A 144,179-nucleotide genomic window follows, 5' to 3' on the forward strand; every position below is an offset into this window, starting at 1 on the left:
TCTATAATACATCCCCCAAATTTATTTGTTTTATATCTGGAACTTTGAACCTCTTATTCTTCTTTATCTTCCTCCCCTTTTAAATTTTTCAATTAGAGTTGACATTCAATATTTTATATTAGTTTCAGATATACAGCATAGTTGTTAGACATTTATATAATTTAAGAAGTGACCCCCTGACTAGTACTCACCTGGCAGTATACATAGTTATTACCATATTATTGATTATGTTCCCTATACATCCCCATGACTATTTTGTAACTACCAATTGGTACTTCTTAATCTCTTCACCGATTTTTACCCTGCCCCCAACACCTCTCCCATCTATCACTCCAATAGATCTAGTACCCATCTGACATGATAGTTATTATAATATTATTGACTATATTCTTTAGTCTTTACCCTACATCCCCATGACTAATGTGTAACAACCAATTTTTACTTCTTAATCCCTTAATCTCTTTTCACCTACCCCCAACCCCATTCCCATCTGACAACTATTAAATGTTCTGTGTCTATGAGTTTCTTTCTGTTTCATTTGTTTGTTTATTTTCTTTAGATTCCACTTATAAATGAAGTCATATGACATTTGTCTTTTGCTGTATGACTTACTACACTCAGCACAATACCCTCTAGAACCATCCATGTTGTCACAGATGGCCAGATTTCGTACTTTTTTATGGCTAAGTAATATTCCATTGTATATATGTACCACCTCTTCTTTATTTATTCATCCATTCAAGGACACCCAGGTTGGCTTCATGTCTTGACTTATGTAAATAATACTGTAATGAATATATGGATGAACATGTCCCCTAGAAGTAGCATTTTGAGTTTGTTCAGATAAATACCCAAAAGTGGGATTACCAGGTCCTTCTTTGTCTCTTGTTATAGTCTTTGTTTTAAAGTCTATTTTGTGTGGTATAAGTACTGCTAATTCACCTTTGTTTGTTTATTTCCATTTTCATGAAATATCTTTTTCCATCCATTTTACTTTCAGTTTCTCTGTGTCTTTTGATCTGAAGTGAGTCTCTTATAAGCAGCATGTGTAAGGGTCTTGTTTTCTTATCCATTCAGTGCCCCTATCTTTTGACTTGAGCATTTAATCCATTGAAAATAATTGTTGATAGGTATGTAGTTATTGGCATTTTATTATTCTTCTTTTTTTTTTTTCATCTCAAAGAAGTCTCTCTAAGATTCCTTGTAATACTGGTTTGGTGGTGATGAACTCCTTCAGCTTTTTCTTGTCTGGGAAACTCTTTATCTGTCCTTCAATGTTAAATTATAGCCTAGTTGGGTAGAGTAGCCTTGATTGTACATCCTTGCTTTTCATCACATTGAATATTTTGTGCCAGTCCCTTCTGACTTGCAAAGTTTGTGTTGAGAAATCAGCTGATAGTTTTATGGAAGCTCCCGTGTAGGTATCTAACTACTTTTCTCTTTTCCTTTTAGGATTATTTGTTTGTATCCTTTTGCATTTTAATTATGATGTGTCTTTATGTGGGCCTTTTTGGGTTCATCTTGTTTGGGACTCTCTGTGCATCCGGGGATTGTATATCTGTTTCCTTCACCAGGTTAGGAAATTTTTGTATCATTATTTCTTCAAACAGGTTTCCAATTCCTTGCTCTCTCTCTTTTCCTTCTGCTACTCCTATAATGCGAATGTTGGTATGCTTGAGGTTGTCCCAGAGGCCCCTTAAACTCTCCTCAATTTTTTGGATTTTTTCTCTTTGCTGTTCTGAGTGTGTTTTCTGCTACCTCATCATCTAAATTGTTTATTTCATCCTCTGCTTCATCTAATCTACTGTTGATTCACTATAATGTATTCTTCTTTTCTGTAATTGAATTCTTAATTTCTGACTTGTTGTAATTATGTTTTCTATCTCCATTTTTATGTTTCCTATCTCTTTGTTGAAGTTCTCCCTGAGATCATAGAGCATCCTTATAACCGGTGTTTGGAATTCTGTGTCTGGTAGATTACTTGTCTCCATTTTGTTTAGTTCTTTTTTCTGGAGCTTTGATCTATTCCTTTATTTGGGATATTTTTCTTTGTCTCCCCATTTTTGTTGTCTCCCTGTGTTTGTTTCTACATATTAGGTAGGGCTGCTATGTCTCATGGTCTTAGTAGAGTTGCCTTATGTAGTAGGTGTGCTGTGGGGCTCAGTGGCACAATCTTCCTGGTCACTTGATCCATGCACTCAAAGTGTGTCTCTTGTGTGGGTTGTGTGTTCCCTCCTCTTGTAGTTGAGTCTTGGTTGCTATTTGCACATCAATGGGAAGGAATGACCCTCAGGCTCACTGGTTTTGAAGACTGACCATGACTACAGTGGAGATGTTGTTGTGCAGGGGCTGACCCTACAGAGCAGGATGTGCCTCAGCAGGGCTCTTGTGCCTCCCCAATCCACCCCTTGGGTGTGTCGTCTTTGGAGGCAGCTGGGTGATGTTCCAAATAGTTTTTAAGCTGGCTGCTGGGGCATCAGCCCCAGGGACACCTGGGAGGAGACCCTTTGCAGTTGATGTTCAGCCACAGCCCATGCCCCATCCGGGACCACCCAGCAGGAGCCACAAAGAAATTGGCAGATGGCCACTGCCTGTGCCATGCTTGGAAGTGCCTTGAGAAGCCAAGCTACAAACCAAGGCTGGCTTCTGGTCATGCTGGGCTTAGAGCTTCTCAGCCAGAGGGACAGGACACACTCAAGCCAGATGCTGCTTGTCTGGGTTACATGAACTTTCAAGAGACCCTAGGAAAGTCTGCAACATGAGCCAAGGCAGGCAGTTTGTATGAAAAAGCCACTGGAAGTGGCTTTGGTGTGCCCAAAAGTTGGGCGGGTAGGGTCTGGAATCACCAGGATGTAGTGAATGAACACGGTTAGCCAGTTTTATGGAGACTCAGATATGGCGGCCTCCTGTGTCTACACGCCGGGAAAGGGGAGGGCTCAACAAAGAAACAATGGCCTCTGCCAGCTCCTCTGTCCAGGAGAAAGCTGCCCCTCCAGCCCTCGTCCTGAAGCCAGACAACTCAGTTCCCTCCCATATGTCCCTGCTGCCTCTCCAGTTGCTGCCCCAGCACTGGAACTCAGAGCCAGAGATTCCATTGGTGCGCAAGTCCTTGCATGGTCCCTTTAAGAGGGGCGCCTGGGATTTGAGCTGCTCTCCATCATATAAGTCACAATCTCCACTGGTTTTCACAGTCAGAAATTCTGGAGACTTCTTGCCCCAGCTTTGAAACCCTGGGCTGTGCAAGGGCTGGGATCCGTCACTCCTCCAGGGGTACCTCCACAGTCAAGATATCCCTTCCAATTTTTAATGGTCACATGCAGCTGTGGGACCAGCTCTTTCTGAGTCTCTGCCCCTCCTACTAGTCTCAAGGTGGCATCTTCTGCATGTCCTTACTTATAGGGCTTTGGTTCAGCATGATTTTAGGTGATTCTCAATGACGGTTGTTTTGTAGTTTAGCTACAACTTTGATATGGTCAAAAGAGAAGGTAAGCACAGTGTTTACCTACTTTACCATCTTGACCAGTCCATTTGGGACATGTTTGTTTCCTCATTTTGGCTGACTCTCTGTGTTTGTTTCTATGTATAGGATAGATTTCCTGTATCTCCCAGTCTTGACCTGTGGCCTTATGTAATAGGTGCCCTGTGGGGCCTGGTGGCACAGTCTCCCTGATCACCTAGGCTGGGTTCTCCAGGAGTATTCTTTATGTGAGTTTTGTGTGCCCTCCTGTTGTAGTTGAGCCTGGATTGCTGTTGGCATTTGATGGGTGGAACTGACCCTCAAACTCATTGGCTGTAGGACCTGGCCATGTCCACAGCTTATGGTCTGATATATGGAGGGCTTACTCCATGGAGAGAGATTTGTCCCAGTGGGCTCTGGTGCCTTCTGAGACCACTCTTTGGGTGTGCCACTTGTGGGGCTAATTGGGTGGTGCTCTGTTTTTGTCTGAAGTTGCACTCCGTCAATATTCATTCTGTGGGCTCTTGGGAGGGGCTCCGTTGCTGGCCCCTGTTAGCTGCTACCTCTGACTAGTTCAGGACTACCTGGTAAGTGCTACAAAGGGATCCATGGTTGGTCGTTGCCTGTACTAAATTTGGAGGTACATGGGACATGCCACACTGCAAACTGAAGCTGGCTGACAGCAGCACTGGGCCTAGGATAGCTCCAAAAAAAGCCCCAGCCTCTGAGGCTTGCTGCCTTCTGCCACTGTCCATAAAGCTAAACCACTGATATGCAGTACATGAGTTCTGTGAGGCAGGGTCTCAGGGAATCACTATGTTGGGGCATGTGGTGTTCACCAGGTTAATGTAGATTCTGGTTTAGTACCAGTGCTGAGCCTGGAGGTACTCAGCAAAATGCTCAAAGCACACCGAAGCCAGCTGCTGCCCACCTGGGGCCCACTTCCCTCCAAGAGTTGCCCAAGAAAGACTGTAATGTGGGCCGGGGCTGGCTGCTGGCCATATATGTGCCTATGGCAGTGTGTGAGCTGGGTGAGGCAGAGTCCCAAGGAGTCAATAGGGTGCAGCAAGATAAGTTCACCGGGCCAATACAGATTCAGATTTGGCTGTGTGAAAGGAGGGCTCAACACAGGGAAGATGGTGCCTGCCTGCGGATTGCCCAGGAGAAGTGTTCTACACAGGGAAAATGGTGATAGTCCCTGTAGTCCTCGCCCTGCAGCCACACAACTCAGTCTCCCTCTGTATGTCTTTGGTGCCCTCCCAAGTTGCTCTCCTTCTGCCAGAGCCCACGGTGAGTGCCTGTGAGTGAGTGAGTCTATGTGCAGACCCTTTAAGAGGACATCTGGGTTTCCCACAGTGTTCTATCTCATTGGATAGTCCGAATTTCCACTGTTTTTCACAGTACCGGCACCAGTACTCCAGTCTAGGGAGCCCGGTGTGGGGCTGGGATCACTTGCTCCTCCAGGTGGGAAATTCCATGGCTGAGATATCCCTCCTAATTCTCAACTGCCACACTGAGGTTTGGGGCTGGCCAATTTCACATCTCTGTCTGTCCTACCAGTCTAGATGTGTCTTCTTCTTTATATTCTTAATTATAAAACTTCTGTTCAGCTAGACTTCAGATGGTTCTCCAGGTTGACTATTCTATAATTTAGTTGTAATTTTAATGTCAACGTGGGAGCAGGCAAACACAGCATTTATCTATTCTACCACCTTGCTCCCCTTCCAGTTTGAGTTTTTAAAAGAGCCCTTGTAGCATTCATTCACTCAGCAAATATTTACTGAGTACTAGATATGTGCCTGACACTTTTCTTCGTGCTAGGAATATGGTAGTGAACAACAAAGTTCTTGCCCTCATGGAGCTTACCTTGCAGAGGACTGAGACAGATATCTGACACATAAATAAATATGCAATCTAAAGTGCTATGGAGGAAAATAAAGCAATGAGTGAGGATGAAGAGAGCTGGGGAAGAATTGGAATAGCAATTATCTTAAGACAGGATGGTGTCATCTCTGAGGAAATGGCATCTGAACAGATAGCTGAAAAAGTGATGGATCAAAGCAGAGGAAATAGCAGGGAAAATGGCCATGAGGCAGAAAAAAATCTTGAGGTATTCAAGCACCAATCCACAGTAGAAAGAGTGGGGAAATTGATAGTAAGAAATAAAGAGGTAGCCAGAGACCAGATAAGTTAGGGCCTTGGAGGTCATGATAAGTACCTCAGGTTTTATTCTGAGTGTGATACGAAGCTAGGGGAAGCTTTTGAGCAGTATAGCACCTGATTTTCTTTTTTTTTCATTCTAATGAAATTTTGTAATATTTTTAGCTGTGGCAAAATACATACAACATAAAATTTACCATCTCAATCATTTTAAGTATACAGTTTAGAGGCATTAATTATATTCATATTGTTGTGCAACCATAACCACCATCCATCTCCAGAACTTTTTCATCATTCCCAAACTGAAATTCTATTCCCGTTAAACAGCTCCCCATTTCCTCTTCTTCTGGCCACGGGCAATCACCATTCTACTTTTTGTCTCTATGAATTTAACTTCTACTTACCTCATGTAAGTGGAATCATACAGTATTTCTCCTTCTGTGACTGCCTTATTTCACTTAGCATAATGTCCTCAAGGTTCATCTATGTTGTAGCATTTGTCAGAATTCCCTCCTTTTTTTTTAAGGCTGAATAATATTTCACTGTACAGATACACAACATTTTGTTTGCCCATTCATCCATCAGTGAACACTTAGGTTGTTTCCACCCCTTGGCTATTGTGAGTAATGCTACTATGAACATGAGTGTACAATGATATTCATTTTTAAAGAATTGCCCTAACTACTGTGTTGAAATTAGACAGTAGGTGTCAAGGCTGGAAGCTGGAAATGAGTTAAGAGGCTAGACAAATGGTGATGATAAGAGATGATGGTAGTAGTGGAGGAGGTGAAAGGCATCAGACTCCAATTAGATCTCAAAGATAATGCTGGCAATTTGGGCTGAAGTGGTGGATACTTTTCTGTGCATTATTTCTTCCAAGGCTACCATCTGGTTTAGTGGGGATTCACTTCTCTCAACTTCCTATGGAAAACCAAAAAATGCTACTTCTAGAGAAATCTGGGTATACATCTACATTGAGACTGACAAAAGTGCCAAGCAATCTTCAGTCATATTTCACCTGGCTAGAAGCCTAGGGACTCCAAGAGTGCCAGAAAAACTGAACGAAACCCCCAAAATGGTTTATTTTAACCATTTGGGGGTAAAACCACATAAGATATATTAGATTTTTCTCTGCCTTCTTGAAGAGAGGAAACTGAGACTATTTTAGACTTTTCTGAAAGAGCAACTTCAGTACTGATACATGTGCACTATAAACAATGTCTTTAAGGTTACTAAAGTGAACAGAACCACTTTTTCCCACAATAAATGGTCCCAGAGTTCTGTAATTTTCATATTTGTGGGTTTTATTATTTTGGGTTTTCTGTCCCCTTTTGTGTTAATGTGCCTTCCAGCACTGCTTCTCTTCCTCTTCCTAATCTCTTACCAGCTTGGAGAGCAGTGTCCAGCACTGTACCCTTTGGGTAGTAAGCACTTGATAAATGCTTATAGAATGAATACAGCCAACCATGTTTACATCTTGGGTAAGAGAAAAGAAAACTGTTACAGAATGAAAGCCTCCTTATTATATAGCTTTGTGGTTGTTGTTTTGGCCCCTTGGGGGCCTCTGGTTTTCTTTCTAGTTTTCATATATATTCAGGGCAGAGAAGTTTGCCATATGACTTTACACAGTTGAGCTATTAGGCCACTAGTGACTGGTAAGAAAGACCTGATTGGGCCATGCATGTTGATCCCAGGACAGGGAAGCCACAAAATGAGAAATCTCTTCCTGTCTCATCTGTTGTGGTTATAGCCATACTGTAAAAAGATGTGCAATTTTTTTAAAGCATCAACTGTATGACATGTGGCTAAGGAAGTTCAGAGCACATTTTTGATGACAAAAGTAAAGTGTTATTTTATCTTCTTGCCAAAAAAAATACATTCTGAAACATAGACTGTTTAGATGGGATCATATTTAAACTAGAAGTTGATGTGAAAATTACAGAATCTTACAGGAACAAAGGGCCCAGAGAGATGAGAGAAACAGGAAGACAGGCAGGTGTGGACATGAGGCTAGAAAACATCCCCATTATTATAACTTACATTGTGTATTTCTTAGGGAAATATTACTTCAGAGTTGTTCATAGAATTCAGTTTGCATATGCCACCCTGTGTCTGATGAGGAATATATGAGGAAAGATTTGGAATTGGTGGTGATTCTACTGATTACATCAATTTTGGGGGGCTTACTTTAAGAGCATGAGAGCTAATTCTAAGCCAACAAATGATAACAGCAAGTTTGTACTGAATACTTACCATGTGCCTCTTGCTCTGTGCTAAGTACTTTAAGTGCAACTAATTTAATCATGAATTAGTCCTGTGAAGTAGGTACTATTATTATCACTACTTGACAGGTGAAAACACTGAGGTTTGAGAAATGGCAGAGCTGGTATTTAAATCTACGTTTGTCTGAGGCCAAAGCTAGTGACTCTAACCACTATGAAATACTGCATGTAATAACAAGAGAATCAAAACCCTGAGTCTTTGCGAAGTGCTCGGAACACTAGAGCTGAATGGAACCAATAGGGTGACACTATGTGTATCCCAGAGGTCTCCAAGAATACAGAGCATCATAGAAGTCATTAGAGGACTTAGCATGCATGGAAACTGATACTAGTTAAGCCCTAGAAGAGCTAAGAGAGAGTAAAAAGCTCAAAGAACTAGAACAAGAAATCAGGATGCTCAGAGAAACAGTTAATGGACCCAGGCCACTGATTTTTGTACTCGGAAAGGGACCTATGAAAAGCTGGAAAGTGCTCTAGCATAGCAAGCAGCAGTAAGAAGGCCATGGCCATTCACCCCCTAAATCATCTAAGATAATCTGAAGAGCCCTAAGATAAGTTGTCAGTTGAAGGAATGCTTTTCCAAGAGAAACCAGGATTACTGTCTATCTCTTCCCCCCACCAGAATGTAAGCTCATTAACTACAGTAACCATGTCTTTTTTGTACAAGATGTATCTCCAGTGCTTAAAACAGTGCCTGGCATGAAGGTGCAGAATGAATATTTGTTGAATTCAGCCACACAAGAACGAATGAGTGACAGAGCTCAGTTTGTTACCCTGAACTGCCACCCAGATGTCTCCAAGTTCTACAGTCTTAAAACACAAATATTTATATATGGTGATGGAAGAACTGACTCTGGGTGGTGAACACACAATGTGATATACAGATGATGTATTACAGAATTGTACACCTGAAACCTATGTAACTTTACTAACCATTGTCACCCCAATAAACTTTAATTTAAAAAAAAAACACACACAAATAAGAGTCTGAGCCCCCAATGCCATCTGTGGCAGTCATTAGTGCTGTTCACGAAATATTTTCAACTCACTTCTTTCCAGGCATATTGGCAGGATGATACTTCTCCACCCCTTTTAAAGTTAGGCATGGCCCTGTGACTTACTTTAGCCAATGAACTGTGACCAGAAGCTTTAAGAACCTTTCCATGCTTCTGCAATCATAGAAGCATGAAGCTGGAGCCTCCCTCAGCCTGAAGCCCTAGGCTAACCTAGATGGAGAAGAGCCAGCCAATCCACAATGGACATAGGGCATATGGCATGAGCAAAAAATCAAACCTTGTTGTTTTAAGCCACTGAAATTTTGTAGTTATTATTTCAAACTAACATAGCCTTTCCTGACTGATGTATCATATAATTTGCAGGAAAGCTAATTTTTATAGTATTAGGTTCCCTTTGCCAATAATTCCTGGCAATCGTTGAGGAATGCCTACAATCCATTGTGTTTGTCATTTGTCCCCTCTAGATTTAGAACACTGTTCCAGCTTTCTCTGTTGGTAAGCTCTTGCCTACCTACAACCAACTTTCCCCAGGCTTCTGTTATTTTATACAATACATGTCATAGCAAGTGACAATAGACTTAAAACCTGGCTATGGAGTTTTACTGAAGGATTGGGAATAACAGAGGGCACTATGGTCTCAATGTTTGTGTACCCCCAAAATTCATATGTTGAAACCCTAACTCCCAAAGATGATGGCATTAGGAGGTGGGGCCTTTGGGAGGCTTAAGTCATGAGGCTGGTGCCCTTATGAATGGGATTAGTGTCTTTATAAAACAGGCTCCAAAGAAATCCTCTAGCCCCTTACACCATTTAAGGACACAGTGAGAAGACCTGGCTATGAACCAGGAAGAAGGCCTTCACCAAAACTGTCTAGAATTGTGAGAAACCAATTTGTGTTGTTTATAAAGCCACCCAGCCTGTGATGTTTTGTTATAGCAGCATGAGTGGACTAAGACAGAGAGGAACACGATGTAGAAAAACATCCTAAAGTTGGTTACTCATAATTTTTCTATTATTACTAGGCCAGGTCTGTCTACAAGGGCCCACACTGTCTGGCTCTTTATTTACTCCCATCACCTACTGCCATATGGAAGGGCTAATATCTTAGCTTCCATGGAAAAAAGTGTCTTCAACCTTGTCCACACAAACCAGAGGCTACCCTGACCTATTTCAAGGCTCAAATAGAGAAGGAAGCTTGCCTTGACTCTAGGGGAAATCATCATAATCTCTGCAGAGATGCTACTCTGCCGTCCAGGAAGCCCACTGTGTACACTCCCACACAGGGCAGTTTAACTCATTTTCCCAATCTCTTTATCCTAGAACAGAATCTGACCTATAGAGGAAAAAGCTATTGGTAGCTTTAAATAGCAGCTTGTCCCTGCTTCTGGTTAATTTTGCTTTTTTATTATCTTATTAAATTTATTGGGGTGACAATGGTTAGTAAAATTACATAGGCTTCAAATGTACATTTCCATAATACCTCACCTGTATATTGTATTGTGTGTTCACCACCCAGAGTCAGTTCTCCTTCCATCACCATATATTTGATCTCCTTTACCCTCTTCTACCATCGCCTCTCCCCCCTTACTGCTGTTAACCACTAAAATATTGTCTGTGTCTAGGAGTTTTGTTTGCCTTGTTCCTTTGTTGCTTTCAGTTTTATATACTACAGATCAGTGAAATCATATGGCTCTCAAATTTTTCTGTCTGACTTATTTCACTTAGCATTATACTCTCAAGATCCATCCATGTTGTCACAAATGTTCCTATATCATCTTTTCTTACCGCTGAATAATATTCCATTGCGTATATATACCACAACTTCTTTATCCATTCAACTATTGAAGGACATTTTGGTTGTTTCCATGTCTTGGCCACCGTAAACAAAGCTGCAATGAACATCGGAGTACATACATCTTTATGGATACATGTTTTCAGATTTTTTGGGTAGATACCCAGGAGAGGGATTGCTGGGTCATATGGTAATTCTATTATTAATTTTTTGAGGAACCTCCATACTGTTTTCCATAGCAGCTGTACCAATTTACATTCCCACCAACAGTGTATGAGGATTCCTTTTTCTCCACAGCCTCTCCAACACTTGTTATTATATGCTATGTTGATGACAGCCATTCTAACAGGTGTGAGGTGATTATCTTATTGTGGTTTTGATTTGCATTTCCTTAATAGCTAGTGAAGTTGAGCATTTTTTTATATATCTGTTGGCCATTTGTATGTCTTCTTCGGAGAAGTGTCTGCTCAGGTCGTCTGCCCATTTTTTAATTGGATTGTTTGTTTTTTTGTTGTTGAGTTGTACAAATTCTTTATATATTTCTGATATCAGCCCTTTATCTGAGGCATTGTTTGCAAGTATCTTCTCCTATTCGGTTGGTTGCCTGTGTGTTTTGTTGATAGTTTCTTTTGCTGTGCAGAAGCTTTTTAGTTTGATATAGTCACATTCACTTATTTTAGCTTTTACTTCCCTTGCCTTTGAGGTCAAATTCATAAAATACTCTTTGAATACAAGGTCCATAAGTTTAATACCCAGGTTTTTTTCTATTCAACTTATTGTTTCAGGTCTTATGTTTAGGTCTTTAATCCATTTTGAGTTAATTTTGGTATACGGTGACAGATAACAGTCTAGTTTCATTCTTTTGCATGTGGCTTTCCAATTTTCCCAGCACCATTTATTGAAGAGGCTTTCTTTTCTCTATTGTATGTTTTTGGCTCCTTTGTTGAAAATTATCTGCCCATATATATGTGGTTTTATTTCTGGGTTTTCAATTCTATTCCATTGGTCTGTATGTCTGTTTTTCTGCCAAGATCATGCTGTTTTGATTATTGTCACTATAGTACAAGCTGAAGTCAGGGAGTGTGACACCTCCAGCATTGTTTTTTTTTTCTTAGGATTGCTTTGGCTATTCAGGGTCTTTTGTAATTCCATACATATCTGGTGATTTTTTTTGTTGTTGTTCTATTTCTTTAAAAAATGCCATTGGGATTTTGATGGGAATTGCATTAAATCTGTATATTGCTTTGGGTAATATGGCCATTTTAACTATGATGATTCTTCCAATCCATGAACATGGACTGTCTTTCCATTTCTTTGTGCCTTCTGCAATTTCTTTAAAAATGTTTTATACTTTTCAGTGTATAGGTACTTCACATCCTTGGTTAAGTTTATTCCTAGGTATTTTATTCTTTTTGTTGCAATTGCAAAAGGAATTTTTTTTCATTCCTTTTTCTGAAATTTCACTGTTAGTATATAGGAATGCAATGGATTTTTCTACATTGATGTTATAGTCAGCAACTTTACTGCATTCAATCATTGTTTCTAACAGCATTTTGGTGGAGTCTTTAGGGTTTTCTATATAAAGAATCATGTCATCTGAAAAAAGTGACAATTTAATTTCTTCATTCCCAATTTGGATGCCTTTTAATTTTTTTCTCTTGCCTGATTGTTCTGGCTAGGACCTCCAATACTATGTTGAATAACAGTGGTGATAGGGGGCAACCCTGTCTTGTTCCTGAACTTAGAGCAAAAGGCTTCAATTTTTCACCATTAATTATGATACTACCTAAGGTTTTGTCATATATGTATGGACTTTATTATGTTAAGGTATTTTCCTTCTATACCCAGTTTATTAAGTATTTTAATCATAAGTGGATGTTATATCTTGTCAAATGCTTTTTCTGCATCTATTGATATAATCATATGATTTTATATTTTATTTTGTTTTTGATGGAGTTGCTTTTTCTATATACAAATTTCTAGAGCTCTTGTTTCATTTAGTGTTATACTTGATCACCCAATGCCCTGTGTGCTAATTATCTGTTCCACCAATCTTGTCTGGTGGCCTCAGCTTGAGTGTAGGATGAATCCCCAGGGAAGGTAATTATATCTACTACTACCTGTTTCCCCAAAAATAAGACCTAGCCAGACCATCAGCTCTAATGCATCTTTTGGAGCAAAAATTAATATAAAACCCAGTCTTATTTTACTATAACATAAGACCAGGTATAATATGATATGATATGATATGATATGATATAATATAATATAATATAATATAATATAATATAATATAAAATACCTGGTCTTATGTTAATTTTGGCTCCAAAAGACACATTAGAACTAAAAAGTGGCAGATTCACGTAGGGGTTAAGAGTTTGGATTCTAGAGACAGATATCCTGTCACAGAGTGAGTGCTAAGTGTTTCTTATTACTGTAACGCCTCTGGGATGACCTGCTGACATGTCTGGTTCCCTTTCTAGAGAGCTGAGCTGGATGGATTGCAAGGGCTCATTATCTGTAATGGCCAGAGGCAAAACTACTTCAAAGGCTGAGTGCCAATCTAAATTGAGGAAGAGAACTAAGACCAATATAAAAGGTACATATCTGAGAAGTGAGGCCATGGGAAGGTAGCCAGGCCAGAGATCAACTGCAGGGATCAAGGGCAGAAAAGTAGAATCCAAGACAAGTTTTGGACTTAGACCCTTAACAAGACCAGGGAACTGGTCCTTGTCATTAAGGTGTGGTGTGGGGAGGACAGGACTAGGCTGATGACCCTGCACTCTCCACAAGTCCTTACATGAGTTATTTCCCCCGTCAGTATCATATGGCTCCATCAACAAAGAGAAATGTTATTCCCATAAGCCAGCATTTTCCAAAGCATGATCTGGATAAAATGTAAGTTCTTGAGGAAGTTAGTAGGCATATTGTGAAACCAGTTTGGGAACTGTAGCATCCAACAAAGTTTGAAATATGTTTCCTTACTCTAGGGCCTCTCAAAGGATGTTAATATGTAGTATGAATTTCCAGGAGGGAACCAGAGTATGCAGTGGCACCCTGTACATACTTGAGAAGGGAACCTCCTTTTAAGCATCATCTTTTCCTACCATAGCTCATTATTTCTACAAAGCACTTTAGGCTCATCATGATGAAAGAGGCCACATAAGTTCAATGCAGTTTTACATATGGATGTATCTAATGACACTATTAGGCAGGGAATATCAAAATATGGACAGAAGAGGCTAAAGAGGACTGCTCTCAACCAAGTAGTTGACAAAGTGGAAGTGGGAGAAATCAACCATGTTATCTTGGGGTTTGTGAGAGCCAAGGAAGGGGAGGCTGGGCAGGGTATGAATCAGATGAGAGAGAATCCTTTTCTGGAAGGGGAGCAAAAAGGATTTCCTGCAGGATCAGCCATTGCCAGAGTACTTGCTCTATGCCAAGCACAGTGTTATCTGCTTGATATTCAATATTTCATTGAACTCTCCCAACAACCTCACAAAGTAAATCTCATGATTCTGCTTTGCAGGTTAAGAAATTGAGGTTCAGAGAGATTGTATAAATTGCCTAAATTCACCAACTTTATTCATTTGCAGAGCTGGGATTCAGCTTAGGTCATATTGACACCAAAAACCTGTGGTCTGTGCTCTCTCTAGACCACATCACCTCAATAGACCTGCACTCACTGCTTTCTGGCTTCTGTCCTGAGGATACACACTTTAATAGTAATGGAGGAAAATGCCAACATATAACTCATATAGACTTATGCTAGAGGTCTGTTCAAGGTATGGTGGGGTATGAAGGGAAGGTGTTACCATCAAGTCAGCTTGGGGTGTGAGGTAGAGGGCTGATCACAAGGTATTCTAAGAGCAGCAGCTCCTCAGCTGAGTCCTGATTAAAATCACCAAGGGGACAAACAAGGCATAGATGGTAGGTGACTGGGAGGGGGGAGTACATTCCTGACACAGGAAACAGTGTCCCTATGGGAACTGTCATAAAAACTTTTCAAATGAAAAAACAAACTTCTCTTCAGGCAAAAAGTCTATATCACAGTTGCTGATAGTACCGTTTCAGAAGTTCAGAGGCCTGACCACCAAAGGAAAATACAACAGAACCAAAGAAAAAACCAAAGGCATTGCTAATCTTCCATCTGCACCAATGATGTAGAAAAATAAACGAGAGCTAAACAAAACAAAACAATACAAAAACGCCTTAAACAAAAAGGCCTCTTCTGAGACAACAGGAAAGCTGTCTCCCAAAGTCACAGTCATGTTTTCCGTGTTTATGCTATGATGTGACCAAGTCCTCAGAGTCCTGTTGGGGGCCTGTCCTTTTTTATGTTAGAGTTTAATCTGTCTCCATCACTTCCCAGAGTCAGTCAGGAATTGGCTTAAAATGCGAAGCTTGATTTCAGCTGTGCAGGTCTGCCTTCCAAGCCACAACATCTGAACTCAGCCTCCTTCTAGGCAAGGAAACAGTCAATAAGGAAATACCATAGTTATGCTCTTTGCATCTTGCTCGAACTGTGAGGCAGCAGTGCTTCATTTCATTTCCTGATCGTTCAGGTGGAAATTGTAAAAACAATTAAGAGCAATGACTAATTACTGAATCAAAGCAGGTTACCCAACTCATTTGCAATTGTGTGCTCAGTTCTGTGTGCCAACAAACAAAGACTTGGGGAGTTTATTATTTAAACCAATTAAAAGCTCTAGGCAAAGCAAGTAGTCAATTTGTGGCCACGTGGTGGGAAACCATCAGTTGGAAGAGCCTGAGGAATTTCGTGAACAGAGCCATATGGCCAAAATCAGAATGAAGCACCCAGGATCACTGGGAAAGTCTGCACTGAAAGCAATTTCAGAACAAAAAGCTTCACCTAGCAAGAGCAGACTTGTGCTCTGTGCTTCCCTCTCCCTACCACCTTCCCTCAACCTCTCACCCCCACCCCTCCCCCTTCTCCCATATTCTAGCCTGCCTGCAAGGCTGGTAGTTCTAACAAACAGTAAAAGAAAAACGAACTGACTAAAATCCATACTCTGACTGTTCAGCAAGAGACATTGCTAAATTTCCTGTCCACCATTTGCACTTTTATGTATTTTAGGGCTACCTAGAGAGTTCTTAAAGGCTCAGATGATGAAAATCGGCCGCCCTTCTTCCCAAATGAGGTGCACAGTCCATCTGGAGAGGGCACTCACACTTTTGTATGAAGCTGTAGGCCGTAAAACAGAAAGTAAAGAATTAAAAACTGAAGCCATTTGGTAGCAGTTATAAAAAAAAAAAAAGGTGGAGGGAGGTAGAAGGTAGTGTAGTGGAGGCAGTTACTTCAGCAAATTAGATTTACAGAATGGATGTTATAGAGTAAGCTTTTACTGAAAGTTCCTTTTCACATCCCCATGAAATATTTTCTGCTTACATTTTTTTTTTCTGGCCTACAAGGCCCTTTGCTCCTATCCACTCCCCTCCATGTCTCCCTCCCCCTGAATTTTCCTGGAAAGTCTAATAATTCTTGTGCTCCCAATGGATCGCACTTCTTACAGTTCTGGTTCCTTTTTCCTTCAAGTTCCCCCCAAAACAAGCATTCTCAGACACTCCTGATTACAGGAGAAGGAAGAACAATTGTACTGGAATGAACTGGAAAATTTGGACAGCTAAGTCAGATAGCTGCAGCTGTCCTGTAACATGTTGTATATTATAACCAATGCACTAAGAGTAAATAATTTTTGTACATCAATAAACAATATGATTTGTGGTATGCAGACAAGTAAATTGAGTAAATTCAGTAACAAATTATAACAGCTGTAATGTCATTCCTTTCAAAAAGTCTGGTGCTGTCAATACTTCCAAAATTAATATGGCACACCTGTTAGTGTATTGTGGCGTGGTCATGAATACAACTCCAACTTTCTGCAACTTGGAATATGGCATCAGGAAAAGAGTAGAGGGGCTTCTAGGCTGTCTACCTGAGTCTACCCTAACCTTTTATCTTATGGGAATCCCAATGCCACCTCATTTTATTCAACAAGTTGGCAGCAGAACCAACTTGCATCACAGATGAATTTTTAAGTCAGAGGCATATAAAGAGTGAAGTTCAAAAAGCACAGAAGTGCAGGACTTGTGTGTTCCAAACCTGCCTCTGCTACTAGGAATTAAAAAGTCCTCAGAAAGTCAGACAGCCTCAGGGGCCTGCTTGACTATCCAAAGAATTTTCCTTCCTAAACCATCAGACATGGAAGTGACCTGAGTGACCATCTGATAGTCTAGGCACTCAAAGCATATCCCCATTTCTAAACCAGTGGGAATGGGAATGGCATGTCACAGAGAATCGAACTGTTTTGAGCAGTGGATTTCAAAAGATGTGACTGAGGAGCTTCAAAGATCTATTTTTTTAGACGATGTCTGTAGACATCCCTGAAGTCCAGTCCATGCAGATTTGGGATGGCCCTCCATCTGTGTGAGAGCACCAGGAACCCTGCTTAATTTACAAAACGGAATGCCAACACTTGTCACCTGGTTGGCTGTCAAGTATGACAAGAATTACAACTGCTAAGCAAGATGTAGGTCTTCTCTAGAAGAAGAAATGTGCACACCTGAAGAATGCAAACCCCAGTCTCTTTGAAATTAGGCACAACCATGTGACTTGCTTTGACCAATGATGTGTGAGTGAAAGCGCTGTGTGTCAATTCTGGGTAAAAGCATTTGTTTCAATTTAAGAACTTCCAGAGCTGTCTTGCCCTAGTCTAGTAATCCCCGAAGCATGGTACTGAGATGATGTCATGAAATGCTATGGAGTGACTATACAGAGCAAACCTGACCCATCTGGACATGCAGCATGTGTGATCAAAATATTTTCGTTGTGTTAAACTACTAAGATTCGGGTGGTATTTGTTATCACAGTATATTCTAGCCTATTCTGAAGGCTACAGCTCTTTTTATTCCCAGAGCTGTACCTTAGTCATTCACTGGACAGTCTCATTTTGACTAAAAAGCTATTTTACCAAGTAAAAATCATGATTTAAATAAGTAGTATTGAAGAGGCAGTCTAAAGGACCTGTTGATATTCCAATCCTTTAGATTCTTTAAGGTCTAATTTTATGCCAAATTAAATACATAACCAGAAAGTAATTTATCTTAACTGATTTATCTTAGATCCATGTAGGAATGCATTTATTAAACCTTAAATTATTATTAAAGATTTTCCAAAAAAAGTCATTCTCTGCAGAAAGCAATGGAATGCTGCATACACTGCTCTTTATATCATACTCCATGTGATAAAGTCTACCTGAAAGCTACTTCCAAGGCAGAAAAATCTTTCTTTCTTTAATCCAGCTTTCTTTTTTTAGACAACGGGAGTCATATTTTCATTTTTACATTGGGTACCAGTAAACCCAGAGCTAAATTTATCATTCCATTTCAAGAGTTATCATATTGCTTCTTCCTGGCATAATTCCTTTTGCTTGTAACTCCAGTCTGCAATTTTATCTTATAAATTGCTTTAAAATCCTTTAGAAATATTGATAGTTATAGCTATTATAAGTTATTTTGTTTTAAAGGCAGACTCACTTACAGAGCCAAACAACCTCCACAGAGTGAATCCTGTCTATTTACATGAGACATAGTTCCATGGTGCTGCAGACTCTCGTTTGTACCTCTACTATCTTCAAAGGAAAGAAAATAGTCTCAGAGGCTATTGGATGGAGTTTGTTTGACCTTTATAGGTATAGGGACCTTGTTTATTTAATTCAGGGTGAGAAGAGTTAGATTACAAGTTCAGAAATAATCTGATTGCCTGTATTCTGGGAACAGCAGAATATGACAATAAAAGGTGATAGGACATTCCAGGCAATACTATTGCAAAGGAAACTTTACCATGATGGAATCTATGATCATAGATTAACTTGGTATTTTATAGTACATAGTCCCCATGAACTGAAGGAAAAGAAACAAAGAAATATATAAGGCGAACCACTAAATCAAATGACTTGCTAAAGGTACCAATAAGCTCAGTAAATTGTGTTTCTCAAATTAGGGCAGGCTTTCTCAACCTTGGCACTATTGATATTTTGGGGTGGATAAATTTTTTGGTTATTAGGGTCTGCCTTGTGCACTGAAAGGTGTTTAGCAGAATCCCTGGCCTTCACTCACTCTATACAAGTGGCACTTTTCCCCAGACATGACAATCAAAAATGTCTCTCTATAGACATAGGCAAATGTTCTCTGGGGTTGGGGGGCAAAATTACCTATCACTGAAAACCACTGTGTCCTCTTGTGTTTCATTAGATATATTGTGTCCTTTTGTATTTCTTATAAAATAATCACAATAGCTGTCATTTTTGTGTACCTACTATGTGTCGGATATTTTACATGCATTACCTTATTTATTCCTAACCACAGCCCTTTGATGGACTATTTCTCTCCAATTTACAAATGAAAAATTTGAAGTTTAGAGAAAGTCACACAAGTTATAGGAGATAGACCTAAGAAACAAACTCAGATCTGCTTAGCTCTAAGCCCATGTTCTTACCCACTGTTCAACCCAGATCAACAATCATATAGGGAACTATTTATTCCAATTTTACAAATGAAGAAACTGAAATTCTTCCAGTGTTAGTGATTTACCTATAACACACAGTTAGCTCTTGGCAGAATCAGGGTAATAATGCAGGTTTCCATGGCTCAAAAGACACAGCTATTTTTTTCTCCATATGGATCTATTAAGTAGTTGCTGAACCATTTGTGCCCTCTCCCACTTGGGTGCCAACAGAGGCAAAAGGGTGAAACATCTGGAACCAATGAAATTCAGAGACTGCACCAAAGGGAAATGCCAAAGCAGTGGCAATCAGGAAAACAAAATCAGTACCAGGGAGGCCACACAGCTACCAAAGTTTGCAATGAGAAGAAACAGCCCAACTACTACTACCACTTAGGGAACCATTTGAGTATTTCTCTGGTAATCCTTGACCCTCACCTGCTTCACTGAAAACTCTAAAGATGGAAAAAAAGGACTTTGTGACCAAGTTCAGTTTTCGTAAGTCACTTTGAGATTATTCTGCTTTCTGTCTGCTAATGACTGAACCAGACCAAATCATATTTTCTGCAATGATGATAATGAAAAGTCAATATCGCATGAACTCCCCATGTGCCCAAGCTGGGGTTTAACATGGCAAAATTGATGTGTGAACCAGTGTTGCTATTTAATGTGGTTTCTATCAAAGTGTTCATAAAACCTGGGGCTGCAGCTGGCCCCCATTAGGTAGTTTCTTGGTGAAAGTTTTCCAAGGAAAACTTTTTTAACAACTTCATAAAGCCAAGCACAAAAGGGCAGTGCAATGACGGGCTGAAAGACATGGGACTTTTTGTCTTTGACTGAAATGTTAAATGGGGGCTTGCTCTGTCTATTTCTAGAAGAAAAATCGGAAGGCATTAAAGGCCACATTTTGAGCCTTGTGTGATTTCATTCATTTATTCATGTGTTTATTTGTTTAACATTTATTTAGTACCTACTATATGCCAGGCACTGTGCCAAATGCTGGGAGGAACAAAAAGATGAATAAACCTTGGGTTCTTGGGGATGTGAAGAAGAGAGACTAGTGAGAATACAAATAACTGTAATTCAAAGCAGTCTATGGTAAAGGTTTTAATGTTGGAATTTGTAAACTATCTGGAAAAGTGTCTAGTGCCAAGTAAGTGCTCAGAAAACGTGTGCTTATTCCTTCTACATGTGCAATTAGATGCTAATGCTTTAAGGATAATCATGCATTTATATTGCTAAAAGATAATTATCAACTTCACACAAAAGGTAATATTTGGGGCCCAATTTGGGAATATGTGCTATTGTTTTAAAAGGCAGATTTTCATCTGAACAACCAGAAGCATATGTTAGTTTTGTAGAAAACATCATTAAACCTTTGCATTCCTATATACTCCCTCTGCTCTCGGAAAACTCATCTCCAGTTTGGGGAAAATACATTTGTACCTTCTTATGAATAAAATGTGAAAGAAATCTTCCAACCCAGCAGACCCAGAGACCCAGGTTAGTTCCAGATTGGTGTAAGTATTGACCATTCATTCAGCCAACCCTTCCATTCAACCATCATGGATAATAATGCTACAGTAGTTCAGAGGAGCAACTTAATCCCTTAGGGGATGAGGTGATCAGATAATGCTCTTTGAAGGAGGCACTCCTCCTGAAGCTAGGCCTTAAGGATGAAGCTTGTACACAGGTACAAAGGAAGAAGACAGACATTCCAGAGTGGGGATAGCCTGAGCAAAGATGCAGAAGTAGGAACATATGTTTGGGGAACAATGAATAAACCAGATTGACAGGAACACAATTCAGAGGAATAGTGGGAAATCAAATTCCTGGTAGGTAGCGTCAGGTTATAGAGAATCTCAAATTCCAGTCTAAGGTACTGCATGAAATTAATGGCCTTTATATATTGCAAACATTATACCTGGAAAAATATGGAGTAATAATTGAGTCGCCAGATTCTCCAGCATTTTGTTCTTAACCATATAATTCATTATACTAAGTCTCAAAACTGTTTGTCCTTCCAAAACGTTGCCATACTACGGAATCCATGGGATTTTGGGAGCATATGAAAGAAAAGGTCCTGAGAATTCATGACAACACTGTATCTAAGGAACGTGTCCTTGAGAAAAGGAACTAACATTTGCAGACACTGTGCAAGACCTTTGTACACATATACTTTAAGTTTCACAAAAACCCTGTGAGGTAGGTCTAATATAACCCCCATTTTACAGATGATAAAAACAGCCTCAGATAGTAGATCAAAACAAGATTCAAACACTGACCTCTTTTATTCTAAATCTAACATTCTTTTCACCATACCACACTGCCTCCTGAATGGAATCTCTTTGCAAAACTTTGAATCAGGGCATCCTGTGATTAATCCACACTTTTAGTTGTTATTCTCTTGAAACTTAGTAAAATTCCTATTTGCTTGTTGTCCAAACATCCTTGAATGTCAGATATTTTGGGGTTCTAGCCAAGTTAGGAAAAATAATGAACTCGAGGACTTTCAGAACAATTAATTATAAAGGTCAAACTACCTCCACATTTACTCAACCATCAAAGAACGCGACTCCATGGATCAGAGAAAATGGTACCAAGTGGAACTATCTAGGTGGCTTAGGTTGAAGGTTTATCCATCAAGGCATGGGCAGACAGGGACTGGTTTTGCTATTCTGGTAGGCTCTGCTGCCTAATTAAGCATCCTATCACTGAAACTACAGTGAACAATTATATTAGCAGGTAACCAAGTACTGTGCTCTAGAGTTTGCAAAGGTATACAATCACTCTCTGAAACACCACCAACCCTCAACTTCACAAATAAGAAAACTAGGGTTCAGGGGGACTAAGTAACTTGTTCAAGGTGTCACATATCTCTATAAGTAGTAAAGTTGAGATTCAAACTCTGGTCTTTTGACCTCCAAAGTTCAGTATACTACTCTTTAAGTGCCAAGATACTCATTTGCCTTCATTTTGGCAAAACAACTAGTTGAAAGACTACACAAAGTCACCAACATAACTGCTTTGATTTCTCAATGCTAAAATTCCAGTTTCTGAGGTTCCTTTCTCCAGCCTCACCTCGAGCCCTCCATTGACTGAAAGACCAGCTGGTCTGGTACCATGCAGACATAGTCTATGTGTCATATGTGCAGGGGAACTCCACCTCAAACTCCCAAATGCAATAAACATGACTTTTAACCTTAAGGAAATCCAAAACACATGGCAACCATAAAAAATGGCATTGGAGAAATTAACAACAGGTTATCAGAGAGACAAGAATTTCCAGTAGTGTTATATAGATTAGTCATGACTAGCCTCTGTCAAAAAACCTGGAGAATATTACAATGATGTAGATGACAGAGAAAACATGGGAGCAAGATGAATAGCTACCTGGTGAGCTAGGCAGAGAAACTAAAAGTATCTCTAAAAATTCCAGTCATAAAACTTTTCTATTCACTGGCTCTCCTACTTTATCACATATTTTTAGTAAGATATGTATTTAAATGTTTATGTATGAGATGTGATCAAAAACTATGGTGAATGTTTAAATTTTAAAAAAAATTATTACAGTAAAAGATACATTGCCATTAATCCCCCTCAAAATACTCCCCCTCGCTTCAAACACACTTATCCCATCATTGCTTGTCATACTACCACTTTCTGAAGCAGTTCTGGAAGTCCTCTTTCCTGAGTGTCTTTAGTTGCACTGTTGTACTTGCTTCGATGTCCTGAATCAATTCAAAACATTTACTTTTCATGGTTATTTTGACTTTGGGGAAGAGCCAGAAGTCACACGGTGCCAGATCTGGTGAATAAGGTGGATGAGGACACACCATAATGTTTTTATTTGACAGAAATTGCCGTATACTAGAAGCGATGTGTAACACGGTGCCTTTCCATTGTTATCAACAAATATGGTGAATGCTGCTGAATGCCATCCAACAGATAGGCAAAATGGGAAGCAGCTGCATTGAACCTTAGTAACTGTGTGACAAGTTTCAACTTGTTTGGTGCAGTCAGCTGGTTGTGAGCTACGGCTGAGAGAAAGTATGTCTTAAAGTGTGCCATAAATCATCCTCCATCATGACAATGCTCCGTGTCACACATCACTTCTGGTATATGGCAATTTCTGTCAAATAAATATATTATGGTGTGTCCTCATCCACCTTATTCACCAGATCTGGCACTGTGTGACTTCTGGCTCCTCCCCAAAGTCAAAATGATTCAGGACATTGAGACAGCCATGATAGAGCAACTAAAGACACTCATGAAAGAGGACTTCCAGAAAGTGGCAAGAATGATGGGATAAGTGTGTTTGAAGCGAGGGGGAGTATTTTGAGGGGGATTAATAGCAATGTGTCTTTTACCATAATATTTTTTTTTTAATTTAAGCATTCACTGTATTGTTTGAGCACACTTTGTATATGTCTTTGCCTGTGTCCATCAATCAAATTACTTCACGACAAGAAAACCAGTAGATTACACAGTCTTCAACTTTTTAGCTCTCAAGTGAGTGGTTTGTTCAACTAATGCAATAAAGATCCTAATCTAGGCCCTTATTGCTCAGGAGCTGAATTATGCAAGAGCCTCCTCCTTGACATCTCTTCATGCAGTGGTTCTCAAACTTGGAAATCCATCAGAATCACCTGGAGGGCTTGTTAAACCACAGAATTTCTCCCCCCCTCCATCCACCAACCTCAGGGTTTCTGATTCAGTAGGTCTGGAGCAGGGCTCAAGAGTTAGTATTTCTAATGAGTTCCCGTCTGCTCTGGACACCACTAGTCCAGTGACCACACTTGGAGAACAAATGCTGTACAACCACCCAAGCAATCATCTGAAAACACTTATTTGCTTGTATCACTCTTTTCAAATACTTTCAGTGACACGCAATTGCCTACACAATAAAGTTCAGACTCTAGTGCCTGGTACTCCAAGTTCCACCCACCCTCTCTCTGCTACTTCATCTCTCAATACTCACAAACACAGACCCTCCCATCCAGCCAGGAAGTTTTCTTCCCTGGTCCCTGTACTCAACACTTTTACTGCTGATTTGAATCCTTCCTTCATGCATAGATATCCACAGCCTCTGACTCCTGCTCCATGTCCTCTAACTGGCCTTTTCTGACTGGTCTAGCTGCAGTAATCTCCTCCTTCTATAAAGGTCAATAGCAGTTCTAATTTGTACTCTTCAGTTTAGCAAGCAGGTTGTTGAGCAGTTTTACATGTCTCCTCTTTGTATCTAAACTCAGTTCCCTCAAGGCCCATGTCTTAAGTAGTGTTCATTAGCCTCTCCTTCACTACCACTGGCAGTGCTACACAAATAGTATTTACTCAATGAACACATTCTTTATTAACATGTAACTTTATTAAGGATTTTTAATTTATTGTTAAAATGGCAAAGCCTAGCACAATAATAAATGGTATATTTTTAGCTAATTAGGCTTGTTTTGTTTTCAAGATTTTGTGTGTTTTACATCTCTTCCACGTTCTGAGAATTTCAAAGGACAGTTACATTTGTAAATTTAGGTTGAGAACAGACGTGACAACATGAGTACAATCTACGCATTTGCTGATCTCCGCTGGATATTTCCCAATATGCTCTCACATGGAACACAGTCCTAATTTACAGAACTCAACTTAACCCTCCGGTAACACAGATGCATCATAGGTGCCTTTGACCCAGATCAGCACTGAACACTGATCTAGACATACACTAATTAAGATTTCATTAATGACAAAAATATCCTGCCTTTGAGGGATGCCTTGGTGAAACTGGAGGGAGATTAAAAAGACAATTACATTTCTTAAATCAACCCCCTTGTTCTCTATGAAATACTTTGAGTCTGATTTGGTTTCATTCCACCTTTTCCAGAAAATCTCACTTGGGGGAAAATGGGAATATAAAAAGAATAATCTCCCAAAGCAAATTTAAGCTATTCTAATAGGGACACTTCATGTAGCAAGCAAGTGATGTCTTAAACTATGCTGTCTGGGCTTTTTCTCCCATAGAATCTGAATTGATGAAAGGAAAACAGATACAACTTGTATCTATACACACAAACTAGTTTGAACTTTTAAAAAAAAACTGTACTCAATTTCTAAACAGATTACTAATATGGATTTGATTTTAGTCAAACATCTGGTATTTTTACAATCAATTGTTGTCTTCACTCCAGTCTCATATAACTACACATAGATAGTTTTTAGAACACATGAGGGAGCAATCAATCACCTGGCAACTGGACATTATTACAATGACAATGCTAATGTCCCTCAACCCAATGACATTATTTAGAATTGGCAATGGACTTGGACTTTGTTTTGGATTTCCTTCTCTCCAAAAAGACTCTCCAACTCCAAATACTTTGCTAGGACAAGTGACTGCTTAATGAGTGCAAAGTAACAGGCTTGTTGGTCTCTATGGAAGGCGGTACATAATCACCATAGAAATATATAATTACACCTGTCAACCTCATCTTGTGTAATTGATTCAATGACTAACAATGTCAGTGGCAGGCTAAGCTTTGAGGTCTTGCTGTGAGAAAATACTCATACATGGCTAAACATCTTGGTGTCTTAATTGCTTGTCATACTGCCAAGGCTCCTGTGTTGTCTCTATCTCCACAGCAACAGACTGGAATAGATAAAGAATATTTAATAGCTGAAAAGCAATTGATCACCTTGTTTTTGGTTTATAGGTCCTTTAAGAAAATGATGGAGTCATCAAAAATAGTATCTCATGAAGGCTTTTTTCAAAGAGAAGTCTAAAATATGATTCTGTGCATTAAAAACTAGATGCATGTTCTTTGTGCTTTTCAAAAAAGAATCTTCAAATTATCATTGTGAGCAGAGAAGAGCATCCCATGCTTGAACATGTACAAAGGCACAATGTGACATGAAGTTCTCATCATACTCACTGCCTTTTCAAGAGTTGTTAGAACACGTTAAATCCCTCATCCACAAAGTAAGATAGCATTGGAAGCTACTGGCCATTGACAGTTTTCTTTTCTTTTTTCTTTTTCTTTTTTTACTTTTGGAGAGGGTGGTCTAGATATCAACATCATTGTAACATAGAAGCCACCAATACCTTGGACCAGCGCACCAACCATTATCACGTTAAAGAATATGAGGAGTAATGGGTAATGTAACAAAATGCAATAGGTTACTTTTGAAATTTAACAAATTGTACCCTGTAGCTAGTGCTCAAAAAGTACAGTGACTAATTGAAAGTTGTCAAGAAGCCTACATATTCACCATGTTTTACCCAAGACTGAATAACTTTTGATACACTTCACAGATACAAAGTACAGTTGACCCTTGAACAACACAAGGTTTAGGGAAGCCAATCTCCTACACAGTCAAAAATCTGCATATGACTTTGACTCCCCCAAAACTTAAATAATAATAGCCTACTGCTGACTGGAAGCTTTACTGATAATGTAAACTGCTGATTAACACATATTTTGTATGCTATATGTATTACATACTGTATTCTTACAATAAAGTAAGCTAGAGATATACAGAAAAGCCATGTCGAGACTGGTAGGAAGAATGGAAATGTGGAACAGACTACTTCCCATAACCATATGTGGTAGTTAAAAATCAGGAAGGGATATCTCAGTTGCAGAACTCCAAGCAGCAAGGGGTCACAGTCCCACACCAGGCTCCCCAGCCTAGTGCCCCAGAGCCGAGAAGAGAAATCTCCACAACTTTTGGCTGTGAAAACCAGCAGAGATTGTGACTGAGTGATACGGAGAGCTGCTGGAGTCTCAGGAACTCCTCTTAAAGGGCCTGTATATGGACTTACTCACTGATGAGCTTATTCTCTCTGAGTTCCACCACTGGAGCAGCAGCTCAAAAGGTGCCAGGGACATACGGGGAAGAACTGAATTGTCTGGCTTCAGGTCAAGGGCTGGAGGGGCAGCTTTCTCCCAGAGAGCAGGGCTGGCAGAATCCATTATTTCTTTGTTGAGCTGTCCCCATTCCCAGCAGGCAGACACAGGCAGGCACCATATCTGAGGATCCAACAACCTGGCTAACACCCTTCATTAAACCCCGCCTCTCCCAACTTGCAGGCACACCCAAGCCTCTTCCAGTGGCTTTTCCATACAAATGACTTGTCTTGACTCATGCTGTGGAATTTCCTAAAATTTCTCAAAGGTTCACAAACACCAAACAAGCAGTATCTGGCCTCAGCGTGTCCCATACCACTTACTAAGCAGCCCCAAGCCCCAACACTAGTGGCAGCTGGCCTCGGTTCACAATTTAGCCTCTCCCAGGCATCTCTAAGCCCAATGCGGGTTGCAGGCATGTGGATTGCTTTGTGGCTCATTCCAGGTGGCCCATGGCAAACCAAAGACTGCAGTTGAACTTGGCCTGTGGTGGGGTCGGTCCCTCCCAGGAGGCACTGGGGTGGTATGAGCAGTGACAAGCTTTGGACCGAGCCTCTTCTGCCAAGACAGAGCACCACCCAGCTGCCTCCAAGGACGACACACTCAAAGGGCATACTGGGCAGGCACAGGAGCCCTGCTAAAGTGAATTCTGCTCTGTTGGGTCAGCCCCTGCACAATAGCTCTTCCACTGTGGTCACAGCCAGTCATCATAACCAATGAGCCTGAAGATCAACTCCTCCCATTGAGGTGCAACCAAGGCTGACCTACAACAGGAGGGCACACACAACCCACACAAGGGACACACCTGGAGCACCCGGCTCAGGGAGAGTAGGTGCCAGTGGGCCCCACAGGACACCTACTACACAAGGCCACTCTTTTGGATGGGGAGACATAACAGTTCTACCTAATACCTAAAAACAAACACAGGGAGGCATCCAAAATGGGGAGACAAAGAAATATGTCCCAAATGAAAGAACAAAGCTCCAGAAAAAGAACTAAACAAAATGGAGACAAGCAATCTAGCAGATGCAGAGTTCAAAACACTGATTATAAGGATACTAAATGACCTCAGTGAGAACTTCAACAAAGAGATAGAAAACACAAAAATGGAAATAGAAAGCATAAAAAAGAATTAGTTAGAAATGAAGAACACAAGAACTGAAATAAAGAATACATTACAGGGGGGCCGGCCTCGTAGTTCAGGCAGTTGGAGCTCCATGCTCTTAACACTGAAGGCTGCCAGTTCAATTCCTACATGGGCCAGTGGGCTCTCAACCACAAGGTTGCCAGTTCGACTCCTCGACTCCCGCAAGGGATGGTGGTCTGCGCCCCCTGCAACTATCAACGGCAACTGGACCTGGAGCTGAACTGCACCCTTCACAACCAAGACTGAAAGGACAACAACTTAACTTGGGAAAAGTCCTGGAAGTACACACTGTTCCCCAATAAAGTCCTGTTCCCCTTCCCCAATAGAATCTTTAAAAAAAAAAGAATACATTACAGGGAATCAACAGTAGATTAGAGGAAGCAGAGTTTTAAATCAGTGACTTAGAAGATAAGGTAGCAGAAAACACTCAAACAGAACAGAAAAAAAAGAATCCAAAAAATGAGGATAATTTAAGGGGTCTCAGAGGACATAACATCAAGTATACCAACATGTGCATCATTGGAGTACCAGAAAGAGAAGAGAGAGCAAGGGATTGCGAACCTATTTGAAGAAATAATGAGTGAAAACTTCCCTACCTAGTGAAGGAAATAGACATACAAGCCCAGGAAGGGCAGAGAGTTCCAAACAAGATGAACCCAAAGAAGCCCACACCAAGACACATCATAATTAAAAGGCCAAAGGTTAAAGACAAAAGATGAAAACTTAAAAGCAGTGAGTGAGAACAGTTAGTTACCTACAAGGGAGCTCCCATAAGATTGTCAGGTGATTTCTCAACAAAAGCTTTGCAGACCAGAAGGGATTGGCATGAACTATTCAAAGTGATGAAAAGCAAGGACCTACAACCAAGATTACACTACCCAGCAAAGCTATCTTTTGGAATTGAAAGGCAATTAAAGAGCTTCCCAGACAAGAAAAAGCTAAAGGAGTTCCTCACTACCAAACCAATATTACAAGAAATGTTAAAGGGATTTCAAGAAGAAGAAGAAGGAGAAGGAAGTGGAGGAGGAGGAGGAAGAGGGTGAGAAAATATCAAAAATATGAATAATAAAATGGCAATAACTATATATCTATCAACAACAACTTTAAATGCAAATGGATTAAATACTCCATTCAAAAGATAGGGTGGTTGAATGGATATGAAAACAAGACCCTTACAAATGCTGCCTACAAGAGACTCACTTCAGATCAAAATACACACACAGACTGAAAGTAAAGGGATGAAAAAAGATATTCCATAAAAATGGAAACAAACAAAAAAACTGGGGTAACAATACTTAAACCAGACAAAATACACTTTGAAACAAAGGCTATAGCAAGAGACAAAAAGGACACAATTATCCCACTTATGGGTATTTATCTGCAGAAACCCAAAGCACTACTTTGAAGGGACTTGTGCATCCATATGGTCATTGCAGCATTACTTACAATAGCCAAGATATGGAGGCAACCTGGGTGTCTATCAATGTATAAATGGCTAAAGAAGAGATGTTACTATATATACAATGGAATATTACTAAGCCATAAAAAAAGAATGATATCTTGCCATCTGCAACAATATGGATGGACCTACAGGATATTGTGCTGAGTGGAGTATGTCAGGTAAAGAGAGATTCAGTGTGATATCACTTATACCGTGTGTCCCTGACAGTAAGACCTAGCCAGACCATCAGCTCTAATGTGTCTTTTGGAGCAAAAATTAATATAAGAATCGGTATTATATTATATTATATTATATTATATTATATTATATTATATTATATGACCTGGTCTTATATTATATTAAAATAAGACCGGGTCTTATATTAATTTTTACTCCAAAAGACGCATTAGAGCTGATGGTCCAGCTGGGTCTTATTTTCGGGGAAAGACGGTATGTGAAATCTAATGAACAAAATAAAGAAACAAACAAAACAGAAACAAACTCATAGATATAGAGAACATTTTGGTGGTTGCCTGATGGGAAGGAGGCTAGGGGGTGAAAAGGGTGACAGGAATAAGAAGAATGAATTGGTTGTTACAAAGTAGTCATGGGGATGTAGGGTGTAGGGATAGCATAAGGAATATAATCAATAATATTGCAATAACTATTTGTGGTGTCAGATGGGTGCTGGATTTATCAGGGTGGTTACTTGGTAAATTGTGTGGATGTCTGATCACTATTTTGTACACCTAAAACTAACATAGTGTTGATGTCAACTGTAACTAAAAAATAAAAAAATATATATTAAAAAATAAAGAAAGAAGCTATCAAGCCATAAAAGACATAGAGGAAACTTAAATGGATATTACTAGGTGATAGAAGCCAACCTGGAAAGGCTATTTACTGTATACCGCGAGAGCATGAAATAGCATAACATGGGATTAAGCTTGAGAGGGAAGAAGGAACCACATCATGGAGGATTTTGATATCATATTAAATCATGATTTTTTTTAACCAATACCCCAAACCTTAATTTTATTTTCTTTAAGTGCCAAATTCTGAATCTGTGGCAGCAGAAGAGGCTATATATTGGTTTCCCTCTAAAACGAGTAAGATATATTCTGTAAACAAACCTAGACTATTTCTAAACCACTTCCACCTCCAAAAGGCATTAATTCACTCCCACAGAGAGAGGTGTCTATATCTATGCTTACAAAAACTAAGCCTTTCTTTATATCTTCCCAGGAGATAAGTTTCCATAGTCTGTTCTGTGGTTGTCTTACCTAGTGTGGTGGTAAGGAAAGGCTTTAAAATCAAGAAAGCCTAGGTTTGAATATCAATCCTGCCAATTACTGGCGGTGTAAAGCTGAAAAATAAATTTCTCTGAGTCAAAGATTTTTCTCAGCTATAAAAAATAGAAAGGATGGCCCTTAGTTTAGGATTATTGTGAGGATTTGTTAATTATGTAAGTAAAGTGTAGATCACCATGTTAAGGAGTTGAGTAGATGAGAAGAGTCAAGCAAAGAAAACTGAAAAGAAGTGGCCACTGAAATAGGAGAGGTCACTGTGTAAGTAGGATAACCAGGAGAATTGGTATGTTGGAAGCAATGAGAAGAAAATGCCTAAAGAGGGAAGAGCAGCCAACTGACTCAAATATCGCTGCTATGTCAAGTTAGATGAAGATCAACAATGATTATTGGATTTAACAATATAGAAGTAATTGGTGATTATGAAAGTGCAGTTTTTGTGGAGTGACAGGTTCAAGAGAATAGGAGTAATTATGCTTCCAGCCATGATACAGTAAGAGAGGTCAAATTTACCCTCTGGCCTAAAACAACTAAAACACTGGGGGGGAGGGGCTGGGAATATGAAACATAATGTAACCCACTCAGTAGAAGAACATATTTGCAAATCATATATCTGATAAGGTGTTAATATCTAGAACATATGGGCAAAGGACTTAAATAGACATTTGTCCAAAGAAGATATGCAAAGGGCCAACAAGCACATGAACATCACCAATCATTAGGGAAATGTATATCAAAACCACAGTGAGATACCACCTCAGATCCATTAGGATGGCCACTGTCAAAAAACAGAAAATGACAAGTGTTGTCAAGGATAGATACAGACAAATTTGAACCCTTGTGCACTGTTGGTGGGAATATAAAATGGTTTGGCCACTGGAAAATAGTATGTTTGTTCTTCAAAAAATTAAATACAAAATTAGACACATGATCTAGAAATTCCATTTCTGGGTATATACCCAAAAGAATTGAAATCAGGGTCTCTAAGAGCTATTTGTACATCCATGTTTATAGCAGCATTATTCACAATAGCCAAAAAGTGGAGTCAACTTAAGTGTCCATCAACAGATGAATGGATAAGCCAAATGTGGTATATCCATACCATGGAATATTATTCAGTCTTAAAAAGGAAGGAAATTCTGACATATGCTACAACATGGATGAATCTTGATGACATTATGCTAAGTGAAATAAGGCAGTCACAGAAGGACAAATACTGTATGATTCCACTTACATTAGGTACCTAGAATAGTTAAAGTCATAGACACAGAAAGAGGGGAGAAGGGAATAGGAAGATGTTGAATGGGTATAGATTTTCAGTTTTGCACAATGAAGAGTTCTGGAGATTGATTCAACAACATTGTGAACACTACTGAACTCTACACTTAAAAATCGTTAAGATGGTAAATTTTATGTTACGTGTATTTTTACCACCAATAAAGATTTTTAAAAAGGAAAAAAAATATAAAACAATGGTTTTCAAGACACTGAACATCAGGTAACAAAGAACAGTAATCCCTATTTGCTCTCCTGGAAGCAAGGAAGGGGAACCTAGGTGGAGTCTGGTGGTTGCTGAGTTGAGGAGACAAAACTGGGAGTCCAGAGAGGCCAGGTTGGCTAAGGTTACAGGGCAGAACCCCGGAGATGAGAAAGTTGCATTGAAACAGCTCCAGATATCTTTAGGGAATCCACATGTGAGCCTATGATCCATTTTAACCTAATTGTGGTACATGGCTTGGGGTGTGGATCAATTTTTTTTTTTTTTTTTTTTGCACATGGCTATTTACTTGTTCCAGTACCATTTATTGAAAAGACTATCCTTTCACCACTAAAATCCTTTTGCACCTTTGTCAAAAGTCAAGTGAACATATATGTCTACTTCTAGACTCTCTATTCTGTATCATTGATCTTTATGTTCACATTTATGCCAGTCACACTGTCTTGATTACTGTGGTTTTATAATAAATCTTGAAATCAGGTAGTGTAAGGTCTCCAAATTTGTAACCCATCAAAATTGCTTTGGCTATTGTAGGTCTTTTGTATTTCCATATGAATTTTATAATTGTCTTATGAATTTCTACCAAAAAAAAAAAAAAACACCCCACCCCAGTCTGATAAGATTTTGTTTGGTATCATGTGAAATTTATAAATCATTTTTGAGAAAATGGACACCTTAACATCACTGAGTTTTAGGACCCATAAACATGGTCTATCTCTCCATTTATTACACTGATTATAAACCAACACAATAGTCAAATACCACTCTTGGTATTTCCTTACATCATTCAGCAATTAGTTCTTACTCAACTCTCCAGAGTTATTTTTAGACTGAAATTATATTTTTACCAAGTAATACATATATGTTTAAAAAGCCAAATAGTACCGGTAGTACAAGGCTTATAATTGAAAACTAGTGTTTTTCTAATCCCTTCCCATCAATCTCCACCCCTCTACACACCCAAGTCCTGCTATCCAGGAGCCCACCAAGAGTCACCTCATTAGAACAAAATAGATTCCTATCACCCAGGAAATTCCAAGGGATTTAGGAGCTCTGAGTCAGGAACAAGAGTCAAAGACCAAATATTAAAACAAAAGATGCTCCTAGAACTCTTTTGACTTCAGAAATGACAAGGATTTTACTAGCTTTATTCCAGAAACCAGAGGCAGAGACCAGTATATACATTTTCTATTATTTCACTATGCTCATATATTTTTTATACGTTTTTAATTTTATATTTAATCTCTTTATGTCTTTATATTTAAACTGGGATTCTGGCAGGCAGCCAAAAGTTGCTTTATATCCATTCTGATCGTGTTTGCTTTTTAATTGGTATTTTTAGACCATTTACATCTTATGTGATTATTGGCATGCCTGGGTTTAAATCTGTCATCTTGCTATTTGTTTTCTTTTACCCATCTGTTCTTTGTTCCTTTTTTCCTCTTTTTCTTTTTTTTTCTTTTTGCCTTCCTTTGAATTGAGTATTTTTTATTGTTCCGTTTATCTCCTTTTCTGGTTTATTAGCTATAGCTATGTTGTTTTATTTTAATGGTTGCTTTAAGAATTATATTCATTTTTAATTTATCATATTCTACCTTCTAATGGTATTATACCACTACAAGAACTTTAAAGCCTTATATTTCTATTTCCTCCATTCCAGCTTTTGTGTTATTGCTGTGACACATTTTACTTCTACATATCTTATAAACCCCATAGTACATTGGTATTATTTTCCCCTGAACAGTCCATTATTATCTTTTTAAAATATTAAAATAATAAGACATATTTGTTTATATTTACTCACATTATAAATTGTGAGTAATTTCCAGTACTTTTTCTTCCTTTGTGTAGATCTAGATTTCTATCTGGTTTCATTGCTTTCTTGCCAGAAATATTTTCTTTAACATTTCGTGTAGTGCAAGTGTGCTGGTGATTAATTTTTTTCAGCTTTTCTATATTTGATACAGTCTTTATTTCACTTTTTTTTTTTGGTGGGAGGATGTATTTTTCAGCTTCATTGAGGTATAATTTACAAATAAAAATTGTATATATTTGAGCTGTACAACATATTTTGATACATCACCTACAGTTTTAAAATATATTTTTGCTGGGCACAGTATTCTAGATTGGCAGGTTTTGTTTTCTTCCAGCAATTGAAATACATTGCTCCAATGTCTTCTCACTTGCATTATTTCCAACTATTAATTTGCTGTCATCCATATCTTTCTTTGCATGTACATAAAGCATTGTTTTTTCCTCTGGCTAATTTTTTTTGTTTGTTTCTTATTTGTACTTTTTTTTTATTTATTGGAGTGACAATTGTTAGTAAAATTACATAGATTTCAGGTGTACAATTCTGTATCACATCATCTATAAGTTACATTCTGTGTTCACCACCCAGAATCAGTTCTCCTTCCATCACCATATATTTGATCCCCCTTATCCTCATCTCCCACCCCCCAACCCCCTTACCCTCTGGTAACCACTAAATTACGTTCCCCAGATTAATTTTCAAAACCCCGTGGCCATCTTGTGGTTACTGATTGTTTTCTAATCCCCTCACCTACCCCCTTACCCCCACCCCCCCGCCCATCTAGCAACCCTCAGTTTTTCCTCTTTGTCTCCAAAACTGTTTCTGATTAGTTCATTCACTTATTCCTTTCTTTAGATTCCGCATATAAGTGAGATCATATGGTACTTATCTTTCTCTGTCTGACTTATTTCACTTAACATAATGTTCTCTAGGTTAATTTTTGATTTTCTATTTTTTTGTTGTTACCTTTATTTTTTTTTAAATTAAAGTTTATTGGGGTGACAATTGTTAGTAAAGTTACATAGATTTCTGGTGTACAATTCTGTAATAACACATCACCTATATATCACATTGTGTGTTCACCACACAGAGTCAGTTCTCTTTCCATTTGATTTTCTTTTAATCAAATGGCTTTGAGCAATTTGATTATGCTATGCCTTGGGGTAGTTTCCTTCTTCATGATTTTTAGCTTAAGCTTGGGATTTGCTGAGCTTCTTGTACCTGTGGATTTTTAGTTTCTATCCAATTTGGAAAATTTTCAGCCATTATTTCTTCAAAAATTTTTTTCACCTACACCTTTTTGAGACTCCAGTTTCACATATCTTAGATATTTGAAGTTGTCCATCAGCTCAGTGATGCTCTGTTCGATATTTTTTCTTTTATTCTTTTTGTGTTTCATTTTGAATAGTTTGCATGGCTTTGTTTTCAAGTTCATGAATCTTTTTCTATGCAGTATCTAATCTGCTCTTAATCTTATCCAGTGAATGTTTCATCTCACACATTGTACCATCTCTAGAAGCTTGATTTTGGTCTTGTCTATGTCTTCCATGTCTCCACTTAACATGCTCAAGCTTCTCAAGAATATGGTTATAATAACTATTTTAATGTCCTTCTGTATTAATTTTAGCATCTGTGTCATTTCTGGTTCCATTTCAATTGATTGTTTTTTTACTCCTCACTCTATCATATTTTGCTACTTCTTTGCATATCTGTTCATTTTTAACAGCTTTATTAAAACCATCCACATATCATAAAATTCACCCATTTAAAGTATAAAATTCAATGTTTCAGTATATTTACAGAATTATGCATCACTACAATAATTTGAGCACTTTCATTATCCCAAAAAGAAATCCTGTACTCTTCAGCCATCACTACCCTCAAATCTCCCCGAACCACACCCTCACCCCAGACCAAGGCTACCTTTCGTCTACTTTCTATCTCTCTATATTTGCCAATTTTGGATAGTTCATATAAATGGAATCATAAAATATGTGGTCCTTTGTGACTGGCTTCTTTCATTTACCATAATGTTTTCAAGATTTATCCATGTTATAGCATGTATTGGTATTTAATTTGTTTTTATTGCCAAATAATATTTCATTTTCCATCTGTTAATTTTATTTGGATGACAAAAATTGTGAATTTTAGCTTTTGAATGCTAGATGTTTTTCTTTTCTTATAAATATTCTTTAGCTTTATTCTGGAATGCAGTTAAGTTGATTGGAAAAAGTTTATCCTTTCAGATCTTGCTTTTAATATTTGTTAGGCAACACCAGAGCAGTGTTGAATCTAAGGCTGATTTTGCCTAACTACTGAGGTAAAATCCTTCCACACTCTACCAAATGACCCATGAATTATGAGGTTTTTCATTCTGCTGGTGGAAACAGGAACTATTGAGGCCCTGTGTGAGGCTAGACACTGCCCCCCCACTCGCCCCCACCCCCATCCCTACTCACTCCCTATGTCACAGCCTGGAAATTCTCTTCAGCAGTAAGCTGGGGCAATTGTAGAGATCACTTAATCTGTTTCCTGTGACCCAGGGATCAGTGTTCTTCATTGTCTGATATACAGTGTCTTGAAAACCATTGTTTCAAATATTTTGTATGGTTTTAAAAGTATTTCAGGCAAGAGGATAAATCTGGTCCCTTTTACTCCATCTTGGTCAGAGGCTGAAGACTTCCTTCAGGATCATGTTTTATCCCAAAGTTTGAGTTTTATGAAATGAAGTAATTCATTTCCCAATCTTATTTCTTCTTTGGCTGGTCAAAGAGAAATTTTTTGAATAAGCCTGTTGTGTCACTTTAGTGTTTACAAACACACATATGTATGTGCTTGTATATATTATATACATGTGTATGTAAATACATAATCTCATTTGATATTCACAGCATCCTTCTGAAATAGATGGCAGTAATATCCCCTATGTTATAGACAGGTAAATTGAAGCTCTGAGTGTTTAAGTGACTTTTCCTAAGTTACACAGCCACTACATGAAAGAATACTCAAATCTTCTATGATCACATCCCATTCTTTCCATCATTATACCATGTAAACTGTCAACCTCTAAGGAAATGTGTTCAACTCCAAATCTTTTCCTTTCACCCATCATTATTCCAATGATGATATGATTGATCAGTTTCTTGGGCACAGGTTGGATCTGGTTTTCTAGTGTATAAGGTCTTAGGAAGATGAACAAGCATATGCCCAACTAAGACACTACGAACTGCTTGATCCAGTATAATCTATCTCGAGGAAGTTCCAACAAGTTTTTGAAATCAGGATGATAAGAAAGGACCAGAAGAAATGGGATCAGACTGAAAATACAGGGTAGAAGAACATACACAATTGATTGATCACTGAGCTTGTCCACAGGGTCACAGGCTAAGCAATGTCACAGATCTGGAAGCTGCTAGTTAATCACAGTAGTGGTGAATTTCAATACTGAAGGCAAGAATAAGGTTGTAAGTCACATGTCAGAAGAAAACCCAGAGTCAGGGCATGCAAAGAATAAAGGTCAATACCAAGCAAGGGTTAGAATCCAGGGATATTGACAAGAACCAGCAGGATGAAGGCACCCAAAGGTACAAGAAGATTTGAAGTCTGAAATCCAGGGAATCTTGGACCAGAATATCCTCAGGAATTGAAGGAGAAAATTAGTAAGGGACAAAGATAAAATACCAGTAACAAGGAAGGACCTCATGCTAAGTCAGATTTAATGTCTTCAGTCCACAACTTTGATACAGGCTCCTGTTGGGCAGTGTTGTGTTAACATTGGGATATTATTAAGAAGGTATACAGATAGAGGACACAGTGCACTATACAAATCATGGCCTAGCCACACTTTCTCTCCATAAGGTCCCTGAGAGATATGTAGGTGCAAGGAAAACTAAGTAATGATTTATTATTACCTAGGATTTGAGCTCTAAATCCCAGTGCAATAGTCAAGTGAGCATGGTTGGAGCACACTGAGCATTTATTTCCTTTTTTCTTGAGCTAGAGTCCTCAGTAGCCCTCTTCCTTAAATGCAAACCCACATCTCAGAACTTTACCTTTCAAATGAGGCATTAAGTCATTTTTGTAACTTCTTCCCTATAGTCTAAAACATGTTTAAAATTCTTCAGAGATACATTACATCAGACCAAGCAGTTAGTTTAATCATAGCATCATATCACTAAAACCAAGGTTAGATATTTAATTTTTAAGCCAACTGGCCCTGTGCCCATTGATCATAGGGAGAACAAAGGGAGACTATATGGGTTAAATAGTAGAAACCTACATTGCTTTGGAGAGCACATCTCTAAGAACATGCTTGAATGACTTTGGGTCAGCAATATTATCTCTGTACAGGAATGACACTGTGATAATTATTTATGTATATAACACATGCAAATGAGTTTAAGTCTTGTCCAGAGGATGCATATGCTAAAGCCACCCTTTAAATCCCAACATATACAGTTTGTGTATGAGGAACTCCAGTTCAGGGTAAATGCCTCTGGGATCTGAAAAAGAGACTTGAATTCCCTAAACAAGATTGTTCAAAATGTTGGAACATGCTGTTTTTTGTTTTTATATTAAAGAAGCATGACTTTGATCATAGTTATTTTCTTTATGAATGATTATTTCATTACACTATCCCCCCAAGGAATGGTACCAAAGGACATCCTGAATCTTCTAAAATCAATTTCTAGATCTTATCAATGAAATTAATACCCAGGTTCCGTGGCTTTTCCGATTAGCTGAAAGACCCTTTAATATTTCTGGAACAGGAAAGCAAATGACTTCACAACAATGGGATGGTATATGTCCTAGCTTAGAATGCAGAATTTATTAAATTCAGAAAATATAATCCTTTTCTTCCCACAGAATCATTAAGTGACCCTGAAGGAAGAAACAATACTGATTGATTGCAAGTATAAACATTAGGAAAGTATTTTGCAAGGGTACCATGCATTCTAATTATTCAGTTACCAGTTAAGTCACAAATAAAATCTTGTTTTGTAATTATATACTGCCATTGTGAATAAAAGTATTACCGCTGGTATAAGAGGCAATAATGTATATGGCAGATAGATTTTTTAAAAATAAAGATTAATATTTAATCTAGTTTTTTGATGAAAGATTAGTACAAATTAATTACTTTCTATATTTAGGGACTCATTGTATTCAGCCAATCTGAAAAATTTACCAATCACTGTTGACCTTACAGAGCCTAAGGTATTCTACTGGCGAAAGTGATAACAGATATTTTTTTAAAGTTTATTGGGGTGACACTTGTTAGTAAAGTTACACAGATTTCACGTGTACAATTCTGTAATGCATCATCTATATATCACATTGTGTGTTCACCACCCAAAGTCAGTTCTCTTTCCATCACCATTTATTGGATCCCTTTACACTCATCTACCAACCCTCCTACCCCCTTGCCCTCTGGTAACCACTAAACTATTGTCTGTGTCTATGAGTTTTTGTTTCTTCATTTGTTTGTCTTGTTCTTTTGTTATTTTCAGTTTTATATACCACATATCAGTGAAATCATATGCTTCTCTACTTTTTCTGTCTGACTCATTTCGCTTAGCATGATAATCCCAAGATCCATCCATGTTGTCGCAAATGGCAGTATTTCATCTTTTCTTATGGCAGAACAGTATTCCATTGTGAATATATACCATATCTTCTTTATCCAATCATCTATCGAAGGACACTTTGGTTTTTTCCATGTTTTGGCCACCGTAAATAAAGCTGCAATGAACATTGGAGCACACTTGTCTTTACGGATAAATGTTTTCAGATTTTTGGGGTAGATATCCAGGAGAGGGATTGCTGGGTCATATGGTAATTCTATTTGTAATTTTTTGAGGAACCTCCACATTGCCTTCCATAGCGGCTGCACCAGTCTGCATTCCCACCAACAGTGTATGAGGGTTCCTTTTTCTCCACAGCCTCTCCAACACATGTTATTATTTTTCTTGTTGATGGCAGCCAGCCATTCTAAGTGGTGTGAGGTGATATCTCATTGTGGTTTTTATATGCATTTCTCTGATGATTAGTGATGTTGAACATTTTTGCATATGTCTATTGGTCACCTGTATGTCCTCTGGAGAAATGTCTATTCAGGTCCTCTGCCCATTTTTTTAATTGGATTGGAAAGCCACACACAAAAGAATGAAATTAGGCTGCTATCTGTCACTGTGTACCAAAATTAACTCAAAATGGATCAAAGACCTAAACATAAGACCTGAAACAGTAAACTTCATAGAAGAAAACACAGCTAATACACTTATGGACCTTAGATTCAAAGAGGATTTTATGAATTTCACTTCAAAGGCAAGGGAAGTAAAAGCTATAATAAATGAAGGGACTATATCAAACTAAAAAGCTTCTGCACAGCAAAAGAAACCATCGACTAAAAAGGCAACCAACCGAATGGAAGAAGATTTTTGCAAACAACACCTCCAATAAGGGGCTAATATCCAAAATATATAAGGAACTCATACAAGTCAACAACAAAAAGCCAAATCCAATAACAGATATTTTGAAAGATTATGGGAGGTAATTTCATAAGAGGAACAAGGTTTTTACATTTAATATAGAGCCTTTTGACAAGTCACTTAATTTCACTGAGTCTCCATTTACTCATCTGAAATGGTAAAATAGAGCTAATAAAATAGGGCTGACCTAGGTGTGCTAAATAAGCTTTCATTTGCCCCTTCAGATACTTTCTTCCTGCTTCATTACCGTTTTGTGCCCAGGAAGCTAACTTGTATGTGCTGCATCAATGGGCTTCCTTGATTTCTGACTTCAAATTGGGTTCATTGTATGGAAAGTACTGGTGGGAGGTCAGAGGTCATCAAAAGAATGAGGTCAGGGCTTTTATTTCCCAAAACTTTCCCTGCTATCTTATCCTGAGTTGGCTGCATCCTTTTTCCTAGAGTAAAGGTCCATTTACCCCCATCTGACGGCCCTCTCCAAACAGTTACACTCTCTACTCTCTTGTCTTGCCCCTCAAGCCTAGGGGCTTAGAAGCTTAGGAGTGATAATGATTACCATCTAAGCATGCTTCAACATTACTAGTTGGTTTCCTTTTAATCTTGTGGCCACACCTGCATAAATAATCCCATTATTAAATTCTCCACAATTATTCCAATTGAGCATATTATCTATTTCCAACAGCACCGTGACTGATATCCTAGGCTACAGGTTGTCTGCAGGACTAAATGAAAGGCCATAGTGAAAAATATAAAGAAAACACAAATATTAGGTCTTATTTTTATCAAAAATAAAATGCTGAATATTAGAACTGACCAGTGAAGAAGATCCAGATAGATCTAAAGCATAAGGTTATAGAAATTCAACCAGATCATAACTAGTTGGTTCACCAAAAGGTAAATTGCCACAGCTGAAAAGGAACATAAGGGAGAAAGCCAAAGGACAAACACCCATGAGGTAGCCATTCAAATAAGACATGAAGCAGTGAAAACCTTCAAATGAGACAGAGGAGAGATGTGATAGGACATAACCTCAGGATAGCCTCCAAAGGCAGCCCCTTACCTTTGTCCCCAGTCTCTGAGTAACAACGTACTGCCATCATCGAGAGGAGAGAGAGCAGCCCTTGGCTTTCGTTCTTCCAGCAGTTTTCCTGCCCCACACTGTCCACTGTAATAGAGCATTTCCATGGTCACTTTAAGGGCATTCACTATTTTCTTCCACTTCAGTGCAACCTTTGGGTAAAATTTCCAGATGACCTCAGTTTCACCATCCTTATACTCTACAGCTCATCCTATAAACCTTTAGATTACTTGTCTGTATGTTCATATACACTGTTCCAACTCCATATGGTTGAACTAGTTTCCTTTGATACATACATGTTTGAAAATGCAGAGGCTTTGTCTATTCTGGGCCCAGACCCACCCTCATCTTCAAGCTGACACTGCTCTCCCTGAAGCTTTGTGAATCTCAAGTCAGCAGTGTTTCATGTAATATGCCTGCAGAAATTCTCTGAACTAGACCCTTCTGTGCTCAGTAACCAGGAGCTAATCTCTTTCTCCTCTCAACTCTAGCAGCTGCTGCAGTCACACAATCCACTCAATCCCTGAGCAGCTGCAAGACCTAACTTAATTATTATCTCTAGGACCCCATCCCTTTGGCAATTCTTCCCCTCCACCAGCCCTTTTGCACCACCTGAGGCTCACAAACTCTTAGGCCTCTCTAGGACCAATGTCTCTGTTCAGATGATGTGAACATCCAATAATAACAACCCACAACTCAATTATAAGTCAATTCCTCTGGCCCCAGACAGACAGCGGCTACTCCACATGAACTTGAGGAAAAGAGGCTCTGCCAGAGAAAATGCAGAAAAACCAGGTCTTTGTGGTGTAAATCACATTGCACAAAGAGAGCTAGGTGACTTTCCCTATAAACTAAAGTAGAAGTCATCCTCCTCCGTGGCTTCCAAAATACTAAAATGAGAAGCAAAAGAGATTAGTACACAGTGTTCTTCCAATCACAAAGAACCCATTTAATGTTTATATCTTCATAACAGTTTGAATGTATTGATAAAACAGTGCAATCTTACCTTGATGTAATATCCTTGGGGCTCTGAAATGGATTTGCTCAAATTCCTCAGTAGATATGACAGTATGCTGTTGTGGTTAAGCACACAGTTCCTGGAGTCAGTACACCTCGATTTGAAATCTCAGATCTGTCACTTAGGCAAGTACAGTTGACCCTTTAACTACAATACAGACTTCAGCTGCATGGGGCAACTTATACGTGGCTTTTTTCCAATAAAGTCCGCCCTTCATATCCTCGGGTTTCACATCTGCGCATTCAACCAACCACAGATGAGAAACAGCATTTTCATGTTTCCAACCGCAGTTTCGCAACCTCGAATTCCCAACCGCAAATTGAAAATACTGTTTTCAATTTCCAGTTGATTGAATCCGCGGATGCGAAGGGCTTAAGTTTTGGGGGAGTCAAAAGTTGACAAATATACTTTCATAATGACCCTGGAAGGTCACTATGAATTATTTGACTCCTCGGAGTTCTATGCCAGAAAATAGCTTCACATTCATTTACCTCAGCCTACACGTCCAAGCACTGTCTATGCCCTACTCAAAGAGCCATCCCTTAGCCATACCTCAGGCCTAAGACTGTGTACAACAGCAATGTGATCAGCCTTCAGGAAGAAAGATAGACTTGTGCAAACCTTGAAAAAGGGCTTGAGGCTATTTGAACAAAGAATTCCATAATCCTAATTTTTGACCCATGATCTAGAAAAGCTAGTGGAGAAGGGATTCAGATACCGGTAGGTACATACCCACGGTACAGCGAACTCTCACCTCATAGGAAGGGAACAGATGGAATAGAGCAAGAGCAGGGCTCTCTAAAGTATAGGGCCAAAGCAGGGGACCTTTTACCAACACAGGAGAGTTCTGAGAAATGTGCAAGATGTATATGAAGAAACCTTAACATTTAAATAAAGATCACAAACAAACCAACAAACAAACAAATAAACAAAAAAGATCTCAAAAGAGAGATACACCACGACACAGGCTGGAAAAATTTAACATTTTAAAGATGCCATTTCTCCCTAAATTAACCTATAAATTCAGTACAATCACAAACATCATTCCAACGGATAATTTATGGAATTTGAACATAAGAATTATTTTTAAAAGATTAACAAAAAAGAACAACAAAAGATTGCTCTATCAGATATTAAAATATTCTATAAGACTAGAATAGGCTATAGTAATTAAAATGGATAAATAGAGCAATGAGATAGAATAGAGAGGCAGGACATTTAATAGATTTAAAAAGTGGCATTTCAAATTAAAAAGAAAACAATGACTATACACTGATATTGGAATAATTTACTATATATTAGGAAAAAAATAGTTCATATTCTAATTGATATCATAGAAAAAGTAAATTTCAGATGAATTAAATAACTAAATGTCAGTAATGTAATTGAATACTATAGGAAGTTTTAATAAGAAAATGTAGGAGGACATTTTTATTACAGGGTGAGGCAGATCATTTAGCAAAATTCAAATGAAATATCCTTAAAGAAAAGGAATGAACATTTTAACTGTGCAATCAACAAATTGTATAAAATTGTATAATTTAATTAAATTATTAATTAGTAGATGCTGTGAACTAAGTTAAGGAGTAAAGTAACAGATTGGGAGAAATGGTTGCAATATATATGAGAAAGGATTCATCCAAGATATATGGGAAAACATCTCTTAAGGAAAAAGCAAAGAATCTATTATGAAGAAAGAGTTGGAAATGATGTGACTACACCATTCAGAAAAAAAGAAATTTAAATGGCAATTACAAATATGAAGTTACAATATATAATCATATATATAATCTCACTAGTTATCAGCTGAAGCAATATTAAAACAATTATATATATATTTGTCCATTGAACTGGTAAAAATTTCTACTTTTGCTGAAATCCTGGAGAATAATATGACCTCTTTGGAGAGAAATTTTTCAGTTTCTATTAAAATATAAAATATGCATACTTTTGGACCCAGCATATATGTGCATACAAAGAGACAAGAACAAAGATGTTTACTGCTGCATTATTTTGAGTTGCAAAAAATAGGAAAATCTAAACTTTCATCAGTTGTTAAATAACCATGTATCTATATCATGCAGTGGTTAAAAGTAATGAAGTAGGTCTGTATGAACTGTCATGGAAAGGTTTCCAAGGCATTTTGTTCAGTGAGAAAAAACGTTGTTAAATAATTTTTATGGTATGATGTCAATAATGTAACCAAACAAATCTGTAAGTACATATACTTATAAATCCATAGGTAATGGATTGAAAAGATTCACATCAAACTGATGACAATGTTTACTTCAAGAAGGAGGGTGGAATGGGATCATGGAATGTGAATGGAGTACTTGAACATTTTGCTTTCTGTACTTGTGAATGATTTGAATCATTCCCAGTGGGAATATATTTGTATATTACTTGTGTAATTTTTTAATATAATAAAAATTTTAAATACTAAATAAAACTAGGTAATGAAAAAGCAAAGGCAGGGAACTGCTGTGACTCATTATAAACCTTTGGATAATATTCGATTTTTAAAACAATGCACATACTTTAATTTGATAAAAAAGAAGGAAAAGTAAAGGTTTGAAATATACTTTTACTCAAGGCCTCATAGCAATAAGTGGCAGAGTAGGCCTTTGAATCAAGTTTGTGTTAATAGCTTCTAAAAAAAGAAATAAAAAAGAAAAAGTTTTAATCTAGTAATGCATTATAATTAAGTACTATTTTAGCTTTTACCTGTATTAAAAGAATGATAATTATGGTTCCATAATAATTTATATAATAAGAGAAGGACTATTACAGTTCCATAATAACTTACAGTATTAGTCTATAAGTAGTAATATATTTTAAAAGTTTTAAATAAAGCCCTTATCTACAAAATCTCTTTGAATGTTTTCTTCCTTAGTCCTCTAAATTTGGCCCTAAAACTGTTGCAGTTAGGGTTAGCTTGGTGTCATCCTCCTCAGTTAATTTTCAAGAATGATTGTTTTGCATGATTTGTTAGCAGCTGTCTACTTTAAAAATACTGTCTGCTAATTTATACCTCGCTGTGAGTCCATCATACTTAGATCAGAAAAAGGATAGCTATCCGTTTTGGTTTTGAGTTTGTGTATTTTTGTATGAATGAGGACATTTTTGTTTCTACATATCTTTATTTACAGATCAGCATGTGTTCTTGGAAATCCCTGAATATGAGGCCACATGGTTTTGATTTTCCATTTTTATAATTTTTTATTGTTTTTAAAGTGTCTGTACTGTGGACCAATAGTTAATGACAAATTAGCATCTTTGTTTGTATAATGCATGAAGCAAGTTCATTCCTAAAATTTAAGAAATGAAAATGAAAATAAAACACTTTATAAATCTTACTTTCAAAGATAGCATCCTTGTTATCTTTTTAAAGCCCTTATACTAGAGCATGCAATGCAAGGGAAGTTAGAATTTAATGTTTATGAAAATAGCACACTCATTAGACTGGAAACTACAGAGTGATAGTTACTGGAGCTGACTGTTTAAGAATTTGGGGGCTTAAAAAAAAAGCAATGTCTAATATTTAGTGAACATGTATGATGTGCCAACCTGTTATATGGATGTTTTCATTGACTCTTACAACAACCCTCTAAAGTAGGTACTGCTATTATCTCCATTTTATGTAAGACAAAATCTAGGGCTCAAAAAAGTTTTAAAAATTCACCCAAAATCACACATCTAGGAAGAATTAGAGTCAGGATTTGATCCCAGAACCTAATCTTACAACCACAGTTTTATCCTAATTTAGACTCTGATATCCAAGAATCCAGATGACAAACAATGGTGAAATAGGTACACTGTGAGCATTCATGGCAATCACTGCATCACTTCCATCACTTAGAATCAAGTGAAATTAATACTCAGTGCCTTCACACACACACACACACACACACACACACACACACACACACACACACAATTAAAGGCCCAGCGGATTATCTTAAAGCTGTTGCAGACATGTGTTTAGGAACCATAATCTGAATTTTATCTTTGGACGTCAATATTTGAAATTGTTTTTACTGGAATGCATTCTGCATTAAAACATCAGTCTCTATTGAAGGATAAAAGAGAAAATCACATTTCATTAGTACCAAGACAGTATCCAATTTTGTTGTTTGCAGGTTCTATTTTCTACAAAATACTAAGACACAAACACAATTCCAAATTCTTTGCCACTTTATAACAAGAATCGCCTTTCCTCCATTGTCCAATAACATATTCATCATTTTTATCTGAGACCGCAACAGAATAGCCTTTACCATCCATATTTCTACCAACATTCTCCTCAGTATCACTGAGTTATTCTCCAAGAAGATTGACAGTTTCTCTACAGATCTCTTTTGTTTCTAATCTCTCACCAGAATTGCCCTTAATGGTACATTCATGGCTTTTGGTCCAATGTAGGCTTTTTCTAGCATGCACTTCCAAACTCTTCCAGCCTCTAACCATTACTCAGTTCCAAAGCCACTTTCACATTTTAGGTATTTGTTACAGCAGCACCTCCATTTCTCATACAAATTTCTGTCTTAGTCCATTTGGGCTGCTATAACAGAATACCACACACTGGATGGCTTAAACAACAGACATTTATTTCTCACAGTTCTAGAGGCTAGAAAGTCCAAGATCAAGGCACTAGCAGATTCGGTGTCTAGTGAGAGCTCACTTTCTAATTTACATGGCAGAGGGAGTGAGGGAGCGCTCTGGGGTCTTTTTTTATAAGGTCACTAATCCCATTATGATAGCTTGGTCCTAATGACCTGATTACCTCCCAAAGGCCCCACCTCATATTGGGGATTAGGTTTCAACATATGAACTCATTCCATAGCAATCTTCAATATTTATTTTATTTTTGTCCCTTTGCTCTGTTAGCTAAAATTCCTTTGATTAAAAATAGCAGAAACAGGGCAGCCAGATGGCTCAGATGGTTAGAGTGCAAGCTCGGGGTTGCTGGTTCGATTCTCACATGGGCCAGTGAGCTGCACCCTCCACAACTAGATTGAAGACAACAACTTGAGCTGAGCTGCCGAGGATGGCTGAGTTGGTTACAGCGCATGCCCTGAACAACAAGGTTGCCAGTTTGACTACCGCATGGGGAAAACGGTAACTGGACTTGGAGCTGAGATGCATCCTCCACAACTAAGATTGAAGGACAACAACTTGACTTGGAGCTGATGAGTCCTGGGAAAAACACACTGCTCCCCAATAAAGTCCTAGAAATACACACTGTTCCCCTTCCCCAATAAAAAAAATGGCAGAAACAGTTTAGTGATTACCAGAGGGTAAGGGGGGAGGAAGGGTGGTAGAAGAGGGTAAAAGGGGTCAAATATATGGTAATGGAAAGAGAATTGACTCTGGGTGGTGAGAACACAATGATATATTATAGAATGGTACACTTCAAACCTATGTAATTTTACTAACCATATTCACCTCAATAAATTTAATTTTGAAAAAGTAGCAGAAACCCTTCTCACCACACAAAATAAATGATAATTATGTGATGCGATGATGAAGGTGTCTGCTAACTGTGGTTGTAATCATTTTGCAGTATCTAAGTGTATCAAATCAATATGTCCGTCTTAAATTTATACAATGTTAAATGTCAATTATATCCCAATAAAGCTGGAAAAAATAAATAAATATGTGCTAAGCAACCTGGTACATAGTCTGTGGTCAATAAATAACTTCATCTACTACCTGAGATCTATAGATACTGGCATCTACAAATAGTTCCTGTCTTTTGGTCACTATGGCAATTCTAGGCAAGCTTATAAGAAAAAGGTAGCTTAATCCATACTATATACACATGCATTCATGCACATGAGTCTGCACACACATCCACATTTCTAACTGGGATATACCAATGATGGTGAAGTATAAGGTACAGTCCAGTATTCTCAACCAGGTACAACTTCTTTCCCTAAGGAATGTATTACAATGTCTGAACATGCAGTGGGGTGCTACTGGTACCTACTGGGCTGAAGTCAGGGATGCTGCTCAACATCCTAAAATGCACAGGACAGCCCCCTTACCAAAAAGACTTATTCAGCCCCAAATGTCAAAAGTGCCATGGTTGAGAAACCCTGGATAGAGCCACACTGATTAACGACTGAGCTAGAGCAAATAGGGAGGAATTTAGGATAAAACCGTCAAGGGACTGAAGCTAGGACAGTGATAGCTCTAGGATTACTATATAGTAGTGGTTTACAGGTGGCCTTATTGGAAGTGAAAATTTAGAGCTCAGTTTGCTTAAAACATTTGTTAGATTGAGTTAGATTAATCGTGCATACCAAAGACTGGGACAGAGCCCTAAAGCTCCGCCAAATCCCATCCTTTTCATAGTACTCCTGAACTAAGAAGTTAAAATAGTTATCAACTTGGACTTTTTTTTAATACCTAGGGATTAATGAGGAATGGGGAGGAAGAGAGCAAGCAAGTCCTGCATAGGAAATACGAAGACTTGAGTTCTAGTGTCACTCTTTTTTTGTATGACTTTGGGCAAGTGAGGGAATCTCCAGGTTTCAATTGCCTCCTTTGTAAACTGAGAAAATTTGGTTGCATTATTTCTAAGACTCTTTTGAACTCTAACAGTTTTAAGTCTGTGATTTCATTCATTGGGAATAGAACAGAATAAAGCCTAGCAACATTTTTTTGTGTGTGTGTGATTTATTTAGACATATAATTTCTAAACATGATCAGTCTTGAAAACAATTATCTTACAACGTTGATTAAAAATTGGACTATCCTTGGGGCTGGCTCAGTGGCTCAGGCAGTTAGAGCTCCATGCTCCTAACTCCGAAGGCTGCTGGTTCGATTCCCACATGGGCCAGTGGGCTCTCAACCACAAGGTTGCCAGTTCAACTCCTCGAGTCCCGCATGGGATGGTGGGCTGTGCCCCCTGCAACTAGCAACGGCAACTGGACCTGGAGCTGAGCTGCCCCCGCCACAACTAAGACTGAAAGGACAACAACTTGAAGCTGAACAGCACCCTCCGCAACTAAGATTGAAAGGACAACTTGACTTGGAATAAAATAAGTCCTGGAAGTACACACTGTTCCCCAATAAAGTCCTGTTCCCCTTCCCCAATAAAATCTTAAAAAAAAAAAATGGACTATCCCTGCCTACTGCTACCCTAGCAGATGCATGGGGTTCCATTGCTGAGAATTTTATATAGAAAAAAAACCTAAGTTGGGTTAGTTGTTCTTCCCTCTATTCATATAGGATAAAGCTTTTGGTGATTGCAACATATAGTAATTTCAGGACTCTTTGAGGTATAACACATTTACCTATTGTTTACAACAAACAATGTAACCATAATTCAAAGAATAGATCAAGAGGGGTTTTTCTGTTCCTAATTGTTGCACCATGTTAAATACCTTTAGAGAAAGAGCTATAAAAAAGAAAGGAAGGAAGGAAGGAAGGAAGGAAGGAAGGAAGGAAGGAAGGAAGGAAGGAAGGAAGGAAGGAAGGAAGGAAGGAAGAAAGAAAGAAATAAAGAAAGAAAGAAAGAAAGAAAGAAAGAAAGAAAGAAAGAAAGAAAGAAAGAAAGAAAGAAAGAAAGAAAGAAAGAAAGAAAGAAAGAAAGAAAGAAAGGGTTACAAGAAGAAAGGTATTCCAGTGCTGAATGGGAGTACTTCTTAGTAGTAGCAATCTTTATCATCTCCTTACCTGCAGAGTTAGACATGGTTTCAATCTTTGGACCAGGGTTTTATTTAGAATGTGAAATATTCAGTAGAAAAGACCCTATAAGGAACTGAAGTGTTTAATACCCAATCCTAGGAGAACAGAGGAGACCATATGTCTTTTGTCGCTTATGCCCAAAATTCTATGCAAAGTCAAATACAGAGGGTGCCAAAAAATGTATACATACTTTAAGAAAGGAAAACTGTATTAACATTGTAATACTCAATATATACCAATAACAAAAGATGAATAGAAGTCACGTGTGACTTCTGCAATGACAAGAGGTGCTCAAAGTGGTTACCATCAGCATCCAGACACTTCTGATCTTCTGATTATGGCGAACTACTGCTTGAGCAATGTTGACCAAAGTATCCATTTGTATACATTTTTTGGCACCCCTGGTATTTAATGAGGGCTTAGGGAACACTCAGGACTGGTATTAGGTATGCAGAGTACAAGTTGCCACATATAAGTTATTCAGTGTACAAGGACACTTAGCAGCAGAGAGAACAAGTGGAGGCTGAAATCTATAGTTCTGCCTCCATTTTACCAAGCCATGCACCTTGGTGGGGGGCTGTATCTGTAGGGCGGGGGGGTCCTTTTCCAACTCAAACAAAGGCACCATATGCCAGTAGGTGTTAGAGATGCTGTCAGCAAAAACTGATTGTAATGTAGTGTTGTAAAGTCTTGTTGTAAATTTTGTGTAAAATCACAATAATGTAAATTCTTGAAATTGCCCAAGCAACAAACTTGATGCAAAAGAAGCAGATAGAGTAGGCTTAACCTGAAAATTCTCTAGGTGCAAAAATAGTAACAAACAAAATTGTTTCTGAATACTATAAAGTCAAAAGACAAGCTAAGGATGTGTAGGGAAAGATTGTGAGGGAAGAAAGCAAATAACTTGGCAGAGTCCTACTTCAGCCCTTGAGGCAATAATTAAATTTACAGAAAGGCTTCACATTGTGTGGCCCAGGAGGTTATCAATTTGGATATCATACATTCTGTTTTTGGTAGACATGAATGATACATAAACAAACCGATCCTCCAGGCTTGTTTTAAAAAGCAACTTTCGGGCATGTCATCGGGTCAGTACATCCTCAAACTAACTTCCCACATCTGCTACACAAAGAGAATTCAGATTTACAATGAGGAGCATAAGAAACTTTGTGTCTTAAATCACCAAAAGAAATAACATTTATATTAGGTCTAACTTAGATTTTATTATTCCCATTGTCTCCCAAGTCCATGAAAATTGATAATCTCAGAGTAAGATATAGGCCAACTCATCATTAACAAGAAAACAAGTGCCCAGAACCATTCTGCAGAATGTATAACACATATCGAAGGTCAGAATAATGTCTATTATTAACTTATGTTTAAAAGGTTTTTCAAACAAAATAATTCTAATCACTGATTTTATCCTTTTAAAAAGTACAGGTATTCTTCAGTGCGAAGCTTAGTAATTTAAGAAAAACCTTGTTAAATGAAAGGTATAATGAAATATTGAAATAACCTTTTCTGACATAATTTGAATGAAAAGTGATTACTTTTAAGCCATTTCACAGCAGATCCATATTCTCCCCATGTTTATATTCTTCTAAACAAGCAGAAAATTCAGGTCACACAGTCAGCTAGCTCTCTATTTGCATTCTTGATTGGCATGATGAGGGCTGCATCACAGTTTGTGAATATCGTGTATTACATGAGACCAAAGTGGAGTCTACCCAAACCTGCAGGATGTGTTAGGCAATCAAGCAACATAAAGGAGATGAATTGCAAGCCCTTTGAGAACAGAATCATTATGAGCTTAACAAGCAGCATTCTCCGTTATATCTATTTTAGTGGTGTTAGTATGATATTCATTGTTGCACTATGAGCTGTTGTGATAGTCTGAGATTTACCAAGATGATAAATATTTTAGAGTGACATCTGAATAATCACAAGGATTTGTTATGGTGCCCTCTATTCAATAGTCCGACTCCTGTGCACGGACAAAGGAGGGGTATTTTTTGAGCTGAGCAAAGAATATAAAGAAAAATCAACATAATTAAATGCAAAAAGGGTCAATGAAATTATAGAATATCAGAGCTGAAGAGAATCTTAAATATCAGATAGCTTATTGTTTCTGCAAATATTTTCCCCAAATGCTTCTATGGTAAAGAAAATGTGTTATGTAGTCCCAGCAGCCTGAGAGTCCTCAGAGGCCAGTAGTATATTTGAAACATTTTTTGAAATTCCCTCTTTTATCTTAAAATTTACTTTACCTCTGAGTTTCAATTTCCTCATCTGGAAAATGGTGATTATAATTGTGTTTACCCCATTAGCTAGATTTTAAGACTAAATGAGTCTTATGTATGAAACACTGAGCATAGTGTCTGCCGCATAGTAAGGGCTCAATTTATAAGAAGAAAAAAATTATTGTGCTTGCAACATGTGAAGAATAAGCAAGATTGGGGTGAGGCATGGAGATTGATTAAAAATATTGGTAAGAGGGTGGCCAGCTAGCTCAGTTGGTTAGAGCAGGGTGCTCTTAACAACAAGGTTGCTGGTTCGATCCCCGCATGGGCCACTGTGAGCTGAACTCTCCACAACTAGATTGAAACAACTACTTAACTTGGAGCTGATGGGTCCTGGAAAAACACACTTAAAATAAATAAAAAGTTTTTTTTAAAAAAAGAAAATACTGGCAAGAGAGGATAGTAATGGATTCAGGACCTGGGACTTTACTCATACAAGGCCCATACAAGGTTATAGCGAGAAATGACCTTGGACTTCATTAACCAAGCTACTTAAACTGGTGCACGTGTACCCCTAGCAATGTGCTGGGGGTCACTTGAAGCCATAGGAAAAACACGGAGCACATTCAGGATCAGCAATTTTATTAGATATTAGGGGAGAGAGAGTAATTATCAAAATAAATACACACATATGATGGAGTAAAATACAGATTTCTACATGAATATTTAAAGTAAAACATGAGCCCTCGTCTACCACCACCACCCCCTACTCTCTGGTAACCACTAAACTATTGTCTGTGTCTATGAGTTTTTGTTTCTTCATTTGTTTGTCTTGTTCCTTTGTTGTTTTCAATTTTATATACAACGTATCAGTGAAATCATACGGTTCTTGACTTTTTCTGTCTGACTTATTTCATGTAGCGTTATAATCTCACAGAATTGTACACCTGAAACCTTTGTAACTTTACTAACAATCGTCACCCCAGTAAACTTTAATTAAAAAAAAAACAAAAACAAAACACATGAGCCTTCAAAGAAATATCTCACCCCTTCCTCTGGGGGTTGAGTTCACACTGTTTGGCTGTTAGGGATACTTCATTGGAAAGCAGGAAATGCACTGAAGACCATTCACAAACCAATTATTTGCCACTCTTCTTTCTTGTAGCCTCATTCAGAGGAAGCCTGTCAACTGTAAGCTCCCTGAAGCATGAATCTTTCTTATTTCAAGTTTTATTCTCAGCTCTTAGTTTAGTGTTTGGAACACAGTGAAATGGTTGAAAAATGGATAGTTGTATGGTTGAGAAGGATGGAAGAATGGAGTGATGCATTTTGTTAACAGCCAAGTAAATAGGGAAGCTCTAATTTGGACCTGAGGCCATAGTCAACCTGGGCATCTGGGGCTACAGAAAAAAAAAGGGATGGATATCCATGCCCAAGTCCCATCCTATGCCCACACTGTAGGCAGTGTGCTCCCCAAAGCAGCAAAGACAAATTCTTATGATGTCAGGCCACTAGAATGTCCCTAGAACCATCACATGGCAGAGAAGAGAGGGCACTGTCTCTCCCTGGATCACAGGCAATGCTTTCCCAGGAGTGCAGCTAGCCTGGTCATCATTAGGATTCATCCAGCCAGAAAGGAAATATGTTTAGGTTGCCAAACAAGAGACAAGAAAGGTGTGTGTGTGTGTGTGTGTGTGTGTGTGTGTGTGTGTGTACACAAGCATGTGAGAGTGTCTGTGCTTACATGTATTACTGGAATTCTTGATTAAGACCATTTAAAATCGATCTTCCCTCTATTTTGGTAGCCATGTGATCTTTTCTTTTTCTTTTCCTTTTTTTTAATTAGTTTTAGGTGTACAAAACAATGCAATAGTTAGACATTTTACCCCTCACAAAGTGATAACCCTCCTCCCCCAATCTATTGCCCCTCTGACATTGTATGTATATATTACAATTTCATTGACTCTATTCCCTATGCTATTCTCCATATCTTGTGACTATATACATATATATATATGTATATATATATGTATATATGTGTGTGTGTGTTTGTGTGTGTGTGTGTGTGTGTGTGTGTGTGTGTGTATATATATATATATATATTAAATTATAGTTGACATACAATATTATTCAGCTTCAGCTTCAGGTGTACAGTGCAGTGGGTTAGGAATCTACACCATCCCTGAAGTGGTCTCCCTAATAAGACATGTGCCCATCTGACACCCTACAAAATCTTTACAACATTATTGATTGTATTCCCCAAACTGTCTTTCATATCCCCGTGGCAATATTGCAGTTACCAATTTGTGTTTTCTAATCCCCTCCCCTTCTCCCTCATCCTTACTCCCTTCCCATCTAGTAGCAATCAGTTTTTTCTCTATATCTCTGAGACTATTTCTGATTACTTTGCTCATCTATTCAATTCTTTAGATTCCACATATAAGTGAGATCATATGGTATTTGTCTCTCTGTCTGACGTATTTCACTTAACATAATGTTCTCTAGGTCCATCCATATCGTAGCAAATGGTAAGATTTCATTCTTTGTTATAGCTGAGTAATATTCCATTGTATAAATATACCACAGTTTCTTAATCCAGTTGTCTACCGATGGGCATTTTGGTTGTTTCCAAGTCTTAGCTATTGTGAACAGTGCTTCAATAAAGACAGGGGTGCATATATTTTTTTTGAATTAGCGTCTTGGATTTCTCTGGATATATACCTAAGAGTGGAACTGCTGGGTCACAAGGTAGTTCCAGCTCGTTTTTTGAGATACCTACATACTGATTTCCAAAGCGGCTGCACCAATCTGCAATTCCACCAACAGTGCACAAGCTCCCTTTTCTCCACATCCTCACCAGCACTTGTTCTTTGTTGATTTACTGAAGATAGCCATTCTAACTGGTGTGAGGTGGTATCTCATTGTGGTTTTTATGTGTATTTCTCTAATGATTAGTGAGGTTGAGCATTTTTTCATATGGCTGTTGGCCATCTGTATATCAGTAAAAATATTACTCAGGGTAATGTCTGCAAATTTACTCCCTATGGTTTCTTCTAGGAGTTTTATGGTTTCGGGTCTTACATTTAAGTCTTCAATCCATTTTGAATTTGTTCTCATATATGGCGTAAGGAGGTGGTCCAATTTCATTTCTTTTGCATGTGTCAGTCCATATTTCCCAGCACCATTTATTGTCTTTATCCCAACGTAAATTATTGCTTCCATTGTCATAGATTAAATGACCATATAGGCATGGATTTATTTCTGGGCTCTCTATTCTGTTCCATTGATCTGTGTATCTGCTTTTATGCCAGTACTATGCTGTTTTGATTACTATAGCCTTGTAGTATGATTTGATATCCAGTTGCATGATACCGCCCACTTTGCTATTTCTCAAGATTGCCGTGGCTAAGGTTTCCAGGTGGGAATTCCCGCTCGTTCTCAGGAATTTTTTCACTTTCCCATTCCCGAATCCCGAGATATAAACTGTTTTCTGTTCTCCACGATGGATCGTTTCCACAAAATGACAGCCGATACTACCAATCTCCTGAGTTCAAGGAGCTGATTTTCTCAATTTCCCGACCATCTTTTCTGGGGATTCAGGAAAGGAAAAGCAAAAAAAAATTCCCAAGAACGGGTAGGAATTCCTGCCCAGAAACCCTAGCAATAAATAGGAAAAAATGTCAAGAGATACATTGTGAATAGTACATTTACTTCTCATTGTGGGTATTACTGGGTTCAAGGAGCTGATTTTCCCGATTTCCCGACCAACTTTTCTAGGGATTCGGGAATGGGAAAGTGAAGAAATTTCCTGAGAACAGGCAGCAATTCCCCCCTGGAAACCCTAGCCATGGCTATTCAGGGTCTTTCATGGTCCCATAGAAATTTTAGGATTATATGTTCTATTTCTGAGAAAAATGTCATTGGTTGTTTGATAGGAATTGTGTTGAATCTATATATTGCCTTAAGTAGTATTGACATTTTAACCAAATTAATTCTTTCTATCCATGAACATGGTATGTGTTTCCATTTATTTATATCTTGTTTGGTTTCTCTCATCAGTGTCATAATTTTCTGAGTACAGGTCTTACTTCTTTGGTTAAATTTATTCCTAACTATTTTATTGTTTTTGAAGCAATTGTTAATGAGATTGTTTTCTTGATTTCTCCTTCTGATAGTTTATTATTGGTGTACACAAATGCAACTGATTTCTGAATATTAATTTTGTATCCTGCTACTTTACTAAGTTCATTTACTAGTTCTAATAGTTTTTTGGTGGAGTATTTGGGGTTTTCTGTATATAGTATCAATTCATCTGCATATAATGACAATTTTATTTCCTACTTTCCAATTTGGATGCCTTTTATTTTGTTTACTTGTCTGATTGCTGTGGCTAGAACTTCAGAACTATGTTAAATAAAAGTAGTGAAAGTGGGCAACCTTGTCTTGGTTCTGATCTTAAGGGGGAAAGTTTTAGCCTTTCCCCATTGAGTATGATGTTAGCTGTGTGTTTATCATATATGGCCTTTATTATATTGAGATATGATCCCCCTCTGTTCCCACTTTGCTAAGAGTTTTTATCATAAATGGCTTCTGGATTTTGTCAAATGCTTTTTCTGCATCTATTGATATGAACATAAGATTTTCATTTTTCATTTTGGTTATATGGTGTATCACGTTAATTGATTTGTGGATATTGAACCAACCTTGCATAACAAGAATGAATCCCACTTGATTGTGGTGTATGATCTTTTCAATGCATTGCTGAATCTGGTTTGTTAGTATTTTGTTGAGGATTTTTGCATCTAAGTTCATTAGGGATATTGGCCTGTAGTTTTCTTTTTTTGTAATGTGTTTTTCTGGTTTTGGGATCAGAGTAATAGTGGCCTCGTAAAAATGTGTTTGGGAGCCTTCCTTCCTTCTAGATTTTTTGGAATAGTTTGAGGAGAATAGGTGTTAATTCTTTTTTGAATGTTTTGTAAAATTCACCTGTGAAGCCATCAGGTCCAGGACTTTTGTTTTTTGGGAGCTTGTTGGTTACTGATTCAATTTCTTTGGTAGTAATCAGTCTGTTCAGAGTTTCTGTTTCTTCTTGATTCAGTATCGGAAGATTGGATGCTTCTAGAAATTTACCCATTTCTTCCAGATTGTCTAATTTGTTGGCATATAGTTGCTTGTAGTATTTTCTTAAATTTTTTTGTATTTCTATGGTATCTGTTGTCACTTCTCCTCTTTCATTTCTGATGTTATTAATTTGGGTCCTGTCTCTCTTTTTCTTGGTGAGTCTGGCTAAGGGTTTCTCAATTTTGTTTATCTTCTCAAAAAAACAGCTCTACGTTTCATTGATCTTTCATATTGTTTTTTGGTCTCTATTTCATTTATTTCTGCTCTGATCTTTATTATTTCCTTCCTTGTACCCCATTTGGGCTTATTTTGCTTTTCGTTTTCCAGTTCCCTTAGGTGTAAAGATAGACTGTTGATCAGAGATTTTTCTTGTTTCTTTAGGTATGCCTGCATTGCTATGAATTTTCCTCTTAGGACTGCTCTCGCTGCATCCCATAGATTTTGGGTTGTTGTGTTTACATTTTTGTTTGTCTAGAGGTATCTTTTGATTTCTTCCTTGATCTCATTGTTGACCCACTCGCTATTTAGTAACATGTTATTCAGCTTCCATGTATTTGTGTGTTTTCTGGATTTCTTCTTATAATTGATTTCTAGTTTCATAGCACTGTGATCAGAGAAGACACTTGATATGATTTCAATGTTCTTAAATTTATTGAAACTTGTTTTGTGGTCTATCTTGGAAAATGTTCCATGTGCACTTGAGAAGAACGTATATTCTGCTGCTTTTGGGTGAAATGTTCTAAAAATATCGATTAAATCCAACAGGTCTAAAGTGTCATTTAAGGCCACTGTTTCCGTGTTGCTTTTCTTTCTTTTTATATTTTTAAGATTTTATTGGGGAAAGGGAACAGGACTTCATTGGGGAACAGTGTGTACTTCTGGAACTTTTCCAAGTCAAGTTGTTGTCCTTTCAATCTTAGCTGTGGAGGGCGCAGCTCAGCTCCAGGTCCAGTTGCCCTTGGTAGTTACAGGGGGCACAGCCCACCATCCCTTGCAGGAATCTAACCAGCAACCTTGTGGTTCAGAGGACACATTCCAACCAAATGAGCCATCTGGGAGCTCCACAGCAGCTCAGCTCAAGGTGCCGTGTACCGGCAACCTTATAGTTGAGAGCCCGTGCTCCAACCAACTGAGCCATCTGGCCACCTGGGAGCTGAGCGACAGCTCATTGACTTCACTAGTTGTGGAGGGAGCAGTTCGCTGGCCCATGTGGGAATCAAACCGGCAACCCCGTTGTCCAGAGCTCACACTCTAACCAACTGAGCCACCGTTCCACCCCCATGTTGATTTTCTGTCTAGAGGATCTGTCCATTGGTGAAAATGGGGTGTTGAAGTCCTGTACTATGATAGTGCTATTGTTGATCTCTGACTTTATGTCTGTCATAATCTGTTTTATACATTTAGGAGCTCCTATGTTGAGTGCATAGATGTTTACTAGGGTTATGTCCTATTGTTGGATCGATTCATTTATTATTATGTATTGCCCTTCTTTGTCTTTTATTGTAGTCTTTGTTTTAAAGTCTATTTTTTTCCAAAATAAGTATTGCTACCCCAGCTTTTTTCTCGTTTCCATTTGAGTGAACTATCTTATTCCATCCCTTTACTTTCAGACTGTGTATGTCTTTTGATCTGAGGTGAGTCTCTTGTAAACAACATATGCATGGGTCCTGTTTTCTTGTCTACTCAGTCACTCTATGTCTTTTGATTGGAGCATTTAGTCCACTCACATTTAAAATGATTATTGATAGGTACATATTCATTGCCATTTTGTTATTCATATTTCTGGTTTTCCTTTGTTAGTTTGTTTCCTTTCTTCTGCTTAAAAAAGCCCTTTGAACATTTCCTGCAATGCTGGCTTGGTGGTAATGAATTCCTTTAGCCTACTCTTTTCTGGGTAGCTCTTTATCTCTCCTTCAATTTTAAATGATAGCCTTGCTGGGTGTAGCAATCTTGGCTGTAGGCCTTTGTTTTGCATCATTTTGAATATTTGGTAGCCGTGTGATCTTATACAAGCTACTTAACTTTCTCTGAGCCTCAATTTCCTCATTGGTAAAAGTGGGATAATAATACCTGCCCTGCATATTATATTGACTTTCCACAATTGTTTTGAGATTGAACATAAAAATGAGATAATATATGTGAAATGGTATATAAACTCTAAAACGCTATGTAAGTGCTAGAGGAAGCACTCATCATACATACATACTAGGTTATAGAATTAAGAGCAATAAAGTGTACTGACAGACCATTTTCCCCTAATTTGTGATTATTGTTTTAGTTGATAGGGCTGGCAAAAACTTATTTATTAAAATTGGAAGAGATTACAGTCCAGGAGATAAATGTCATTCTTGTCTACTTATTCATATAGCTTAGACTGTACTCTCAAGCATCAAAGATTCCATGAAAGTGGGAAGGCTGATTCCCTCTTTGTACTTGCATCTGTACCATCCCCACCGGGGGACAGAAGACAGTGACAAGACTGCCACTCTATAGGAGGCAAGAGGCCAAGCCATGGTTCTTACTACAGACTGACATCCAGCAGCTTGTTAATTACATATTTCCATTAATGAGATGAATCCCATTGTCTTCCTGGATGACAATCTCCCTTTCAATGCATAGATATCTTATTTTGTTCTGCATTCCTTAGCAACCCAGCAACTATCTTCTGACACTTACACTTCCTTACTAGTCTTGAAGCTTAAAAGAAAAAAAAGTTGCTCTTGAACAGCCATGGATCGTGCTACATTTGAATTTTTTCTCCTAAGCTTTTTTTTTTTTAGCTTTAACTTAATCTTTACTTGTCTTTTTTTTAAAAAAAAAATATTTAAGTTGGGTTTATTGAGTCATATTTTACATAAGGTAAAAGTCACCCTTTTTAAATTAAAGTTTATTGGGGTGAAAATTGTTAGTAAAGCTACATAGATTTCAGATGTACAATTCTGTAATACATCATCTATATGTCACATTGTGTGTTCACCACCCAGAGTCAGTTCTCTTTCCAACAAATGAAGAAACAAAAACTCATAGTCACAGACAATAGTTTAGTGGTTACCAGAGGGTAAGCAGAGAGGGGGTGGTAGATGAGGGTAAAGGGGATCTCCTAAGTTTTTAAAACAACAACAAAAAAATACTTTTAAAAAGATTCACATTAACTGAAAACATATAGAAACAGCATACCTTTTCTATGGCAGCTTACTTTTTAAAGCCTTATCACATCAGAATAGAATTGTCTTCTGCTTTTGGAGCACAAATCAAAGAACAACCTTGCAAACACACCCAGATTTAACTTCTATGGGCTTTCTTTGGCAAAGAGACTTAATTGGACAGATGGACTTCTGCAGAAGGACCTGATTACACACCTCACATAGTTATTTTCTACGTAGAAGAAATTGTGAGATCGTGGTCACAAAAACTACAATCTAGGGAAAAACCAAGGAGGATGGAGATCTGAGAAAATGAAAGTACTAATTTTCTTCAGAGTCAGTAACTGCAAAACTATGCCTGGTAGTCTAAAACACTTTGTTGGTGTATGGCATATACAAATATTTCCTCAATTCCTTTTGCAGGATGTTAAATTTTACAGCTCCAGGAGAGGAAATAACAAAAGAGCCCAGACATGAGATTGAATTTAAATAAAAGATAGGTACCTGAAAGGAAAATGTTCATCTTTGGGAGAGCTAGAAAAGAGGCCAAGATGAGGACAAGATTGAGAAAAAAGAATGGTGACCATGTAAGGGGACAGCCATAATATCAGGATACCTGAAAGTCAAAATCATGTTTGCAAACTAGAATTAAAAATGGATAGGGAGCTGGTAAATAAGATAGAATACAGGAGTGGTATAGTTCTGAAACATTTATAAGTCCCTGATTTAAAGCAAAGAAGTTGTAGGCCAGGTATTACTAATTTCCTCCAAACATCACTTCAGCAAGCTCATTAATCTTTAACATTTCATTGATTTTATTCCATATCCACCAAACCACTCTTTAAAGAAAATACCATTGCCCCAGCACATGTCTGAATAATGCAGGGGATCATGTTGCTCTGTCCACTTGCACATACAGAATGCTCCTGTACCATGGAATGCACATAATCCTGAAAAGGATGAGAGAAAATGCCAAGTTACTGTGTTAGTTTTCTACTGCTGCAAATTTAGTGGCTTAAAACAATACCCATGTGTGATCTTACAGTTTGCATGTGTCAGGACTCTAGGCATGGTTTAGCTGGGTTCTGTACTCAGGGTCTCACCAGATAACATCAAGGTGCTGGCCGAGATGTGATCTCACTTGAGGCTTGAGGTTTTCTTCCAAGTTCACTGGTTATTGGAGAATTCAATTCCTTGTGGTTGCAGAACTAAGGCCCTCTGCTCCGAGAGGCACCTGCCAGTCCCTGCCATGTGACCCTTGTCAGAACCTGAAAGTTTGCTTCCTCAAAGCCAGAAGGAAAGCAATTCGCTGACTTCAAACCTCTCTCCCCAGGGAAGGCATAGACCGTCTTTGAAGGGTTTGACTGATTAGGTCAGACCCACCCAGAACATTCTCCCTTTTGATGAATTCAAAGTAAAATGATTTGGGACCTTAATTACATATGTAAAATGTCTTCACTTTTGCCATAGAACATAACCTGATCACAGGAGTGAAAACACTTCATATTCGCAAGTCCAACCCACACTGAAGGGGAGATTACACAGGGCATGTATACCAGGAGACAAAAATCTTGCGGATTATCTTAGAATTCTATCTACCACAGCTAATTAAATGGAAATTTTCGTTTCCTTCTACTTTTTGTTTGCCCATACTGAATGATCCACAAGACATTTCTTTACAAAGTCTATAATGAAAATTTAGATCTTTTGAGCATTTCTTTAGAAGTTTTTAATCTTAACAAAGTTTTAAAACCATTCTCAGAAATGTTTTGGTCCCACACAGCTCCCTCTATAGAAACTCAAGCTTTCAGACTCTAGATCACCAAATTATCAATGAGTAATTTTGCAAACATTGCCAGAATTGACTTCTATGGGCTTCCTTTGGCAAGGAGATACATTTGGCCAGGTGGAATTCTCCAGAAGAACTTGCTTTCATACCTCACAGAATTCTTTACTACGTAGAAAAAATATGAAAAGTGGCAGTCACAGAAACCACAGTCTAGGGAGAAATGGGGGAGGGTGGAGATTTGGGAAAATGGAGGAGAGTAGTGATACCCACTTGGTAAGGAGTAGCAGACCTAACTGGGGAATGACCAGTGTAAGTGGCTAGTGAGATCAAAGTTGGCACAAGTAAAAGCATTGTTAGCAAGAAGATTCAAGGGTTCACTATCTAGAGTTCAAGAATCTTTTAGGAAAGAGCCCATCTCAGGGGGTTGTTTTCAACAGGTGGGCAGCAGGCAAGATAGCCAGCTGTTATCTCTTTTAGGAAGATTTAGGTCACCCACTATTGATTTTGCATGTTATATACTGATGCCCCTTTAGTTTCTGTCTCATTGGATATTGGTATTAAGCCCATCCTACACACACACACAAACACACACACACACACACACACAAACACACACACACACGGGAGATTGTGGAGCAGCAGCCTGTAGAGTGGTTAAGAAGAGCACATCTAGATTCCATATAGACCTGGGCATAGATTCCAACTTACTAGCTGACTGACTTCAATTAAGATATTTTACTCTCTGTATCGCTGTTACCTTAACTGTGAAATGGGAATAAATAAGCTAATCTCCCAGAGTCGATACAAGGAATAAATGAAATACTACAGAAAGTTTCTAACACGCCACTTGTCACTTCTAACATGCCACTTCCATAGCATATGGAAACTGTTCCTATTTATAAATAGTATTACTCTTTTCATTCTTGTTATTATATGAAAATACCTTTAAGGTAAACCTCAGAGAGAGCTCTGAACTTGAGAAGAGCAACTGCTCATGTTTGGAGTAACCTGGGGCAGAGGGCGGATGATAGAAAAGATGACTTGATATAAAATGAGGACCCTTTGTCTTCTTTAGTGCTTAAATAATGTATGGCCAGTATCTTGAATCCCTGCAGCAGAAAATTGTCTCCTTTTAATGATAGAGTGCCTGGGTACTTATGGCGTTAGTATCACTGATTGAAGGGCTTGCTCTTATCATCATAAATGTCAAGATTATGATGATTTTTTTAACTCTACAAACATATTTTACCTGCCTTATGCCAAGGGGGAAGGAAGCATCTAGGACAAGAAAATAAAATGAGAAGAAAGGAACAGAAAGACGGGAGTTTTTTCTCCAGTCAGTCCTAATCCTAATAATGTTCTTTGCATTAAGTGCAGTTTTCTTTGGCCTCTTTAATTTATTTCCCCCATTGAAATACATAATGAAATGCTCCATGTCCTCATGGTGAGCTCTATTTCAAGGGAGTTGCTCATTAGTTCACTTGAGGTCATGAGTATTTGTCTAATTTACACAGCAGATACTGCAGAGACTTCTAAAATTTGATAGAGACATCAACTAACAGTGCCAGATCACTACAGAACTGGAGGAAGAAATGAAGACTCCGTTTGCTTTTGCCTGTTCTCATGGTCACCTTGATTACTTCGTGTACACTTATCCTAAAACGACTCTATGAAATCACAGCAGCAGACAAAATAATTTTAAAATATACTGAGAAATATTCTTGTACTACTGTCCTTTGTATAAGGGAAGGGCCAAGAAGGACTGGGAAGAGATAGACCCTACTTTCCATAAAATCAAGGGGAATGTTTACCCTAAGGAATAAAATGAATTCCAGCTCCCTGGTGAGTGACAGAATTTCTTCATTTATTTTAATAAGTGGATAATATTCATCCCATCTTCACAAATGAATACCTCTGTTTTGTAGGATTTCACCATGAAAACCACTGTTTCTCATGGCCTCTCAGGTCCCTTACAACTCAAAATTCCATTATAAACATGCAGATGAATTCTCATAGTAGGGGAAAGCCCACTCAATGGACTTAATGAGTTTAAAACTTTTACAAAGAAAAGAGTCAAGCTAGTAGGCAGGTTTGAATTGCGCCAGGCATTATTCTACACCAAAAATGCTGCTGAGAATTTTACAGCACTTGCCTGACTTGGAGATTTCTTCTCTCTGCCCCTCACTTCCCTTCACACTAGATGAAAATAAGTACACTGTTGCCCCCAAAGCCAAGCAGCTTCCTGATCAGACAAACTTACAAGTCTTTCCTCACCACTTCAAATGAAAAAAAAAGTCTTTAATTTTAACTTCAAGAACAGACCACAATATAACACCCAGCCAGAGTGGGTCTTCTATTACACAACTCTATGTTTGAGCCTCTTGAAAATCAGGGTGGACTCCTTGAGGAGCAGCCAGAAATCTAGATAATCTATTGCATATCCTCCATTTTTCTAGCCAAGAGAAGTAGAACAGGGTGGGGGATGAGGAAACTCTGTCAGAAAGAGTCACAGCATATCATGTCATGTCTGACTCCACTTATTGTGCAGTTGGAGAAAACAAGGCCCAGAGAAGAGAAGTGACAGGGATAAGATCATGCAGCAGTTAGTTGAAGAGCAATAATAATCAAGGAGTGATAACAACAACCATAGCTAACATTTAGTGGGCATTTACCATGGATTAAGTACTGTTTTAGGAGCTTGTCATCTACTTTCTGATGGTTTCTTCTTAAAAACATATCAAACAGTCAGTTGGTTTATATATACCAAAAATCAACATTAGTTACTATTACCAAAATATGGAAGTTGTGATGTTGGCAACTCCATGGTTGAGAAAGTTAATATTTCCAAACTATTCAGTTGTCCAATAAGACCTTGACATAATATTTTAGGACTAGTTGCTACTACTATAACAGTAATGCATGTCCTTGATAAAAGGAGAGAGATATGGCAGAAAAAGAAAGATGAAAATGCTATAGACTTTTCCCACCTCCTTTCTCCATCCCTTCTCAACAACTGTCCCACTCCTTAGAGGTAATCATTTTTTAATATCTTCTGTATCCTTCAATAAGTAAATTAGATATGTACAGGTATATAGATATATGTTCTTTTATATAAATACATTACACCCTACTCCTAAGATTTTATACTTAATATTTATTAGACATTTCTCCATATCAACAAATATAGATTATTCATTTTTGCATATTCAGGGTTGCATAAGTATTCCGTTACATGAATACACCATAATTTATTTAAACAGCCCCATTTTGCTGGACATTTAGGTGATTTCCCTTTGGTTAAATTTGTTTTGCTGTTATAAATGGTATAATGAATATGTGTGTGTGTGTGTGTGTGTGTGTGTGTGTGTGTGTGTATACCTTATATGCAATTATATTCAAGAGAAAATACTACAAGTAAAATTTCTGACTCAAAGAGTACCCATCCTATTAATTTTCACAGATCCTGACAAATCATGCTATAAAAAGACTGTTCAGCTTACTCTCTTACCAACAACATATGAAAATATCCATTTTTCTACACCATGGTTAATGCTGGCTCTTTATCCAACTTCTTGGTATTTGACAATCTGATGAGGAAAATAAATGCTGTTCAATATTGTGATCATTTGATGTCCTTAATGATAAATGAGATTGAACATTTTTTTGTCTTTATTATCAACTCATATTTGTTTTTTCGACCATTGTCTGTTCATATGCTTTATATAGTGTTTTCTATTGAGTTATTTTACTTTTCACATCAATGTCTGGGAACTATTTACAAAGTTGTATGCATTGCAAATATTGGCTGTTTTAAACATTGGGATTTAAAAATTTTGTTCATGGTATTTTTTTGTCATGCATAAATTTCATATTTTCATATTTTCATATAATCAAAGTTATGAACCTACCATTTCTGGAGATGTATGTATGTATGCATCTGTCTATCTATCTAAATTTACCCATCAAGTTAGCCTATGTAGAATATTGAATAAATTGGCTTCTAAAAGTACTGAATAGAATCTTCATTTTTAAAGGTAGGGGTTTCTTTTGGGGGAAAAACATGTTACCACTAATAAGAGATCCCACAGTCAGGACAATGAACTTGAGTTTAGTGCTGAAATTCTTTCTGTTTGAACATCATTAAATTACAGTTCAACATTTAGTGGTATATACCTTAAAGGGGAGAAACTATATATCTCTACGTGCCATACATCATTCTAGGCAATATTAAGCACTTCCACATATGTTATAAACTAATATCCTGGGAGTGGTATAATTATGATCATTTTCAAGATGGAGGCACAGAAAAGTTAAATAATTTGCCAAAGGTTACACTGTTACTAAGAAGCAGAGCTGAGACAAAGAAAGTTTTGAACAAAAAACAAAGGACGTTTTCCGACTCCAAGTCTAGTGGTCTTTCCAGTAAACTACATTTGACAGATGTTTGAGTATATGCATAAAAAAGCTTCAGTGCACAAAGATAGAGAGAATAAACAAACTATAAGTAGAAGAAAAAAATGGATTTTGACTTTGGGAATTGAGAATACACTTCATGGAAAAGAAATCATTTAAATCAAGTATTGGAGAACGTGTAGAGAAAGAACCAGTGGAAGACAAAAGAAAAATGCATTCCAGGCAAAAAGAATACAGCATGAGCAAAGGTAATACCGTGGTGTGATATTATATTAATTTTTGCTCCAAAAGACTCATTAGAGCTGATTGTCCGGCTAGGTCTTATTTTCCGGGAAACACGGTAAGTAGCCAGACCAAAGACTGAACTCTAAGGTGAGCTTGAGCTGCTAAGCTGGATATTGACTACCATGCACAGAACTTTGGATTTTTTTCCTGTTTCTTGAGAAATATGAAATAAATTCATCTAATTTTTACTTTGTGATGACATATAATCGTTTTTTGGTAACCAAGGGTCTATAAATCTGGGTGTTAAGAAAATATTTTGCAAATATATAAAATGGCCTTGCAAAAATGATGGAAACAACTATGGAAAAACACCATTTTACATGTCTACAGAAGTTTGAACTTCCAAGTTACTTTCACAAATGTACATTCATTTCAGAAAATAATAGCTAATACATAAAGTACTCATTCTGTGACAGGGACTGTTTTAAACATTTTGCATGTTTTATTAACTCATTCAATTCAGTACTAATTCATTCACACCTCAAAACAACCCTTGAAGGCAGGATTATTATCTCTACTTTACAGCTCTGAAAACTGAAGCACAGAGAGGTTAAATAATTTGCCAAGGTCAAACCCAGATTTCAGCCTTAGGTAATCTGGCTTTTAACCAGTGTTAACCAAAGTTTGTGCTGTTTTATACTGTCTACTTACGAACCCCTGCACGGGACTTGCTTCCCATATAGCTGACATATGGGCTGACTAGCCTCTGTTTACATGCTGTCACTGCTATTTTGTTATGACAGAGCTGAGGTCTTCAAACATTTTTCCAATATTGATATATATTTGAATAGAATATGGTCAAGGACAAAGTCCTGTGACACTCCACTAAATGTCTTTCTCCAATAATGAACGTTCTCTAGAAAAAGGTAACTAATAGCCTACATTTAAATTTAGAGATTATAGATTTATAAATACAACATACTTTCACATACACAATCAAATTTAAACCTCACATCTACCTTGTGAGTTGTCACATTTTATAGATGAGTAAACCACCTCTGGAAGAAATTAAGGATAAACAACTTTTCTTGAGGTGATTGGACAACATTTAAAAGAAAGAGGAGAAGAAAAAGGATGTGTAAAAAGCAAAGAGGTGTGTGTGTGTGTGTGTGTGTGTGTGTGTGTGTGTGTGTGTGTGTGTGTATGAAGGATAGATTGCCTGAGGTGTAATTAAGCAACTAAAGATGAGAATATACATAGACACATGTAGAGATTCAGACCTCTCAGATGGAAGAAAGGAGCTGATGGGGAAGAGATAAGTCAGTTCTTTGTACTAGCCAGCAGGGGGCACAGAACATTCACGAATCAATTTCCTCATCTGTAAAATGGGGTTAAGATTCAGATTTAGCAAGTTTCTTGATAAGACTAAATGAAATCCTGTATGTAAAGCACGTGGCGTCATTGCTTGGACTGTGGTGGGCACTCAATAAGAGCTACTTCTCTCTCCCGACCCCCAATACCTTGACACTTCCAATGCACCAGAATCAGACCTCCTTTTCTTAAAGCTCTTAACCACTACAATAGTATCCTCCACTTAGAGGTTCCCTGTTGTTAGGCTAGTAATAAAGTGTGGGGGAAGGTTAAGATACTCTTCCGAGCTTGTGCTTTCTACCACAGACCTTCTTTCTCTTCCGTTTCTTTTCATTTTTCTCTCATTCCTAATTTTTCCTATCTCCATTTGGCCCCTTTCCTGATAGTTTGTAGTATATGAAGACCACAGAGCATATTCTTCAGGTGTTCTTTAATAATAATCTCTTTTCATTTCATGTTTACAGTAACTAAAGCTTTTTTCTGTTATTTCATCAAAATCCACTTTGATTTTCACAATAATTTGATTCACTGAAGTTAAGCAGACAGACCACTGCTTTGATCTACCACTGGACAAATAAGGAAACAGACTCAGAGGTACATGACTTACCCAAAGTCACACAAAGGAAATGGCAGAACTGGAACTAGACCCAAGGCTGTCTGACTCTAAATCCTACTGTACTTGAAATATGACACTAATTCATTGACTGAGAATCAAAAAATCATGCATGAAAATCCAAAAGGGCACCACTGAAAGCTACAACACAACCATTTTTTCCACCAGAGAATGTTCATCGTCTTCCATGAGGAACACCTAAATCATGTATTGGTCTCCTAAGCAAAAGCACAACTAACATATTACTACAGGAAAGCCACAAACGTTTGTGATGCAAAATGCAACTGTTCTGCTTAATAGATTGATAATCATTTAGGAGAATCCATTTTCATCATCACGTTTCTAAATGTTTTTCTGTGCTTACAAAATAATGGTGTTCTAAATAGCCTCCCCCCCCCCACCTTTGTACTATGTTGCGTTCTGCAGTTTTTTTTCTTTAACCCTGTCTCTAAAAGAACTCCTACAGAAGTTAATGTCTGGAATGAAATTTGCTTTCAAGATGTGAGTAAAGTAGGACAGTCTTGGGTCTTTTAGATCAATCCATCAAGTATAAAGTTCAATATCTTCTGACATGAAAATTTTCTCAGCATATCCTTTCACATTAATCGGAAAAATAAGAATGTGGCTACATGAACCAATATTTAATCTTTCCTTTTTAATTTTCTTTTGTTATGATTAATCTCTTATTGTAATAAAGTAACTCTGAGGTCATTACATGAGGATATAGTATTCTAAAACTATTTTTACTAGTATACTACTTAGTTAAATAATTGTGAATAAAATTAAGAGTTTTCTTTGAAAGAATGGAATAAATATTAAAGGATCAACAGTATTCTTGTGAATACTCCATTCAATTGTTGTGACAACGGGTAGTTTGATAATGCCCTCTCCATGGAACAGAATAGAATCAAAAAACAGAAAAATTTAGTACGTGGTGAATGTGGCACTTAAAAATCAGTGGGGAGAAATGAGCTTTTTCAGGAAATGGTGTAAGGACAATTGGCTATTCATTTGAGAAAATAAAATAATTAGATCCCTGTCTCATACCATATGCAAAAATAAATTTCAGATGGTTTAAATAACTAAATATAAATGTAATATATATATAAATATTATATGACGATAAAGGAGGATGTTTTCATATTCTTGAAGTTGGAAAGGACTTCTAAAACAAGACAAAAATTCTAAAGTCATATAATACAAAGTAAGCATAAAACTTTTAAAGTTCTGCACATAAGAAGACACAAGCAAAGTTAAAAGGAAAGTGACAGACAACCAAAAATATGTGCAACATACATAACAAATAATTAATATCTGGAATATACAGAATTCCAATGAATCAATAAGAAACAAAAAATAAACGATATGAACAAACAATTCATAGAAAGGGAAACCCAAATCACCAATAAACATATGAAAAGATGCCAAAACTCACTACTAATCAGAACATGCTTAAATAAAACAATGAGAGACTACTTTCTATATTCATCAAATTGGGAATAATTAAAAATTCATATCCATTTTGGACAAAGGTGTAGGGAAAGGACATCCATCCACTATTGGTGGTAATGTAAATTGATTCAGACACTTTGGAGGGAAATATGGCAATATTTTAGATGTGCATCCCCCATGACCCAACAATTCTAGTTCTACATAGTTACCCCAGGGAGATAATAACACACATGTTAGAATTGCCCAGGATGTTTACTCTGACATTTTTAACAAGAGTAAATAAACTGGAAATAACCTAAATATCCATTAGTATAGAAATGGCTAAATAAACTGTGTTAATCACATAATAGAATACTATACAGCAGTTTAAATGGAACAGGTTTGTTTTCATAAAAAGAAAGAGGAGGAGGAAGAGGAGAAGGAGGGAAAAGACGGGGAGGAGGGGGGAAGGTGAGGAGAGGGAAGAGGGGGAGGATAGGCAGAAAAGGGAGCAAAGGGAGGAGAAGGAGGTGGGGAAGGTGGGGGCAGAGGGGGAGGAGGAGGAGATGAAGGAGAAGAAGGAGATAGGTCTATATGTAGCATTGGGTCAGGCTAAAAGTATTGCTAGTTGGGAGATCCCAGGAATGTTACCTGATCTCTCTGAGCCTCAGTGAAATGGGATGACTATGCCTCTGATAGTTATTTTGCAGTTTTCAAACACTCTCTTGTAAAATGCCTGGTACTTAGTAGATGCTAAGTAATTGATAATCATAATTAATATTGACCTAACAACCTTAAAACTTTACATCCTAGCTGGAGTGGAGGAAAGGGGGAAAGATACCGAGATAAGTACCTCTAATGCAAGGCAGGGTAAAATACAAGCCATCATGGAGAATGGGGTGACAAGATTGCAGACCAATGGAAAATACAATAATGTCCAACTAACTGTGGAGATTGGGCGAGGCTTCTCATATGGCATTTCAAATTGGGCCCAAGAGGATGAAGAGAATTTCCATAAGTAGGAAGGGGAAGACACATGCCTGTGTACTATGTTTCCCTGGAACACAAAGGTATTCATGTACCAGACACAGAATGGAAATGGTTAGGGTGATAAAGAGAAGAAGAGAGATGCAGTTAAGATTATGTTTCTACAACAGCAAACATTTTGGCTGCAAATAAATGTATCATTAAGGATCACTTGTTTCTGGGGGTGACCAATTAGCTCAGTTGGTTAGAGTGTGGTGCTCTTAACAACAAGGTTGCCAGTTTGATCTACACGTGGGCCACTGTGCGCCCTCCACAACTAGATTGAAACAACTACTTGACTTGGAGCTGATGGATCCTGGAAAAACACACTTAAAATAAATAAAAGTTTTTTAAAAATCACTTGTTTTTAATATATAGATGATGTATTACAGAATTGTACACTTGAAACCTATGTAACTTTCCTAACAACTGTCACTCCAATAAACTTTAATTAAAACAAAACAAAAGAATCACTTGTTTTAAGACAAACAAATAAGAAAACCAAAAACTCATAGACATAGACAACAGTTTAGTGGTTACTAGAGGGTAGGGGGGTAAGGGTCGGTAGAAGAGGGTAAAGGGGGTCAAATATATGGTGATAAAAGGAGAACTGACTCTGGGTGATGAGCACACAATGGGATATACAGATGATGTATTACAAAATTGTACACCTGAAATCTATGTAACTTTACTAACAATTGTCACCCCAATAAACTTTAATTAAAAAAAGAATCACTTGTTTGTTTCACTTAGCATAATACGTTCTAGGTCCATCCATGTTGCTGCAAATGGTAAGATTTCATTCTTTTTTATGGCTGAGCAATATTCCATTGTGTATATTTACCACCTCTTCTTCATCCATTCATCCATTGATGGACACCCAGGTTACTTCCTTATTTTGGCTATGGTAAATAATGCTGCAATAAACATATGGATGTACATGGCCCTTCGAAGTAATGTTTTGGATTTCTTCATATAAATGCCCAGGAGTGGAATTGCTGGGTCATATGGTAGTTATATTTTAAATTTTTTTAGGAACCTCCATAAAGTTTTTCCATAGTGAATGCACCAATTTGCAATCCCACCAACAGTGCACTAGGGTGCCCTTTTCTCCACATCCTCCCCAACACTTGTTTTTTGTAAATTTATTGATAAGTCATCTTGACAGCTGTGGGGTGATATCTCACTGTGGTTTTAATTTGCATTTCTCTGATGATTAGTGACATTGAGCACCTTTCCATACGTCTATTGGCAAACAAACAAAACAGAAACAGACTCATAGATGCAGAGAACAAATTGATGGTTACCAGAGGTAAGGGGAGCTGAGTAGGAAAGGTGAAGGAATCAAGACATACAAATTGGTAGTTACAAAATAGAGAATATAGTCAGTAATGTTGCAACAACTATGTATCATGCCAGGTGGGTACTAGACTAAGCGGGGGGGATCACTGCATAAATTATATAGATGTCTAACCACTATGCTGTACACCTGAAACTAATATAAAATAATATTGAATGTCAACTGTAACTGAAAAAAATAAATAATTTTTAAAATAATGAAAAAATTGTAAATAAAATTGCCTATTTATAACATTAAAAAAAAGAATCACTTGTTTTATCCAGATTCAGACAAAGAAAATTAAAACAAAAAAGAATTGGAACTTAGTATCAGGATAAAGTCATTTTAGTAGAAAGATGGTTTTGAATGTGAGACAATCTCCAAAGGAAAAGAAAAACAATCCTTTGCTTGTGCATTCCATTAACTAGAAAATAATCTTGGATACATTTGAATCTTCTGATTGCCCAATTGAATGAAAGTCTTAAAACAGGAATGGAGAACATTCCCTCGGAAATTGTGCTCTGGCAGTCTAGATGGCAGACCTGCCCATACACATTTCAGCATTTTGTACAACAAACATAATCTAAATCTTATTGCACAGTTGGACTTTGTGCTATATAATAACTCATACCCTATCTGTTTCATGAGTGTGCATTGCACAACTGGATTTCAAGCTTTCTGAGGTCAGGAATACGACCATCTGTCCTCAGAATTTAACATCATTACAAAAGCACAGAGTCTTCCTTACCTTGTGTTTCAGCACTCGCTCATCTCTCCAGTACTTCCAAGGCTTATTAGGTGATAAATTTGAGTGAAAACAGGGCCCATATTAGCTCACTTGTAATTATTTTCTAAGCTGCTAATTTTAGCCCCTGAGTTTAGAATTGCCAGGTGGACAGAAAGTAGCATCAAATTTTGGCTCCTCTATAATATGCAAAAATAGGTTTTCCTCTAAGACCCAGAGAGGAGTGAAAATCTGAAATTGGAGCAAATTCCTAGGCATGCAGTACCCCAAAGTCACAATATGTGACCAAACTCAAGAAGAGAGAGGGAGGGGCTACTTTATATGATCAGGATCGGGTCACGCATTCCTGAATCAAAGTCCTGCCTTGTGGCATGTTACTAACCTGTGAGCACTGGAGAGAAAACCAGCTCCTCTTCTGCATATAGGTCTATGTTGTCCTACAGTTCAGTGACTGCTGGAAGGGCCCAGTAGGGTACCCTGAACATTCCAGGAGTGGAATTGATCAGGGAAATCAAACAGTGTGGCTTTGAGGAAGGTGGCAGAGTGTGACTTGTCAATTGTGAGACCATCTTTTAGCCTCCTCCCCTTCTTTTCCAGAAGGTTGACTACACCTTTAATTAACTGTGGAAACATGTCACATGGGAGTTGTTAAAAATGCAGAATCATAGGTTCCCTCTTTAACAAGATCCCCAGATGATTCATATGCACAGTAAAGTTTGAGAATCCCTGCATTCAGTCCTCTGGGCCTGTTTCCTCTTAGGTTGTATGGGGTTGAGGACACCAAGCTATCCGTGAGATTAGCTATATGGATAGGAAATAAGATAACCTGGGGTGATAGTCTGCTGGAGCCATTTGTTACATTTCCAGAAGTTTTGAGGGCCAGTTGTTAAACCATTGGTTGTTTGAAATTGGGTTATCGTGGGAGTATTTCCAGACTCTACAAATCTGCAGACCCTACAAATCAGGGATTTTTCATTTGTTTTTCAGAGACCGGGTTTATCTGCATGCCACTATGGGGCCTTACACAGGTGAAAGCCAAGACCTGTGGACTGGGAGTCTCCATATCCAGCACAGGGCACTTGCAGGTCCCTATGGGTTTCCGGAAGCAGGGGCACCAGCTTTTTACCCTAGATTCTGGATAACAAAACACAGGAGGTAAGGGCACCAAAAGACTCTACCTGAAACTCTCCATTTGGGCTCCCCTCCAGTTCCTTGGAGCCTGCACTCCACAGCTGGAGCTCATTACTGTATCCCTCACCACTTAGCAGCTCAAAGGCCTTGTTCTGTTACACTGCAGAGGGTCTGCACTTTGGCAGCAAAGGAAGCCAGGCCTAGCATAGCGCCACTGGGCCCTGTCCGAGGAGCCTTTGAAAACAAGTTTTCAAATCATTAAGGAAATGAAAATGAGAAAACAAACCATGAGAGAGGAGCAACTCCACATGCTAGCCAGTTTACTTAACAGACACGGCGCGCATTAATGGGACATTAAGATCATACCAGAAACAAAGAAACATTCTTGGTGTAGCCACTATGGAAAGCAGTATGGAGGTTCCTCAAAAAGTTAAGAATAGAACTACCTTTTGACACAGCAATTCCACTCCTGGCTATTTATCCAAAGAAATCCAAAACACTAATTTGAAAAGATATATGCACCCTGATGTTTATTGCAGTACTATTCACAATAACCAAGTGTCATGCGGGTCTCTGGTCCTGGTCCCCGCATAAGAACGCAGGACATGGTGAGACCAAAAAGGAACACCCATGGAGCCATGGATGGGGGGTTCATACCACTATAGTCTCGCTGGCAGCTCGGTTGGAGATACAGTAAGCAGGATCCACACGATGCGCTATCTGCTGTCTGTTTCTCTGCCAACCAACCAACTCTAGTGTAGCCACAGCAGTTATATCAGTGGCTAATGGCTCACTGGTAACAGCTGATGGCCACCCAGCCACAGCAGATGGCCATCTGATTACAGCTGATGGCCATCTACTACCCGAGCCAACACCTTTCCACGTGAGGTCGAGAGCCTGGAAACTGCTCTCTGGGACTCTTTCCCCACACCAAGATATGGAAACAATCAAAATGCCCATCGATAGTCGATTGGATAAAGAAATTGTAGTACATTTATACAATGGAGTATTACTCTGTCATAAAAAAGAATGAAATCTTACCATTTGCGACAACATGGATGAACCTAGAAGGTATTATGCGAAGTGAAATAAGTCAGACAGAGAAAGACAAATACCATATGATCTCACTTATACGTGGAATCCAAAGAACAAAACAAACAAACAAACAAAAACAGAAACAGACTCACAGATACAAAGAACAAACTGATAGCTACCAGATGGAAGGGGGGCTTGGGGATGGGTGAAAAAGGGGAAGGGATTAAGAAGTACAAATTAGTAGTTACAAAATAGTCATGGGGGTGTAAAGTATAGTATGGAAATTATAGCCAATAATATTGTAAAAACTATGTATAGTGTCAGAAGAGTACTAGACTTATTGGGGGGAATCACTTCATAAATTATGTAAATGTCTAACCAGTACACTGTACACCTGAAACTAATATAAAGTAATATTGAATGTCAACTATAATTTAAAAAATAATCACAGGGGTATAGATAGCAGCATAGAGAATATGGTCAATAATATTGTAATAACTATGTACAGTGTCAGATGGGTAATAAGCTTATTGGGATTATCACTTTGTGAGGTATATAAATGTCTAGTCCCTATGTTGTTTTGTACACCTGAAACTAATAAAAAGAATAGAAAAGAAAGAAAGAAACATTCTTTCCATGTGCCTCTCTGGTTCGCATAGGGCAAAGATGAACTTCAACATCTTTGCAAGACAATGATCTGTCCCTCAGAGGTACCATAAGCATTTTGTGATCCTCAGGTTGCTATGGTGGCTGCTTTTGTGTTGGATAACAAGCTACTATATAAACTTGGGCAAATCTGCATAAATTATGTCTGCCCTATGACTCCATGGCTCTCTAACTTACCCACCGTGTTCTGTAATTAAAGAAATATGCTTGGTTTGTCTTGTTCTTTTGTTGTTTTTGGTTCATATACCACATATCAGTGAAATCATATGGTTCTCGGCTTCTTCTGTCTGACTTACTTCGCTTAGCATTATATTCTCAAGATCAAATATATGGTGATGGAAGGAGAACTGACTCTGGGTGGTGAACACACAATGGGATTTATAGATGATGTATTATAGAATTGTACACCTGAAATCTATGTAACTTTGCTAACAATTGTCACCCCAATAAACTTTAATTAAAAAAAAAGAAAAAGAAATGTGCTTGGACACAGAGCAATGGGGTATGGACATACGTTCTGCCAGTGAAGAGGCTTCTCAGGCAGTTTCATCAAGTAGCTATTTCTTTCGTCTGGCTAAGCAGCCATTAATTGCCAGAACGGCTTTTCTGGAATAATTTGGAAGCCTTTTAGGACAAAGGCTATGATGAGGAGCACTTGGTATTTTTTCAGATGATACAAAGCACAGCCTAGTGAGCATGTTTCTATTTTGATGCACAGAAATATAAGACTCTTCTTTTGGACTGAATACACATTCAGTCCATGTTTGTGACAAAAGATGTTTTAATATAAAATAAAACCCCTGAAACTCACCACTATATTGTTTCTCTGACTTTTATCTCTTGCCTCTCTGAGCCACAACATTCCATGGAATCCAGAATTATATTATCACAGCCCAACTTCCTTTTGTTCGAGCAGAACACATTGCAGTTCTCTGAAAATAAGGCAATATTGTCAGTTCCAAGCTCCTCCCCACTTCCAACCTCTACCCTTTTTCGGTGCCATTACTTTTCATAAAGAAGTTGCAGTAGAGCAAAATGTCTGTCTATTTGTAGCTAGTTTGCAGCCTACGTAAAAGGGATTTAAAGAGTGCCTCAAAAATATTTCATGTATTGCTGGATCTTTGCTTTATCTCAGGCAACAGCCAGGACATGACATTTTCCCAGAAGCAAGCTAACTACATGCCAGTTTTCACAGGACAATGTTGTGTTATTCTGTACTTTTTTGTTCTGATATCCAAGATAACACCTAAGCCACGAACATTTGACTTTCTTCTGGAAATGCAGCCAACCAACAATCCACACAAAGGCAACCTCCAGCTGGGAAAGCCACTCTCCTCTCAGAGGTGAGTGCAGCATGGCTATGACTGACGAGAGCTCACAAATGGCAAAACCAGGTGTCTGGGTTCCCAAATGATGTTAAAGGATCTCTATAACATCACTGGGACTTGAGTGGGATTGAACTCCAGCTCGGTACCAACGCAACAAGGAAAAGTGTGCAGGCGTTTCTGATTTTCCTGTTGCATTCTTTCAGACAGCCAACTTTTACAGAGGGTAGCCACATGATTGGAACCTGGGATTTCACTTGGCCCTGAGCCACCAGCACTAACACATGTCTAAGGACTCACAGCTGTCTCACTAGTGGGCTCCCAGCACCTCCACTTCAGATGTGAGTTTTTCAGGTTGTGTGATATCTGCTTCTCAAGCTTCTGTAAGAGAGAAGGCTAGAAAAAGGAAGGAATGAATGGATGTGAGCTCCAACAAGTGCCCACTCACAGGTGGAAGAACATCCAGGAAGCAGGCCAGACTAAACTGCTATGTAGTTTAGTTTACACTGCTAGGTATCAGGCAGGTTTTCCAGGATAGCAGCCTCTGACTGACCCCTGTGAGTCCCAATTCCACCTCTCCACTACCCAGGTCAGCCCCCAAACCATGGGCAAAGGAACTTGACCCTAGACCTAATCACTGCCCACCCAGCAAACCTTAGGAAAGTTCCTGAGCCATTTCTTTATCTATGAGACTAAGTTAATCAATTGGAAGTTTCTAATGATAAGCAAATGATAATAATGAATGGACCTTACTCTTTATCTGAAATGTCACGGTAACATCTGCAAGCCAGAAGGTCAGCACACTTTCCAGCACACCGGACAAAGGAGATCTGAAGTCTACTTCTAGCTATGTCACTGACATGCTGGTTAACCTTTGGAAGGTCACTTTTGCTCTCTGTGACTCAGTTTTCCAATCTGCACTAGAAGTAAATTGGATTAGATAATTTCCAAGACCTCTTCTAGTTCTAATATTGTATGAATCTGTTTTGCATACATTGGCTTTATATTAGGTTGGTGTAAAAGTAATTGCGGTTTAAAGTGGCAAAATTAATTGCAAAATCTGCAATTACTTTTGCACCAACCTAATAGCTAGATTGCCCAAGATGGTTATCAGAAGTTTCTCTCTCTTTCTGCCACATGTCTACCTCAGACTGACTTGCTATATTGTAAGACTCAACAGTAGGTTGGTGGCAGCAAGAAGCAACAAGCTCAGCCCACACAGCAAGAACATTTGCCACCACATGGTATTTTCTCAGCTAAACAGATTCCAGACACATGTGCACAGCACCTAAGACACAAATCAACAAGAAAACACATGAACTTCATGGGTGGCCTTTTCAAGATGTTCAAAAAACCTTCTCGGATATAAACTCACCAGGTCTATCCCCACTCCCACCCCCTAAAAGGCACAGGATCCCTTTAACATGAGGCCCTGCTGTGGTTGCAACAATCCATCAGCCCAGGCTCTTTAATCACTTGGTACCCTAAAATCAGTTCAGCTCTACTCCCTAGGTCCTACATCTCCTTGGTCCCAGGCCAGGGTAGGAATTCTCCCCTAGCCACAACTGCCTCTCAAACAACAGCTGGGTGTAGAACCTGCCTGTAAGGGGCAAAGATCTGAAGTCTACTTCTAGCTATGTCACTGACACACTGGCTCTTTGGCAGGTCACTTTTGGTCTCTGTGGTTGTTTTCCAGTCTGCACAAGGAGAAAGTTGGATTAGACAACCTCCAAAGCGACTTTCAGTTCTGACATTTAGTGATTATGTGTGGCAGGACATGGTTCAGGCATGAAGGAGGGACATACAGACCCTGGCCTACAAGTCAGGAGGCCTGGATTCTAGTTCCCTCTTTGCCACTTACTAGCTGTGGTTATCCAACTTGTTCAGATAACAAAGAACTTGAAAGTCATGGGGACCTTTGAGGCGCGCCATAAAATAGTGACAACCACTTTGCCAGCAAAATATTTGGGCTTTATTACATGCATACACGTATTTGTACTAAAACAACAACAATACCATCAGTACCTGAACTATTTTTTTAAATTATATATTACTTCCAGGTTTCATAGTCTACTCATTTGCTAGTTCCTTGTTCTTTTTTTTCATTTACAAGAAATCATCTGTACAAAGCCTTACCTGATCCTTTCCCTGTTCCCACCCAACCACTAGTGTCCCACTCACTCTGCTAGCCCCTCTGGCTTTCTTTGAGTTTCTAGAACATTCCTAACATGCTCCCTCCTCAGCGCCTTTACCCTTGCTGTTTTCTCTGCCTGGAATTATCCTCCTTTTCACTTCCTTCAGGTCGAATATCACCTTCCCAGTAGGGCTGTCCCTGGCTTTCCAACCAAACATTCCAAACCCCATCCACACTTCCTATCCCCTTTGCCATTTGCCTACATTTTAAAAAAAAATTTTAGCCCTCATCACTGACATACCAGCTATTTTACTTATTTATCTTATTTTTCATATCTCTCCCCTGCTACAATGTAAGCTCCATGAGTAGGGATTTGGGTCTGAAGTTTTTTCACCAGTGTTTCCCTAGTGCCAAAAATAGTGCCTGGTACAGAGAAGGCATTCAGAAACTGTTTTGGTTGAAGGAATGAATAGTAGCAGGCACCAAACGTGTAATAAATATGTATAGGAGAATTTTTGTAATTGAAAAAATATATCAACAATCTGCAAACTGGGAAAAACTTCCATCATTGTCGATGAGCAGTTGACACTTTAGTCCAGGTCTGGAAACTCCAGTGATCCTCAGGAGGGGGGCTTGGAGCCCTGGGTAGAAATGTTCTCTCTCCACATTGGGTGTTCTGACTTGGATTAGCTAATCCTGTCAGCTGCCTTCCCAATCACTAATCTACACTTCTGTCTGAAAACATCCAGTGAAATGTTGGAACACAGAGTCCTCTGGAGATAAAAGTAACCATAGAGAATATTTCCTATGTGCCAAGCTCTGTGCTTGAACATATTTCTGGCACTATCAGAAAAGCTCACAACTACTCTATGAGTTGAATACCATTTTATCCCTGTTTTTCAAGTGAAGAGACTAAGCCTCAGCAATGTTTCTTGCTCAAGTGCACACAGCTAGAAGTGGGAAGGTGAGGCTTTAAATCCAGATCTTAAACACCAAGCTCTACCTTCCTTTCTCTCTTATCTCCCATTGTCTGTCTCCTTCCTGCTTTTGAAAGTCCTCTCTCCACTCCACCCTCAAGCCTGGACATTTGTGTTTGGGGATTAAAGTATGTAAATGTGAGCACAATGATAAGGATATACTGACAATTGCAAACACTCTATTTCTCTCTATGCACAGAATTAATGAAGGTGGTGGAAGTAAAGAAAAGTTGAACAGAAAACTCCTGTGTCACCATTCTGACTCAGCCAATTTACTGGAGAAAATTACATAATCGGAGCCCTAGTTTCCTCAAGTGTAAAAAAGAGGGATACTATAGACTTCACAGCATTGCCAAGAGGTTGAAATGAAATAATATTTAGGAATGGGCCAAATGCAGTGCTTACCACCTAATAGCAGCTAAGTAAATGCTGGGTATTTTTTCCTGCCTTTTAAGCCTCAGATATGAGCATCCTTTCCTTTGTAGTTACTTCGTCTCCAGGGCACTGCTATGTGAGTGGTAGGGAAAGAGAACTTCTCAACCTCCAGGGAAGATCTGCTTTTCCTTTTTAGTCTTTTGCTTTCCCTGTGATTTGTATGGCCCTTATTTTAGAGGTATGGAATTTCAAGAAGTGGTGATGACCTAAAAAAAAAAAAAATCAAACTCTTAAAAATGAGGAAGATCCGGAAATCCATTATGTTGTAATGAAGAACACTCAGCATTTCCCTTCTTTTTGATTAATGACAAATGACCATTCAGATCTTAATTCTGCTCATCTTAGATGAGATAAGCCAATAAAAATTAACATTGTGAAAAGCAGCTCAGTACAATTAAAAATGAAAAAAGGATTAAACCCAATATAGAATGTTTTCTATGAAAGATATGTTTCAAAATTTTATTAAATTTAATTTTCTTGCCATGGTACCATCATTTCCAACTATTTTCAGTTATCTTGAAATACTCAGCAGGGTCAAGTATATCCTATGATATCCAATTGTTTTCCCAGATTTATTTAAAAGCATTATTCTAGAACTGCAACTGAATGTTTGCAGACATCTAAAGATTAATAATGAAATACAAATATTTAGCAAAATGTCTATCCTTAGATAATGTCATAATAATAACACTTTGAATCTATCCAGTGCCTTTGTTCTGAGCAGCTCAAAGGACTCGAAAACCACTATCTCATTAATCAAATAGCACATTCCTAAGCTAGAATATCATGATGTGGCTGGTTAGTAGTGTCAGCAGTTCCACTCTGGAAACCACATACTGTTACTAGAGGACTATTGGAGCAAAATGAAATGATACAGGGAAAAAGGCTCACAACTATCTCATTGTGCAAGTCCTAACATAAACCATGTTCTCTATCAAATTACTTTTCCGGGATCACACTAATGTGTTTTATGTTCACACTGCAGATATTAGAAAAGAATGCTATCATTTTCCCAAACTGGTAAGGTAACACCAAGTAAAATGAAAATAGCAGCAGACTGAGGTCAGGAGGCTCGGTTCTTGTGGAGGCTCTGCCTTTAACTTACTGGGTGTTCTACATGTGGTCTTTCTCTCTAGACTGAACAGTCCTTGCCTGGTAAAAGAGGGGGTTGAATGGACTAGTGCCTTTTATTCTGTCCTGACAATGAAATAGTCTCCACCAAACAATGAAAATCCTCTTATCATTTTTTATCAGTCTTCCATGTAGGTATCAGCAAGTTTTCATGGGGAAATAAAATTAAAAGTCCCCCATTCCCATGTTCTTGGCAGCATTATTCACAATAGACAATAGGTGGAAACAACCCAACTGTCCATCAACAGATGAAGAATAAATAGGTAAACAAAATGTGGTCTGTACATACAGTGGAATAATACACAGCCTTAAAAAGGAATGAAATTCTAACACATGCTACGACAAGGATGAACCTTGAAGACATTTTGTTAAGTGGAATAAGCCAGACACAAAAAGACAAATATTTCATGATTCTGCTCACATGAAATAATTAAAATAGACAAAAGTCAGAGAGTGGTTACTGGGGGCTAGGGAGGTAGGAATTATTGTGTAATGGGGACCAATTTTCAGTTTTGCAAGATGAAAAGCATTCTGCAGATGAATGGTGGTGATGGTTTCACAACAATGTGAATGTGCTTAATATCACTTAAAAATGGTTAAGATAGTAAACTTTCTTATGTGTATTTTACAACTAAAAATAGAAAAATTTTAAAAGTCCCACTACTGAGAACCAGTTTGAAAATAGCAGGTCTAGTAAAATTCCTTCCAGATATGAAGCATATCTATGTGAAGATGAAAAAAATAGTATTTTAACCAAGAACAAAATTATTACTTAAATTTGACTTTGTTACTATTGGAAAATTGAGTCAGTAGCTGTGGATAGCAAAGAAAAAACCCATTTCTCCGAACTAGCAAAGTGAGTTTGTGTTAACAGAAAGCCGCTCTCCAAAGTTTTGCAGAAACTCTTGGTCACTGCTGACTTCCTTACAGAGGAATAGTGGGCCTGGTGATTTATTTCACATCCAAGTGACCAGTGTACCAAGTTGGAAAGAGATAATATGAGTCACTATTTTTTCCAAAGTTATCTTGAATTGGAAGATAAGGAGAAAAGGTGCAGGTAAAAATGGGATTCACACTCAAAATACTTGAGGGCTAACGTGGCTTATAGTTATCATGAAGTAAGCTTGCTTTGGGGGGACACTTTAGTAAGGAGATATTTTGAGTCTTGCTAGAGCTGCAGTTCCCAGTCCCAGTTCTTCTGTTCATGCTCGAGGCCAGAAAAGACACCCCACCCCAACCCACCTCTGAGTGAAGGAATTGGTATCCTTTGGACATGATTTCAGTCCATACTATCAACTAAATGTAAGCCTCTCTACAGGAGGGGAGATGAACCCAGTATGAGGAATGATAAACCTAGCTATGGGGTTACCTTGTCAACCATCACTCAAATGTTAGTACTAGTCTATTTTCCCACATTGGGAAAAAAAACAACTTACAAATAATTCCCATTGGAAAAGAACAAAATTGTTACAAAAATTCAGGCCTGGTTGTGGCTGGGGCAGGGGAGTGGGATAATCCATAAGGGAAATTTGAAGAAGAGAAAGGAGAGAATGGAAGGGACAAAAGTATTTGCCTTGTTCTCAGAGTAGGAGACGTCAGGTTACCAGAGTCTTTATATTCAAGCTTCCATGTTAGGGGATTGGTTAAGGAAGGGTCCTGTAGGAATGCACTTCCTCAAAGGAGAAGGCTAAAGGTTGCCTTGGGAACCTTGGTTCTGTATCTCTCTGATTTGGATGAATATGTAAAAGTCACCTCGCTGGAGATTTTATATTAATCACTAAATGTCCTTTAGGAGAGGATTTGAAGAATTCACTTTAACAGATGCATTTCAAAACAAAGCAAATTTCTCACTGAAAGTTAACAGTGAAGAACCAGTTTGTTTAGAAGCATAGCATAAAAGCTAGATGAAGAGTTAGAAAACTTAAGTTTCAATCTTTGCTTGGTCAATTGCCAGCTGTGAGACACAGAGAAAACCACAAGTTCACTGGGCCTCAGTTTTCTCATGAAACAGGTATAATAAAACCTCCCTATAGGGTTTTTTCCAGGCCTTCTCCCAACTTTGAAAAACCCAGGTGGAGCAGGGGAAGAAATACTGTGCCCTGCCCCTAGAAGTGACATAGAGCTTCCCAGGGGATTTTGTGTCTCACTGATGATATCATTACCAAGACAAACTTGTGAACATTTTCTTTCACAGATTCTGAAAGCAGGAAGGAATTCTGACCCCTTCATTTGACAGATGAATTTCTGAGGTTAAGTGACTTGCCCAAGGTCACACAGCTATGAAGTGGTGGAGCTGGGATTCAAACCAAAGTCCATCTGACTCCAAGTTCAGCGCTCTTTCCTCCCCATCAACTAGGTGTAAGAAGAGATGAGCCAGAAAAGGAAGCTTCTCTACCTTATAAGTCCAGGAAAGAAAAGCTAATTTTTTAAAAATGCCGTGGTTGGCTGTGTTGGCATATGTACACAAACACAAAACGGATGTGGAAGACAGTCTCAAGATTTCCAGATCAACTTAACACTATTTTCCTAAAAAGCAAAGTATTTCTAAACTGGTGGATGAAGTGGATCAGAAAGAATATCTCTGTAGTTCGCTGGATTCAGTTAGGTAACTTCGAAAACAATTCTCATTTTTCCCCGTTTGGCAGCTTCTGCACTTTTATTAAAAAGTCTCTTTTTACAAACAAACGAGAAACAAAAACTCATAGACACAGACAATAGTTTAGTGGTTACCATAGGGTAAGGGAGGTGGGGGGGTGGGATATGAGGGTAAGGGGATCAAATATATGGTGATGGAAGGAGAACTGACTCTGGGTGGTGAACACACAATGGGATTTATAGATGATGTAATGCAGAATTGTACACCTGAAATCTATGTAATTTTACTAACAATTGTCACCCCAATAAATTTTTTAAAAAGTCTCTTTTTAGATATTTGCACATCTCAAGACAATGGCCTCCAAAGGCACACAAGATCAACTAGAAAATCTGTGTAAAATTGCATACAATTGGCTCCATGATAAGAAACGCTTGTTTAATGTGGTTTGTTTTGTTCTTAAATAAAAAGACCCTATATTTAGCCATCAACCAGTTTGAAAAACGGACCATCATTGCTTATTCTGTTTTGATATTTCTCCACACTTGAAAATTTGCTATTCCTTTCCCATGGCAAATCAAAGGTTTTATACAAAATCCTTTGTGGCTAATGTAAAGCCTTAGTTATACATCTTTCTATTCTCTGATGATTAGGGCTGTGTTTTTGTTATGGTAAATAAGTATCTCATAGAAGTTCAGAAGGTCCTTTTTAGTAATCATTTGCAAAGTCTCTGAAGGAAATAGTCTCTTCCTAATCTTTATTTTAGACCTATGTGATTCTTTCCTCCAGAAATCCTTGTACCAAGTAGCAAGAGATAAGATTTGTAACAAAGTTGGGTGAATTAGACGAACTCTTTAGTAAATGAGTGGCCTTTTCAAGAAGATACTCTTGTTGCAGGAGAAAGATGTTCTGCACAATTAATGTTTGCAAGAGGGTCACTGAGTAGGTCAAATTTTAACTGGTGGCAATATATCACTCAACATCCAATGGCGAGCTGATGAAAGCATTTGATTGGCCTCAGCCATATGAACCCAAAGCCAAGAATTTCTGAACCTTGCAAGGAGAGAGGAACAGTGGGAGATAGCCTCTAAAACAGCTGTAAAATGTAGCAGCTCTAAACCTTCAGCAATTCCACCCTTTTAAAACTGATGGCTGAATGAGCAAGTACTTTCTGGCCAGCCACTCTTTATAAGTCTGTTGGCCAAAAGAAGGTTCCAGTGTACAGTACAAGAGACTCAAACATTTTAATCTAATTCTGTACATGAGCTGACACAAGTTATTTGGAGCCTCGATGTAGCTGGATCAGTTACCCCTTCCCCCCCAAACACACTGACTCTTAAAGAAAGATGAAAATCAAGACAAGAGGATGAAGACTTGCAGAATGTCAGGGCTGGAAGGGAACTTAGATTTCAAGTTGAACCCCTATCAATTTTTCAGATGAGGAAACCGAGTCCCCCCACCCTAAAGTGACTTGCCAAAGTGCACAAAAGCTTCCTCCTAACTCCAGACATTTATTATTTAGCCAGTTTTTTGTCCTATTTCCAAAGGGAAAATGCCAAAAATTTTGGTTTAATGTTAAAACTAACTCAGTCTACATACTTCATAGTTTTGTTTTGGGGAGCTGCAAGAAAATAGAGTCCTCTGCCCCCCATCCCCACCTCCACCAGAACCTCCAGCTTAAAAGTTCCTATTTTCTCACTAGGCCCTTCCAGCTTTCTCTGTCCCCTCCCCTCCAGAAGGGTAGGTCCAATTACTTGGTAGCCCACTTAGCATAGCAAAGTGCCGCAGTCCAGAAATGTTGTGTGGAAAAAGCAGAGGGCCCCCAGTTGATGCTTTGTTCCTCCCAGCTGTGCTTACTTCCCAAGCAGAGCTGCAATCCCCACTGCTGTGGCTTCCCCTGGGTTTGGATCAGCCCCCGAGGATACTGTTATTATATAATTTTGCCTTGTACCTCAAGGCAAAAAATGTAATGAAGGAGAAAGCCTACATTTCTCATTCCATTTCCTTCATTGGAAAAATGGGTATCATCTTCCGGGCTGTTCTGTGAACTGGGCCTTGCCCAAGACAACAATAGGTTTCTGAAGACAAGGTGATTAGGCCGGCAGTGCAGTGTGTTTGATTAGCACCAACCGGTTCTTTGTAGAGGGACAATATCAGGCCATACAGTAACAAGATCACGTCTTTTGATTGGAGTTTGCTTCCTCTGTTGATACAATTCATTATCCTGTTTGCCTTTCTTACTACACCAAGGCATTGCTGCAAGGTCTTCAAGGAGTCTTTCTATAATAACCTCCAAATCCCTCAGCACCTGCCTTCTGCCAAAGAACCTCCCTCCTCACATCGGTGCTTTTCTTTGTCCTTTCAACATCACTTTGAATAGTTAGGTAAAGCTACACTCCCATCCCAAGGAAAAAGAAAAGTAGGGTGACAAATAGAGGGCCTCATATTTAATAAGAAAAAAAAATTGGGCAGCGCAATTGAGTCATTGTTTGCTTAACCCTTTCTCTGCTGACCTCGTCTTAGTTTCACTACACCATCTTTTCAGCCATTTAAATAGATTTCAAGAAGAAAGGAAGATAAGTTCCAGAGCATGAGGCAGCAGCCAAAAATTTAGTTATGAGATTTGCTTTCACAAAGGTAACTACCATATCAATTTAAACACACACACACACACACACACACACACACACACAAATAGTATGATGCTGCCTGTATGGGCCCCTAAATTAGCCAACTCCTAAAGCAGAAAAGTGCTCCCACCCAGAATTTGTCCAGATGCTCCAAACTTCCACTATACATCACATAAGATGAATGGAATCTGTTGGTTTTAAAGATCCTTTCCCAACTTTGAAAATGTGTTCACACATGAAAGGTGTTCACATTTGAAAACATTTTACATCCAGCAACTTTCACAGAAAAATACACACCAAAGAAAAAAGTCTTGATGAGATCATTCATAGCATTTGCTGGTAGAATTGGCTTGAGAGAATATCAGGAACTGGGACTTATGGGAAAATAATGGGCTGTGTTTTTGTGTGAACTGGCAGAATTCACATAATACAGTATTTTGTTTCCTGCTCCCCACCCCTTCCCTAGCATCTTATTTATGTTTACACAAGATACTCCCCACTTGATTATGATTCATCCTAATTTAGACTGTAAATAGAAAGCAAATTAATAATTTAGAGGGGAAAAAAAGACCTGGGCCCTTTTCTCTTCCCTTCATTCCTAGGTCAGCCAGTTCATTTATGAATTAGTCCTTAAGCGGCCTGAATAGCAGAGCATGAATGTTTGACTAAATCCTCTAAGTATGAAAGCTCTTCACACCATTTGGTCTTGAACTGATCCAATAGCGAGGTGTAACCACTAGTGACAATAAAGCGCCATCTGGCAAAGTGAACTCTAGGCAAACAATGACAAGCAGAAGTGAAAAGAATTGCAATGATTTCCACAAACATGTGAAATACTATAAACTGTGGGACTTAGCAGCTTCCTCCCGAGGCAAATAAACAAATGCAACACTTCGGTGGCGGCGCTGACGTGTGGTGCTCCGTCCCTGGGAGCAAGCTAGGCTCCATTTGCATTTAGCTAGGGGAAAAAATGTATGCAGATTGGCGAACAAAAAAATATATAAGCACTACTAACCAGACGTCACTTTTCCTTCGCTCTTTACTGTCAGGGTGATGTACTGGAAGTCTTTATTTCTTTCAGCTTGGGCCTCTCGGTGCCTCATTCTCCTTCCAGCCTGTTCTCATGCCTTTCTCATCACCTGCTGAGGCCTTGATCACGGACAGAGCAGACGAGCAGCGGGGGGACAATTAGAGAGGAGTTCAGACTTTGATCATTTGACCATATGTGAATACAACAGCTGACCACATGTTTTAAAAGACAACTAACTTAAATGTATTTAAAAACATCACAAAGCAAGCATAGATACTGAAATTTACATTTTAATTATCTCATACAATGCGGCATTCAACTTTTTCAAAATATTTAATATGGAAAAATACATCTTGTCCCTTCAAAATAGGAAGGGGAAGCACTTTTCTGTGTTTTCTCCCCACCCCCACCTCTACTCCCCCCTCAAAATGTGTTGCCTTTCAGCAGAACATTTAACCACTGTGGATGGTGAAGAATTCTGTGCCGGAGATTTCAAAAGGCATGTTCAAAGCTGCCAAAAGTTGGGTATGATTACTAAAGGTAAATTAAACTTAAAGTAAGCACAACCATTTATTTTTAAAACATGATTTTATAGAGAAAATATCTGTCCAGAATCTATACAGTGAACTAGGTTTTTTTTTTTTAAATGATAGACGTATATTTAATGGTTTAGCATCACTTCTTAAATTACGAAAGTGACCATTACAAAATTCTAAAACGTGTATTCTAGAATGTGTGAAAATAAAAGACCTTTGTTGGCAATAAAATAAAACTATGTAATACTTCATTAGCTAGAAGACAGCTTCATTGCAGCCACAGTGCACAAATGAAGGTTTATTCGTTGTTAATTCTATCAAAACATTGTCACTTCTTTTCTGGTTCTCTTTAAAATATCAAAGCTGAATTGATTTCAGTCTGGCTGGGTGAAATGTGGACACACGCTATCCAGGTTAGAACCCTTTCTCATGTTTTTGTATGCAATTGAGGATTTATCGGTTGCTCCTAGAGATGTAAGGACCTCTTATCTTCTCCACCTACTACATAATTAACATATTCATGAAATGGTTATTTACCCTCAAATAGGAGGATAATAGAAAAATAACACTAATTGTTTTGACAGCAGTTTACTTAAGAGTTATCTGGGGGAACAAATGTTTCTTTTGCAATGTTAGGAAGACCAGCATTTATCTATGTATTTAAGCTTATTTTTGTTCTTCTGGTAGACAGACCAAAGTAATCTTGGATGGGGAAAAAGTCTAGAAGAAATAATTTAAGTGGAATTTTATCTGATAGTTTCCCAAATATTTTGGTAGTCCATTTATTTCTTCAGTTGTGAGGGAGATTAGTAAAATGATATACGTTTTAATAGCTATATATGCTAATGTATTCATTTATTATCTGTGCATCATTGTATTTTTAAAAATATGTATTAACCTTTAATTCTAAAAAATACCACCTTGTTTTACTTTACTTTGGTACCACCTTAACTATAACTGGTTTGTATCTATTACCAGATGAGCTTTAAGCATGGAAATTCTTACATCAGGGCACAATGTATTTTTACTTTGAAATATTTCATTTTAATACAGCCTTTGAAACAAATGTTCCTTAAAAGACACATTCTTCTCCTAAATACAGGTGTCTTTACTGTCATTCCTGTGTCACCTTGAGATCATGGGCATGTCATAGCCCTCTCTGGGCCTATTTCCACCTCTCTGATACAAGTTAATTAAATTATTTGATCTCTAAGGGCTCTTCCAGCTCCAAAGAATCTCAGATTCTATAATTTCCACACCAAAATAAAATCTTCCATTTAATCTTCATAACTCTTTATGAATTTATTTAATGAGCTTTTGCCCTGTAGAATGGAGACATAGGTGAATGAATCTTAGTGTTTTACCTACTATGTGACAGGTGTTTTGCAGATATTATCTCCTTTAATCCTTAAAACCACTCTGCAAAGTAAGCTTTATTATTTCCATTTTATAGACGAGGAAACTGAGGCCCACAGAGGAGATGTACGATTGGACAATTAAGTTCACGAACCTTCTACTGTGTAAGCGCACGTAATTGTCCAACCTCATACTTTGCAACAAGCTTTACAGCCACGAAGTTGTAGAACCAAGGCCTATCATTAGACACTAGGAATTCTCAGTATTACACAATACTTCCTCACAGAAAGATAATGGGTATCAGAAGATTAAGTTTCCAGTCCCACTTTATCACTGATTTCCTGGGATAAATCCTCTACCTCAATTTCTTCAGCCCATACAGGCATTGTAATTCCAGGACCGTATCACCTAATTCATTATAGATAGAGAAAGAAGAGCAATGGTAAACAAAAGGCAAACCATGCACTTCCTCCAAGATGACAGAAGATACATTGTCCTTGCAGGTGGCAAAAGCATGGGACCACCCTTTCTGAACCCAGAATGGCATTTGGTTGAACTAGGATATTGGAAAAATAACTTAAACTACAGCCACATTCTTTAACGACATTTCTTAAGGTTAAAAGAGTTTTCTGCAAAATAGGAAAATTCTGGAAAACATAATTCAATAGCTTCTTTTGAACTGAAATAGAATCTACACAGAAAATCCTACAAAATGAAAGAAATTGAAAATTCTACTGTGCAAACATGCTTTGCTTTAATTTCATATGTACTCAACACTTTTGAAGTGAACACAGAGAAAATCAGCCAGATTTAAACTCGGCTTAGGAGTCTTTGGAGCCACTGACAAACATGGGGTGACTTCCCAGAATGTCCATTTTAAACCAAGATTTGGATGACAAAATTTTTTTAAGTTTTAAGAGACACAGAAACAGTCTCTGTGTGACTGAGAATAGATGCATCCCAGGGGAAAGAAAGTAGGAGAGGCTCAGAATTTGGGCTGCCAGGTAAGAGAGAATGTGTGATTGCTGTAATTTTGTAATTTTCCCTTTTGTTATTTTTGGGTTTTGTTTGTTTTGTCTACTTTTTTTTAGTGATTTGCTATAAAACACCTTCCAGCTTTAATTTGTAACAATTTGCAGGCCTAGATTCCCTTGGAAAATCTCAGGAGGGTTATGAAACCTCTTCCAGCTCCTCCCCCTCATCCTGAAGAATGCACAGAATCACAAACCATTTGCATGAAATTTCCGAGAGTTTGCTGCCCATCCTAGAACCCCAGGTTATGGTGATAGACTTAAAACAAATTAAGATACCAGTGCATCACGTACAACTGTCAGATTGGCATTGAGTAATAAAGGTTCAAGAATTCCCTGTGTGATTAAACAAGCAAGTTCACACACCACTGATAGGAGTATAGTTTTCTGACAACTCTTTGGAGTTTCTTTTTTTTAAAATGCACACACTCTTTGATCTAGCATATTTAAGGCTGGAAAACAACATCAGTGTCTAGTAATAGGAGGAGACTGGTTAAATAAAGGCAGGACGATCTGTACTTCTGGTGATGATACATGTTGCATTTTTTAAGCAAAGACACTGTCCCCCTCCCTATAGCCATTGTGGTAAGTGGCTGTGGGTGAGATGTGCAGGAGTTGAAGTCCATACTAGGGGTTTAGCTGTGAGTTACCTAATGGGCCGCCACATAAGGCAATTAGTGAGACAATGAGGGCACCTGTGGGGCAGTCCTGAATGGCTGTACTATGAGGGTATTTCTACAGTGGATCTTAATCTTTTGGGGGTTCAAAGACTCCTTTGAAAATCTAATGAGAGCTAAGGACCTATTCTTTAGAAAATGCACATATGCACAAATTTTGCATATAAATTCAGGAGATTCTTGGGCCCCCTGAAGTGGATTCATGGACACCAGGCGAATCCTTGCCTTAAGCTTCAAACAAAGAGGAACTTCTTTTGAGGGAGATCTGGAAGAAAAAACAACTATCTAGCCGAGGGCAGAGAATCCCACATCGGGGCACACTAGTTTCCCTTCAAATTCCTGATTTCAGACCTCTAATGAGTCCTCAAACATTGCGCAGAAATGCTACTATATTTTTGTTTTAGAAATCTCTCCTAGTTTCTAAGAGAACTATTTCACACCTCTTCCTACCTCTTATTGTCCTTATCTGTGAACTTGTCATTTAACTTATTCAGAAAATCGAAGCCATCAAACAAGAATGACTCCTCTTCCTATTACCAACCTACAAACCAAACTTACCCCCCTTTCTTCCTCCAGCTATGACTGAGGAAATTCCCCTCCTGTCCAAGGCCAACCCTGTCACTCATGTTTCTGGCATCTTTTCTCATCTGCCCTTCCCAACGTCTTCTGTTACAGTCAGAATAAAATCGAAACTCTGCCATGAACTGCAAGAATAACACATGATCTGATTTAAATTTTGAAGACAACATCTTTGTTGCTGTGTATTAAGCTGGATTTGGGGAGGGAAAAAAGGGAAAGCTGGGAGACAAGATATTTATTGAGCACCAGGCACTGCTTGGTGCTGGGGATCAAGTCGTGAGCACAACCAGCATCTCCATTGTCTCATGGAGCTTCCAGTTGAATAGAGAAGTGAAGGTGCAAAGTGAATGGCTTTCAAGACTCACGCAGGATTCATAACTTATTTAGCACCCAGCAAAGCAGGTGAACCAAATTACAGACTCCACAGTCTCTCCAGAAAACCTTTCTGTGACTGTTATCATAGGTGGATGTTCTCAAAAAGTTTCACAGCATAACGTTTCATTCAGGGGTCCCATGAAGACATGACCTACATGAATTTTATTTAAATAACAACATAATGTCTACCAAGCAATTTTTTTTGAAAAGCGAGCAAAGGGAAAAACCCTAAAAGGAAATATACTAAAATAGTGTTTGGAAGCCAAGATTACAGATTTTAAATTTAATTTATTGTTTTACATATTTTTAACATGCTTTTTCCTTTAGTAAGTTTAAAAAAAGTTAGATGTATTAAGTACTCCATGTAGAAGCATAAATTGCTAGTACTATATTATTAAATGAAAGGAGCAGGTTATAAACCTAGGTATAGCATGATTGCAATAGCATAAGCTGTATGTAGGTAGACAAAGAGTGATAGGCAGAAATGAAATTAACTGTGCTAGGTTTTGGGGTCAGAATACTTGGTTGAGGAAGTTTTTTGAAATCCCTATACCTCCATTTTCCCATCTCTAAAGTGGTAATAATTGTATCTACCTCATAAGGTTAGTGTGACAATTAAATGAATTAATATATGTAAAACACTTAGGTGGAGCTCAGAGGAATCTTAGGGCAGTAAAACTATTCTGCATTATACTATAATAATGGATACATATCATTATATATTGTTAAAACACATAGAATGTGCAACACAGAAAGTGAACCCTATTGTGAACTATGGATTTTGGATGCTAATGATGTGTCAATGGAGGTTCATGGATTATAACAAATGTATCACTCTGGTGGGGGAAGTTGATAATGGGGGAGACTGTGCCCATGTGGGGGCAGGGGGTAGATGGCAACTCTCTGTACCTTCCACTCAATTTTATTGAATGTTTTCAATTCATTCAATAAAATGAATTGAACCTAAAACTGCTCTAAAAAATAAAGTCTATTAAAAATTGCTCAGTACACTGACTGACACATAGAAAACATTCAATAAATGTTAGTTATTATTTTATTACCATCATTATATTATAACATGCTCAGCGTCCTGGTAGGTGTTTAGTAAGTGTATTTGAGGGGAGATGCATCCTAAGACCCCCCAGTTGATGCCTGAAACCACGAATAGTACCAAACTATATATACTATGTTTTTTTCTTATAATTACATACCTCTGATAAAGTCTAATTTATAAATTAGGCAATTTCACAGATAAAGGATTCATTCTTATCATAGATCTTAGCAACCTCAGCATACGATTGTTTTCCTTTCCTTAAGTTGAGAACTTTCACTTTCTCGCTTAAATGAAGCACTTTACAGCTTCTCTAGGCATATCTGAATTGCCAGCATCATTACTCTTGGGCGATTTGGGGCCATTGTGAACTAAAATAAGGGTTACTTGGACACAAGCACTGTGATTCCTCTACAGTCGACCTGATAACTGAGCTGGCTACTAAGTGACTAAGGGGCGGGGAGTGTTTACTGTGTGGATACACTGGACAAAGGGATGATTCACATCCTGGGTGGGACAGATCAGGCTGGTGTGAGATTTTATCATGCTACTCAGAACAACATGCAATTTAAAAGTTACGAATTGTTTATTTCTGGAATTTTCCATTTAATATTTTTGGACCATGGTTGACCACAGGTAACTGAAACCTTGGAAATTGGAACCACAGATAAGGAGGGGACTACTGTAGTTGTAACTATGGTTGCTTTCTTCCCTTTTAGACACCTGTGCTGAGCTCCAGGACTGATCATCCAAGAGAAATTCCCTCTGAGCCACCCACCACCCCCTCCATTGTCTGTCTGTGGCCCCAAGGTGTCTAGCAGTTGCCTCTTGCAGCACTTAGGCCTCCCCACTGTATTAACTGATTTGTTGCCTGTCTCTACACCACTCCATTGCAAGCTCCCCTGGGGCAGTGATATTCATCATTCCTCTCTGTAGTCCCAGCTTCTAACTCAAAATCTGGCACTAAAGCAGAGTCAATAAAGTTTTCATTGGATGAATAAATGAATTTTAAAAGAAAGAAAGAATGAATAAATAAATAGCAGGCCCTGTCATTGCATGTTCTGTTGAGTTAATATGAGCACAGTTTGAGCAGTGCTGATATTTCTGGCTCAGTGGCCCCCACACTTCCAACTCCCCATTAATGGATGTAAATGCCATCCAAGCATTGCAAAGGGGGGCTTTCCCTACTACAGATAGAATTTTATTTTGCAGTTCACAGAAAGCAAGAGAGCTATTTTTGGAATATGTGTTTATGAGCCCAGATTTTAAACTCCCTCTACTATTTACACCACCTGGGGCAGCCCTGAGATTGGGGCCTGAGAGTGAGTAGTCTCTTTCTGAGCTTTTCCCCAATGAGATCATCATTATTATGCTTACCGTGGAGTACTGAGGAGAGAAACTAACTCTGTAAGGTTTTCCAAGGAAATGATCTGTATTATTTGCCACTTAAGCCTACCCTCACTAGTGAGTGTCCCAAACAAAAAGATAAAGACTTCCATACCCTCTGTCTCTCTCTCTCTACCTCTCTCTCCTATCCTCACATACACCATTATATGTATACATGCAAATGTATATATATATATATATATATATATATATATATACATATATATATACACACACATATATATATATACACACATATATATACACACACACACATATATATGTTATGCAATTATATCATGGATTAGAATTCAGAGTTATTTTTTGTCTCTATTTTTCAATATTGCACATTTCTGAATATTTGTATCATAGGAGAACTTCAATCAAAATAAAAGAATTTGGTATAGAGATAAAATAAAGGAGAAAAACCACTGTAGATAGGTAGACCACGCATGGAGAGTAGATGCACAAAGATTAAGAAAAAAGGCCTGTGTCCTTCTTCCCTCCAAGCTGTAGCAGTCCATATCCAGAAAGGTAATAAGGGTAATGTAGAGCAAAGCTCACTGGACATTGGGAACTGGACAAAATAGGTTTGACAACTGTTTCTGCAAATTCTTTAAATTCCATAGGGGGATAATAATACCTACCTCGCAATAATACTATGAAGATTATAGGAAATGTTTCTGAAATATGCAATGTGGAGAATTTCCCAAAATGTTTTCTAAAAATCTAAATTGGAAGTTCTCAAAAATTTTGAATTTGAGAAGACCTTTTGAATGTCAAATATTTCCTAGACCCTTGGCGCCTGCGCCCGCCCCGCCCCCCGCCCCGCCATACACACAGGATAGTAGTGCATTGCGAAAATATGTGACAAAAAGTCATTATGTACTTCACACCTATTAGGACAGCTTACCAAAAAAGAGGGAAAAAAATATTGGTGAGCGTATAGAGAAATTGGAACCATTATATATTGTTGATGGCAATGTAAGATGGTGCAGCCACTGTGGAAAACAACTTGGTGGTTCCTGAAAAAGTTAAACATGGAATTATCATATGACCTAGCAATTCCACTCTAAGGTATATACCCAAGAGAAATGAAAACTGTGATTCAAACAGATACCTGTGTGCCAATTTATAGCAGCATTATTCACAATCCCCAGAAGGTGTGAAACAACCCAAATGACCATAAACAGATAAATGGATAAATTAAATGTGGCATATATATACAATGGAATATTATTCAGCTACAAAAAGAATGAAGTACTGACACAGTACAGCCATGCTACAGCATGGTTGAACCTTGAAAACATTATGCTAAGTGAAAGAAGTCAGGCACGAAAGGATAAATACTGTATGATTTGACTTACATAAAACCTATAGAATAGGAAAATCCATAAAGACAAAGTAGATAAGAGGTAACCAGGGGCTGGGGAAGAGGAGAGTGGGGAACTATTGTTTAATGTGTAGGGAATTTCTGTTTGAGATGATGAAAGTATTTTGGAAACAGTGATATGGTTGCACAACCTTGTGAATATAATTAATGTTACTGAATTGTACACTTAAAAATGGTTAAAATGGCAAATTTTATGTTATATATATCTACCACAATTTTAGAAAGAAACTGAAAGAAGCTACTATAAATTCATTAATGCCTTATATATAAATATGAGCAATATTGATTATTGGATCTGCATATAGATTTGTGGACAAATTGCATGGATTCCAGTCCTCCCACCTCCACCACCCACCTGCCCTGATAGAGAACCATGGATATAGATTATTCAAGTTAATACAAAAGTTACACCTCAAATGTTTGAATAATAGCTTCAATTTTTCACTTTGTGCTGAGAATGTAGACATAGCCATTGGAGTTTGGAACAAAACTGTATACATGGCAAAGATTTACTAACCACTTCTTCAATAAATGGGGCTCTTTAGTATAACATCCAAACACCAGTTCATATGAGCCAATTAGAGACTTTGTGAATAAATGATTATGCGTGCGTGTGTGTGTGTGTGTGTGTGTGTGTGCGTGTGTGTTGGACGAAGGGAAGCAGTAGGCAAAAAGTGTTATAAGAAACAGAAAGGGCCTGCCCCTGAATCCTGGCTAATTGCTTCCTTTCAGAAGAAGCACCAAGGATGGAGCAGCTTGGCCTTTGCCCCATGCTAGTTCCTGCAGGTGCAAAGGGAGGACTACCGCTAATGCCACAGAGATGTTCCATGCTGCACATGGCGCACTAATAAACAGGTCTGGAGCCTCCAGAGCGGTCAGCCTAGTGCCTTTCATGAGCCTTAAAAGTGAATCGGAGAGAAAACAAAGAAGGGTTGCTCTCAAGATCTGTGGTTCTCACCTTTGCTGGAAGTAAATATGAGGCATCTGGGAGAAACAGAGCCTATATTCAAAAGTTTACGTGAAACTGAACAGGAAAGGGAGATGGGAGGGGTGGTTGGAGATGTTACAAAATTTAAGAAAAGGAGACAGAGCATCTTTTGAAAATATATTGAAAGCTTTTACGACTCATTATTCAGTAAGAGTTGTTGAATATAAATTCCTATATTGCCACCAGTATAAACAGTACCAAACATTACAACAAAATGATTGCTTTTCTCTTTACTCTTTAAAAATTAACCAAAAATCACAAGCTGATTTCTTTAGCTTAAAAGGGTTTGCTTTTCCGTCTGGAATGTACATGCGAAAATGTGTTCAACTAAAAGATGTTGTTGATCAATTTTTTAAAAAAGTTGCAGCAAGTTGCTTTTTGTGGCCATATTGCAAAGTAATCAACCCTTACATAATGCAAGCCACATTCATTTCAGCCACATTCATTTCATTCTCCTATCTGTAAAGCTTATCCTATTTACAAAGGGATCACATGTCTTCGAGCAAAATTTGCCAATACACAAAATTCTAGTAAGTGATACCTATTTTTCTGCTCATTGACATTATAGGTTTGAAGACATGTTTTACTAGTGGGAGAGTATTGATCTTCTATAAAATCAAATTGCCCTTTATAATATAGCAATTCTTTTTTCAAAACCACTCATTTCTGCATATGTCTGGGTGTGCATAAGGAAAGCTCTGAAATTTAGTCAAAAGAAAGCTCAACCAACTTTTACTGTAGTTACTTCTGGAGAAGCATGTGGAATGGGAGAGAGGTCACAGTGAAATGTGAATGAGGGGACTTTTACTGTCTATATATTCTGAGCTCTTTGAACTTTTTCACAATGAGTATATAATTTTATAATTAATAATTTAAAAATAAAGACAAATGAAGTTCCATGGATGCAGGCATAGTAAACTAGTATAACATCATTATAACACCATGCAAAATAATTTAATTTGTTTTCCCTTTTTATAAAATATTAGAGAGAATAGTATCCTGAACCTCAATGTACTCAGCTTCAATATTTATCAATTCCTGTCTGATCTTGTTTCATTCACATTCCATCATACACTTAAACACACACAGAGCTAAATTTGTTAAAGCAAATGCCAAACATTACATCACTTTATCTGTAAATGCTTTACACATTTTAGATGAAATTATAGAACAATGCAAGCAACTTTTCAGGATCATATCAACTTCCCAAAGATGTGTTTTCAAAAAGGAAGAGAAGGCAGGTTTTACAAGGATGGGAATGAGATTTTCTGAGAATCAACATAACTCTGTTATTCATATAGTAAATCATCCAACTCTAGTCCACTTAATCGATGACTAAGAAAATGCAGTCAACTAGGGCAGGACCAAAGAACAGCAGGTAAGTTAGAAAAATGAGTTCAGGAAGATACATTTCTCCATCTGTCACTTCTGAGCCTTAAAGCAAAGCATACAAATACTCACTTTCTTGCCAGTTAATTCTTCACAGCTAGGTCTAAGCATTTGAAAGAAAAAATAGTTGCTGCAACCTGACAAAATGACTGATAAATTATTCACATGTAGTCGCTGAACTGAAATCTGCAACCTATGGCTTCCCTGAGTGTCTTCATGACAGGTGAATATAGCACCAAGAATACTTTAAAATTTTGGCCAGGGCTGTGTAACTTGCATTGTCTTTCTTACCAGGGCTAGAGACTTTAATATCCCTTCCTCAAAGCTGAGGAGTAGTAGCCTGGGTAGATGCCCAGGTCTCCCTCTCTAACCACACACTCCCACCTCTGCTCAAGAATTAATTTTTTGCGCATGACTATTGTCTTTAAAAAGACTACCTCTTTTCTTCAAAACACTAGCAGGTTTTGGTGTAGGGATGTTGCTTTGGCTCGTGATCTCTAACACTTTGCCCAAATGTGAGTCTTTTGGCTTTAAAGTTTGAAAAAAATTCAGGAGTCTTTTCGTTAGGTTCATGAAGCTGATTGTGAAACAGTATAACTTGCCATCATCCGTCATGTATTAAACCAACATTTACCAACCTGGACCATTGTCTAACAAGTGGCCTATGACAAAGCACTCTCATGTGTATCATTCACTTCATCCACATAATTCTGTGGCAAAGTCATGGTAAACATTCTTATTTCCATCTTTCAGATGGAGAACCAGAAGACCACAGAGATTAAGCGACTTGTTTGAAGCTCTCACGGCTATAATGAATAATCAGGTTTGAACCCAGGTCTTCTGATTTGTAGTCTATTGCCCTTTGTACTAAATCAGAGATTGGCAGTCTGCAGGCCAGACACAGCCTCTGAGCATGTGTGGCCAATATCTAAAAATCAGGAAGATTTTCAGGGGAAAAAAATCTGTGTTTCCAGCTTTTTATGAAAAAAAGTCAGGGTGGTAGCCACACTGGCCCTGCATTCCCAAAGTGCAGTCGTTTGGTTGGGGCTGAGGAATTTCTGGCCTCTGAAAATGGAACACAACGTTTCCATTTTGCCCCTCAGCCTGCTCTTCCCATTTATGTTCCTGGCTTGGTCCCCACAGGCCTTTGTGATCCTACCTTAATACCAAGCTTCCTGTCAAATGTGTAGAATTTCATTTTGGAAACTTTCATGCTAAAAATATGAGATGGCTGTATTGCTCAATCTGCCTTCATTTTCCTCTTTTTGTAGCATGTAAGCAAATAATAAGCCCCAAATCACATGAATTTAGACCCTTAGGCTGTGAGCACATCCTAAATGCCACATTACTGACTTGGCTGTCACAGTGACTGCAGTGATTGCAGCAGTTTGGATACTTAGGGAATCTCAATTTGTTCTCGTTAACTCTGTAAGTTGTATGCTCTTGAAAGTAGACTTTGCCACTTATTAGAATACTCTTTGATATGGAGGATGATTTGCCACAAGATTGACTGTCAGTGATACCTAAGCATTCAGCAATATGCTAGCAATGGTCCCAAAAGAAATAAACAGCAAATCAACAGGTTACTAAGTCCCCACTGCAAGGGGACAACACTGTAAATTCACAACTGCCCATAGTTGAATAACAAAATTGGATAAATATACTAGTGTTCTACTACCCAGTGCTGGTCATTCTGACCACACTTGCTTCCAATGCAGCGGAGACTCTTTGACAATTCACTCTGCACTTCATCATGGAGTGGATATAGGGAAGGAAAGGGGTTATTTGCAGGCCTGCCTACCAGACACTTAGGATTACCAATTATTCTCCTATTTGGGGAAGAAGTCATAACTAGTGATATCCCCGTGTCTATGTAAGTCAGTAGGTTCCCTTGGCAAATGCAATCTATGCCACCTTCCCATTTTTTCATAGGCCTAGTAGTCAAAATGATGATGGGAATACCATTTACGAGTACTTTTCAAAATTTGTTTTATCATACAAAATTATACAAGTTTGATACTATTGTAATACCTTAGCTATGGCTCTGATCCTTGTTTGTGCTGATGGCATTTATTCCAGTGGAGAGAGTCACGTGAAGGCATGTTAAAATGTTGGTAGGCACTGGCTGACATTAAAAGGATAATTTTATGTAGATCCTTAAAAACAATTAAAAGCAAAAACTTAGATAACAAGTGAGTCATTCTCAGTCCTCGCATCCCTGGGCCATACAATATAGTGAATTTACTGTGAAACAATAAACAAAAGATAATTGTACTCAAGGATCGATGTCAGGATGTACCTATACCACTCTAAGGTTACCACATTCAGGATGTACCTCTATGGATCAAAAACTATAGTTATGTAATTGAAATACCACTTCTTTTGGAAGTTGGGCACAAAAGCCTATGTTCTATGCCCGCTATTTGGGGAAATACACTGGTTGCTGTCATTGAACCTAAGAAGGTCCATGCATCAAGTAAAATGGAGCCATACACCTTTGACATGGATATGCCCAAGCATTTCACTGATGATTTATATCTATTAACTTATTTAGGCCCTGGTACATTCTATTACTTCAGAGTATTTAATGGCCGAGTGAGGTAAAAATTGATTGATTTAAAGTCGGGTTTTTGTGATGGTTAACTTTATGTGTCAACTTGACTGGGCCATGGGGTGCCCAGATATTTGGTCAAACATTATTCTGAATGAGATTAACATTTGAATCAGTAGACTGAGTGAAGCAGATTGCCCTCTCTTATCCAATCAGTTAAAGGCTTGATTAGAACAAAAAGGCTGTGTAAGAGAGAATTCCTTCTGCCTGACTGCCTTCAAGCAGGGACATTTTTTTGTCGCTGTTGTTTTTTGGTTTTTTTCCCCCCCTGCATTTGGACTCAAACTGAAACATCAGCTCTTCTTTATCTTGAGCCTGCCGGCTTTCAGACAGAAACTACACCATTGGCTCTTCTGAGTCTCCAGCTTGTTGATTGCAGACCTTGCGACTTGTCAGCCTCCATAGTCACATGGGACAATTCCTTATAATCAATCTCTCCCCACCCCCTTCTCTCTCTCTCTCTGTCTCTCTCTCCCCCCCCCCCGTCTTTCTTCACACACACACACACACACACACACACACACACACACCCTATTGATTCTGTTTCTCTGGAGAACCCTAATACAGTTTTGGTGTCCCTGAAAAATTTATGAACTACAGAAGATTTATAAATTAAAACAATAGATTGATACACTTAAAATTATCATGTGTCTGCTATGTACTAGGCACTGAGCAAATTACTATGGGATAAATAAGGATTGATCAAAACATTGACTCTGTCTCTCAAAAACTTAGTTTATTCAGTCATTTGTGTAAACCTTATATAATACATATATATACCGTAAAATATATTCAAAGTATTCAGATGATGGGGAGATGACTTCTGGCTAGAAAGAATCAAGGGAGGCTTCATGGAGGAAGCGGCATTTGAGCTGGGTCTTAAAGAATAATATGCCTAATACATGCAGTGATAGAAGAATATTCATTTCAAGAGGAAGAACTAGCCCGAGCAAAGGCAGAGAGATAGAAACACTTTGGACTATCTCAGGGAAAATAGAGCAATACAGTCCAGCTGGACTGTTCGGTCTATAGAGAAGTAAGAAACAAGACTGGCCTGATTGCTTTGAGGCCAAATTTTAGATCATCACAAATGCTTGGCTAAGTAGTTTGGACTTTATTGATTAAATACTGAGGAGACACTGAAAATTTAGATCAGTGTTGTGTTTAGAGCAATCAATGTTGCAGCAGTGTGTACTTTGTACAGGAGTCTATTACACTAGCCTAGCAGAGAGATACCAAGGTTCTGAACAAAATTTGAACGGATCTGTCAGTGGGGTTGGATATGTTAAACGAGGAAAAGAGAAGAATAAAAGATGGCTCAGGATTAGACTCTGAATCTTAGAGTTGGAGGAACCTTTGATGTCATTCATTTAGTCTTGCTCTCTGACTCTACAGATGGAAAAATCTGAGGCTGAAAAAGATAAACGATTTGTCTAGAAAGTACATAGAGAAGTCATGACTAGAACTAAGGTCTCCTGATTCCCACCTGAAGGAGCAATATAGCCCGTAATAGAAGTAGGAAGAACAGGATTTCGAGGGAAAAATGAGGGGTATATTTTGGATTATTTGAGACGCCTTTACGACGTCCAAGCAGAAACAACCAGGGCAATTAGCTATCAAATCCAGAATTAATCTCTAGGAAACCACCCCTACCTCTTCAGGAATCCCATTTTTCCCTCTATTGTATCTTCACCACTATAGCTTTATTTGCTTTTCCTTATAAGGATTAAAGATGCTTATATAAGTCCCATTTTAACAATAAAAAATAAAACAGGCCTCATTACCACCCTCATTAATTACTTGATGCATTCATTCACTGAATGCATTTTTATTAAGTGGCTACTGTGAGTCCAGCACTGTTCCAGGCACTAAGGGTAAAGCAAAAAACAAGTTAGTCATAGTTCCTGATTTCTTGAAACTTAAAGTTTGGGTGGAAAGACAAATTTTGAATAAGAAATTTACAAGAGAGTTTACAAGAAATTTACAAGTTGGGCTTCATTATGCTATCCTCCCTAGTTTGGGATGTTTGAAGTCTTTCAAAGTAAAGTTACTTTTATTGAGATATATTTGACATTGGTATAATAAGATGTATAAGGTATATATGTATAAGGTGTACTAATTTGTTGATTTGATATGTTTATATATTGAAATTTGATTACCACCATAGTGTTAGCTAATACTATCATGTTACATAATTATCATTTGTTTGTTTTTTGTGGTGAGAACAATTAAGATTTAGTCTCCCAGTTACTTTGAAGTTTGTAATACAATATTGTTGATTATAATCACTATGCTGTGCATTAGATCTCCACAACTTATTTATCTAGGTATTAGTTGCAAGTTTGCACCCTTAAACAACATCTCCACACTTACCACAGTCCCTGGTAACCAACATTCCACTCTCTGTTTTTATGAGTTCAGCTGTGTCAAGTTTCACGTATAAGTGAGGTCACACAATATTTGTCTTCTCTGTCTGTCTTATTTTACTTAACATAATCCTTCAAGGTCTATCCATATTGTTGCAAATGGCAAGCTCTCTTTTCTTCCCATGGCTGAATAGTACTCCAGTGTGTGTGTGTGTGTGTGTGTGTGTGTGTGTGACATCTCCTTTATCCATTCATCTGTCAATGGACACTTAGGTTGATTGCATATCCTGGCTATTGTGAATAATGTTGCAATAAATATAGGAAAGCAGATATCCCTTTAACATCCTGCTTTAATTTCCTTTGGGTGTATACCCAGAACTGGTATTGCTGGATTTCAATAGTGAAATAAGGGACTCTATAGGAATGTATACAAAGGAGATGTAACCTCAGTCTCAGGGAAATAAATTATCAGGGAAAACTTCCTGGATGAAGAGAATTTTAAGCTGGGCCCTGAAGGATGACTAGGAGCTAACCCAGAAGGGGATGGGGAGGGGAGACTGTTCTGTAGTGGGAATAACAAATGGAAAGACTCTGAGGAAAACCTTGTCTCACTAGTAGTTAGACATTCAGTCATAAGTTTAATGGGATAATCATTATCAAGGAACTAAGAGTCTTGCCCAGCAAGAGAAAAGAGAGAGACAGAGGCACAGATACACAAAGAGAGAGACACAGGGAGAACTTATCTAAAGACTAGATCTTTTGGGGTAGAAAGAAGAGCTGGAGCAATCTGTGTGCCTTAAGGTCAAATGTATTTTTATTTATGTATTTATCAAATATATGTTATATATAATATAGTATAAACTCATATAACATAAATATAATGTACAGTATATTTTAAAATATATTACATTACACACACACACACACACACACACACACACACACACACAGGCCAAAAGTTCCTATAATCTCTCTTAGGATCACACTCTAGACTGGAGGAAATATGCATTTTTTACACAAACATTTTTGAAAATCCTAGATTGGTAGGTTTTAATCCATAAATTCTAGGCACTTGTTAATGTATCATTGAAAAGTACTCAAGAAACTTCCTAGATTTTCCAGCTATTGGACACAGGATATTAGGATCTCAACCAATGAATAGTATATGGAATGTTTGAAAAAATCCAGTGTTCTTTCCTGTAAAGACTCCTATCTCCACTTGTGAATGCTGTTACTGCCCATCCTGCTGTGGAAATGGGTTAGTCTCCTCACCAAGTGGGAGCACAAGCATACTGTGAAATTTTCCCAATGGAATAATGGCTTTGGTCCCATCACATTTGGAATGTCATGTGTGCCATTCTGGAACTAATCAAATACAAAAGTCATACTTACTGCAGGTACTCAATTCTGAATTGGCTACTCCCCAGCGTCTTTAGTAAACTGGCTCAAAATAATCATAATTAATCTCTAGCCCTTATAAAATTTGATCACTAGAAAGCAAACTATCTAGATCATATTTGAATCACTTTGATAAATGTCTACACTGTTGTACAATTTAATACTATACATTCAATTGTGTAGTTGATAGACAACCCAATTATTTAGTTGTTGTACCTTCTACAAAACTCTCATTGAAGACATTGTTGATTGTTATTAAGTGTCGTTATAAATTGATCTGGCAAAATAAATTCCATCTTGAGCTTATTATCAAGAAAAAAACTTGTGCATACCCATAAATTTGTAAAATGGCACTTCTCAGATAAGAAACACTATATAACCCTCTTTCCCTTTTTGCTTTTGCTACTTGGAAATACCTCAATTCACTTACCAGTCAACATCTACTCTGCCTAATTTCTGTAACACATATCTATTCTGTTTAAACCTTATTTCTGTTATTTTGCCTTATGTGTAAGTCTGTAAATTACATCAGGTCTTCCAGAAATATACATCTTATATTAAATACCTCCTCAATTTGAAGCTATAAATACATCAGGCTCGACCTGCCCAGGAATCAACAGAAATGAGCACTTAAGTAATAACAATACAAACGACTGAGATCAAATTTAGGAAACATATTTCTCATTAAATGAAGAGCAGACAGAAATGATGACTTTCACAATAATTTCTTAATTATCCACAGACTTTAAAGGAGAAGAAGAAAAGAAAACACAAAGAAACTATCACCTCAAATAGTTTTAGCTTAATTTTGGAATCAATCAACATGTATTTCTTGAACCTCTGCTGTAAGCTCAATTGAGGACTTCACTGTCTAGTTTAAAAGACAACAAACATTGAGCAAATTAAGCAACAAACCTGCCACATTCAACAAATATTAACAGTCAGAATATGTTCATTCGTTGGTTAATGAACATGGGTTGCTTCCACTGTTTGGCTATTGTAAATAATGTTGCTAGGAGCATTGGTGTACAAATATCTGTCTGAGTACCTGCTTTCAATTCTTTTGGGTATAGACCTAAGAGTAGAGTTCCTGGATTATATGGGTGTGGGGACAGAGCCCCAAAAAGCAGTTTCCAGGCTCTCGGCCTCACATAGAAAGTTGCTGGCTCAGGTAGTAAATGGCCATCGACTGTGATCAAATGGCCATCAGCTGTGGCTAGTTGGCCATCAGCTGTAACCAGTGAGCCACTGGGCACTAATATAACTGCCGTGGCTAGGCTAGCAAAAGAAGGGGGAGCTAGCAAGAAGATGGTGGCTGAGTCTGCAAGCGGCACAGTGAGGGTTGAGAATTGTGTGGCTCCTGGTTCCTGTGTCTCCAACCCAGCTGCCAGTGAGAGTATAGTGGTATGACTCCCCTACCTATGGATCCGTGGGTGTTCCTTTTTGGCCTCACCATGTCCTGCGTTCTTGTGTGGGGAGCGGGACCAGAGACCCCGCAGGCCGCCCCGCACGACACTTGGCATAGTTGGCAGGATCCCCTGCACGACAAATGGCGCAGCGAGCAGGGTATGGTGCCGGCCAAAGCTCTCCAAAGGGCGGTGGAGCAGTTTGTGTATATGAACACTCAGTCTCAGGAAGACCAGGAGGAGCAGCTGCCTGAGAACTGGACCCCCATGGAGGTATGGGAAGACGTGGACGGTTCCCCAACCAGCAGAGGCCGGAGAAAGCGAAGGTTGTTGTGGCCCTGTGAGCTGGGAAGTGCTTGCTGAGGCAGGCCGGATGCAGGACTTGTAATCCCAGAAGGAAACGCTTGCTGAGTCCTCCATGGGAGCTGAAGGTGAGGTCAAGTTCATCCCTCACCCCCAGGACAGCCCTGGCGAATGACTATGGACTATGGGGAATTGCCTTCCATCCCTAATTTAATGGACCACTTGATTGTTTGGGAACATACCACCATGTAGTGGAACTGGCGGATGTTTGCTTTTGTGTCTTGACCGGCCACCATTGAGAATATGTAAGCACCTTGACTGTGAGCCGCTGTTGTTCCAGCACGGTACCCTGAGAGGCCCAGAGAGAGTGGCAGTGCCCTGAGAGCCCTGGCTAAGCCCAGGAAGTCTGGCTGTGCCCAGAAGTACTGGTGGTGCCCTGAGAAACCCTGGCTGTGAACAGAGAGCTTGGCTGTGTCCAGGAAATAGCATTCACCTCCAGGCTCCTCGCACAGGGCCCCTTGCGGAAGACGCTTGTTGCGTAGATTGTGAGGCGAGACCCTGTAGGGGTGGAGTGTGGGCACAGAGCCCCAAAAAGCAGTTTCCAGGCTCTCAGCCTCACATAGAAAGGTGCTGACTCAGGTAGTAAATGGCCATCGACTGTGATCAAATGGCCATCAGCTGTGGCTAGTTGGCCGTTAGCTGTAACCATTGAGCCATTTGGCACTAATATAACTGCCGTGGCTAGGCTAGCAAAAAATGGGGGCTAGCAAGAAGATGGGGCTGAGCCTGCAAGCGGCACAGTGAGGGTTGAGAATTGTGTGGCTCCTGTTTCCTGTGTCTCCAACCCAGCTGCCAGTGAGAGTATAGTGGTATGACTCCCCTACCTATGGATCCGTGGGTGTTCCTTTTTGGCCTCACCATGTCCTGCGTTCTTGTGTGGGGAGCGGGACCAGAGACCCCGCAGGCCGCCCCGCACGACACTTGGCATAGTTGGCAGGATCCCCTGCACGACAAATGGCGCAGCGAGCAGGGTATGGTGCCGGCCAAAGCTCTCCAAAGGGCGGTGGAGCAGTTTGTGTATATGAACACTCAGTCTCAGGAAGACCAGGAGGAGCAGCTGCCTGAGAACTGGACCCCCATGGAGGTATGGGAAGACGTGGACGGTTCCCCAACCAGCAGAGGCCGGAGAAAGCGAAGGTTGTTGTGGCCCTGTGAGCTGGGAAGTGCTTGCTGAGGCAGGCCGGATGCAGGACTTGTAATCCCAGAAGGAAACGCTTGCTGAGTCCTCCATGGGAGCTGAAGGTGAGGTCAAGTTCATCCCTCACCCCCAGGACAGCCCTGGCGAATGACTATGGACTATGGGGAATTGCCTTCCATCCCTAATTTAATGGACCACTTGATTGTTTGGGAACATACCACCATGTAGTGGAACTGGCGGATGTTTGCTTTTGTGTCTTGACCGGCCACCATTGAGAATATGTAAGCACCTTGACTGTGAGCCGCTGTTGTTCCAGCACGGTACCCTGAGAGGCCCAGAGAGAGTGGCAGTGCCCTGAGAGCCCTGGCTAAGCCCAGGAAGTCTGGCTGTGCCCAGAAGTACTGGTGGTGCCCTGAGAAACCCTGGCTGTGAACAGAGAGCTTGGCTGTGTCCAGGAAATAGCATTCACCTCCAGGCTCCTCGCACAGGGCCCCTTGCGGAAGACGCTTGTTGCGTAGATTGTGAGGCGAGACCCTGTAGGGGTGGAGTGTGGGCACAGAGCCCCAAAAAGCAGTTTCCAGGCTCTCAGCCTCACATAGAAAGGTGCTGGCTCAGGTAGTAAATGGCCATCGACTGTGATCAAATGGCCATCAGCTGTGGCTAGTTGGCCGTTAGCTGTAACCATTGAGCCATTTGGCACTAATATAACTGCCGTGGCTAGGCTAGCAAAAAATGGGGGCTAGCAAGAAGATGGGGCTGAGCCTGCAAGCGGCACAGTGAGGGTTGAGAATTGTGTGGCTCCTGTTTCCTGTGTCTCCAACCCAGCTGCCAGCGAGAGTATAGTGGTGTGACTCCCCTACCTATGGCTCCGTGGGTGTTCCTTTTTGGCCTCACCATGTCCTGCGTTCTTATGTGGGGAGTGGGAGCTGAGACCCCCCAGGCCACCCCGCACGACAATGGGAATACTACGTTTAAGTTTTTGAGTAACGACTAAACTGTTTTCTAATAGCCACAACATTTTACATTCCCATTCTCAAAGTACAAGTGTTCTAATTTCTCCACAACCTCTCCAACTCTTGGTATTTTCTTTTTTCTTTGACAATAGCCGTCCTAATGGATGTAAAGTGGTATCTCATTGTGGTTTTCATTTGCATTTCCTTAATGACTAGTAATGTTGAGCATCTTTTCATGTGTTTATTGACCATTTTTATCTTCATCGGAGGAATATCTATTCAGGTCCTTTACCCATTTTTGAATTGGTGTGTTTGTTTTTTTGTTGTTGAGTTGTAGAAGACCTTTATATCTTCTGAAAATTAATCCTGTATCAGATATATGATTTGAAAATGTTTTCTCCTGGCTTCCAGTCAAGATGGCAGAGTAGGAAAATACTATGCTGGCCTCTCTCCACGATCACATCAAAATTAAAACTAAAAAACAAAACAACCATCATTGATAATCACTTGAAATCCAGTTGAACAGAAGTCCCATAACTAAGAATATACAGAAGACTTCACGTTGAGACTGGTGGGTGGGACAGAGACTTGGAACCGACTGGTACCACACCCATGTGTAACAGTGAAAAACCAGGAGGGATATCTCAGCTGTGGAGGTCCCCCTAGAGGAGCAAGGGGTCCCAGCCCCACACCAGACTCCCCAGCTCAGGGTTCCAGTGCTGGGGAGAGAAATCGCCACATCTTCTGGCTGTGAAAACCAGCAGAGTTGTGGCTAAGTGAGATGGAGGGCTGTTGGAGTCCCAGGCGTTCCTCTTAAGGGGCACATGCACAGATGTAGTCACTGAAAAACTCACTCACTCTGACTTCCAGCACTTCGGCAGCAGCTTGAAAAGTGCCAGGAACATATGGGGAAGAACTGAGTTGCCTGGCTTCAGGGCAAGGACTAGAGGGTTGTAGTGCAGGGGATCCTGCCGACTACGCCAAGTGTCATGTGGGGCGGCCTGCGGGGTCTCTGGTCCCACTCCCCACATAAGAACGCAGGACATGGTGAGGTAAAAAAGGAACACCCACGGAGCCATAAGTAGGGGAGCCATATCTCTATACTCTCGCTGGCGGCTGGGTTGGAGAAACAGGAAACAGGAGCAACACAATTCTCAACCCTCACTGCGCCGCTTGCAGGCTCAGCCACCATCTTCTTGCTAGCTCCCCCCTTTTTCTGCTAGCCTAGCCACGGCAGTTATATTCATGGTTAATGGCTCACTGGTTACAGCTGACGGCCAACTAGCCACAGCTGATGGCCATTTGATCACAGTCGATGGCCATTTACTACCTGAGCCAGCACCTTTCTATGTGAGGCTGAGAGCCTGGAAACTGCTTTTTGGGGCTCTGTCCCCACAAGGGGCAGCTTTATCCCAGATAGAAGTACTGGCAGAAGCCATTGTTTTTTTGTTGAGTTGTTCCCCCCACCTAGCATGCAGATGCAGGCAGCCACCATATCTGAATCTCTATCAACCTGGCTAACACCATTTCTTCTCCCTGCCCTGTTGATTCCCTGAGACCCTGCACCACCCAACCTCCAGGCTTACCCAAGTGGCTTTTGTATACAAATGGTCTGTCTTGACTCCTGCAGTGCATGTTCCTAAAATCTTCCTAAGGTTCACAAACCCCAAACAAGAAACATCTGACCTCAGTGTGCCCTGTACCTCTTACTAAGCACAGCAAGAGCAGCGGCTGGCCTCAGTTAGTAGCTAAGCCTCTCCCAGGAACCTCTAAGGCCAGTACAAATGGCAACAATCTGCATATCACTTTGTAGCTCATACCAGGTGGCCCTTGGCAGGGCACAGGCAGTGGCTTAGCTTGGCCTCCACCCAAGCCCCTCCTAAAAGGCCCCTCAACCAACACACCTGGTGGCCAGCTTCAGCCCACATCACAGCACCATCTAACCATCTCCATAAACAACACACCCAAAAGGCAGATGTGGCAGGCACCAAAGCCCCACTAAAGCAAATCCTGCTTCACAGGATCAGCCGCTGCACAACAGCTCCTACACTGTAGTCATGGCAAGTTCTCACAACTAATCAGCCTGAGGGTCAATCCCTCCTACTGACATACAAACAGCAATCAAGTCTCAACTACAATACTACAATAGGAGGGGACGTACAACACATAAAAGGGACACACCTGTAGTACCTTGTTCAGGTGACCAGGGAGACTGTACCACTGGGCCCCACAGGGCATCTACTACATAAGGCCACTCTTCCAAGACCAGGAGACAATACAGCTCTATCTAATACATAGAAACAACCACAGTGAGGCAGCCAGAATAAGGAGACATGTGCCAAATGAAAGAACAGAACAAAGCTGCAGAAAAAGAACCAAACAAAATGGAGACAAGCAGTCTACCAGACCCAGAGTTCAAAACACTGGTTATAAGGATGTTCAGTGATCTCTGGGAAAATGTCAACAAAGAGACAGGGAAGCATAAAAATGGATTAAAAAAACATTCCGAAATAAAGAATAGAATAACTGAAATGAATATATTAGAGGGAATCAACAGTAGACTAGATGAAGCAGAGGTTTGAATCAGCGATTTGAAAGATAAGGTAGCAGAAAACACTCAATCAGAACAGCAAAAGGAAAAAAGAATCCCTCAAAATGAGGATAGTTTAAGGGGCCTCTGGGACATCAAGCATACCAGCCTTCACATCATAAGGGTACAAGAAGGAGAAGAGAGAAAACAAGGAATTGAAAACCTATTTAAAGAAATAATGTTGGAAAACTTCCCTCACCTGGCAAAGGAAATAGACATACAAGGCCAGGAAGCACAGAGAGTCCCAAAGAAGATGAACCCAAAAAGGCCCATGTCATAATTAAAATACTAATGGTTAAAGACAAATAGAGAATCTTAAAAGCAGTACGTAAAAGGCAGTTAATTACCTACTAGGGAGCTCCCATAAGATTGTCAGCTAATTTATCAACAGAAATTTTGCAGACTAGAGGGGATTGGCACAAAATATTCAAAATGATGAAAAGCAAGGTCCTACAACCAAGATTATTCTACCCAGCCAATCTATCATTTTGGAATTAAAACATAAGTTAAAGAGCTTCCCAGACAAGTTAAAGCTAAAGGAGTTCATCACCACTAAACCAATATTAAAAGAAATGTTAAAGGGACTTCAAGAAGAAGAAGAAGATGGAGGAGGAGGAGGAGGAGGAGGAAGAGAGATAAACAAATATGCATAATAAAATGTGAATACACATCTATCAACAATTTAAATGTAAATGGATTAAATGTTCAAATCAAAAGATATAGGATGCCATTTGTGACAACACGGATGGATCTTAAGATTATTATGCTAAGCAAAATAAGTCAGACAGAAAAAGTTGAGAGCCATGTGATTTCACTGATATGTGGCATATAAAACTGAAAACAACAAAGGAACAAGACAAACAAATGAAACAAAAACTCATATACACAGACAATAGTTTAGTGGTTACCAGAGGGAGAAGGGGGTTGGTAGATGAGGGTAAAAGGGATCAAATATGTGGTGATGGAAGGAGAACTGACTCTAGGTGGTGAACACACAATGTGATATATAGATGATGTATTATAGAATTGTACACCTGAAACCTATGTAATTTTACTAACAATTGTTACCCCAATAAACTTTAATTTTAAAAAAAGACAAATGGTGGATGAATGGATAAGAAAAAAAGACCCTTACATATGCTGCCTACAAGAGACTCACTTCAGATTAAAAGACACACACAGACTGAAAGTAAAGGGGTGGGGAAAAGATATTTCATAAAAATGGAAACAAACAAAAAGCTGGAGCAGCAATAATTAAACCAGGCAAAATAGACTTTAAAACAAAGGCAAGAGACAAAAAGGACCCAGTAATCCCACTTCTGGGTATTAACCCAAAGAAACCCAAAACACTTCTTCAAAGGGACATGTGCATCTATATGGTCATTGCAGCATTATGCCACGATATGGAGGCAACCCTGGTGTCCATCATTAGATGAATGGATAAAGAAGAGATGGTACATATATGCAATAGAATATTAATCAGCCATAAAAAAGAATGAAATTTTGCCATCTACAACAATATAGATGGAGCTAGAGGTACTGTGCTGAGTGGAGTCTATCGGACAGAGAAAGACAAGTGCCATGTGATTTAACTTATATATATTGAACCTAAAGAACAAAATAAATGAACAAACAAAATAGAAACAAACTCATAGCTATAGAGAACATTTTGGTGGTTGACAGATGAGTGGGGGTTGGAGGAATGGTTAAAAAAACTGAAGGGATTAAGAAGTACAATTTGGTCTTTATAAAATAATAATGGGGAAATAAAGTATAGCATAAAGAATTTAGTCAATAATATTGTAAAAACTGTGTATGGTGTCATATGGGTGCTAGATTTATTGGGGTGATCACGTCACAAATTATATAAATGTCTAATCACTATGTTGTATACCTGAAACTAATATAATATTGTATGTCAAGTGTAATTGGAAAATAAAATTTATTTTAAAATAATGTTTTCTTTTGTTTTTTTGGGTTGTCTATTCACTGTGTTGATAATGTTCTTTGATGAACAAAAATTTTCAATTTTGATGAGATCCAATTTATCTAGTTTTTCTTCTGTTGCTAGTAGTTTTGTTGCCATATTTAAAAACAAAAATTAATTGCCAGATTCAAGTTCATGAAAAATTACCTCTATGTTTTCTTCTAAGTGTTTTATCTTTTTATCTCTTTCCTTTTCCTCTTTGATCTATTTTGAGTTAAGTTTTTATATGGTGTAAGGTAAATGTCCAAATTAATTCTTTTTGTATGTGGATATACAGTTTTCCCAACAACATTAGTTGAAGACTATTTTTCCACCATTGAATGGTGTTGGCACCCTTATTGAAAATCAATTGATCATATAAGTGAGGGCTTATTTCTGGGCTCTCTATTCTATTCCATTGATCTATATATCTGTTTTTATGCTAGTTCTACACTGTTTCGTTTACTATTGCTTTGTAGTAGGCTTTGAATTCAGGAAGTGTTAGTCCTCCAACTTTGTTTTTCTTTTTCAAAATTGTTTTGGCTATTCAGGGTCCCTTGCGATTCCATATTAATTTTGGAATGGGTTTTTCTATTTCTGAAAAAAGAAATTACTGGAATTTTGATAGGGATTATATTCAATCTGTAGATCACTTTGGGTAGTACTAGCATCCTAATAAGTCTTCCAATCTATGAACACAAGATATCTTTTCATTTGTTTAGGTCTTTTTTAGTTATTTTCAGCAATGTTTTGTAGTTTTCAGTGTACAATTCTTCCCTTTGGTTAAATTTATTCCTCAGAATTTTTTCTTAATTCCCTTTTTGGATTGTTTATTGTTAGTGTATAGAAATGCAACAGATTTTTGGTGCAGTTGCCTTCTGTCACTACTTCATTTCTTTTACTAGGAAACAATAGTAGGTTGTTCAGCACTCTAATTCATTTGGCTGTTGACCTATTTTTGAGTGATCATATACTTTATCATTCAAACCGTAACACTTTCTAGAGAGAAAGAGGGTGCTATCACACAGTGGAAACAGGTGTTAATTTGAAATTTTCAGAGAAAACCAGAATACATGGTCACTCTACATACTAAAAGATATATAGATGGTTTCAATTTTTTGTAACTCTCCTACATCACTTAACTACTTTTACCTTAATGCTATAGTAATTTATAAACATATTTTATATCTTAAAACAATCTGCCAGCTCCATGAAGATAAAAACAGTTTCCCACTGCCTTTGTATCTCCCAGAATCTAGCAGAGTGCCTTTAATTTAGTAAATACCCAAGAAATGCCCATTGGATGAATGATGACTCTACCCACACAGTCTGTCTGACTGGGAGCTTCCCACACGGAACCACTAGTAGTAAATAAAGGGGATGTTACCTATGACCTAAGGTAAATAAGACAATCATAGAGTTTAAAAGACTCTTCAGACAAGCTAGAGAACTCAACTAACCATACAGTGGGATCCATCAGATGGCAAAATCATTTCCACTTTGCACAAAGATTGCAGAATGCATTGTTTTTCATTAAAAATTTGAATAGATGGCTGGTTAAGACTCAAAAACTCTCAGGTCACCACCAATTCAACAATTTATTTGGGGATTTGGGATAACAGGTATGTTCTACAGAAAATGTAATGTGTCCTTAGGCACTTAAAAACATCCAGGAATTATACTAATGGTAACCCAATCCATACGCTTCACTGTTCTATTAGATCACAAGTCATATACTGTATGTGCCTTTTCCTTTGGATGGTGAATACAAAAGAATCAAGTTGGATCCCTACCTCACACCATATATAAAAATTAATTCAAATGAATCAACTGCCTAAATGTAAGAGAGAAAACTGTTAGAACAAAATATAGGAATAAATCGTCATGACCTGGGATTTGGCATATCCATACATGGCTGATGGGAAAGTAAAATGTTGCAGCCATTTGGAGAAGAATATCACATCAAGCTGCAAGTGTGATGCTCACCTGTAGTCACAATTTTCCCAGATGAACCCATTTTTGTTTATAAATCTTAGTAGTAATAAATCTGTTTTTTTCCATCTGTTCAGTATGTGACACTGTTAAGGGGGATGCTTCTTCCCTATTCTTAATGTTTTCTTCCATAGGAGGGAGTTCAATCAGTGTTGCACTCCTTCTTTCCACCTCTTCTCAAACCAAACTACAGGGTAGGTGGAATGACTCGAAGAATAAACTAGGTATATTTGGCCTGGGGCTTTCTTCATTCTCCTTTTTGAGCAAAACTTCTAATTGAGTATTCTTTCATACTGTAAATTTTCTCTGGGCAGGCACATTGGCCTTTGTCCATTACTGCCATGAATCAGTTAGCTTTTACCATGTAACAAACCAATCCCAAATTTAGTGGCTGCATTAGATTTCTTGGGCTGTTATAACACAGCACCACGAACTAGGTAACATAAAACAACAGAAATTTATTCTGTCATAGTGCTAGAGGTTAAAAGTCTGAAATCAGGATGTCAGCAAGGCCACACTCTCTCTGGAGGCTCTAGGGAGAATATGTTCATGCCCTTCTCTTAGCTTCTGGTGACAGCCACCAATCCTTGGCATTCCTTGTCTTGTAGAAACTTCACTCAAATCTTGCTTCCATAGTTACATCCATTCTCCCTGTGTGTCTGTCTCTGTTTCTTCTCTTCTTCTTCTAAGGACACCAGCTATATTGGACTAAGGGCCAACCCTGTCCAGTATAACCTCACTGTAACTTACATATTAATTATATTTGTAAAATCCTATTTCCAAATAAGGTCACACACAGTTGCTAGGGGTTAGGACTTCCGTATATCTTTTTAGGGGACACAATTCAACTCACAACAGTAGCTAAAACAGTAAACATTATTCTTCATGATTCTATTGGTTACCTGAACAGGATTTTTCTGATCTAGGTTCGCTCAACTGAGGCTAGATAGTCTACTATTCTACTATAGGCTCACTCACATGTTTTGGATCTCATCTGGGACAGCTGATATGACAGAAACAGCTGGAGCCTCTGCCGACATGATCTCTCATCCTTCAGGAGTCTAGCATGTGGTTGTTCTCATGTTGATGGAAGATTTCTCAGCAGTAAGAGGGGTGAAGCTTCAATATGCAAAAATTTTCCCAAGTATCTGCTTTGTCATATTTTCTAATATTCCATTGACCAAAGAATGTCACATGGCTAATAGCCATCTGACACTATACATAATTTTTACAATATTATTGACTATATTCTCCATACTGTACTTTACATCCCTGTGACTATTTTGTTAACTACCAATATTTCCTTCTTAATCCCTTTACTTTTCTCACTCAGTCCCAAAACTCTCCTCCCATCTAGTAACCATCAATTTGTTCTCTGTATCTGAGTCTGTTTCTGTTTTGTTTGTTCGTTTATTTTATTCTTTAGATTCTACATGTAAGTGAGATCATGTGGTATTTGTCTTTCTCAGTCTAGACTTATCAGGGGGATCACTTCATAAATTATATAAATGTCTAACCAATACACCTGAAACTAATATGAAATAATAGTGAAGGTCAGCTATAAAAATAGTCACAGGGATATAAAGTACAGCATAGGGAACATAGGCAATAATATTGTAATACCTATGTACAATGTCAGATGGGTAGTAGACTTATTGGGGTTATCATTTTGTGAGGTATATAAATGTCTAATCACTATGTTGTTTTGCGCACCTGAAACTAATAAAAAATTGCAAAAAATATCACATGGCTGAGCCCAGAGTTAGTGTGGGAGGGGACTGCCGAGGGAGGTATGAATGAATTGGGGCCATTACTGCAATAATCTAGCACAGTAAATATATTTAGTTCTGAGGTTCAGCATTCATAGCTCCACGTGCCTTCAAATATAAGCCATGACCTCTAACTTAGTTGTTAATGGTAATAAAGGTGATATTATCATCTTTATCTGGCACTTCTTTGTCTTTTTGCTCAATTTTTTTTCAAATATAGAATGAGCTATTTCTTAAAGCCCCAGCAACTTCATCATACTTTTCATATCACGTCTAAGAAGTTATAGCATCATTTATTCATTCAACAAAAATTTATTGTGATTCTATTATGTGACAGGCACAAGAGATATGGTGGTGAACAAGTAAGACAGTTTCTACATTTAAAAATGTTTATATTCCAACCCCCAGTTTAAGGTCAGGTGATAGTAAAGACAAATAGCAGCTGGGGTGAAGAGTGGCCTAATTTCCTTCCTATAGAGGTTTGTCATGATCCCTCTATCAGACAAGATTATTTGCTGGAAAAATTAAAGTTGCTCAATTTACAGCTGTCCATCAAGGTAGATGTATCTTGTCTAGTACTTCAGAAACTAAAGCTGTGGTCCTCAATAGAAGAAGTTGATCCCACCTATCCCCAGGGGAGGCTTGTAGAAATAGGGAGAGGGCATTTTTGTCTGTCAGAACAAGGGACACTACTAGCTTTAGTGGACAGAGGCCAGTACTAAATGCCCTGCAAAGAGCAGGATAGTCACACACAATAAAAAACTGTCCACCCCAAATTCCAACAGTTCATAAAAATTCTCTGCCCACCCTGAAGAGGAGAGGTAAGTTTTCCTCGTAAGGTGTATACCACAACTCAAGCATCCAAAAGAGAGTTGTCCTCTTCAACAGAGTCCCTTTGGGAAGTTGCGCTCTTATTCCAACTATAAATTCAGTAATTTTAACCTTTTAAAAAATGTTTCTTTTGGAATTAATGCTTCCCTCCCTCAAGAATTTGTATGGCTTTCTATTTTCTTTTTTCATTCCTCTCAATGGTTAGCAAATATTCATGCTTTGGGAGTGGCTTAAATTTCTGGAAATATTCAAACTCCATTCCAAACACCAGGAGATAAAGCTGGGTGACTGTTTGGGGTCCAAATGAAATATGTCTAAAAAATGACAAGATTGTTTTTTTTTTTTTCCTCTCGTGTGGCTTGCAAACTTGCTGAGAAGTAGAAAAAGCTGAAAAAGTGATATTATGTGATGGCCCAAAATATATCAGTTCCTGAATAATCAAGACTTGGCCATCCTTGCTGTTGGAGTTAGGATGACCACCGAGTAGTCACATTATAAGTGGTTTTTGTTTTCCTATTAATATACCCTGGGATTTCCTAATTTTTCCATAATTACCACGTATTACTTTCATAATAGGAGGACATCGATTCAAGTTATAATATAATAATTTTCTCATTATGTTCAATTTTTCTTTTCCTACTCTCCTCCCCTTCTTCCTCCAGGAGAAGGGGACATGCCATCCTGAGATCTCCCATTACCTACCACTCACCACAATAGCAGAATGAATTAATAAAGTAGGATACATTTACTCATTGGGAGATTATACGGACATTAATACAATAATTTTGAAGACTACAGAAACATGGAAGCGTGTATACTTAAAAGAGAATACTAAGTGAAAAATTCAGACTATAAAATAGTAGTTACCTAATAATTGCAATGATGTAAAAACTTATACATATGAATAAAAAGTCTTCAAAGATAACAGAAAAAAATTAAAGTGTTAGTCATAGGTTGCAGGGATTACAAGTGTGTTTTTTTTTTAAATTGAAATTGTCCTGCATATTTTCCTATCATCTTTTCACTTATAAATATTTCAAATGTAAAAGGGAGTTATCTGTGTTTGTTATATTTATTCCAATGATCCCAAGGAAGCATTTTCGTAATTTAAAAAATGCTCAGTGATTGATTACACAATGTTAAATTAAACAATACAAATGTGATGATTTCATGGATTCATTTTATGCAGAAATCATTAGTGAAACATAATGTCTTATCCTGTGCAGCCATCTATGTCACCTTCTATGGAAAACATTTTCTTTATTTTCAGTATATCTAGATAGAGGCTGATTGTTTGCGGAGCATTTTTCATTTATGGATATTTGAAAAATAAATTAAGTGATTGAAAATGAAGATGCAAGGCTTTTGCCTAATTTTTTGTTGTTGTCTTCCCCTCAAGGACTCTAACTATTCTAAACAATACTCTGAAAAAATATAGGCAAACATGACTGATTTTGGAAAGACCAAAACTCCGAATAGTATTCCATTGTGTATATATACCACAACTTCTGTATCCATTCATCTATCGAAGGACATTTTGGTTGTTTCCATGTCTTGGATTCAGCAGTAAGAAAAGATGAAATAAGACCATTGTGACAACATGGATGGATCTTGAGATTATAATGCTAAGAAAAATAAGTCAGACTGAAAAAGCAGAGAACCATATGATTTCACTGATACATGGTATATAAACCAAAAACAACAAAAGAACAAGACAAACAAAGGAGAAACAAAAACTCATAGACACAGACAATAGTTTAGTGGTTATCAGAGGGCAAAGGGGGAGGGGGTGGTAAATGAGGGTAAAGGGGATCAAATATATGGTGATGGAAGGAGAACTGACTCTGGGTGGTGAACACACAATGGGATTTATAGATGATGTAATACAGAATTGTACACCTGAAATCTATGTAACTTTACTAACAATTGTCATCCCGATAAACTTTAATTTTAAAAAAAAGACCAAAACTCAAATCAAATTATTATTTGTTTTCAATATTATCAGAGGTGTGGTTTAATTGCAAATGAACAAAGACAACGACTTATGAATCCCATTTTCCTAATTATCACTAGTTTTCCTCCTGTGTCTGTGAACTTAAAATAGTGCAAACTTTTCAGCCTGTATTTTTCTCTACTGGGGCTGCAAATAACTAGAAATGGATGTCCTTTTAATGTAATTTATGATTTGGAAAGAGTCATATGGTAATATCTCTATTAACAAAGAGGTTATGTGCCAGACTGACATTTTGAAGCCAGAAACTTCATTACCAAAGGTAGAGATAATATCTAAAATGAGAGAATAAACCCAGAGCATGGATTCCCTCCTTGCGTGCTCCTGTAAGTCATTCCCCACTTCTCACCTAACTCAGACCACATCTCCTCAACCTCTTATTAAGGTAGGGAGAAGGCAATGACTTCTACTTTGACAGTTTCCCATCTAACAGAGACCTCAAGCTGAGATTCCTTTTCCCCCTAGTTGCCACCACCCTGATCCAGCTGCAAACTGACTGGCATTTCCCTCAATGCCCTCTGTGCCTACAAAGACTGTGTAAAAAGGTGTTTTCTTTTCCCAACCATTCATTCATTCATTCACTCACTCACTAAACAAGTATCTATTGAGCACCTACCACATGCCATGTTGTCAGATGTGGATCCAGTTGCTCTGTGTCTTAAAATTTATAAAAATTTGTAGGGATATCTTTAAGAAAAAGGATACCAAAAACTGTAAATACAAAATTAGATAACAAAATGAATGTTTACTTAGAATTTAGAAATCACAACAAATCGCAAATTTTTGTAATAGCTGAAATTTCATCATATAAATTTCCATAGAGAAAATAGAAAGATAATTCAATTTTTTCTCTACCGTGATTCATCAAAATTTGTTTGTATTATTATTGATATGAAAGTTTCTTTCATCATCACAATTCTTTATTATTAGTATCATGTAAAATTACAGTTTTTTAATGAAAATAGGAGAAAAACTCTATCAAGTTTCTCTCATATGACCTGTAAAATTTGGAAGAATTTTCTACAGACTAGCTTCTGGTTCTGTAAATCTCAACCTTGTTTCCCCTGCATTAACCACATACTTCCAATGACGGGTACCATGGGACATATTCATATCAGGCTACGACTTTTAGGCCTACACTTCCATGTAATAGTGCCAAGTAAGATGGCACAGTAAGTGGTAGTATAATTCATTCCTACCTCCGACAGGTAGTGATAACATAATTATACCCCTAAGTTACTGCAAACAACATAAACATATTCCATCGAACGCCAACTAAATATATCTCCATTTCTACAAAGTTTCAGTCACACAAGATGAATTAGTCCTAGAAATCTACTGTATAGCATACTGTCTATAGTTAACAACACTGTAGTGTATGTTAAAATTTTTGCCAAAGTTGATCTTATGCTAAGTGTTTTTAATCACACAAAAAAGTAATAAATAAAGAAGGAGGAAGGAAACTTTTGGAGGTGATGAACATGTTTGTGAAGTACATTGTAGAGATGGATTCAGGGATGTATACTTATCTCTAAATCATCAAAATGTACATATTAAATATGTACAGCTTTTTGTATGTCAACCATACTTCAATAAAGTAGCTTAAAGAAATGTATCCCCACTCAACTTCCCCTTAGCCCAATCCCCAAAAATGCCTGCAGCTACTCAAATACCACTCTGTCAAGAAGGGAAGTATGGGGGCCGGCCCGGTGGCTCAGGTGGTTGGAGTGCCATGCTCCTAACGTCAAGGTCGCCGGTTCAATTCCCACACAGCTAAGATTGTGAACAATAGCTCTCCCTGGAGCTGGGCTGCTGTGAGCAGCCAGAGATTGGCGTGAGCTACAATGGGCTATCATGTGCTGCCAGGAGCAGCCGGTGGCCGGCGGCCAGTGTGAGAGGCCGGCAGGCGGTGAGAGCTGCCATGAGCGGCTGACCTACGACCAACGACCAACTGCCTCAGCCGGGAGGAGCGCAAGGCTCATAATACCTGCATGGGTCAGGGAGCTGTGTCCTACACAACTAGACTGAGAAACAATAGCTTGAACCAGAGTGGCGGGGGAGAGGCAGAAGAAGGAGGAAAAAAAAGAAGGGAAGTGTGATAAAGAGGAAGTTAAAATGGAAAGAGGCCTTCGCCTTTTTCAAATTTCATAAAAACATAAAACCACATGAACACATTGCCTTGGGAGAGATCATGTAAATGATGAGCCCTGAGGCTTATTTCTAATTTGCTTTATGGTAAATCTACTACTGCTTATTATATATGTAAAAATTTCTATCTCTGTCCACTGAGAAGGTCTACAAACATTAACATCCCAGCAGCAGTGAGTACATCTAGTTCCCAGATCTTGATACTTTAAATGGCATTCTCCAATAAACAGAGAAAAATGGCTGATTTTTCCATCTTAACCAGTAGGGCTGGGAAAGGAAAAAGCACAAGATGAGTCTGGGATATCTTGGTGTGCCAGAAATTAAGAATGTGTCCCCAAAATGATGAGGGCATGTCAAAGGGACACAGGAGCCAACTTGAAGTGGTTCCCATTAACCAAATCTGAGATAATTTGAACATCAAAATAAATAATGATAGTAACACATTATAACCCATTTTATAAAAAATTCATGAGACTCTTTTTATAAATACATACATACATACATACATACATACATACATACATACATACATAAATAAGGAAGCTTGTTTCTTACAGCAGAATTCCAACTGATAAATGTAGAAAGGATGGTGGAATTAGAAAATCACCATTGGAACAGAATATTTACATAGTCTCAAAGATTCACCTCACAAAATATTTATAACAAAGAGAAAATAGTAACTTTTCAGTGGAGAAATCTGGTACATGCCATCTTAACCAGTGATTAAAGTGAACATCACTAGTAATGGACAACTCAGTGTGCCTCTTGATATGATACATTGAAAAAACACAGCATTACTTCTGTGATATTTTTGCCAAAAAATGCATGACTGAATTTGTTCATAAGGAATCATTAGACAGACCCAAACTGAGGGACAGTCTACCAAACAACTGTACCATACTCTAAAAATGTCTAGGTCATAAAAGATAAGGGAAAACTGAGAAACTGTTTCAGATTAAAGAAAACTAAAGAGATGTGACAGCTAAATGTAATATATGATCCTGGATTGGATCCTGGACTAGAAGAAAAAATATATTTTATTCATTGACTTATTGATAAAGGACATTATTGAATCATTGGTGAAATTGGATGCATTCTATAGATTAGATGGTAGTATTGTATACATGTTAATTTCCTGATTTTGATGGTAGCACTATGATTATATAAGAGAGGATCTTTGTCTTTTCGGAAATACACACTGAAATATTTAGGGACAAGGGGTATGATATTGGTAACTTATTTTCAATTGTTAAAGGGAAAACAATAAAATATATATTTATTTAAGAAGAGAATGATACAGCAAATATGAATAATTGGGATGTCAGAGTATAAATGTATGAGAGCTCTTTGTACTATTCTTGCAACTATCCTGTAAATTAGAAATTATTTCAAAATAAATTTTAAAAGGAGAACAGTTGGATGTGCATTGCAAAATATTACCGCAAGTCATGGATTGTCTACTGAATGGAACTCATCTATTTTAAACACTATTGCGTTGAGTGTTGAAAGACCTCAAGGAAAACCATTCAGAACATAAGGGAGCTTGACACAATTATAAGGGTCAGTGTAAAACTACAATTCCCTTGTTGATCAAATTTTAATCATACAGAACTTCTCCAAGTACAATTCTAGAGTGTAAAATGAGCTATACCTATTTCTGGAAATCAGCCATGTTAATTACCCTGAGTTAGAGGTACTGGGTTTATTAAGTGAACAATGGAGACAGGTGAAAAATAGTAATAAAGAGGAACGAAGTCTTACCATTTGCAACTATATGGATGGGCCTAGAGAACATTATGCTAAGTGAAATAAGTCAGTGGGAGAAAGACAAATACCATATGATCTCACTTATATGTGGAATCTAAAGAAATGAATAAATGAACAAAGTAAACAGAAAAAAAGTAGAGAATGTGATTATAACAGTTGCATTGGCATTCACTTCCAGTGTTTATTGACAAGAGTCTTAAAAACAAAGTTAATTTGATTTCTAGTCAAGACGGTGGAGTAGATAAGTGCTGTGCTTGCCTCCTCTCATGACCACATCAAAATTACAACTAACTACAGAACAACCATCATCAAGAATGACCTGAAATCTAGCTGAACCAAAGTCCTACAACTAAGGACATACAGAAGAAGCAAACTCAAAAGTGGTAGAAGCAGCAGAGGCATGGAACGGGCTGGTCTCACACCCTGGTATGACCATTAAAAATCAAGAGGGATATCTTGTCTGTGGAGGTTCCCTCCTCAGAGGAACAAGGCTATCTCAGCCTCACACCAGGCTCCCCAGCCAAGGGTTGAAGTGCCAGGGAAAGAAGTACCCATAACTTGTGGTTGTGAAAAACAGCGGAGATTATAGATGAGTGAGACAGAGGCCAGCTGCAGAAACAGGTGATCCTCTTAAAGGGCCTGAGCACTGTCTTACGTGCTGATGGGCTCACGCAATCTGAGCTCCAATGCTGAATCAGTAGGTTGAAAAGCACCAGGGACATTTGGGGAGGAATTGTCTGGCTTCAGGGTGAGAGCTGGAGAGGCAGTTTTCTCCCAGAAAGAAGTGCTGGCACAATCTATTGTTTCTTTGTTGAGCCCTCCCCCCATCCAGTCTGCAGATGATGAAAAGTGCCATATCTGAGTCTCCACCAACCTAGCTAACACCGTTCATTCACCCCGTCCTAGTGATTCCCTAAGACCCAACCCACCCAACTTTTGAGCCCACCTTCCAGTGGCTTTTGCATACAAATGGCCTGTCTTGGCTCATGCTGTGGACTTTCCTAAAATCTCTCAAAGGTTCACAAAACCCAAACAAGCAGCATCTGGCTTCGGCATTTCCTGTATCTCTTGCTGAGCAGCCCCAAGCATAGCACTAGTGGCAGCCAGCCTCAATTTGTGGGTTGGCCTCTCCAGGAACCTCCAAGCCCAGTGCAGGAGGCAGCCATCTGTGGATTGCTTTGTGGCTCATGCCAGGTGGTCCCGCGCAGGGCACAGGCAGCAGCTGAACTTGGCCTGTGGCTGGGCACCTCCAACAAGGCCCCAGGGCCAGCATGCCCAGTGGCCAGCTTCAGACCAAGCCAGAGCATCACCCAGCCACCTCCAAGGAGGTACACCCAAAGGGCAGACTGGATGTATTGCAAAACATAGGGGATATAGTCAATAATATTGTGATAGTGTGTCAGATGATTCCTGGACTTATCATGGCAATCATTTTTTTATGTATATAAATGTTGAATAATTATGGTGTACACCTGAAACCAATATAATAATGTATGTCAGATATATTTTAATAAAAATCTTTAAAAAATAAAGTCAAGGAATGTTTTTTAAATACATAAATATATAAAAATCTCTCTAAAGGCTTCCAACAGGTCTTAAATTTCTAAGAGAAAGGGGCTACAAGATACTAAGTAGTTATCCTCTGACTATTGTCATTATGCTCATTAATAATTTTCTGAAGAACATGATTGCATTGCATCTGCAGTATATCTGTGTGGAATGGGGCAAGAAGAACAAGAACATCTCTTTAGGGGATTCTCTTTTAGTTATAGAAGCAAAATCCTAATATGGGACAGCAGCTTGAGACACTATATAAACCCTTGATAAGATGCCTGACTCGTTTGGATACTGAGGATATAAGGGCTGGGAGGATCCCACCTAAGAGATTAAGTCTGCTACCAGACCTTGATTTTACAGAAACTGGGTGTGGGGACACAGCCAGGAGTGCAGTTTCCAGGCTCTCGGCCTCATATGGAAAGATGCTGGCTCAGGTAGTACATGGCCATCAACTGTGGTTGCATGGCCATCAGCTGTGGCTAGTTGGCCGTCAGCTGTAACCAGTGAGCCATTGGCCACTAATATAACTGCTGTGGCTATGCTAACAAAAAATGGGGGCTAGCAAGAAGATGGTGGCTGAGCTAGCAAGAGTGGATTGCAGAGAGGCAGATGCTGCCAGTGAGAATACAGTGGTATGACTCCCCCATCTATGGCTCTGTGGGTGTTCCTTTTTGGCCTCACCATGTCCTACATTGTTATGTGGGGAGCGGGAGCTGAGATCCCACAGGCCACCTCACATGATAAATGGTGGAGCGAGCAGGGTCTCCCGCATGACACCCTGCACGACACTGGGTACTGGCAGAGTTAGGGCTTCAAACACAGTGATTCCCAAACCCAAGTCTAGCCTTCTTTCTATTATGCCACTCTGCCTTTTCTGAAATAAATTATTTGCACAAATCAAAACTTGCCTTTAGAAATCTGTGGTACCTACGGAAAAGTTTTAAATTCTCATAGCATATGTAGAAGCTGGCACATGTACTAAGCAGTGACAGAACTGTTATTAAGGAAAGTGTTTATGCCACTTCTTTCCTACTTAACTGAATGTTTACTCCCAAAATCTCAATAAAACAAACTAAACAGAACCACCACCCATTTTCGGAATTCAAGTTGGAAGGACTATTACCAATGAGCAACATCAACAGAAACCCTAAGATCCTCTTTGAACACATCACTCATGAAGCCATACAACAAGGAAAATCAGAGTCTTTTGTATACGAGAAAAATCTCTGTGAGAAATATGTAGAGGAATCATTTCATTTGTTTGCATCTGCCCTCCTGGTGGGAGGTATCAGGCCAAGGGTAGCCCAAGAAGCTATAGGAAGCACATTACAGAGAGTTTAATTTATTCAAAGAGAATCAGAATCAACGAATGAGAAGGAAGGGAAAAATGCATTAATTAAACAGCTTTACTCATGCAGAAAAGCTGCCAGCATGAGCATTTCAAATTACCTGGGCACACCTAATGCATTTGCATTTGCTCAGGAGAAATGCGTTCTGCCCTACAAAGCCACGAACATTTCATAATTCCATTTGAGCGAATAACAAAAGGGAATTGACAGCTAAGAACCACCTTCCACACTTGGGGGCTATAGCCTTTTCCTAGGAATTTTTAGCTCATGCAGAAATTCTCTTCTTGACTAGAGGTGGAGAGAGGAAGTTTAAAGTCTTCTGTAAAGCAAAAGGCTAAAAAAGAATCCCCCTCCTTTCTACCCCTCCCAACAAAGAAGGCAGGGCCTCTACTGGCAGGAGACTAACAGCATTCTTTTGTTAGACATTAGCATAAAATTAGGCAGTAGAAATTGATGTCCATCAACAGAATTAGAAGGAATTAGGTAAGTTTAAAGAACAAAAGGTTTACTTCTTTAAATCACAGGAGTTGAGAAACAGCTGGGAATGCAATTTCTTTCCCGGAGTAAGAAACTACAAAACGGTTCAATGTAATTATGTTTCAATATAATTTTATTATTTCAGATTGAATGTCTATAATCATTCTAACTAAAATAACCCTATCGGCAATACTTAAACATATATATTTATATGTTTTACCTTAATTTTTTTTCAATTCAGCTTATCCATCAAATAGCACATTTTATTTCAGTATTTACTCCTGAGAAAGCCTTCCAATGTAACATTCGAGCATATGATATAAACCAAGATCTACCTTTAACTCTTTTAAAAATGCATTATGCTCTCTATTGCTTTACTTTTGTACATTACACTTTCCATTCCCCTTTGCACAGAAAATATGCTACCGTTACTAGTAGGGTTTATTACTCTGGAAATGACCATTAGAAAACGTCTCAGATGTTTCTGTTTCAGAAAGGAAAACGTTAATTTGAAATTCAAAAGAACTATACTAAAACAGGAGATTTACCTATCTTTGGTCTAATTTAATGCATAATGCATGTAGTTTTATACTCAGAGAAAACTTGTATTTATTGTCAAAACAAGAGGTATATGATGTAGGAAACTAGATAGATAGGTTAGATAGATAAATAGATAGATTGATATGATTAACGACATAGTGCTTACTAAAATATTCTGTATTTTTGCCTAAAATGCCTTATCTGTGCAAATTTAGGATCAAGCTTTTAACCAGATTTGTCTCAGATCTGCCTGTAAAAGTGCAGGTTAAGATAATCAAGGCTAAACTGTTAACACAAATTCAGGACATTTTTTCTGGATCAAAAAGACTAACAGAAGAGAAGTTAGGCAGAAAGTGGGAATATATTTCAGAGGCCTAAGAAAAAACTCCCATCTAGATTGTGAATGTTTTTGGAAACCCAACTGTTTTATTTTCACACAGTCCAATCACTACTATTATTAGAATAGTAGTGCATCTTCACTACTATTATTAGAATAAACTGCTTTTGTGGAATATCTTTCAATGAATTCCTTTGAATGCAGACATCATTTGTGGTAGATAACAGACAATAATTTCAAATACTAAAAGGCTTAAAGTGAGAGGCTGCTTGCATCACAAACACCTTGGCAGGACACTGTTGACTTTCTAACCTAGGTTTCATCGAGTGTAACTGTTCTGGTGAGACAGGTGTGTGAAATATGAATGAAGGTTTGAGTATTCAGTTTTAAATGTACTGACAAAAGAAACTACAAAGACATGTCATTGATCTAATTAGTACTTGTTTGCACATTCTTTAGAACTACGTTTGAATTATAATAGGATTTCTATGGACCACAACAACAAAAGGTGTAAAGTGTCTTTTCAATTGCAAACTTTGCTCATGTATTCCATTGCTAAAAGAATGCAGGTCTTACGTTATTTTTTGTTCATTAACTAAGTCTTCCTCACCAAACTTTTTTTCTAATTGAGACAAGGCTAAAGTTCAGAGTAAACTCAAGCTACTTCCGCTGGAAAAAAAAAGACAGTATAAAGAAATTTCACTAAATCATCCCATTAATTAGAACCTGCCATTTGAATTAATGCTAGTGATTCAGGTATTTTAACACACCTACAGATATGTATAATTCAGGAAGATAGATATGGGTATTTAAAAATCTCAACAGTATTTTCTATAAGTGTTGGTAGTGTAAATATAAATCAAATATTAGCAACATCTTTCATGAATTTGTACAAACCAAAATATCCATATACTTTGATTTAATTTCCTGGTAAATATTTACCTAAAAATATGAGAGAATTAAGATATTTCTAAAGAACAAAGTAAGGGCTAAATAGTAAGTGCTCAATAAAATTTGAATAACTAGCCAAATGGTCAACATAAAGAAAAAAGAAAGGGAAGGAATTCAGCAGACAGGAGAAATGAGGGAAAGGCAAAAGTGGGGAAAAATTAGAGAAGAGGAAGAAAAAGCAATATTTATAACCACAAATTTGGTCATTTCTCTCAACTATTACAAAAGATTATTTCAAGTTAAAAAATTTTGATTTTATTAGTGTTGAATTCAATTCCTAATTTATATATACATGCCATGTAAAAATGTACTACAGATGTCCAAAAGATCGATGTTAGTAACAAAGTTAACTATGTTTTAATTGCATACACCATACCAAATTCTATAGGCTATTAATGTGGATTCTTCCCTGTTACCTGCGCTGTTACTACTTCTAAGCCTCATGCTGCACTACCTCAGTTAATTCAGAAGTTAATTAATCTGTGCCAGATTGGAGACCAAGGAGACAAGACAATGTCAAGGAGGAAAAAGTTTCCCTATATCCTCTCAAGTTACTCCTTTGGGGCCTGTGAATTAAACTAACAAAAGACAAATAGCAAGAGAAAAGGCATGCAATTTTTATTAATACTTTACACGCATGGGAGTTCACAAAAAGTGAAACTCAAAGAAGTGGCTAGGCTCTGGGGATTATATACCGTTTTAATAAAGGAAAAGGGGTTTAGGCTTCAAGGAACAATAAATTGTGGAGAAGTGCCTAGGCAGTATATGGGGGAACTAATGGAAGATAAGGGTTATTTTAGTAAGGATTGTTTATGCAGACTCATCTCAGTGTCAACTTTTCAGCTCTGGTGATAAGTTCCTCTTCTCTTACTGATATAGGAGAGGGGGCACCTTCACAAAGGGCAATTTATGCTCTGCTTTTAGGCAAATAAAGAGAGGGCAGAGAACTCTTCCAGCATTTGTTGATTCTCAGTTACCTTCAGCTCAAAATAATCCTAATGCCAAAGTAGCATATAGTGGTACCTCGGTTTTTGAACGTGATCCGTTCCGGAAGTCTGTTCGAGTTCTGAAACGTTCAAAAACCGAGGCATGGTTTCCCCATAGAAAGTAATGCAAAATGGATTAATCCGTTCCAGACCTTTAAAATCAACCCCCAACTACAAATTTAGCATGAATTTCACTATATAATGATACCATAGATCCATAAAAATTACAGCGTTCGTAAACCAAAATGTTAGTCAATGGAGATGTTCGAAAACCAAGGTACTACTGTAATTTGGGGTAGCATATCCTGAACCCCTTCAAGAACCAATTGTACAGTGCAGTGATCAGGCATCTACACCAGCCCTGATGAAGCTGAAGCTGAACAATAATGAATGCCAACTACAATTATATGTGTGTGTGTGTATCACACACACACACACACACACACACACACACACACACATATATATTTACAAGAAGCAGAGTACAGCATTAGGAATAGAGACAGTGGAAATGTAATGGCTGTGTGCGATGTCAGAGGGGTAGTGGATGGGGGAGGGGTGTTTTCACTGTGTGAGGGATATAAATGATGTCTAACTATTACTTTGTTTTGTGTACCTGAAACTAATTTTTAAAAATGTTAAAACAAAAGAAGAATAAGAAAGAAAAAGAACCAAATGTAATGTGGGTTCTGAAATTGGATCCTGGATCAGAAAAGTGACATTAGTGAGACAACTGGCAAAATTTGAATTTGATATCTGCACTATGCAATACAGTCATCACCGGCCAAATGTGGCTATTGAACATTTTAAGTGTGCGTAGTCCAAACTGAGATATGCTCTAAGTGTACAATACACACTGGATTTGGAGGGCATAGCATGCAAAATGTAAAATATAGTATTAACATTAATTTTACCTGTTTCTTTTTACTGTTTAAAATATGGCGGCTAGAAAATTTAAGGTTACATAAATAATTTGTCTTACATACCGACTGGACAGAGCTGGTCTAGAATTCAAGGTAAGGAGTTTGTACTTCATCCTGGGCAGCCATTGTCAGTCCTTGAGTGGGAATTTGAGATTGGTGTTTTGGAAGAATAGTCTGGCTGTGGCTTGGAGGATGACCTGGAAGGAATGCCATACTAACTGGCAGCACATTGTGGGAGTCCAGGAGGGAGGTGATGCAGTTCTGGACTATGGTCATAGCTGTAGCGATGGAGAAGAAGGAAATAATCAAAGAGACCCCAGCATCTCTCAGACCCCTATTCCCTTTAAGAAAACAGAAGAGGGCTGGCCCATTGGCTCAGGTGGTTGGAGCTCCGTGCTCCTAACTCCGAAGGCTGCCGGTTCGATTTGGTTGGAGCACGGGCTCTCAACCACAAGGTTGCCGTTTCGAGTCCCGCAAGGGATGGTGGGCTGCAGCCCCTGCAACTAGCAACGGCAACAGGACCTTGAGCTGAGCTGTGCCTCCACAACTAATACTGAAAGGACAACAGCTTGACTTGGAAAAAAGTCCTGGAAGTACATACTGTTCCCCAATAAAGTCCTGTTTCCCTCCCCCAATAAAATGTTTTAAAAAAAAGAAAGAAAGAAAACAGAAGAATAACCACAAAGGTAGTCCAGAGATTATCAGGGCTGCCACTCCCACCAATGATAAGGGAACAGTTAGTTCCTCTTAGTTTTCAAAGAGTGGGACCACCTCTCCAGATTGGCAGGCAAGCATGACACTGCCCAGTGCGTCATGGGTAAGGCCCCCATCTGAGAGCTTCAGTGTGGACAGTGCCCCACTGAGCCTTGAGAGTGACATTGCCACCTCACTGGTCTTGGAGGGCAGAGTGTTGGACCAAAGAGGATAATTCTCAAGCCTTAAGATCTCATGGAATTTGCCTTACTAGACTGTAGACTTGCTTGGTACCGATCACTCCTTTCTTCCTTTTGATTTCTCCCTTTGGGAATGGGAATGTAAATCCTATGCCTGTAACACCACTGTATATTGGAAGCACATCACTTTTTTTTTTTTTTTAAGAAAAAAACCTTTTTTTAAAAAAAAAAATTTATTGGGGAATATTGGGGAACAGTGTATTTCTCCAGGGCCCATCAGCTCCAAGTCGTTGTCCTTCAATCTAGTTGTGGAGGACGCAGCTCAGCCCCAAGTCCAGTCGCCATTTTCAATCTTTAGTTGCAAGGGGTGCAGCCCACCATCCCATGTGGGAATTGAACCTGCATGGCAAACTGATTGTTGAGAGCTTGCACTCTAACCAACTGAGCCATCCGGCCACCCGGAAGAACACAACTTGTCTGGTTTTGTAGGTTCCCATGTAGAGAGGAATTTTGTCACAGGGTGAATCATACCTTGAGTCTCACCCATATCTGATTTAAATTTAGATGATATTTAGATGAGACTTTGGAATTTAGACATTAGATTTGCCACTTGAACAAGTTAAGATTTGGGAGACTGTTGGGATAGGATGAATGTGTATTGCATGTGAGAAGGACATGTATTTTGGGGGGACAGAGGTGGAATGTTATGGGCTAAATGTCTGTGCCCCCTGAAATTTGTGTATTGAGCCATAGCCTCCAATGTGATGATATCTGGAGGTAGGGACTTTGGGAGGTAATTAGATTTAGGTGAGGTTTTGAGACTGGGACCCTCATGATGGGATTAGTACCCTTATAAGAAGAGGCAGAGAGAGAAAGAGAGACAGAGAGAGAGTGATGGAGGGAGGGAGGAAGGGAGAAAGAGGGAAAGAGAGAGAGAGATCTCCAGGAGCATGCACCAAAGAAAAGCCATTTGAGCACATAATGAGAAGGCAGCTGTCTGGAAACCAGAAAGAGGGCCCTCACCAAACACCAAATCTGCCAGCACCTTAATCGTGGAAATTCCAGCCTCCAGAACTGTAAGAAAAAAATTTCTGTTGTTAAAGCCAGTCAGTCTATGATAATTTATTTTAGCAGCCTGAGCAGAATAAGATACCAGATAAATTATGAACTCCTTGAGGATCAATGATATGTTACATATTTTTGTATACTCACATAGCTCTTAGAAGAATGCTGGGCATAAAGCAGATCTTCCCTCAAAACTTCTCAGATGATAGAATGATTATAACACACATTGTCTTCTATAAGTTAAGTTTATGGCCTAAATTTATTTGTTTGTAACCACCACTCTGAAACCTAAAATGCTTTCATGGTTGATATCATGAATAGGCACAGTATTTTAATTGTTCTCACAAATGTTGGCTTAATATAAAAGAAACAAAAGGAAGCTTACACGTGGTGGGATATTTGTCATCAGGCTCTGGTCCTTGCTCCACTACTTACTGGTTTTGTGATTTGAAGCCAGTCATGTGAACTCTTAGATTTGGATTTCTCATCTTTAAAGTGCGGTTATCTCACATGGTTACTATGGGGATCAAACGAGATAGTATAGCATATACACAAAAGCATTTGACTTTTGCAATCAGAGAGACTAGGTTTGAATCCAGGCTCTGTCATTTACTGAGTATGTAACCTTTATCAAATTACTTAAGTTATTTGTATCTCCTTTATTCATTTGCAAACACAGGCACAATAATATCTAAATCTCAGTATTATAGCAACTTGAGGTATGAAGTATAGTGACTTGTTATGTGACAAGGACACACTGCCAGAGATATTGATATTGCTTAGTAAGCGATGGGTATTATGAATGTGATCAGAGCGTCATGAACATGTGATTATTATTCGTTATTAATATTCACACAATTGTTTGATATGGAAGCAAATAACTAACTATTCTGGGCACACCACATCATTTATTCATTTCTACTGAATTCAAAAAAATCTTCCATATTAAAGTTTGTAACCATTTATAGGATCAGAATAGTGATAAGAAATAAACTCCATCTATACACATAAAACCCTTGATTGTTATTTTTAAAGATTATTTTATTTTACTTGGAACTTTGAGAATCAAATAAAATAGCTCTTTTGGATTGTGTACATGTCATTTAGCTTTAAAGAAATTGTTCAAATTGATTCCTAGAAAAAGAATATGATTTTAAGTGAAAATTTAAACACTGTATTTGTAGTCTGGAAAGAATCGTCTATATGACTCTAACTCATCAAGTCACAGAAGCATGACACGTATTACTGGGAAGTACTATTAGGGATCATCTGCTAAACTCCTCAATTTACAGATGGGGAAATTGTGGCCAAGAAAAGAGAAATAGTGCAAGGTTACTCCGTTTGTGAAAAGCGCCAGGACAAGAACCTCCATCTCCTGATTTTTTATACTTCTTTCTATTACACTGTCTCCTACTGCAAAAGATACCATTCTTTTTTCAGGGCTGTATATGACATAAGATTTAGAAAAAGTTTTTTAAATACGTAACCTGATGTTGAACATACCAAGAAAATCACAATTCTTTAGCCAATTCCATATGCTCATGAGCAGTCAGTCATTGGATCAAACCTATAAGAAGGAAATAAAACTGATATTAATGACTACCATTTGCAACTGAATAACCTTTCCCACGTCTCTCTCATCGGAATTATGTAACATAGTAGGCAGGTTTTGTAAGAAACTTATCCCAAATTATTGATATTGGTTGTCAAATCCATGCAATAGTGATGAATCAAATGTATGTAGAGAATTGTGCATAACCTATCCTAACATGGAGGCAGACTCCAGTTTTCTCATTATTAAATCAGTAATAATATCAGACACCTACATTTATATCATTGAGTCTATCCAATTAGGATTTTTTCACTAGAATGAAAGCTCCATGACAGGAGAGATTTTTTCCATTTTGTTTACTGCTGCATTGCCTAGAACAATCACTGAATTTTTTAATAAAAAATTTTATTAAAATATAGCTAACATACATTATTATATTAGTTTCAGGTGTATACCATAGAAATTCAACATTTATATACCTAAAGAAGTGATCACCATGATAAGTGCAGCAACCATCTGACAGCGTACCATGCTATCACAATATTATTGACTATACTCCCTATGCTGTATATCACATTCCCGTGCTATATTTGTTTTATACCTGGAAATTTGGACGTCTTATTTCTCTTTACCCTGCCCCCCCTTTAAAATTTTTCCATTATTGTTGACATTTAATATTATTTTATAGTAATTTCAGGTGCACAGCATATGATTAGACTTTTATATAATTTAAGAAATGATCCTCCTGACTAGTCTAGTACCCACCTGGCACTATACATAATTATTACCATATTATTGACTATATTCCTAGGCTTTACTTTACATTCCCTATATTCCCTAGGCTTTACTTTACATCCCCAAGACTATTTAGTAACTACCAATTTGCACTTAATCCCTTCTCATTTTTCACCAACCCCCCTCCTCTCTACCACCCTGATAAATCTAGTACCCACCTGACATCATACATAGTTATTTCAAGATTATTGACTATATTCCTTATGCTATACCCTACATCCCCATGACTACTGTGTAACAACTAGTTTGTACTTCTTCATCCCTTGCCCCTTTTCACTCACACCCCCCTCCCTCTCCCATGTGGCAACCATCAAAATGTTCTCTGTATCTATGAGTTTGTTTCTGTTTTGTTCGTTTCTTAATTTGTTCCTTAGATTCCACATATAACAAAATCACATTGCATCTGTCTTTCTTTGTCTGACACAGTTCATTCAGCACAATACCCTCCAGGTCCATCCATACCATCACAGATGGCAAGAACCCATTCCCTTTCATGGCCAAGTAATATTCCATTGTATATATGTACCACCTCCTCTTTATCCATTCTTCCACCAACAGACATCAGGCTACCTGCACATCTTGACCTTTGTAAACAGTGCTGCAATGAACATATGGATGCACATGTCCCCTCAAAGTATTTTAGGTTTCTTCAGATAAATACCCAGAAGTAGGATTACTGGGTCCTTCTTTGTCTTTTGTTATAGCTTTTGTTTTAAACTCTATTTTGTCTGGTATTAGTATAACAACCCCAGCTTTTGGTTTCCTTGTTTGATTCCATTTTTTCTGAAACACCTTTTTCCATCCCTTTACTTCCATCTGTGTGAGTCTTTCAATCTGAAGTGAGTCTCTTGTAGGCAGCATATGTTAAGGTCTTGTTTTCTTGTTGATTCAGCCACCCTATCTTTTGATTAGAGCATTTAATCTATTTACATTGAAATGATATAAATGTCTAACCACTGTGCTGTACACCTGAAATGAATATAAAATAATATTTAATGTCAACTATGATTTAAAAAAGTAATCATGAGGATATAAAGTACAGCATATGGAATATAGTCAATAATATTGTAATAACTATGTACAGTGTCATATGTGTAATAGACTTATTGGGATTATCAGCTTGTGAGGCATATAAATGTCTAAACAGTATGTTGTTTTGTACACCTGAAACTAATACAAAAATAAAAATAAAAAATAAAGTAATTTTTGATAGACATGTACTCATTGCCATTTTCATATTTATATTTTTTAATAATTTGTTTCATCTTTAAAAAGTCCCTCTAAGATTCTTTTTAATACTGGTTTGGTGGTGATGAACTCCTTTAGCTTTCTCTTGTCAGGAAAGCTCTTCATAAGTCCTTTGATTGTAAATGATAGCTTTTCTGGGTAGAGTAATCTTGGTTGTAGGTCCTTACTTTTCATCACTTTGAACAATTTATGCCAATCCCTTCTGGCCTATAAAGTTTCTATTGATAAATTAGCTGATAGTCTTATGGGAGCTTCCTTGTAGGTAACTAACTGCTTTACTCTTTCTGCTTTTAAGGTTCTTTGTTTGTCTTCAAACTTTGGCATTTTAATTATAATGTGTCTTGATGTGGGCCTCTTTGGGTTCATCTTGTTTGGGACTCTCTGTGCTCCCTGGTCTTGTATACTCGTATTTACCTACTTTACCAGGTTAGGGAAGTTTTCCATCATTATTTATTCAAATAGGTTTTGGATTACTTGCTCTCTCTCTTCTTCTGGTACTCCTATGATGCAAATGTTAGTATGCTTGATGTTATCCCAGAGGCCTCATAAACTATCCTCATTGTTTTTTGGATTCTTTTTTCTTTGTGCTGTTCTGATTGGGTGTTTTCTGATACTTCATCTTCTAATTTGCTGATTCAATCCTCTTCTTCATCTAATCTACTGTTGATTCCCTCTAATGTATTCTTTATTTTGGTTATTGTATTCTTTATTTCTGATTGGTTCTTTTTTATGTTTTCTATCTCCAATTTTATGTTGCCCTACCTCTTTGTTGAAGTTGTCCCTGAGATCATTCACCATCCTTATAACCAGTGTTTTAAGCTCGGCATATAGTAGATTGCTTGTCTCCATTTTGTTTAGCTCTTTTTCTGGAGCTTTGTTCTAATCTTTCATTTTGGGATATGTATCTTTGTCTCTCCGTTTTGAACTGCCTCCCTGTGTTTGTTTCTATGTATTACGTAGAGCTGCTAAGTCTCCCAGTCTTGTCCGGGTGGCCTAATGTAATAGGTATATTGTGGGGCACAGTGGCACAGTGTCCCTGGACACCTGAGCCAGGTTCCAGGTGTGTCCCTTTTGTGAATTGCATGTGCCCTCCTGTTGTAGTTGAGCTTTGATTGCTGTTGGTACGTCAATGGGAGCAACTGACCCTGAAGCTGATTGGTTGTGAGGACTGACTGTGAATACAGTGGAGGAGATGTTGTGCAGCGAATGACTCTATGGAGCAGAATTTGCTTTAGCAGGGCTCTCGTACTTGCCCAGTCTGCCCTTTGGGTGTGTCGTCCTTGGAGGCGGCCAAGCCAGTCTGAAGCTGGCTACTGCGCTAGGCCCTGTCACTGGCCAAGTTCAGCTATAGCCTGTGCCCTGCCCTGGGCCTCCTGGCATGAAGCACAAAGCAATCCTTAGAGGGCCACAACTTGCACTAGGATTGGAGATGCTTTGAGAAGGTAAGCCACAAATCAAGGCCAGTGCCTCTTGTACCAGGGTTGGGGTCTGCTCCGCCAAGGTTAAGGGACACGCCAAAGCTTGATGTTGCTTGTTTGGGTTTTGTGAACCTTTGAGAGATTTTAGGAAACTCTGCAGCATGAGATAATACAGGCCATTTGCATGCAAAAAGCCTGGAATCAACTTGGGTAGACCCCCACATTGTGTGGGGAAGGTCTCAGGGAATCACCAGGGCAGGGAGAAGAAATAGTGTTGGCTAGATTGATGGAGACACAGATATGGCGACCACATGAGTCTGCACGCTCGGAGAGAGGAGGGCTCAACAAAGAAACAATGGCTTCTGCCAGCACTTCTGTCTGGGAGATAGCTGCCCATTCAGCCCTTGCCCTGAAGCCCGACAACTCAGTTCCTCCCCGTATGTCCCTGGCACCTTTCAAGCTGCTGCCCCTGTGCTGGAACTCAAAGAGAGTGAGTCTGTCAGCAAGTAAGTCCATGTGTGGGCCCTTTAAGAAGAACACCTAGGACTCCTGCCACCCCCCCGTCTCACTCAACCACATGCTCCACTGGTTTTCACAGCCAGAAGTCATGAGTACTTCTCTCCGAAGCACTGGAACCCTGGGCTGGGAAGTCTTGTGTGGGGATGGGACCCCTCACTCCTCTGGGGGGGACCTCTGCAGCTGAGATATCCCTCCTTATATTTTTTTAAGTACACTTAAAAAAAAAATTATATTGGGGAATAGTGTGTTTCTCCAGAGTCCATCAGCTCCAAGTCATTGTCCTTCAATCTAGTTGTGGAGGGCGCAGCTCAGCTCCAAGTCTAGTCACCGTTTTCAATCTTTAGTTGCAGGGAGCATAGCCCACCATCCCATGAGAGAATTGAACCGGCAACCTTATTGTTGACAGCTCGCACTCTAACCAACTGAGCCATCCAGCTGCCCCTCCCTCCCAATTTTTAACGGTCACTTGTAGATGTGGGACCAGCCTGTTTTTCACCTCTGTCCCTCCTATGCCAGTCTTGAGGTGGCTTCTTATGTATGTCTTCAGTTGTAGGACTTCGGTTCAGCTAGACTTCAGGTGATTCTCCATGATGGTTGTTCTGTAGTTTCGTTGTAATTTTGATGTGGTCTTGAGACAAGGCAAGCGCAACATTTACCTATTCCGCTATCTTGACCAGAAGTCCAACAATGCCTGGATTTTATGGAAAGAAGAGAAAGTGGTATTTTCTGGATACCAATTTTTAAATTTAGATTTCCTTCTAATCATGACTTAATTCAATAATGTTTAAATGAGGTTATAAAATAATTATGGCATAAAAATTAGCAAACTATCCAAGATGGCACTATATACTAGAGATTTTTCTCGTCTTGTCATGAACTTCTTGACTCCTCATAGCAGTTATACAAATCTTTTCAGAACTTTCTTTACACTTAGTACTTTTACGACCCTTTAACAGAAATTCCAGTCAATGAGGAAGAGGGTCTAGAACCTGACTGTCCATAAACTCTCACCTTCCCCACAAATATTTTATCTGTCTCTTTAAACAGTGCAACTAGTAATTAGGAAAAATGTCTAATCATGTCTTTTATATACCACCTAATTATATCAAGCAATGAATTCTAAATGAAGTCAAATGAATTCTAAACATGAAGCAATAGAATGTTTAGTAAAACCAAGAGAAACTCACAGAATGCAAATTTTATTAATAAATAAGAATTTCAGTTCTTTTTTTTTTCTGGCACCTGATATTACTAATGTGACCCAGCTCATATAACTCAATCATATTTAAACTAGAAGCATAGGGTAGAACAAACAGAAGATTACTAAATAAGACAGTGCAGTACTTAGGATGGGGACTAGAAGCTAGCTTTCAAAAGGGGGTGGAAAGATGGGAGGAGCAGCTTTGAAGTAGTTCACAAATAATGGACTGTATCCCATCTAACAACATATGAGAACAAAGGGAAAGAAATACATTTTGTTATTGTTTAGAAATAGGATGAAATTTTAAAACGTTTCAAACGAGCAATTTCATCCTCACATTTGTACTCTGGGGACTGCTCTGGCTTCTCTTTTGTCTCTTCCTGTTGCCTTGAATGGTGATCAGCAATGCATGATCAGCCAAGTGACATCAGCTCTAATGCTATCATCATAGGCCAGAGGGGGTGTGAAAGGGGAAATGGGATTTGCCACTGCAAATGCCATCTCGATTAATAAATATCTGAGACACACCAGGACAGAATAAAATCTCTCTTCTTTCTGCGTGTGCCTTGCCTTTTGGGTTGTATCACTTGTATAATAAACCCTCCTTTAGAGCCTGTTATGTTTCCAGGCAGCTGACAAGCATATCAAACCTCCCAAAAAAGGGTAATGTTAATCACTGTTTCAAACAGTGATCTAGAAATGCATTCTAACATGCCTTTGCAAAGGTATAATTCAAATGATTACCTCATGTGTTTCAAAGGGGAATCGGGTGGTGTGCTGTTTCCATAGCAATCAATTTCACAACATTTGACAAAACTGCTCTGTGTGATGTCTTCCTTCAAGAGTAGCAATATCACAGCCATAACTTTCTAAATTTGGGTCTGCAGTAATGACAGACTTTGAATGAATGCTTTCCTATAGTATGGGAAAGAAGCACAAGTTCAAAAAAATTAGACTTCCCAGTTTTAAGTTCTAAGCTACACTAGGGTGACTTGTCTTCTTTTAGATCTATGTGAAATACCTAGCCTTTGACAGGATTGGAAGTTCAAAATTCATTCTGCTTTCTGCACTTGTCTGTTTGAATATTTTCACAATGATTGCATTTATAATCAGAACAAAATAGAGAATATATATATTGAGAATGTATGTCTATGTGTGCATGTTGATCTTTCATATTATAAGAATCCTATCTAAAAGAGACAAAAATACAAGTGAAGAGACATGGGTTCAAATCCAGAGTCTGCCAATAACTAGCTTTGTGAACTTTGACTTTTTGTTAAGCTCTCCAAACCCAAATTTATTTTTTTTAAGTTTATTGGGGTGACAATTATTAGTAAAATTACATAGATTTCAGGTGTACAATTCTGTATTACATCATCTATAAATCCCATTGTGTGTTCACCACCCAGAGTCAGTTCTCCTTCCATCACCATATATTTGATCCCCCTTACCATCATCTCCCACCCCCCAACCCCCTTACCCTCTGGTAACCACTAAACTATTGTCTGTGTCTATGAGTTTTTGTTTCTCATTTGTTTGTCTTGTTCTTTTGTTGTTTTTGGTTTATATACCACATATCAGTGAAATCATATGGTTCTCTACTTTTTCTGTCTGACTTATTTCACTTAGCATTATACTCTCAAGATCCATTCATGTTGTCACAAATGTTCCTATATCATCTTTTCTTACTGTCGAATAGTATTCCATTGGTTATATATACCACAACTTCTTTATCCATTCAGCTATCGAAGGATATTTTGGTTGTTTCCATGTCTTGGCCACCGCAAACAAAACTGCAGTGAACATTGGAGAAAACGTTTCCTTATGGATAAACATTTTCAGATTTTTTGTGCAGATATCCAGGAGAGGGATTGCTGGGTCATATGGTAATTCCATTCATAATTTTTTGAAGAACCTCCACACTGCCTTCCATAACGGTTCCACCAGTCTGCATTCCCACCAACAGTGTATAAGGGTTCCTTTTTCTCCAAAGCCTCTCCAACACTTGTTACTATTTGTTTTGTTGATGATAGCCATTCTGACTGGGGTGAGGTGATATCTCATTGTGGTTTTTATTTGCATTTCTCTGATGATTAGTGATGTTGAGCATTTTTCATATGTCTATTTGCCATTTGTGTGTCCTCTTTGGAGAAATGTCTCTTCAGGTCCTCTGCCCATTTTTCAAATGGGTTGTTTGTTTTTTCATTGTTGAGTTTCATGAGTTCCTTGTATATTTTTGATATTAGCGCCTTATCGGAGGAACTGTTTTTAAAAATCTTCTCCCATTCAGTTGGTTGCCTCTTTATTTTGTGGATGGTTTCTTTTGCTGTGCAGAAGCTTTTAAGTTTCATATAGTCCCATCCGTTCATTTCAGCTTTCATTTCCCTTGCCTTTGGAGTCAAATTCATAAAACGCTCTTTGAATCCAAGGTCCATAAGTTTAGTACCTACGTTTTCTTCTATGCAGTTTATTGCTTCAGGTATTATGCTTAAGTTTTTGATCCATTTTGAATTAATTTTAGTACATGGTAACATATAGCAGTCCACTTTCATTCTTTTCCACGTGGCTTTCCAATTCTCCCAGCACCATTGATTGAAGATGCTGTCTTTTCTCCATTGTATGTTTTTTGCTTCTTTGTCAAAAATTATCCGTCCATATTTATGTGGTTTTATTTCTGGGTTCCCAGTTCTATTCCATTGGTCTATGTGTCTGTTTTTCTGCCAATACCATGCTGTTTTGATTATTGTAGCCCTGTAGTACAAGTTAAAGTCAGGGAGTGTGATACCTCCAGTATTGTTCTTTTTTCTTAAGATTGCTTTGGCTATTTGGGGTCTTTGTGGTTCCAAACAAATCTGATGATTTTTTGTTCTATTTCTTTAAAAAATGCCATTGGGATTTTGTTGGGGATTGCATTAAATCTGTATATTGCTTTGGGTAATACAGCCATTTTAACTATGTTGATTCTTCCAATCCATGCACTCGGAATGTCTTCCATTTCTTTGTGTCTTCTTCAATTTCTTTTATAAATGTCTTATAGTTTTCAGCATATAGGTCTTTCACATCATGGTTAAGTTTATTCCTAGGTATTTTATTCCTTTTGCTGCAATAGCAAAAGTAATTGTTTTCTGCATTTCTTTTTCT

The sequence above is a fragment of the Rhinolophus ferrumequinum genome, chromosome X (assembly GCF_004115265.2).
Source record: "Rhinolophus ferrumequinum isolate MPI-CBG mRhiFer1 chromosome X, mRhiFer1_v1.p, whole genome shotgun sequence".
NCBI classification, from domain to species: Eukaryota; Metazoa; Chordata; class Mammalia; order Chiroptera; family Rhinolophidae; genus Rhinolophus; species Rhinolophus ferrumequinum.